The sequence below is a fragment of the Nerophis lumbriciformis genome, linkage group LG24 (genome assembly GCF_033978685.3).
Source record: "Nerophis lumbriciformis linkage group LG24, RoL_Nlum_v2.1, whole genome shotgun sequence".
NCBI lineage: Eukaryota > Metazoa > Chordata > Actinopteri > Syngnathiformes > Syngnathidae > Nerophis > Nerophis lumbriciformis.
In genome coordinates this window covers 19570947-19715125 of record NC_084571.2, presented here as the reverse complement: position 1 = coordinate 19715125, position 144179 = coordinate 19570947, and the positions used below count along the sequence as shown (strand labels likewise).

The window sequence follows — 144179 nt, the reverse complement described above, 5'->3', positions numbered from 1 at the left end:
CAGGGCTTTTATTGTGAAGACAGGAACTGTGCGGTCAGTCTTTAGAGTTTTGACATATAAAAGTTTAAATGAAAAGTGTTTCTCGCCTTCCTGTTGGTCGTTTTTTAATTAATAATGATCTGGCAGCAGCCAGCGTCATCTCACAAGACCCTTTTGTCACGAATGTGACAAAAATAACGTCATAATGAAGATTAATGATTGCTAATTTTTAGATAAATTTTTTTAATGGCTGCCGCGATCGACCGGTAGCTCGCGATTGAAGTAACGGGCACCCCTGCTATAGAAAGAAACGTCATAAAATGTCCTCTCATCGACACCTCTCCTTTACATCATAACTAGACAATACATGCTCTTGTTCACGTCTGTCTCACCTCACAAGTCATTCTGTGCACACTCAAATAACGCATGGCTTGTTTTTTGTCTTTGACTTTTTGCATCTTCTCATTTTTTGGAGGCTTCACCTTCTCCGACAGCAAATGCATTCTCTGCTTGCCTGATTTGTTTCCTTTCTCTCCTCTCTCTCTCTCTCTCTCTCTGACTCTCTTTGGGCTTTGTAGAGGATGTTTCTAATCTCACTGCGAGCGATGTGATGAACCGAGTAAATCTCGGATATTTGCAAGGTAAAGTGTGTGCACTCTTGACACTGGTTGTGCAGCGTGTGAATGGTGACAGCGTGTGGTGGGAAGGATCTCATCCTTTCACCAGCATCCTCCTGCTCCAGCTGTGTGTGCTGCACTTTCACAACGTGTGCTGACCTTAACCGTATCAATACCGTTGCTCAGAGTTGCAGGACATATCAGAGCAGCCGTATAGAGACGCGACCCGGCCGCCAGGTTAGACTCTATTTAACTGCATGTGTGTGCGTGTGTGTGAGTGTGTGTGTGCGCGCGTGTGCGTGTGCGTGTGTGTGTGTGTGTGTGTGTGTGTGTGTGTGTGTATGTGTGTGCGCGCGTGTGCGTGTATGTGTGTGTGTGTGTGTGTGTGTGTGTGTGTGTGTGTGTGTGTGTGTGTGTGTATCCTTGTATTTCTACCCTTCTTGAGACACCAACAAGGAAAAGTAGCTTCCATATGAGGAGGTCTGAACAAGTGATGACATAAATCATGGTCCCAATAACATTGCATCTAATAGAGAGCCAAATACTAGAGTCCGTGAACATTGCTCCAAAGTCAGGATTATTTTGTTGATTTAATGTGCGTACAAAAATAAACATCAACAGGTGCAAAGGCAGCAATATATGATAAAACAAGGCGGCAGCTAAAGAAGGACTTCCCTATTCATCCCCGAAAAAACCCGCAAGGTGAACAGTTGATTTTACGACTTCCGGTGCTGACGTAAGACAGCCCGTATGTGAGCAAAGGATGAACAAATACACTACGCTACTAAGACTATAGTGGCCATTAACAGTTAGCTTCTACAGCTAGGTTGCCCAAAGTGCGGCACAGGGGCCATCTGTGGTCCCTGAGTCCTTTGTCATCTGCCTTAAGCGCATTACAAAAAAACAAAAAATAGAGATTTCATTTGCACCCCTGGTGGTGAAATCTATCAAAATGAGGGTGGTTCCAAAAAGGAAAGATTTTTCAAATTGACTGTGTGTCGCTTTTAAAAGTGCTCCCCCTCTGGTCAACATATGAAATGACAAGTGTGTGTAAAAATTTGAAGTGCTCCCCCTCTAGCCAACATATGAAATAACAAGTGTGTGTGTAAGAAATTGAAACGCGCCCCCTCTGGCCAAAATGTATTTAAAAAAATTAATTAAATATGTATATAGAGACATACTGTAATAACTTGAAGTAAATAATGAAGATTAAAAACCAATTACAAACAAAAAATTCCCCAAAAAATTTATGAACTAAAATCAGTCTTTTTCTCACAATGTGTCAACTTTTTTCTTATAAAACTGGGAACAATTTCTCATATTCTTTCTGTTTCTGTAATATTGCAATGTTTTCTCGTAAAATTATTACTTTTTAATGCAAAATGGTGACATTTGTCATATAGAATGCTGAATTTTGTCACAATATTGCACTTTTTTTTGTGGTTCTTGTAAAATAGTGACATTTTTTGAGTAGAATTATGACTTTTGTCATCATTTTGCCAAGTAAAATTCAGATTATCATTATAATATTGCCAAAATGTTAAAGTTTTCTGATAAAATTGTGAATTTTGTCAAGTACAATTACGACTCTTTTCATACAATTGCCAAACTGTTTAGCTTTCCTTGTAAAATTACGACTGTTATTAAGTTTAAATTCCAACTTTTATCATAATATTGCACAAATCTTACTTTTTTCTTGTAAAAGTTTTACTTGCGTTGAGTAAAATTACGACTTTTATTATAAGAATGTGTGCGTGTGTGTGCGCGTGTGCGTGTGCGTGTGCGTGTGCGTGTGGGGGTGTGTGTGTGTGTGTGTGTGTGTGTGTGTGTGTGTGTGTGTGTGTGTGTGTGTTGGAGTGAAGCGTGTCCAGAAGATCAGCAGCCAGTCTCTCGCCCTTCTGTCACTCTCTATCTCTATGCATCGTGCACATGTGAGGTCGGCGTCCCAAAAAAAGCTGGAGTCCCGCAGGGCGTCGGTTTGGCTTCTCGACCGGAGCAGGATGTGTCATGTCTGCAGAGTGAGGCGTGCATCTTGGATCTCACATGTACTGTACTGTAATCGACCAATCAAAACGTGTTTACATAGCCCTTCATCACAAGTAAATAAATAAATAAAATAAAATAGTGAACATACTCGACAACTTGTCTTTTAGTAGGAAGTAAACAAACAAAGACTCCTAATTAGTCTGCTGACGTATGCAGTAACATTATGTGTCATTTATACACCTATTATTTTGTCTACATTATGAGGGACAAACTGTAAAAAATGGATTTTTAATCTACTTGTTAATTTACTGTTAATATCTGCTTATTTTCTGTTTTAACATGTTCTATCTACACTTCTGTTAAAATGTAATAATCACTTATTCTTCTCTTCTTTGATACGTTACATTAGTTTTGGATGATACCACACATTTAGGTATCGATTCGATACCAAGTAGTTACAAACATAATATGAATTTAAAAAAAAGGAAAAACGATTTTGTGACGATAAAAAATATGGATGTAATCATAGTAGTATCGACTATATACTCTCTTGTACTTGGTATCATTACAGTGGATGTCAGGTGTAGGTCCACCCATGGCATTTGTTTACATTGTGACGCCGGTGAGCTATTGTATCCTCCTAGGGTGTGTAGTGAAGCATGTTTAGCTATTCCTCGTCCTCCAGTGATAATGATATTTGTAAGAAACATACTTTATTTGTCGGCATGGAGGCCAGGATTAGTGATTTAGAAGTAGCTAAAACACTGCCGGCTGCGGATGGATGTTAGCTGCTAGCTAGCTAGTCATGTCTTAAAGCACCTCTTCCTGAGGGTGTTTCAGTGTTATAACTTCACCTTTATCTTTACTTTTTACATCAAAATGCGTCCATTCTCCCTTTTCTGTCTACACACTGTGTCTGCTTGTAAGTACTCCGTGTGTGCGCGCTGCCGAACATGCTCCTCTGCTGGTAAAACCAGCAATGTCACGACGTGACGACGACGCGCCGTCATGCCCGTTAAAAAAAAGGGGTGGGTGGACCAGTACTTTTTAGAGGCGGTATAGTACCGAATATGATAATTTAGTATCACGGTACTATACGAGTACTGGTATACCGTACAACCCTACTCACAATTGTCTCAAAGGACTGCACAAACTCACAACGACAACACCAGATCGAAACTAGAGATCGACTGATATGTTTTTGTTTTTTTCAGGGCTGATACCGATTATTAGCAGTCGATATTTGGAGCCAATATTCATTTGCAGTAAAAATAGATGGTTAGGTTGTGAGTTCAAACCCCGGCCGAGTCATACCAAAGACTATAAAAATGGGACCCATTACCTCCCTTAGCATCAAGGGTTAGAATTGAGGGTTAAATCACCAAAAATGATTCCTGGGCGTGGCCACTGCTGCTGCTCACTGCTCCCCTCACCTCCCAGGGGGTGATCAAGGGTGATGGGTCAAATGCAGAGAATAATTTTGCCACACCTAGCGTGTGTGTGACAATCATTGGTACTTTTTTAATTGATCATGAATAGTATTTGTCAGTAAACAGCTGGACTATGCTTTAACCCTTTGTGAGTCTTTTTATCGCCTTCGAATACAACATCATGCAACAAAATGTTGATGAAAGAAGGAGAATCAGTTAAATATGGCCAGCACAGAGAGTTAGCGCTCAGTAAGACAGAGGCAACATCATTAATTACAGTGGCAACAACATTGGGACAGACTGTAAGTACAACAGGGAGACACATACAAAACATAGTAAAAGCGGGAAAAACTGTAAGGGGGAGCACAACAGGAAGGAATCATATCAGGACTTTGATCAGAACACAGCAGACTGAGAGGAAGTTAGAAGACATGGACAGAAGGAGGTTACTCTCAAAGGGCCACGAAGCAGCAACCAGAACATTATAGTGACATTTCTGAAAGAGACGGGTTTATGGAATAGATTTGAGTATAGGAAGATATGTATGTGAGGGAGGGAACTCTGGTTCACACTCCAACACAGTGGGTGCGCCTTTAAAGTTGAGTGCCCCGCCATAAAACAGGAGTCAAAAAGGAATTATTCTCAAAATGTGTATTGGAAGTTATTTTAGTATTTGAGTGAACGTACATTGGAGTTCCCCGGGACCCTTTTGTCCCTCATTGACTCCATCTTATAATGGGCATTTTTCCATATACTTTAAACCTGCTATTTTTTTTATTGCTTCTTCCATGAAAACCTGATAAATCTCAGCATTTTCTTTTGAAATACACTATATTGCCAAAAGTATTTGGCCAACCATCCAAATGATGAGAATCAGGTGTCCTAATCACTTGGCCCGGCCACAGGTGTATAACATCAAGCACTTAGGCATGTAGACTGTTTCTACAAACATTTGTGAAAGAATGGGCCGCTTTCAGTGATTTCCAGCGTGAACTGTCATTGGATGCCACCTGTGCAACAAATCCAGTCTTGAAATTTCCTCGCTCCTAAATATTCCAAAATCAACTGTCGGCTTTATTATAAGAAAATGGTAGAGTTTGGGAACAACAGCAACTCAGCCACCAAGTGGTAGGCCAGGTAAACTGACAGAGAGGTAAGCATAGTGCAAAGACTTTCTGCACAGTCAGTTGCTACAGAGCTCCAAACTTCATGTGACCTTCCAATTAGCCCACGTACAGTACGCAGAGAGCTTCATGGAATGGGTTTCCATGGCCGATCAGCTGCATCTAAGCCATACATCACCAAGTCCAATGCAAAGCGTGGGATGCAGTGGTGTAAAGCACGTCCCCACTGGACTCTAGAGCAGTGGAGACGCCTTCTCTGGAGTGATGAATCACGCTTTTCCATCTGGCAATCTGATGGACCAGTCTGGGTTTGGACGTTGCCAGGAGAAAGCTACATTTCGGACTGCATTGTGCCGAGTGTGAAATTTGGTGGAGGAGGAATTATGGGGTGGGGTTGTTTTTCAGGAGTTGGGCTTGGCCCCTTAGTTCCAGTGAAAGGAACTTTGAATGCTCCAGGATACCAAAACATTTTGGACAATTCCATGCTCCCAACCTTGTGGGACCAGTTTGTAGCGGGCCCCTTCCTCTTCCAACATGACTGTGGAGTGTGTTTATAGGAATTTTCCACCATTCTTCCAAAAGCGCATTGGTGAGGTCACACACTGGTGTTGGTGGAGAAGGCCTGGCTCTCAGTCTCCATTCTAATTCATCCCAAAGGTGTTCTATCGGGTTCAGGCCAGGACTCTGTGCAGGCCAGTCAAGTTCATCCACACCAGACTCTGTCATCCATGTCTTTATGGACCATGATTTTACCTGTCCAGGTGGGGATATAGTTTCCTCCATGCGGCCCCTGAGACAAAACGAGTTTGAAACTCCTGCTCTGGGGCCTGCAGACTTGTTTAGGGCTCCGGGGGTCACTAATAAGCCGGCGTTTTTGGAAGGCAGATTTTAGGACACCACAATACAATCAGCAAGATAAGAAGGACCTTAATGGTGTGTTCATGTTTCTTAGGTATGAAGGTTCATTCGTGTCTTTTTTACAAAAGTTTTTCTTTTTTTACACTGAATCCATTTATTGTTTGGTTTGATAAAAAGACATACCAATATTTTGGTACAGGTACCATAATCATATTTGGGTACCAGTACATAATATGAATTTTTGAAAAAGGAAAAAAGATTTTGTGACGATAAAACATGGATGTAATCATAGTAGTATCGACTAGATACGCTCTTGTACTTGGTATCATTACAGAGGATGTCAGGTGTAGATCCACCCATGGCATTTGTTTACATTCAGGAGCGTTGGCTTTTGTTAGCCGGTGAGCTTCAACCACTGTGCCGCGCCGTGAGATACAGTCTGGTGTGCCGTGGGAGATGATCTAATTTCACCTATTTGGGTTAAAAATATTTTTTGCAAACCAATAATTATAGTCTGCAAATGATGTGTTGTTGTTGAGTGTCGGTGCTGTCTGGAGCTCAGCAGAGAAACCATGTAATACTCTTCCATATCAGTAGGTGGCAGCCGGTAGCTAATTGCTTTGTAGATGTCGGAAACAGCGGGAGGCAGGGTGCAGGTAAAAAGGTGTCTAATGCTTAAAGCAAAAATAAACAAAAAGGTGAGTGCCCATAAGAAAAGGCATTAAAGCTTAGGGAAGGCTATGCAGAACGAAACTAGAACTGAACTGGCTACAAATTAAACAAAAACAGAATGCTGGACGACAGCAAAGACTTACTGAGGAGCAAAGACGGCGTCCACAATGTACATCTGAATATGACATGACAATCAACAATGTCCCCACAAAGAAGGATAAAAACAACTGAAATATTCTTGATTGCTAAAACAAAGTAGATGTGGGAAATATCGCTCAAAAGGAAGACATGAAACTGCTACAGGAAAATACCAAAAAAAGAGAAAAAGCCACCAAAATAGGATCGCAAGACAAGAACTAAAACACTACACACAGGAAAACAGCAAAAAACTCCAAATAAGTCAGGGTGTGATGTGACAGGTGGTGACAGTACACCTACTTTGAGACAAGAGCTATAGTGATGCATGCTTGGTTATGCTTTAAAATCATATCCAACAATTGCGGCAACGACTTTTTACTGTCAACTGAGTTTTGTTTTTTAATGATTTCTGATTTTTTCAACGCAAAAAATGTGCCTCGGCTCAAAAAAGGTTGAAAAACTGTCCTAGGGTGTGTAATGAAGCATGTTTAGCTATTTCCTCATCCTCCAGGAAATACCGGAGTATTCTGGAAAACACACAAGACTTTGTAACTCCACGTGTGCGAGGAGTCATTAGTTGCACAACTTTGATTACTCCGCCGACAAACATGGTTAGTGTTCGGATACTGTGAGGTGCTGCATCTTCTTGGCGGCTTCTTCCGACACCGTTTTGGAGGTTTCTTACTTGTAAGAAACTTACTTTATCTGTCGCCATGGAGGCCAGGATTAGTGCACCTCTTCCTGCGGGGTGTTTCAGTGTTATAACTTCACCTTTATCTTTACTTTTTTACACCAAAATGCGTCCATTCTCCCTTTTCTGTCTACACACTGTGTCTGCTTGTAAGTACTTTGTGTGTGTGCGCTGCCCAACATGCTCCTCTGCTCGTAAAACCAGCAATGTCACCACATTAAAAAAATTAATAACTAGGGAAGCGGTACTTTTCAAACAGAATATAGTACCTAGTTTTGATTCATTAGTACCGCGATACAATACTAGTACCAGTAGTTAATTCAGTAATAATAACTCACTCCGTGCCAATGAAAAGTGATCCTGATTAACTTTGTGAGTCATATTTGTAGTATGGAATCTTATCAGCCATGCGTTCACGCTGCAGCAAAACTAATGAATCGCGTTCTGATCCAAGATGGCGTCCTCCCCTCTCGCACTGCTGCCGCGTCCTGCTCTCCTTTACCGCTGTGGTTCAGTCTGACGGATGCTGGAGCATGTCCTCTTTTTGTGTGTCCGTCGCCATGGGGGCTGACTGTCGTCCGTCGGCATGGCAACCTCCCGCCTCACCAGCTAGTCAGTCCAGTGTCGGAATGAGGTGACAATGGCGACGTGTGCATGTTTGAAGCGGCGCATGTCCTCACCTGGCCCCGCCCCTTTGTCCGTCAGTAACGCTGAGGCCCTCTCTCTCTCTTCCGCCCCCTTGTGTCTTTGTAAAGCACCACAAGCAGGTGGGTTGTCATGGAGACAAATAGTAACATCTCAGTTGAAACAATGAATACCTCCATATTATGTTTGACTATTGCGTCACGGTATCAAAATATTCAATAACCTGTATGCAAAAATATAATCCCACATTATGAGGTGCTAATAATTCAGTATTTTTTTAAATGCAGCCTGTCAATATTTATAAATACATGAGCTATTTTTGGAGAATGTTTTTATAATATTTGAGGTATGTAGTTGTTTCAGTAATAATAATAATAGGTTGTGAGTCACATGTCTGCTTCTGTGCTGTGGGCTGTAAGGGGCGGGGCCAAGCGGGCGCTTGAAGGGAGGTCTGACTCCTGATTGTTTGTCCGCAGACGAGATGAACGACCACCAGAACACGCTGTCCTACGTCCTCATCAACCCGCCTCCAGACACCATGTTGGAACTCAACGACATTGTGTAAGAAGTGTCACTTATTATAACGGCCATGTTTTGTTTGCTGGAGAGGAGGGTTTGTTTACGTGGCGCCCAAGTCAAAAAATACACACTCCTCAAAAAGTGACACCTGGAAAGTCTGTTTTTCCCCTTTTTTGTGGTTAAAAAAAAAAAAGTTAACTAGAAGAGGCAATTCCTGGAAGAAATGAGTGTGAATGCTGAAGTTGAAGTGAAATACTGACAGAATGTAGCATGAATGTAAAAATTGTTTCAATGTTGGAAGGGTTTGAATGTTGAAGAGTTTAAATTTCCAGGAAAATCGGACTTTGGTTTGGAACTTGGGAAAGTGTTAGTTTGAATGTCCAGGATGAGTGGAATGTGTTGCTGTTGGAATGGTTTGAATAGGTTGAAAAATGTGGGAATTGTGCAACTTGGAAAAATGTCCCATTCATTTTAATGGGAACTTTCTGGGAATTTCGGGAAAAGTGGGATTTTTAAAAATATGATTAAGCGCATGAGTGTCCTGAATGAGCTGAATTGGTTGGTGTTAGAATTCTATAAATCGGTCAACAAATGTTGAAGTAGTAACTGCTTTTTAATTGAAAAATGGTATTACTGAATTTTGGAAAACCGGGAATTTTTCAAGTTCTTAAACCAACTTGTGTTTTTTTTCCTGATTAAGAAGAATGTTTTGACAGTGGAACGGTTGAAATGGGTTTAAATATGTGAAAGGAGTCATCACACTAAAAATGTTTGGAAATACGGTTAGGAAAAAAAATTCCTGGAAATTTGTTGAACGTGGAAAAAAAAGTTAGTTTGAATTTACAGGATGAGTTGAATGTGTTGAAGGTGGAATGGTTTGAATAGGTTGAAAAATGTGGAAATTGTGCAACTTGGAAAAATGTCCCATTCATTTCAATGGGAACTTCCTGGAAATGTAGGAATTTAGGGGAAAGTGTTGTTGTTGTTTTTAATGATTGGGAGCATGAATGTCCTGAATGAGCTGAATTGGTTGGTGTTGGAATTCTTTAAATCCGTCAAGAAATTTTGAAGTAGTAACATTTTTAATAGAAAAATGGTATTACAGATTTCGGGAAAACCAGGAATTGTTCAAGTTCTTAAACCAACTTGTTTTTTTGTCCCGATTCAGAGGAATTTTTTGACAGTGGAACGGTTGAAATGGGTTGAAAAATGTGGAAGGAGTCATCGCACTAAAAAAGGTTGCAAATAAGGTTAGAAAAAAATTCCTGGAAATTTGTTGAACGTGGAAATATGGTTGTTTGAATTTCCAGGAAGAATTTAATGTGTTGAAGGTGGAATGGTTTGAATCGGTTAAAGAATGTGGGAATTGTGGAAGTTTGAAAAATGGCCAATTAATTTTGAATGGGGAAAATGTCCCTAAAACTGAGAATTCTAAGAAATCTGGGAATTTTATAAGGATTGTTTGAAAAAGGCAAACAATTCCTGAACAGGCTGAATATTTCGAAGTTGGAACGGTTTGAGTCGGATAAAAAATGTTGGAGTTGTGGAACTTTGAAAAATGTCCCATTGATTTCAATGGGAATTTCATGGAAATTTAGGAATTCCGGGAAAATTGGGAAGTGTAGTGAAAATGCTAAAAAAAAAAGTATTGTTCTGCAAAAGTTAGAATGGTTGGTGTTGACATTTTTAAAATCGGTCGAGAAATGTTAACGTAGTAACATTTTTAATTGGAAAATGGTATTAAGGTATTCCAGGAAAAACGGGAATTTTTCCAGTTCAAAAAACAACTTCGTTTTTTTGTCCTAATTTGGAGGAATATTTTGACGGTGGAACGCCACAAAAAAAGGGTCGAAAAAGGGTTTGAAAGAACGGGAATTCCTGGATTAAACTATTTACATTTTGTGACCTAAATATTAACAAGTATTAGTGATATTGTTATTATAAGTGCTAACACAGACAAACTATTTACATTTTGTGACTTGAATATTGACCAAGTATTAGTGATATTGTTATTATAAGTGCTAACACAGACTAAGTATTTAAGTAAGCATCACCAATGTATGGTGCTATGTTTACATCATAGCGTGGTAAGCTGCTTCCTCGATTCCTTTGCCCGTGAAAGTTTATAGTCGATCATAAATCATGCCTCTCAACTGGACAGTAGAAGGATGACGACGTATTCCAACAAGTTGGTACACTTTGACAGCCAATTTAGACCCGGAAGTGCAGAGAACGTTCCTTCACAGGGATTATGAGTCATTCCTCATCTAAATGGGAATATATGAACATCCTAGCAGTCTGCATCCTAATGACAGCAGACCTTGTACAGTAAGTGATGTTTTATTATGTATGTTGGCTCTCATGAAGTCCGCAGTGAGTAATAATCAGTGATGTGATTTGAAAAAAAATCTAACGTTGTGATGCGTTTTTAAAATGAATGCACCGCGTATGATTAAAATGAACAAAATACATCAATATCAAATGTTACTATAAATATATATATACTTACAGTGTGTATATAAAACCTCAATGGAGGATGTTTTTAGTGACTTTATAGGTAGAGTAGAGCAGCTCTGATAGGCTCCATTGTAAGCGGACTTTTGATCACATTTATTTAATATTTAAAATGCATTAAAAAGAAGAAAAACCTGTTTGTCTCTTACATAAGGATTGATAGGCAAAATTCCCCCCCAACAAGTGCATTTGCCTTTGAAGCTCGGGACACAGTAAGTTGAATGATGCGGACACGTTTGTTACTGGATACTTTCTAATACAGTGACCCTATATGTGTAAGTAATATGCAACTATGAGTATTCAATACTTGCCTGTAACAACACATTTTAGACTGCAATATTTTTAAATTGAGGCGGTCCTTCTGAAATAGTGGAGCCCCCATTGGGGGGGCGAGGGGGGGTGACCCTGTGAAACATAATTTATTTTTTCCCGTACTACAATGTGACGAAGCGTATGGCTTCCATGCGGCTACGGGGGGAGACGAGGAATACCGTTGTTGTTTTCTTTGATGTTAATAAGGATACAATGTTATGCAGAGGTGTACTTATAACCACTTTATAGGCCAATTATACTATTTATATTTTCTTCTCCCTGTAAATAATTGAGAAGCAGTGAATTGAGGACACTTACTATGTATGTCTAGCCTGTGCGCTATTGTGTGCTTAGCTGTGGTGTAGCTGCTAGCTCCATGTAGAATATAGCCTAGCATGTTTACCTTTGGTAAATGACTAAGATAGAAGAAATATTGGAGTACATTTAGATGTTAAAAGGCTGTACAACTTTGCACAAGTAAACATGCTTGTATCGGACATTTTTAGATGCAAGCTGATATCATACGATACTGACATGGGATATTAATATCAGATTGAGACACCGCTATTAACAAGTATATCACGCTACGCGGCAGCTACAGAACCAGTGTTGTGACAAGTGACTCAGTCGGCATTGATCCAGTACTTTTTTTTTTTGGCACCGACCGAACCCCGCCGGTCCTACCAGTCACCGATTCACGTATGATCCAACGGTGCTTGGCGATCACTCCAGCAGCACTGAGAGCGGACACAGCCAAACTACCTCTTGGTAATGTTGACTTTTTAAATGCCAACAAAGAAATTAACTTAAAAAAAGACCCCAAGGTAAGAAAAGTAAGGCTTCTACTTTTCTAAAAAATGTGCTAGCTTGATGCTAATATACATTGGCTTTGCTGCTGACATGCTATTGATTAGCGTTGGCTATTTAAAAGAAAAAGAAAAAAATTTTCCACACCTCCAAATTTGTTAATAAAAACTACAACTACATGTTGCAATCAAACAGCCGGTGCATAATACGTGCAATGCTTACAGTATTAACACTTTTTAGGGCGCAACAAAAACCTAAAAAAGAACGTCTTGGATGAACGACTTGCAAATGAGACTGAGAATTGTGATCATAAAACAAAATATAATAACTGGACAGCAGTTATCATAATCACATCATTTTTTAAGTAATAAAAATGATGTTTTACGATCAAAAACTAATAATTATTTCCACACAAAAGTACTGAAAATGTCTACCATTGAGTACGGGGTCAAATGTGAAGGGTACTCGTCTCTAGCCGTGATATTTTAATGTCGTCTTTTGGTGTTAATCTAACGCTCCATCGGGAGGTTGTCTACAGCCACAGACGTCAATACCACATGTTGCAGGCTCCACGAGGCCGTTGCCATGGAAACAAACAGCATGTTCTGTGGGATGTGTGTGGTCTTCAGGTACATCATCCGCTCAGACCCCCTGGCCCACATGCCCGAGGAATCCCAGGTGGGCCAGTGTCGAGGCACCAGGAACCAGGCGCGCTTCGGCTCGGAGACCAGAGACGAGACGCACCTATGAGAGCCCCGCCCTCACCCCGTCCCCCTCTTACGCTGGCGAGATCTTTGACCTCGGAGCCAGCGCCGCACAGGACTGTTGGCGTCACTCTGCTGACGCGTGAAGAGTGCCTCATCATCCGCCATCTTGTCACAACTAACATGGAGGGCGTCGTCTAAGGCTAGTTTCTTTTTGCCACACGCACGCACACACACACACACACACACACACACACACACACGCACACACTCTGTGCCCTCGTGCCTTGTGTTTGTGGGCCAAGCATCAGGGCAGCAACATACAGCAACCTTTTTCTTTTGGGTCAGTGGTTTCACTTCCTGTAGGAGCACACACACTTCCTGTAGAGCACACACACTTCCTGTAGGAGCACACACACTTCCCTTAGGAGCACAGGTGTCAGTGTGGGGGCGGTGCCATTATTGTAGAAAATGTGGATATAGCCATCATCATCATCATCATCATCATCATGGCAGGTGTGTGGACTCCCACTTTAGGGCATTATTATGATGATGATTAATATTATGATTATTATTAAGATGATGATGATTATTATTATTATGATTGTTATTATTATGATTATTATTATTATTATTATTGTTATTATGATGGTGATTGTTATTATGATGATGATTATTATTATTATTACTGTTATTATTAATTGTTATTAATATTATTATTATGGTTATCGTTACTATTAAGTATTAATAATAAATGATTATTAATTATTAATAATGATTATTATTAATAATAATCATCATCATAATATTCATTATGATTATGGTGATGAGGAATATTATCATGATGATGATTATTATTATAGCTATGATTATTATAAGTATTATGATTATTAATATTATGGTTATGATTTTTATTTGTATGTTTTATTATTATGATTATTATTTTATTATTACCATTATTAATTAATAACCATAGTTATTATTAATTATTAATGATTATTATTATTATTATGACTAATAATAATCATCATCATCATCATCATCATCATAATAATCATTATTATAATAATCATCGTCATCATAATAATCATATTATTATGATTATTATTATTGTTGTTGTTATTATTATGATGATGATGATTATTATGATTATTATTATTACTATGATTATTATGATACATTTTATTAATATTATTATTATGGTTATTGTTACTATTAAGTATGAATAATAATCAGTTATTATTAATTGTTAATAATAATCATCATCATAATATTATGATGATGAATATTATGATGATGATTATTATAATAATCATCATCATAACATGATGATGATAATGAATATTATTATGATGATGATTATTATTATTATGATGATTATTATTATTACTATGATTATTATTATAGTTATTATTTTATTATTACCATTATTAATTAATTAACCATAGTTGTTATTAATTATTCATGATTATTATTATTATTATTATGATGATGATTAATATTAATAATAATCATCATCATCCATCCATCCATTTACTACCGCCCCCCGTGACCCCGAAGGTCACGGGGGGGCGGTAGTAAAAGGATGGATGGACGCTGGAGCCTATCTCAGCCACAATCGGGCGGAAGGCGGGGTACACCCTGGACAAGTCGCCACCTCATCACAAGGCCAACACAGATAGACAGACAACATTCACACTCACATTCACACACTAGGGACCATTTAGTGTTGCCAATCAACCTATCCCCAGGTGCATGTCTTTGGAAGTGGGAGGAAGCCGGAGTACCCATGATGATGATAATATATTATTATGATTATTATTATTTGTATTATTGTCGTAATAATAATCATAATAATATTATAATTATTATTATTGTTATTATTATTATGACCACCTGCTGTATGGACTGTCATTGATGTGTTGAAAATGTTTACATAGTTGAGTCTGCTGCCCCCTGCTGGCTGTTGGGATCAACGCCAACGTTTTATATCACAACGTCTGGTTTTTCCCACGCAGTGTTTTTTTTTTTTGAAGTCAGTATTCATCATCACTTCCTCTAATCTGCTATTGTGCCATTATTTATTTGTAAATACCTGTTTGTACACCAGGAGACATTCTTCATGGAGCACACACTTTCAGCTTCTTGTCAAGCTTTGAAAAAATCAAGTGGAACCTCCAAAAACAAAAAAAGAAATATTTATGTGATGTTTCAGAACAAAAGTGAGGAATAGTTCAACATTACAGCACAATAAAAGTCAAATAAAGAAAAACATTGACGGAAAGTTCAATGTACAATTCTATGGTTATCGTCACATTTCCAAAACACCACAGTAATTCCCAAAATGCTTGCTAAGTTAAAGTCTGCATGTTTTTAAACGTAACGTTTTGTTTGACTTTTAAGGCGTGACTACAATTTATGTTCAGCTTTGGAGGTCCCACTGTATCAAAACCAATAAACATGTCAAACATTGACCCCAATACAAGACTGGAGCCCCACCCCCCAAAAAAAGACAAGTCGTCTTGCATGCAGGGCGTAAAGATTTACACAACAAACTTCTCTTCTAAGCAGGCAAGTCGGAGCTTTTTCCCCTGTCACTCACACACACCTGGTAGGATGCAAATGTCTGATTGTTTTTGTTTTGCGTATTTAAAAATAATGATTGATTGATTGAAAAAGGAGCAGAAAAGAAATCTAACATTAAAAAATAAGTTTGTCTTTCAAAACTAAGGGTGTCCCGATACAACTTGTTCACCTCCGATACCGATATTGATCTGATACAATTTCAGTATCATTGTACCATTTTGCACTGGTAGCGACTGTATGAAAGACATTAACCTGTTTTTTTTTTATATCAGGAATGGACTTATGCTGTCTTAAAGTTGAAGTGAAGTGTTAAATGTTTTATTTTTTCTTAAGTTAAGCTCATGTCGCCGTAAAGTGAATGGTGCAGACACGTTTGTTACTGGATACTTTCTAATACGTTGTATGTATAAGTGATTATTTGATACCTGTTTATATTGGACAGATGTGCTGTTTTACACTGCAATATTGTTTAGTTAATTATTACCTGTGTCGAGCTTGTGTGCTATTGTGTGCTTAGCTGTTGTGTACCCGCTAGCTCCCTGTAGTCAATTGCCTAACATGTTTACTTTTTTGTAAATGACTGAAATGCGAGAAAAGTCCAAACTTGACCAACGGAGGACATTTAGATGCTAACTAGCTCACTTTGCACAAGTAAACACGCTGCGGGACTGTTTGTATCGGACATTTTCGATGCAAGCCCATATCATCCGATACTGATGTTGGACTGATATCAATTTTAAATCGGGACACCCTTGTTCAAAACTGGTTTTGAAAAAAAGTTGTCTTATATTTGGGTCAATATTGTCTAAAGGCTTATATTAGTCACGAGTCAGCACAAATTCTACATGTCATGACTTTAAAATATGAAATGATATCAATTACTGAACACAATGTGTTTTAATTACCAGTATTTCTGGTTAGACACTCACTTGTAGCTTGGTTATTAGCCCTCACATATGGAAGTATTATTGTAGCAAAACTACTTCAAATGTGTATCTCAATCTGTGCGTCTGTAATCTTATTCAAGTCTACTGATTTGTGTATCTGTATCTCGATCTCTGTGTGTGTAACAAAAAAAATATGTCTGTCCGTATTTCGATCTGTGTGTTAGGGTTGTACGGTATACCGGTACTAGTATAGTATCGCAGTACTAATGAATCAAAAACGGTACTATACTCTGTTTGAAAAGTACCGCTTCCCGGGCATGACGGAGTGTCGTCACGTGGTGACATTGCTGGTTTTACGAGCAGAGGAGCATGTTGGGCAGCGCACACACACAGAGTACTTACAAGCAGACACAGTGTGTAGACAGAAAAGGGAGAATGGACACATTTTGGTGTAAGAAGTAAAGATAAAGGTGAAGTTATAACACTGAAACACCCTCAGGAAGAGGTGCTTTAAGACATGGATAGCTAGCTAGCAGCTAACATCCATCCACAGTGTTTTAGCTACTTCTAAATCACTAATCCCTGTCTCCATGGCGACAAATGAAGTAAGTTTCTTACAAGTACCATTATCACTGCAGGATGAGGAATAGCTAAACATGCTTCACTACACACCTTAGGAGGATACAATAGCTCGCCGGCGTCCCCGCTAACAAAAGCTAGCGTTCCTGAATGTAAACAAATGCCAAGGGTGGATCTACACCTGACATCCACTGTAATGATACCAAGTACAATAGCGTATCTAGTCGATACTACTATGATTACATCCATATTTTTTATCATCACAACATTTTTTGGTTTTTTTTTAAATGTATATTATGTTTATAAAGTCAGTAAATATGTCCCTGGACACATGAGGACTTTAAATATGACCAATGTATGATCCTGTAACTACTTGGTATCGGATTGATACCTAAATGTGTGGTATCATCCAAAACTAATGTAAAGTATCAAAAAAGAGAAGAATAAGTGATTATTACATTTTAACAGGAGTGTAGATAGAACATGTTAAAACAGACAATAAGCACATATTAACAGTAAATGAACAAGTAGATTAATAATCCATTTTTACAGTTTGTCCCTCATAATGTAGACAAAATAATAGGTAAATAAATGACACAATATGTTACTGCATACGTCAGCAGACTAATTAGGAGTCTTTGTTTGTTTACTTACTACTAAAAGACAAGTTGTCTATTATGATCACTGTTTTATTTAAGGACTAAATTACAATAATAAACATATGTTTCATGTAACCTAACATTTTTTGTTAAAACAAAGACAATAATGACATTTTTTGTGGTCCCCTTTATTTAGAAAAGTACCAAAATACATTTTGGTACTGGTACTAAAATGTTGGTATGGGGACAACACGAGTGTGTGTAAAAAAAAAATGTATGTCTGTGTATTCTGATGTGTGTGAAGCAGGAACACCGATTGGTTGTCTTTTCACACATGACTAGTGTGTCTGTGCAGTGATCTGGATGTGTAAAAAGACTTGTGTGTCTGCAACTTTACTTCTCTATACTCACCACTAGTTGGCGCCTTGCACACACTCATCTTATTCTGTGATGACGACACTACATTACACTCTCTCATTACACACACACAGATTGAGACACAGACACACAAATTAAAACGCGGATCTGATTACACACACACAGATTGATACACAGACACACAAATCAAAACGCGGATCTGATTACACACACACAGATTGATACACAGACACACAAATTAGTACACGTGAATTGGATTAGACACACACAGATTGAGACACAAACACACAAATTAAAACTCAGATCTGATCACACACAGAGATTGAGACACAGACACACAAAACGCGGATCTGATTACACACACACACACAGATTGAGACACAGACACACAAATTAAAACATGGATCTGATCATACACACACAGATTGAGACACAGACACACAAATTAGTACACCTGAATAGGATTAGACACACACAGATTGAGACACAGACACACAAATTAAAACATGGATCTGATCACACACACAGATTGAGATACAGACACAACAAATTAAAACATCGATCTGATTACACACACAGAGATTGAGACACAGACACACAAATTAGTGCACATGGATCTGATCACACACACAGAGATTGAGACACAGACACACACATATAAACATGGATCATATTACACACACAGAGATTGAGACACAGACACACAAATTAGTACACACACAGATTGAGACACAGACACACAAATTAGTACACACACAGATTGAGACACAGACACACAAATTAGTACACATGGATCTGATTACACACACACACAGATTGAGACACAGACACACAAATTAGTGCTCATGGATCTGATCACACACACAGAGATTGAGACACAGACACACAAATATAAACATGGATCAGATTACACACACACAGATTGAGACACAGAAACACAAATTTGTACACACACAGATTGAGACACAGACACACAAATGAGTGCACACACAGATTGAGACACAGACACACAAATTAGTCCACACACAGATTGAGACACAGAAACACAAATTAGTACACATGTATCTGATTACACACACACAGATTGAGACACAGACACACAAATTAGTGCACATGGATCTGATCACACACACACACATATTGAGACACAAACACACAAATGAGTACACATGAATGGGATTAGAGGTGCACAGATTTGCAAATACTTTAGCTACAATAATACTTCAACATCAGAATTACTTATTTTTAATGCTAACATTTGCCTTTTGGACATGTGTAAAAAAAATAATAATAATAAAAATGTCCACCATGTCTTTGAGTTATTTTGCCTCAATCAGGCGCTCGCTAACATGCCTCCAATGTGACTGGTGACCTTGTTATTTATGGGGACGCTCCACTCGGATGTTTTGGAAGAAAGATGGCCGCCCTTCATGTGTGTAAATAGCAACTTTGGATATGCTCTCTGCCTGTCTGTGTTGCCACGTAAGAGAGGACTATTTTTGCACTAAGACTTGTAGACTAGAACAAGGCATGTCCCTTTAACCTCTCTGTCCATGTGAAGAAGGCCCCGGGCCCCTGAGGACATGTTGGGAACAGGAGCATGTTTTTGATAATAGCAAGTGTGAAGGAAGGGAACATGCATGTTGTTGACATGTTGATTTTGTACTCTTTCTAAGATGGACCATAGGAACAAATAAAAGCTGCATGCAGCCACACTCAACATGTCTCCTTTATTCAAGCACAGTGCTCCTGTCGAATAGACGATCTTTGACTACAGAGAAAAATGTTTATCGATTCACTCGAAGCCAAATATTTCAATGATTTATTTACTTTCTTCATTGTTTTGATGAATATATTTTACAGCAGGGGTGTCCAAACGTTTTTCCTCTGAAAAATCAAAACGAAAATTATTTTTCATTTTCAAAACCAATTAAAATATGAAAAATAAGTAATGTTTTGTTTTTTTCATTTAACACCTCAATCTCTAGACCAACTCCAGATCTGTCAATATAAAGATATTTTTTCACGTTTTATGCACGTTTCTATGGCAAAAACACATATCGCGCAATATTTTCGACCCCAAAAAATATGTCAAAGTGGATCATTTAATGTGAAGTAAGTAGAATTCATAACATTGATTTTAAATCTCTTTTTTTTTTTAACAATAACAGGGTTTTTTTTTCATTCCCATTGAAATTTTTGGGGCTCCAAACTTATAAAAGTGTTAAAATAAGTCATCTTTTTTTTTTTTTTTGTACTTTTAATGCTTAAATCTCTAGATCAACTTCAGATCTGTCAATATAAAGATATTTTGCATGTTTTGTGCACGTTTTTATGGCAAAACCACATAACGTGCAATATTTTCCACCCCAAAAACTATTTCAAAGTGGATCATTTGATGTGAAGTAAGTAGAATTCATAACATTGATTTTAATTCATTATTTATTTATTTTTTAACAATAACGGGTTTTTCTTTTAATTCCCAATTAAATTTTTGGGGATCCAAACTTATAAAAGTGTTGAAATAAGTCATCATCATTTGTACTTTTAACGCTTAAATCTCTAGATCAACTTCAGATCTGTCCATAAAAAGCAATTTTTTTCATGTTTTATGCACGTCAAAACCCTCTTTTTATGGCAAAAACACAAAAAATGGAATATTTTCCACCCCAAAAATATTTCAAAGTGGAATATTTGATGTGTATTCATAACATTGATATATATATATATTTTTTTACAATAACAGTAATGTAGAAGATCTTTGACATGTAGTTTCGCAATAAAAAGCAGTGCTCTTCTGTTATATAAAGGAGCTTTGACTCGTGTTTTTGCAGTAAAAAGCAGAGCACTCCTGTTTTATAGACAATCTTTAACCACTGTTTTGCAGTTTAGATCCTTACACAATGCAGAACACTCCTGTTGTATAGAGGATCTTTGACTAGTGTTTTTGCGGTATAGGTCCTTACACAATGCAGAACACTCCTGTTATTTAGAGGATCTTTGACTTGTTGCCTACAAAGATGATGTTTATCGATGCACTCAAAGCCAAATATTTCAATGATTTATTTACTTTCGTCATTATTTTGATGATTAAATTTTACAGCAGGGTTGTCCAAACTTTTTTCCACTGAAAAATAAAAACAAAAATATTTTTTTTCTTTTTTAAAACCAATACAAATGTGATAAATAAGTCTTTTTTTTTTTTTTTTTTCATTTAACGCCTCAATCTCTCGATCAACTTCAGATCTGTCAATATAAAGATATTTTTCATGTTTTATGCACATTTTTATGGCAAAAACACATAACGTGCAATATTTTCCACCCCAAAAAATATTTCAAAGTGGATCATTTGATGTGAAGTAAGTAGAATTCATAACATTGATTTTAATTCATAATTTAACAATAAGGTTGTTTTTTTATTCCCATTGACAATTTTGGGGCTCCAAACTTATAAAAGTGTTGAAATAAGTCATCATTTTTATTTTATTTGTACTTTTAACGCTTAAATCTCTAGATCAACTTCAGATCTGTCAATATGAAGATATTTTTTCATGTTGTATGCACATTTTTATGGCAAAAACACATAACGTGCAATATTTTCTACTCCAAAAATATGTCAAAGTGGATCATTTGATGTGAAGTAAGTAGAATTCATAATATTGATTTTAAATATTATTTTTTTTAACAATAACGTGTTTTTTTTATCCCCATTTAAATTTTTTGGGCTTCAAACTTATAAAAGTGTTGAAATAAGTCATAATTTTTATTTTATTTGTACTTTTAACGCTTAAATCTCTAGATCAACTTCAGATCTGTCAATACAAAGATATTTTTCATGTTTTATGCATGTCAAAACCCTCTTTTTATGGCAAAAACACAAAAAGTGGAATATTTTCCACCCCAAAAACTCTTTCAAAGTAGAATATTTGATGTGAATTCATAACATTGATTTTAATTCTTTTTTTTTTTTTTACAATAAGAGTAATGTAGAAGATCTTTGACATGTGGTTTCGCAATGAAAAGCAGTGCTCTTCTGTTATATAGAGGAGCTTTGACTCGTGTTTTTGCAGTAAAAAGCAGAGCACTCCTGTTATATAGACAATCTTTAACCACTGTTTTGCAGTATAGGTCCTTACACAACGCAGAACACTCATGTTGTATAGATGATCTTTGACGAGTGTTTTTGCGGTATAGGTCCTTACACAATGCAGAACACTCCTGATGTTTAGAGGATCTTTGACTTGTTGCCTACAGAGATGATGATATTTATCGATGCACTCAAAGCCAAATATTTCAATGATTTATTTACTTTCTTCATTATTTTGATGATTACATTTTATAGCAGGGGTGTCCAAACTTTTTTCCACAGAAAAATCAAAACAAAAATTATTTTTCCTTTTTTAAAACCTATTAAAATGTGAAAAATAAGTCTTTTTTCTTTTTCTTTTTTCATTTAACGCCTACATCTCTAGATCAACTTCAGATCTTTCAATATAAAGCTATTTTTTTCATGTTTTATGCACGTCAAAACCCTCTTTTTATGGCAAAAACACGAAACGTGCAATATTGCAAAATAAACATGGAATATTTTCCACCACAAATATATTTCAAAGTAGAATATTTGATGTGAATTCATAACATTTATTTTAATTCTTCTTTTTTATTTTATTTACAATAACAGTAATGTAGAAGATCTTTGACATGTGGTTTCGCAATAAAAAGCAGTGCTCTTCTGTCGTATAGAGGATCTTTGACTCGTGTTTTTGCAGTAAAAAGCAGAGAACTCCTGTTATATAGACAATCTTTAACCACTGTTTTACAGTATAGGTCCTCACACAATGCAGAACACTCATGTTGTATAGAGGATCTTTGACTAGTTTTTTTGCGGTGTAGGTCCTTACACAATGCAGAACACTCCTGTCGTATAGAGGATCTTTGACTAGTGTTTTTGCAGTATAGGTCCTTACACAATGCAGAACACTCCTGTTATGTAGAGGATCTTTGACTAGTGTTTTTGCGGTTTAAGTCCTTGCACAATGCCGAGCACTCCTGTTTTATAGAGGATCTTTAAGGAGTGTTTTTGCAGTATAAAACAAAGCACTCCTGAAATAAAGAGGATCTTTAACCAGTGTTTTACAGTATAGGTCCTTACAAAATGCAGAGCACTCCTGTGATATAGAGGATCTTTGACTTGTGGTTTTGCAGTGTAAAGCAGGGCACCGTTGCTAATAGAGGATCTTTGACTTGTGGTTTTGCAGATTAAACAAGGCACACCTGTAATGTAGGGGATCTTTGACATGTAGTTTGCAGTACAAAAATCAGTGCTCTCCTGTTATAAAGGATCTTTGACTTGTGCTTTTGCAGTATAAAGCAGAGTGCTCCTGTTATATAGAGGATCTTTGACTTGTGGTTTTGCAGATTTAACAAAGCACCCCTGTAATGTAGAGGATCTTTGATAAGTATGTCTGCAGATGAAACCTAACACCCCTGTAATAAAGAGGATATTTGACTAGTGTTTTTGCAGTATACAGCAGAGCACTCCAGTTATATAGACAATCTTTAACCAGTGTTTTGCATTATAGGTCCTTACACAATGCAGAGCTCTCCTGTGATATAGAGGATCTTTGACTAGTGTTTTCACGGTATAAAGCAGAGCACTCTTGCTAATAGAGGATATTTGACTAGTGTTTTTACAGATGAAACAAAACTCCCCTGTAATGTAAAGGATCTTTGACTTGTGCTTTTGCAGTATACAGCATGGCACTCCTGTTATATAGAGGATCTTTGACTTGTGTTTTTGCAGTAAAAAGCAGAGAACTACTGTTATATAGACAATCTTTAACCACTGTTTTGCAGTATAGATCCTTACATAATGCAGAACACACCTGTTATATAGAGGATCTTTGACTTGTGGTTTTGCAGTATAAAGCAGATGATTCCTGTAATATAAATGATCTTTGACCAGTGTTTTTAGACTTAGACTTAGACTTAGACAAACTTTAATGATCCACAAGGGAAATTGTTCAACACAGTAGCTCAGTTACAATGATGGAAAGGACAATGCAGGTATAAATAGACTAATATAGCGATAAAAAAATCTAACATATATATGAATATATACATAATATATGTACAGAATGATATATATACAGATATATTATATTTTGTCTATAACATATATACAATATATACAATATACAATATATACAACACATGTACAATATTACAGTATATACAGTATATATGACAGCAGCAGCATAAAATAGAGAGTAGATCCAGCAGGAAATAGAAAATAAACATTATAAACAAAGAGAAGTAGCTAACATGTCAGGTGTCAGGTAATAGGCAGATGTCATCTATTGCTGTATGGCGAGTGATTATTCAGCTGGATGGAGTGTGGAATGAAGGAGTTCTTGAATCACACAGTGCGGAAAGGAAGTTGAAGGAGCCTGTTGGAGTATGAGCTCCGCTGTCCCTTAATTGTCAGGTGGACTGGGTGGGCAGGATTGTCCATGATGGCCAGCAGTTTGTCCAGTGTCCTCCTGTCCCTCACTGACACAAACGCCTCCAACTGCGTGCCAATAGTTTGGCCGGCTTTTTCGGATCAGTTTATCAATCCGGTTTGAGTCCATTTTGCTGGTGCTGCTCCCCCAACAAACCACTGAAAAGTACAAGGCACTGGCCATAACAGACTGATAAAAGATCTCCAACAGCTTGCTGCACACATTAAAGGACCTAGGCTTCCTCAGGAAAAAGAGTCTGCTCATGCCCTTCTTGTAAACAGCTTTGCAGTTGTCCTTCCAGTCCAGTCTGCTGTTCAAGTGGACTCCCAGGTACTTGTACTGCTCCACTACTGACACCTCCCGGCCCTGGATCTTGATGGGCTCCACTGGGGTCACTCTCTTCCTGAAGTCGATGACCAGCTCCTTGGTCTTGTCCACATTAAGGACCAGATGGTTCGCCTGAGACCACTCCACAAAGTCAGCGATCAGTGTCCTGTACTCCAATTCATTTTTGCAAATGAAACAAAACTTCCCTGTAATGTAGAAGATCTTTGAAATGGGGTTTTGCAGTATAAAGCAGATAACTTCTGTAATATAAAGGATCTTTGACTAGTGTTTTTGCAGATGAAACAAAACTCCCCTGTAAGGATTCGCAATAAAAAGCAGTGCTTTTCTGTTATATAGAGGATCTTTGACTTGTGGTTTTGCAGTAAAAAGCAGATAACTCCTGTAATATAAAGGATCTTTGACCAGTGTTTTTGCAAATCAAACAAAATGTTTTTTAATCCCCACTAAAATTATTGGGGATCCAAAAGTCACCCACTTATAAAAGTGTTAAAAATAAATCAAATTTGTATTTTATTTTTACTTTCAACGCTCAAGTCTCGAGATCAACTTCAGGTCTACCCATCGATTTTAAGTTGTTTTTTTTAATACCATTTTTGTCAAATAAAACTATTTTTTATGGAAAAAGTGTCAACAACTTCCATCTTGTAAACTACTGGTTCGCCAAAAATAACAGCAAAAACTTCTTGAGCCTTTAATTAGTAATTGAACTCATGAAGTAAATTAGTTTTGCACCATATTCTCATTTATTGAGAGGAAGGACTCGCAAACAAACGACTCACAAGTCTCATTGTCCACTGAACAAAGGAGCCGTTCAAAAGACCCGCCTCGTTCGAGAATGTCCCATCTCTACCAGGCAAGTATACACAAAGTACAGCACTCAGTAGAGAAAAGTTAATAAGCCTTGTTCAAAGTTTTTATATTTTTTTAAACTAATTTTGGACATGCAACAACTTGTATTCTTTTCATGTTGCACTGCATTACAGTAAAGCTATTACCACAATTAAAAATGAAACATGTTCATACTGGACATGTTTAAGAAAATTCCACTAAAGATCATTTCATGTTAAAACTTGCAGAATTGAACATATCTGTAAAGTAGGAGGAACAAGTCAAATTATTAATTAGTAATATGTACTATCTGTGTTGGCCCTGCGATGAGGTGGCGACTTGTCCAGGGTGTACCCCGCCTTCCGCCCGATTGTAGCTGAGATAGGCTCCAGCGCCCCCCGCGACCCCAAAGGGAATAAGCGGTAGAAAATGGATGGATGGATGTTGTACCCATTCCCCAAGTCTCATAAATTAATGATTGTCATTTTTTAATAAAGATAGATTCCTTATTCATGAAAAATGATTACAGGAAGAAAAATGTAAAGTTAATATACAAATAATAAATATACACTATATTGCCAAAAGTATTTGGCCACCTGCCTTAACTCACATATGAACTTGAAGTGCCATCCCATTCCTAACCCATAGGGTTCAATATGATGTGGGTCCTTTTTTTTGCAGCTATTACAGCTTCAACTCTTCTGGGAAGGCTGTCCACAAGGTTGCGGAGAGTGTTTATAGCAATTTTCCACCATTCTTCCAAAAGCGCATTGGTGAGGTCACACACTGGTGTTGGTGGAGAAGGCCTGGCTCTCAGTCTCAGTTCTACATCTTCCCAAAGGTGTTCTATCGGTTCAGGTCAGGACTCTGTGCAGGCCAGTCAAGTTCATCTACACCAGACCCTGTCATCCATGTGTTTATGGACCTTGCTTTGTGCACTGGTGCACAGTCATGTTGGAAGAGGAAGGGGCCCGCTCTAAACTGTTCCCACAAGGTTGGGAGCATGGAATTGTTCAAAATGTTTTGGTATCCTGGAGCATTCAAAGTTCCTTTCACTGGAACTAAGGGGCCAAGCCCAACTCCTGAAAAACAACCCCACACCATAATTCCAAATTTCACACTTGGCACAATGCAGTCCGAAATGTAGCGTTCTCCTAGCAACCTCCAAACCCAGACTGGTCCATCAGATTGCCAGATGGAAAAGTGTGATTCATCACTCTAGAGAAGGCGTCTCCATTGCTCTAGAGTCCAATGGTGACGTGCTTTACACCACTGCATCCCACGCTTTGCATTGGACTTGGTGATGTATGCCTTAGATGCAGCTGCTCGGCCATGGAAAACCATTCCATGAAGCTCTCTGCGTACTGTACGTGGGCTAATTGGAAGGTGACATGAAGTTTGGAGCTCTGTAGCAACTGACTGTGCAGAAAGTCTTTGCACTATGCTGACCTCTCTGTCAGTTTACGTGGCCTACCACTTGGTGGCTTAGTTGCTGTTGTTCCCAAACTCTTCACTTTTCTTGTAATAAAGTTGACTTTGGAATATTTAGGAGCGAGGAAACTTCACGGCTGGATTTGTTGCACAGGTGGCATCCTATGACAGTTCCACGCTGGAAATCACTGAGAGCGGCCCATTCTTTCACAAATGTTTGTAGAAACAGTCTCCATGCCTAAGTGCTTGATTTTATACACCTGTGGCCGGGCCAAGTGATTAGGACTCCTGATTCTCATCACTGTAGTGTTTTGTATATTGTACAGGATTGCTTATTATTATTATTGGATGGTAGTCTGTTTATTTAAATTGTTAGTTTTTTCTTTATTACCTGTTGTGTAATTTAATTTATTTTTACCCCATATTTGTTCTCACTACCGCACCTTAAGTTGGAGTCCTTGATCTCGTTATATGCAAATATAATGACAATAAAGTCCATTCTATTCTATTCTATTTGTGTGGCTGGCCAAATACTTTTGGCAATATAGTGTACATTCTTCTACGCCCTCCAGCGGTCAGAATGATAAACATTATCAAATGGAACAACGTCAGTTTTTTTGATTGTGTACTTTTATTATTTTTGAAAAGTTGTATTACAACAAAGTTACACAGGTTGTTATAAAAAATAAAGTTTATTTTAAAAAAAAAGGTTTCTCGCGTCTGTGGAGTAACGGTGCATGCGCATTGCTGCTATGATAGTTTTTTTTAGGAGCGCGAACGCCCTGCTCCTCGCTGCTCTGCAATTTTCAACATTTCAACATTGCAGACATTTATGTCTGCAATGTTGCGTCTATTACTGACGTCATACTGTTAGTCGCACCTGTTTACTGCAGCGCCTCGATTTTTTTTTTTTTCCCCATTGAAATTCTACCGCGGCGCGGTTGTCAATAAGGCCGGGAATCGGGTGTTGTTGCTGGGAGACCATCGGACCTGCCTCCCCCTGCTAGCACCAGGAGCTAGTATCATTAGCCGGCTACGATGTGCGGCTGGCGGCGGGCTGTTCTCCACGCCGGGAGGGTTCTTGGTTGACTGCTGGTCGCCCTGGGAGTGAAGTTGGACTCGGATATTTCATATTTTCAAGGTAAAGTCCTCCTCCTTAGCCAACATGTTGAGCTTTCCCTCCGTGCTAGCTGCAGTTAGCATTAGCTAGCATTACAGTTAGCATTAGCTAGCCCAGTGCAAGTGCATGCTTGTTTGGCGCATTCATCGCTAGAACATTCCTTTCGCTTGTTGGAAAATAGCCAATGTTTGCTTTTCTAAATCACGTTTAGTGTTTTAAATATTGAAGTTCGGCAGCAATGATATGCGGCTCATTAAGCTGGCAATGGTAACAAAAATACACCTGAGTTGATGCTACAGGTAACAGTAACTTAGCCAACTGCCATCGTAAAATGTTACTAAATAGGATCGATTAGTGAATCAGACCAGTGTTTATAGGATCGATTAGTGAATCAGACCAGTGTTTTTCAACCTTTTTTGAGCCAAGGCACATTTTTTTTGCGTTGAAAAAATCTGGAGGTACATCACCAGCAGAAATCATTAAAAAACCAAACTCAGTTGACACTAAAAAGTTGTTGTTGCAATTGTTGGATATGACTTTAAACCATAACCAAGCATCAATCAATCAATGTTTACTTATATAGCCCTAAATCACAAGTGTCTCAAAGGGCTGCACAAGCCACAAGACATCCTGGGCTCAGATCCCACATCAGGGCAAGAAAAAACTCAACCCAATGGGATGACAATGAGAAACCTTGGAGGGGACCGCATCTACTTTGTTTTACTAATCAAGAATATTTCAGTTGTTTTTATCCTTCTTTGTGGGGACATTGTTGATTGTATTGTCATATTCAGATGTACATTGTGGACGCCGTCTTTGCTCCACAGTAAGTCTTTGCTGTTGTCCAGCATTCTGTTTTTGCTTACTTTGTAGCCAGTTCAGTTTTACTTTCGTTCTGCATAGCCATCCTCAAGCTTTAATGCTTTTTCTTAGGGGCACTCACCTTTTGTTTATTTTTGGTTTAAGCATTAGACACCTTTTTACCTTCACCCTGCCTCCCGCTGTTTCTGACATCTACAAAGCAATTAGATACCGGCTGCCACCTACTGATATGGAAGAGTATTACACGGTTACTCTGCCGAGCACTAGACAGCACCGACACTCAACAACAACACATCATTTGCAGACTATAATTACTGGTTTGCAAAAAATATAGGTGAAATTACATAATCTCCCACAGCACACCAGACTGTATCTCACGGCACACTAGTGTGCTGCGGCACAGTAGTTGAAAAACACTGAATCAGACAATGTCTATTCGGTCTCCTCAACTAATTGGAAAGTGGAATTGACAAACCAAAAGTTTGTCTGTGTCGGGAATTGAGTTATAAACACTGTGGACACTCTATTAGGTACACCTGCACAGATGGGATGCTTAGTTTTTAGTAGAACAATCGCAGAGGTATGCATGTCACGACTTATAATCGATGTTGTGTCAGTCACGTCATGTATTGCATTTTGTAGCATTAACCAGGAGTTTTCGAAGTGTTAACCTTCTCTTAGATTAGGGGTGTCAAACTCATTTTAGATCGGGGGCCACATGGAGAAAAATCTACTCCCAAGTGGGCCGGACTGGTAAAATCACGGCACGATAACTTAAAAATAAAGACAACTTCAGATTGTTTTCTTTGTTTAAAAATAGAACAAGCACATTCTGAAAATGTATAAATCATAATGTTATTGTTGTTTTTTACACTTCCATGTTGCAGTTAATATCATTCTCTCTTTATTTGTCGTTATCTATACTTTCTGAATACATTATGTGACAATGTTCATCAGTCAACTCATTGGTGTTAATTTTCAATCTATCAAGATAAAAAAATTATATCAAAACCAAATTACAGGATGTTATTTATGTAGTTTGTTCGTTTTCCAAAACTGGTGCACTAACATCATGGGGTTTATTTTTTCTCACATATGTGGCATCATCTACAAAGATACAAAGAATTGCTATTGCGACATCTAGTGGACACATATAGAACATTTTCGTTCATTCAAAAATGTTGGCTCATTTTTATACTTAGCAAACTCATCCCGCGGCCCGGAAAAAACCTGTTCGCGGGCCTGACTTGGCCTGCGGGCTGTACGTTTGACATCCCTGTCTTAGATCATTTATAGCACAGGTGTCAAACTCAAGGCCTGGGGGCCAGATCTGGCCCGCCACATCATTTTAAATGGCCCGTGAAAGCTTGGAAATAATATGCATCAATGAAGTACTTGATCTTTCTTTCTTTTTCTATTTTCCATCCATCCATCCATTTTCTACCGCTTGTCCCTTTTGGGGTCGCGGGGGGTCGCTGGAGCCTATCTCAGCTGCATTCGGGCGGTAGGCGGGGTACACCCTGGACAAGTCGCCACCTCATCGCAGGGCCAACACAGATAGACAGACAACATTCACACACTAGGGCCAATTTAGTGTTGCCAATCAGCCTGTCCGAAAAAAAATACATGTACTGCATGCAGTTATCTATCTTTTAAACTTTATCTAATAATGCAACAGGTATTATATTAGTATACATTTGAAACATGTTTGGGGTAAAAACATACATAAATATCTACTTAGCCTTATGATTTCAAAGTAAGTTATCCATCAAATTGTACACTGTAAACATGACAATATATCTTTTTTTGAAAACCGCTCGGTCTTGATCCTACCGTAAGAAAAAAACGGTGGTACCATTTCTACATTTACAGTAATACACTGTGAAAACAGCAAGCATATTTTTTATGCAAAAAACAATCAAATACTGGCATCTCAATCACCAGAATTTTACAGTAAAATAGAGTGTGACCATTTTACTGTAAATTTTGTGGTAAAATTCTGCCATTTTCCTGACCGCATAATCCACAGATTTTTGTTTTGTTACAGTGTAGGTAAACTATACATTTACTACCGTAATCAAATGTGACAATATCATGTTTTGTTACAGTGTAGGTAAACTATACATTTACTAATCAAATGTGACAATATAATGCGACTAATCCTTATACATATGTTTCTGTTATTAATGTTCCAGGCGGCCGGCCCTCTGAGGGGAGCCAAAACTGCAACGTGGCCCTCAATGAAAAGGAGTTTCACTCCCTTGATGTATAGTATGCTAAAAGTCAAGATACAGGGTTCCCAGGCGTCCTGGAAAATAGGGGTGTGTTTCTTTAGGCACTTAACGATTCGATCTGATTCTATTCAACACGTTTCTGGAATCAAACTGATTCTTGTAATGCATTATTCTGTGTATAAATGATCAAGCTTGAGAGTGTTACATAGGAACTAGGGGTGTAACGGTACACAAACATTTCGGTTCGGTACGTACCTCGGTTTAGAGGTCACGGTTCGGTTAATTTTCGGTACAGTAAAAAAACATCAAAATATAAATTTTTTGGTTATTTATTTACCAAATTTGTAAACAATGGCATAACATACATAAACACACAGGGTCCATTGCCAGGGTTAATGTAGTCAACATATATAAAATAAAAACTAAATAAGATAAGGCTCAGAATGGTTTCTTAACAAAACTTTTCTACATATAAAGTGCTTTTTTTGATTGATTAATTGAGACTTTTATTAGTAGATTGCACAGTACAGTACATATTCCGTACAATTGACCACTAAATGGTAACACCCAAATAAGTTTTTCATCTTGTTTAAGTCGGGGTCCACGTTAATCAAGAGCTGGACGAAGTGGCTGGGGAGAGGGAAGTCTGGGCTTCCCTGCTTAGGCTGCTGCCCCCGCGACCCAACCTCGGATAAGCGGAAGAAGATGGATGGATGGAAGTTGTTGCTCAGATTAAATAAAATGACAAAACTTTTCTTCTACTTATAAAAAGTGCAACATTAAACAGTTTCAAGTCAACTCAGCCTCAGATTAACTTTTCTTCCCCCCCCCAGCCTGGCTAACTTGGCAGTAAGAGGTGGGAGCTGTTTGCTCGTCTTTCTCTTCGTTGAAGCGATGTTCACTTGGGGGTGGTGCCGCTTCAAATGGGTTAGCATGTTTGACGTGTTGGCAGAAGCATACCCTACCGCTGCTGAACAATGTCGGCAAACCTCCGTCCTCCACAGCGCGCAGCCGAAGTGTTCCCAAACGGGAGATCTTAACGAGGCAAAAGGATCTTACAGCTCTGTTGTCCTAGCCCGGTCGTTGCTAGCCGTGTGTTGTGCCTCAGTGTGCATTGTTTACATGACGTGCGTTACGCTACTTAATATGTCAGTGTGGACGCGCTACTTAATATGTCAGTGTGGAAACTCGTTCAGTACACCTCCGGACCGAACAGAAGCCCCCGTACCGAAACGGTTCCATACAAATACACGTACCGTTACACCCCTAATAGGAACACAATGCATTGTGGTTGTAGCTGGCCTTTGAGTAGCTTATTTACGTGGTTGAAGGCACGACTCTGTCCTAAAGTTTTGTTTTTTTCTTTAACAAAAATTCAAAACATGGCGCTAATGTGCAAATCATTAACTTCCACAATCATGGTCATGATTGCTTCAGAGGAAAAAAAAAGATTTTATGAGATTTTTCATTTCCAATGTAGAAGAAAAGCCAAGTAAGTCGGGTTAATGCACAAGTGTCAAACTCAAGGCCCCGGGGCCAAATCTGGTCCGCCACATTATTTTATGTGGCCCGCGAAAGCCTAGAAATAATATGCGTTAATAAAATGCTTAATCTTTTCTTACTACATATATCTGTTCTTTTCCTTTTGACATTAAAAAATCATGTACTGCATGCAATTGCATATCTTTTAAAATTCAATATTATCAAAAACAAAATATGTATTCCAAAAATATTTTTTATTAAAATAAAGATAAATACTGTACTTAAATATCTGCTTGACTTATCATTTCAAAACAAATTATCAATCAAATTGTAGACTGTAAAATTGACAATAGATTTTACAGTTAAATTCTGCCGACTTTGGTACTGTTTTTTTCCCATATACAGTAAGACACTAAAACATTCAAAAATATATATTAAAACCCCAATTTTTAAACAATTTTCCAGTGGTTGAAAACTAGAACAGCAGTCTTAGAGAGCATGTGCCAGGCCCTACCTACCAATAGTATGAAGTCCTGAATCCAGACAGTGAACCATCCCCAAAATGTAGTCACACTTCCTTATCCCATTTCCTGAAATGTTCATGAAAATGTGCAAATACCTTTTTGAGCTATCTAAAACGGAATGTCTCTGCCAAACCGTTAGCATGCACACTCAGAAACATAAACATATGGTAGCGTAGTAGAAATGATCCGGATCAGTCCCCAAATCTAATCTTCCTTAAAGTTTCATGAAAATCTGTTTGTAACTTTTTGAGTTACTAACAGACGGACAAACCAGTGGCAATGATTACAGAACCTCCTGGTGGTGGTTGTCATGGAGACAGTGACGTTATCCTGGAAAATGATTTACCCCTACCTACCTTGTGAGCAAATGTAAATCAGCTAAAAGTTGTGTCTGTTGGTATCTTCTGGGCTACGTTGAACGGGAATGGTGCCTGTCCTTCACACTCGTTATGTGGGACAAGAACACATGTTTGTTTTTTATGCATTTTAACTTGTGAACAAATGCTAGCAAAAGTCAGCTAACAATGGACGTAATAGGAGTCGCTCTATTCCGCCTATAAAGCGCCCTAAAAAGCATTCAAGAACCTCCGTCATCATTTTATATACACACTGTAAGTATATATGTGATGTAGTAACAGACACCTTCATAACAATATGTAATATGTAGAATATACACACTAAGTATATATGTAATGTAGTAACAGACACCTTCATAACAATATGTAATATGTACAATATACACACTGTAAGTATATATATATAATGTAGTAACAGACACCTTCATAACAATATGCAACGTGTACAATATACACACTGTAAGTATATACCGGTATGTAATGTAGTAACAGACACCTTCATAACAATATGTAATATGTACAATATACACAAGGTAAGTATATATGTGATGTAGTAACAGACACCTTCATAACAATAGGTAATATGTACAATATACACACTGCAAGTATATATGTAATGTAGTAACAGACACCTTCATAACAATATGTAATATGTTTTATATACACACTGCAAGTATATATATAATGTAAAACACACCTTCATAACAATATGTAATATGTTTTATATACACACTGCAAGTATATATATAATGTCGTAAAAGACACTTTCATAACAATATGTGATAAGTTTTATATACACACTGCAAGTATATATATAATGTAGTAACATACACCTTCAAAACAATATGTAATATGTACAATATACACACTGCAAGTATATATATATATATATATAATGTAGTAACGGATCCATAACAATATGTAATATGTACAATATACACACTGCAAGTATATATATATAATGTAGGAACAGACACCTTCATAACAATATGTAATATGTACAATATACACACTGTAAGTGTGTATATACATATATATAATGTAGTAACAGACACCATATGTACAATATACACACTGTAAGTATATATGTAATGTAGTAACAGACACATTCATAACAATATGTAATATCTATGTATTTTGCTCTTTTAAAGCATAAGACGGCGTGTTAATTTCACTTTTCTTTCAACAACAACAACACCACTACTAATCATGGCAGACTTCAAGAGAGACAACAAAGTTTACTTTGGGACAAATGATGATCCAGAACCTTATGTTTTTTAGCCTAAATACAAAGAGGATGATCTAAAAGTTTTAAAGTAGCAGTATTGCTCAGTTCTAAAAAAGAAATACAAACACAAAAAAACAATCACTTACTGTAAAATGTCTGCTCTCATTGGGATGCCGATTGATGGGTTGTTTATATTTTCCCGTTTAAAAGAAGAATTCATCATAAACCTAAAAAAGGATTAAAAAAAAGTGGGTTCTAATGAGCGCTTTTCCCCATTATTTTCTCTTAAGTTCAAAGTCAAAGTTGACAAACTTCTCGGTTTATGGCCACAACCTTCTACTATCCTGGTGAGAGGCATGACTTTTCATCTAGAATTAACTTTCACCAACTCAGAGGTGATGCAGCAGCTCAAAATGTCAACATAGCAGCATAAGCTAGTTAGCTCTGTGTGATCACAGTGCCACAAAAAGTAGTTCCGCAGCGTTAGCGCTTATAATAACAACATCGCTAATACTTGGTTAATATAATTCCAATCATGAGATGTAAATGGATATTGTTGGTGGTTTTTTTTAGAGAGCTTTATTGGCACAATTTAATACTCCCATTAGCTACATTGTTAGCCACGTCACAGTTATTGTACATTACAAATTACAATGCATACAAAAAAGAAAAGCATAAGTGGATTGTGAATGGTAGGCAAAATTCCCCCGAAAGTGCAGTTCTCCTTTAAGGCACAGCACTGAGCTGCAAAACTCCTCGTGACGCCAACAACCAATCACATTTGCATTTCCACTAGTGCAGTTCTGCAACCAGCTTTGTCGCTAGAGTTAGCAACTTTTCAGACCTTTTTAGCACGTAGAGACAAAACTAATGGCTGTTGGTTGAAAAGTATTAGTCGGTTTTCTTTCCAACGACTACAGGCAGACGTTATTGTGTATTTATTACTTACTTCTCAGGTAAATGTCCCTTTTAAAGTACTTTTTTTGCAAAGAGAGGGACCCCTCAATTTGCCACCTCACACTTTGAAGTGTAGTAGTTGAGAATTGTCATTATTCATGGGCCAAACAATTCAATATTTGCATATTGTGCCATGTGCTGTTTACCTCATTTAACAGTGTGTTCAACATAACTGAAATAGTTTCTCTCTATCACCCCCTTGTCCCCGAATGAAGGATGGATGTTGACTTGTGTGCGGGGGACAGTACTAGGAGGAAAGTGGACTCGACTGGTTCTGCAGAAGGCACCATGGATGTGGTTCCCTTAGAGATGTACGACTCCTCCAGAGCCAAAATATCTGCCAACCTGCGATGGCTGTTTGCCAAAGCCTACGGCATTGGTGAGTGATTGAATGTTTCCATGAATGCAACATAGTGTACGAGGCATGTGTCATATGTCCAATATAAGACTGTGCCGTTCCCACAATGGAAGCCTTTCCTTTCAGTCATTACTCATTTCAGTGTGGCCATGAAGCTCACTTTCATTCATCACAATTACTGTGGAGCGTGTATCATTTGGAAGTTGAACAAAGTTCTTGGCGGAAAAAGGCAAACCGCTGTCCTGGTATCACACAAGATGTAATAATACATGCTTAGCAAGCATAAATGTTAGAAGCAGGAGCAGCCTCAACGAAGGATGATAAGAGAAGATGAAAAGAGAAGAATAACATACAGTAGTACCTTGTAACTCAAAATACTTTTATCTCAAATCATTGAATTGAAATCATTTTTTTTAACACCAGTAGGAAGTTGGGTTGTCCCGATACTAATATTTTGGCACCGGCACCAAAATGTGTTTCGATACTTTTTTAAATAAAGGGGACAACAAAAAATTTCAGTATTGGCTTTATTTGAACAAAAAATCTTAGGGTACATGAAACATATGTTTATTATTGTAATTTAGTCCTTAAATAAAATAGTGAACATACTAGACAACTTGTCTTTTAGTAGTAAGTAAACAAACAAAGACTCCTAATTAGTTTCAGTAACATAATATGTAATTTCTCTACCTATTATTTTGTCTACATTATGAGGGACAAAATGTAAAAATGGATTATTAATCTACTTGTTCATTTACTGTTAATATCTTCTTATTTGTTGTTTTAACATGTTCTATCTACACTTCTGTTATAATGTAATAATCACTTATTCTTCTCTTCCTTGATACTTTACATTAGTTTTGGTAGATACCACACATTTAGGTATCGATCCGATACCAAGTAGTTACAGAATCATACAATGGTAATAATTTATGTCCTCATGTGTCCAGGGACGTATTTCCTGTGTTTAGAAACCTAATATAATTTTTTTCTTAAATTAAAAAAAAAATCAATGTACCGTATTTTCCGCACTATAAGGCGCACCGGATTATTAGCCGCACCTTCAATGAATTACATATTTCATAACTTTGTCCACCAATAAGCCGCCCCGGATTATAAGCCGCGCCTAAGCTGCGCTAAAGGGAATGTCAAAAAAACAGTCAGATAGTTCAGTCAAACTTTAATAATATATTGAAAACCAGCGTTCTAACAACTCTGTCCCAAAATGTACGCAAATGTGCAATCACAAACATAGTAAAATTCAAAATGGTGTAGAGCAATAGCAACATAATGTTGCTCGAACGTTAATGTCACAACACACAAAATAAACATAGCGCTCACCTTCTGAAGTTATTCTTCATTCGTAAATCCTTCGAATTCTTCGTCTTCGGTGTCCGAATTGAAAAGTTGCGCAAGCGTGGTATCCAAAATGGCCGGTTCCGTCTCGTCGAAGTCATCGGAGTCAGTGTCGCTGTTGTTCTGTGAATCCTGCCTTCCGGAAAGCTCGGACCACAGTTGTGACCGAAATATCTGCCCAGGCATTTACGATCCACTGGCAAATGTTGGCGTATGTCGTCCGGAGCTGTCTGCCCGTCTTAGTGAAGGTGTGTTCGCCTTCGGAGCTGTGTGAAAAAAGCCACCCGGCCTCTTCGCGTAAACTTCCCTTAACCACTCGCTCATCTTTTCTTCATCCATCCATCCCTTCGAGTTAGCTTTTATGATGACGCCGGCTGGAAAGGTCTCTTTTGGCAAGGTCTTCCTTTTGAATATCACCATGGGTGGAAGTTAGCATGGCAAGCTAGAACCACAGTGAAGGATGACTTCTCATTCCCTGTGGTGCGAATATTCACCGTACGTGCTCCCGTTCCACAGTGCGGTTCACAGGAATATCAGTTGCTGTGAAATACGGTAGTAATCCGTGTGCGGATGGAGAGATTGCGTCTTTTTATGAACCGGATCCTTGTCGCTTAGTAGGAGCCATTTTGTGGTCTTTACAGATGTAAACAGGAAATGAAACGTACGGTGATATCCGCGCGTTTTTTCTTCTTCTTCCGGGGGCGGGTGGTTGCTTACAGTAGAAGAAGAAGCGCTTCCTGTTCTATGGGGGCGGGTGCTTTCCTTGGCGGTTGCTTGCGTAGAAGAAGAAGCGCTTCCTGTTCTACCGGGAAAAAAGATGGCGGCTGTTTACCGAAGTTGCGAGATCGAAACTTTATGAAAATGAATCGTAATAAAGCGCACCGGGTTATAAGGCGCACTGTCAGCTTTTGAGAAAATGTGTGGTTTTTAGGTGCGCCTTATAGTGCGGAAAATACGGTAGTCATAGTGGTATCAACGAGATACTGTATGCTCCTGTACTTGGTATCAATGTAGTGGATGTCAGGTGTAGATCCACCCATGGCGTTTCTTTACATTGTGACGGCGGTGAGCTACGGTGTGTAGTGAAGCATGTTTAGCTATTCCTCGTCCTCCAGTGACATTATCACTGGAGGACTTGTAAGAAACTTAAAGTTAAAGTACTAATGATTGTCACACACACACTAAGTGTGGCGAAATTATTCATTTGACCCATCACCCTTGATCACCCACTGGGAGTTAAGGGGAGCAGTGGGCAGCAGTGGTGGCCATGCCCGTGAATCATTTTTGGTAATTTAACCCCCAATTCCAACCCTTGATGCTGAGTGCCAAACAGGGAGTTAATGGGTCCCATTTTTATAGTATGAAGGTGTAACATGACTCGGCCGGGGTTTGAACTCACAACCTACCGATCTCAGGGCGGACACTCTAACCACAAGGCTAGTGAGTAGGTAAATAAAGGGGACCACAAAAAATGTCATTATTGGCTTTATTGTACTTAAAAAGCTTTGTGTACCCCAGATTCATATTACGGTATTTTCCGCACTATAAGGCGCATCTAAAACCCTCCAATTTTGTCAAAAGCTGACAGTGCGCCTTATAATCCGGTGCGCCTTTATATATGGACCAATATTGAGCCACAACAAACCTAAACTTCATTTTCATAAAGTTTAGGTCTCGCAACTACGGTAAACAGCTGCCAACTTTTTTTCCCCGTAGAAGAAGAAGCGCTTCTTCTTCTACGGTAAGCAGCCGCCAGCTTCATTTTCCCCCGTAGAAGAAGTTCTTCTATGGTAAGCAGCCGCCCCCGTAGAAGAAGAAGCGCGCGGTGCATGCTGGGATATATGACGTTTCATTTCCATTTGTGTATTTATGTAAAGACCCTAAAATGGCTCCTATTAAGAGACACGCTTACGACGCAGAGTTTAAACTGAAAGCAATCAGTCACGCAGTAGAACATGGGAATAGAGCAGCAGCGAGAGAATTTAACATGGATGACAGAAGGCGAACACACGTTCACCAAGACATGGAGACAGCGCCGGACGACATACGCCACTATCTGCCAGTGGATCGTAAATGCCTGGGCTGATATATCAGTCTCAACTGTGGTCCGAGCTTTCAGGAAGGCAGGAATTGTCACTGAACTGCTAGACAACAGCAGCGACACTGACTCGATTAATGACGACTTCGACAAGACGGAGCCGGGCATTTTGGATGCCGTATTCGCCCAACTGTTTAATTCGGACTAAGGCTGAAACGACGCGTCGACGTAGTCGACGTCATCGGTTACGTAAATACGTCGACGCCATTTTTATGCTTCGACGCGTCGCATATTTACGTCACACTGCCGTCATGGTGGAGCGCAAAGCAGATGATGCGAGCGGTGCGAGCGAGGGAAAAAAAAGCACGCCAAAAGTCAAAAGTGTGGGAGTATTTCAATCTCGTTACCTTGCGTAATGACAATAAAGCGGATTCTGATTCTAATAATGTTGTAGCGGTGAACAGCTGTCTCGTCAGCTGACGCGCGAGCTCGCAACCTTGGCTGTTTAGCAACCAGCCAAACCCCACTTAATAAAATTATATTTTATCTTAGAGCACATCCGCATCCCTATTCACCTAGGCAACCCCAGGAAATGTATATAATTCTGCATTATTTCGGCCAGTCGGCTTATAAAATCAGAGCCGATCAGTTTACGTTCACGCGCAGGTATAACGCGGCGCGCTCCTGTCTCATCTGCTGGTGCGCGAGCCCGGTAATTAGACAGCTTTTTCAAATCAAGGTGTACAAAAGACGCCAGCGCAGAGTGGAAAAAGGTTTAGTTCATTACAGAAAACCCAGAGTTGTGCCAAAAGTATGTAAGATTTAATATTTCTCTTTGTGGGTGTGGCGCACTTGTTGCGCTGGTGAGATTGGGGGGGGGGGGGGGGGGTTGTGTGCATGTAGCGTGCTTAGTCTGGAGGCTAAATACACACAGTGTGTTATGTAACTGTTGTTTAGTGTTGATATTCTTTGCTTAGTTTGATTAATGTTGGAGCAGTTTGCTTCATCAGGAGGGTGAAGTCGCTCAATTTAAAGTGTTGGATTTAACTGTGTTGGATCATTGGCTGCTGTTGAGGGCATAGAAAAAGGGGCATTTTTCTACCAGTAGACAGCGTTTAAGATTGAGTGTTTCACTGCTAAATTAATAATATATTTATATTGAATATGGATTTTAAATATGTATCTAAATAGGTGGTTAATTGGTTAGGTATTTATGTATTTGCATATTGGGTTTTCTGTTGCATTTATCTATTGTGTTTCTGGGTTTAAATGTATTTTATATGTATCTTGGTGCATTTATGTTGAGACAATTTATTTAAAATCTGTTTTAACTTAAAGGGAAAAGATGTGTCCATTTTCTTGCACTTGTTTAATGGTTAAGAGTTTGATAGCCTAATTAATAATTGTAAATTATGGGATTGATAATTGATTGATTTTTTACAGCATGTTAATCTTGTGGTGTTTTGTCCTTAAAGGTTTTTCACCTACTAAAGAAGCTAAAGGCTACTAAAGACAGCTAATGCCAGCTAATGACAGCTAAAGAAACTAAAGTCTATTAACACTGCTAAAGACTGCTAAAAAGACTAAAGAAGAAAAAAGAAGCTGTTTCTTCGTTGGAAAAACTGTTGCAAACTTAAGGAAAATAAAAGGAAAAAGTAACTAAGGTCTGGTCTTTTGAGTGAAATCCAGAAGCCACATTCAGCATTGGTGCATCCCTTCAAGTGTGGGATAAGCACAGCGAAAAAAGCAAAACACTTTACAGTTGTTGTATGCACACTGTGTCGAGCGGAAATGGCCTATCATAGCAGCACAACAGCTATGGACGAACATTTGAAAAGAAAACACCCGACAGCGTTCTTGCCATCACCATCAACTAGTCAATCGTCCGCGTGAGTATACGTTGTCATCATTCCACAAAATCATGAATGTGTCATTTGTATCTGCGTTGTAAATTCATAGACTAAAACACTGTTTCGCTCTGAGAGGCGCGTTTGGCGTGCCTGTTCAGTGTTTACAAAGACGCGCTCCTCTTTAACGCTAACGTTAATTAGTTGTGCAAATACCTTTTACAACATTAACAGTTACATATACTATGTACAAACGAACAATTAACTTTCACTTTAATCATACTATCATTGTTGTGTTATTAAGCAAAATAAGCAATACTTTTACTTTTGTTGAAATGTTTACACTGTTACAGAATATTTCGTTTTGCACTTTTTTGTATTGGATGTTTATCTTTATTTTTGCACATTTTAAAGCAAAATAAGCAATACTTTTACTTTAGAAATGCTTATACTATTGCAGAATATTAAGATTTGCACTGGATGTTTACTTTTATATTTGCACATTAAAAAGCAAATAAGCTACTTTTAATTTTGTTAAATGTTAAAAGTTTTAAATGTTTACATTGTTACAGAATATTTTGTCATGTTGTTGTCAATGTTGACTGAGTGGCCATACTTTTTTTTTTGTAAATAAAAGTCATGCCTTTTGAAAAAACTGGCCAACATTTATTTTTTCATCTTCATTTTAAATAAAAAAATAATCGGTAAAAGGAAAAATAATCTATAGATTAATCGAAAAAAATAATCTATAGATTAACCGATTAATCGAAAAAATAATCTATAGATTAATCGATAGAAAAATAATCGTTAGCTGCAGCCGTAATTCGGACACTGAAGAAGAAGAATTCGAGGGATTCGTGGATGAGAAATAACTTCATAAAGTGAGCTTTACATGTTTATTTTGTGTGTTGTGTTGTGTGACATTAACGTTTGAGGAACGTTAAGTTATTGGTATATTGTTATTGCTCTGCACTATTTCAAGTGTTACTATATTGTGATTGCACTAACGTTTGATTTACCGTAACACGAGTAAATCAGCTGTTTATTCATTTTGGGAGTGAACAGAGTTGTCAGAACGCTGGTTTGTAATCTATTAATAAAGTTTGACTGACCTATCTGACTGTTTTGTTGACATTCCCTTTAGCGCAGCTCCATCTAATGGATGCGTAGGTGCGCCTTATAATCCGGTGCGCCTTATATATGAACAAAGTTTTGAAATATGCCATTCATTGAAGGTGCGCCTTACAATCCGGTGCGCCTTATAGTGCGGAATATATGGTACTTGTTACTTGACATATGCTAATGTTTGTGAAGTGAATTATATTTACATAACGCTTTTTCTCTAGTGACTCAAAACGCTTTACATAGTGAAACCCAATATCTAAGTTACGGTACATTTAAACCAGTGTGGGTGGCACTGGGAGCAGGTGGGTAAAGTGTCTTGCCCAAGGACACAACAGCCGTGACTAGGATGGCGGAAGCAGGGATTGAACCTGGAACCCTCAAGTTGCTGGCACGGCCACTCTACCAACCGAGCTATACCGCCCCGTTTCTAGTATAATAGTAACATTACTGTTATTTCTGTATTTAGGTAGATATGGCTCATGTTAATGTTGTAACAACGGGAATGTTCTTATCTCTGACTCTCACAGTCAGCAGAATGTGGGGTGAAACATCCAAGTCCAAAAGAAAGAAGTATTGCACCTAAACCAACATCAATTCCCTCTTGACATTTGGCAACTCACACTTCCTCCCTTGGCTCTCCATAACTGTTTAAGTGGCCGATGGAATTTCACTCAATTTTGGTTTCGGATAAGCTCGCTTGAGTTTAATTAAATTGAAAAAAACTGGCGGGGCTCTCTCATTAAGGCAAACTTCTACACAATGCAGTGCAGCCTCAGTACTCGTTTGTGTCACATCTCAATGCAGCTACAGATTGTCAGCAGCATTCATACAATATCTGTCTAAGAATTTGAATATCTTCACCTACATTCCAATTATTACAATGCAGAATTACTCTATTGTGAGTGTTGGCCTATTTTCCCTGAGCCATTGCTGACTTACCCCATTCAGTCCATAACCCAGATGTACCAACTTCATTGTTTGGCTGCCAAGCAGACTTTTAATCATCAACAAAGTCACAGGTTTACCAAGACCCACATAATCACTACTGAATATGTTGGCATGCCATTGCTTAGGATGGCTACCGACTTCTGGTAACTGTGTGTTCAAATGTGTAAGTCAGTGTCAATTGTTCAATAATACAATCACATTTTTTAATTTAACAATTAACTGTGCTGTCCGTTTATAATCTTGTTTTCTTACACTTATGTGTCTCATTTGCAAATACATTATTATATAGTAGACTTTGCATGCAGTTGCATTTCCAAGACATTACATGGCAGTAGTGTATAGGCTACAGTGTGTTGCCTTTGCCAGGAAGGCAACTACTACATTTTAGAACAAAAAATAATAAAATAATTTTTCCATTTTTAAGCCGCAGATATATACATTGTGAAATGAGTTATTTACACCGTAAGATTCTGTAAATGTTTATTTACATACCTTAATTGTTTCCAAACGGTGTCTGTAACTCGGCAGTAAAACGGCTGATCAAACAAAACAGAAGTCATGGTCATGTACCCACGAGCAGTGGAAGCTAGCTCTCCAATCAACTAAACAGACTCAATAACTCCACAGTGACGTTTCGGTAAATTTACTGAGGAATTCAGTGTTGGCGCTAGGAATCTTCAAAATGGGGTCCCAGGGACCCCATCAAGTCATAAAAATGGGGTACCGCAGTAAATTTATAGGGTCCCACTTTTTTGTAACCGTTTTGAAAACAAATGATAAATGTATGCATTATCCTGTTATATCTCACATTTGGGCTGGGCGATATATGGAATATACTCGATATATCGTGGGTTTGTCTCTGTGCGATATAGAAAATGACTCTATCGTGAGTATTGATTACGTGGACCCCGACTTAAACAAGTTGAAAAACTTATTCGGGTGTTACCATTTAGTGGTCAATTGTACGGAATATGTACTGAACTGTGCAATCTACTAATAAAAGTTTCAATCAATTAATCAATATTGGAGTAGGGCTGGGCGATATTGCCTTTTTTTAATATCGCGATATTTTAAGGCCATATCGGGATACAAGATATGTATCTCGATATTTTGCCTTAGCCTTGAATGAACACTTGATGCATATAATCACAGCAGTATGATGATTCTACGTGTCTACATTAAAACATTCTTCTTCATACTGCATTAATATATGCTACTTTTAAACTTTCATGCAGAGAAGGAAATCACAACTAAAAAAATCACAATTTTTTTCATACGGTGTTGATCTGGAAATGTTTGCCTTGGCATTTTGATGGTGTGGGCGTGTGGCACCGAACGGAGATATTCACGTGCGGAGTAAGCACTCTTCATTGTCTAACGGGTGACTTTTCAAATTATGCTACATATTAGCAGTGTAGCCGAGTGTCCTGGGTTCGCCTATACAGTGTACTTATCTAATAAAATAATAAACGGGAGACATTAGAGCAGGTTCGGTAGCCACCGCTTCTTTAATGTCAACATCACACACCTCCTTCCACAACCACACACACCCTACGTCACAGCCCTACGGCAACTCTGGAGGGACAAAACCCCTCCTCCTTACCGAACACAATCCGGTAACTTGGGACACCCTGAACTGTTTGTTGCAGCAGTAATGCTACTTTTTATAGCAAAGCTTTTGCCCCACACTTGACAAATTACGGTTGTCTGTTTGACATCTTACTTGAAGCCAAACCACCGCCAGACGATGGACCCCCTGCTGTTTTTTGGGGGAATTAATTATTCCTCCATTTGTTACCAGATTCGCACCTTCTTTCTCTTGTATTCGCGCTCGCACCACTCCGCTAGCATCACAGCTAACGTTAGCCATGCTGCTACCTCTCTGCTCGGGGAGGGCGTATACGTATGTGACGTATGACATGACAGTATGCGACGTGTGTTAGAAGGTGCGCTTGTCTGTCTGTGAGAAGGAGAGACTGGAAAGAGGAGGAGAGCCTGCAGTGTTATGCCCGCAGCTAAAAGCAACTGCGTGAGAACGTATACTCGATATCACGATATAGTCATTTTCTATATCGCACAGAGACAAACCCGCGATATATCGCGTATAACGATATATCGCCCAGCCCTATATTGGAGTATACGTACTCACGCAGTTGCTTTTAGCTGCAGGCATTACACTTCAGGCTTTTCTCACTCTTTCTTGTCTCTCCTCACAGAGAGATAAAACAAGCACACCTTCTTACATATGTCACATACTGTCGCGCGTGCAACGTCATACGCCCTCGTGGGTAAAGTTAGCTGTAGCAGGTGGTGCTAGCGGAGCGGTGCGAGTAGTAATACGAGAGAGAGAAAGATGCCAATCTGGTAACAAATGGAGGAAGAAGAATTAATTCCCAAGAAAAACAGCACGGGGTCCATTGTCTGGCGGTGGTTTGGCTTCAAGCGGAAATATGTTGAACAGACAACTGTAATATGTCAAGTATGCGGCAAAAGCGTTGCTACAAAAAGTAGCTGCACTACTAATTTGTAGCATCATTTGAAAAGTCACTCGCTGGAGAATGAAGAGTGCTTGAAACTCTGCATGTCAACACCTCCGGCCGGTGCCACACACAAAATGCCAAAGCAACGAGCACTGACCCAATTGAGCCTGGTGTCTTCCGTTTCCACATCAACAAAAAATAGTCAAAAACAGAAGGATATAACGTCCGCAGTAACCTACCACATAGCGAAGGACATACACTATTTAATTTCTTATTGTGCAGCTACTTTTTATTATAGAGTTTTTGAAATATCTTGTGTGACATCATGCACAAAAGTGCACTTTATTTGTTTTAAAATATTGTAGTGGCGTTCTGTACAAAAAGTGCACTTTAATTTAGTGTTGTTTTGATATGTCATCTTAGTGACATCATGCACAAAAGTGCACTAATAGCTTGTTTTAAAATGTCTCTGACAATCTTGCACTTTCTGTTTTGGAAATGACATGAATGTTTGTGCCACTGCTTAATAACTGTTTAATAAATACACTTTTGGTAATTTGACTTAGTTGTGGTTTCCCTCTCTGCATGAAAGTTTAAAATGAGCATATATTAATGCAGTATGAAGAAGAATGTTTTAATGTAGACACATAGAATCATCATACTGCTGTGATTATATGCATCAAGTGTTCATTCAAGGCTAAGGCAAAATAACCAGATATATATCGTGTATCGTGACATGGCCTAAAAATATCGGGATATTAATAAAAAGCCATATCACCCAGCCCTATCTCACATTCTAAATTGTGTTTTGGAAAAAGGTTGTCATAAACGTTAATTAATTCATTTAAAAAATAACAACACAAAAGAAAACAAATGCAGTATTTGTGATCGATAAAACTTTTGGCGGATCAAAATTTAAGAAACCAATAATAAATAATTAATAATTTGACCCGGGAAATATACCGTATTTTCCGGACCATAGGGCGCACCGGATTATAAGGCAGAGCTGCCCATGAATGGTCTATTTATTTATCTTTTTTCATATATTTGGCGCACCGGATTATAAGACGCATTAAAGGAGTCATATTATTATTTATTTTTTCTAAATTTAAAAGACTTCCTTGTGGTCTACATAACATGTAATGGTGGTTATTTGGTCAAAATGTTGCATAGATGATGTTTTACGGATCATCTTCAAGACGCTTTCTGACAGTTGCTTCAGGATGCGCCGTTTTGTGGGCTGTCTTATTTACGTGGCTCACCTTCGACAGCGTCTTCTCCCCGTCATCTTTGTTGTAGCGGTGTAGCGTGCAAGGACGGGAGTGGAAGAAGTGTCAAAATATGAAGCTAACTGTTTTAATGACATTCAGACTTTACTTCAATCAATAACGGAGCAGCGTCTCCTCATCCGTAAACAACCACACCGGAAATGTAATAACTAATAACTAAAGTTCTTTGGGTTAATAATTTAAATTTACTACACCGGTATGTTTTAGCGCTTTCATGGTGAGTTTACTGACACTACTTTATATTAGAAATGACACTAAAACATTTTGATAGACTTTTGAGCGTTGTGTGTAATGGTCTATATTTTCAATTGAACATTTAAATTGTTGGTGTTGTTTACTTGAGACTTATCTCTTATGTTTGACTGCTATCTACTGGTCACACTTATAATTACACCCTGTACCAAATAAAATAGTGTGGCGTCCCGGAAGAGTTGGTACTGTAGGGAATTCTGGGTATTTGTTCTGTTGTGTTTATGTTGTGTTTCGGTGCAAATATTCTCCCGAAATGTGTTTGTCATTGTTGTTTAGTTTGGGTTGACAATATGGTACATGTTTATGACCGTGTTGGCGATGTTTATACGGCCACCCTTAGTGTGACATGTATGCCTTTTGACTAAGTATGCCCTTCATTGAATTGTATATGAGATGTTCAAAAGCAACATGGCCATTTAAATTGGCGATAATCATACAGAATGACAACTTTTCTTGACATCTTTGATTTAAGACCATTATCACCCCTTCCAACGCTTCAAAAGCTTTGAAGTGGGTGAGCTCAACCTTATAATCCGGAAAATACGGTAAACAAACTTCCGTATTTTTGCGTCCTTTCTGATTTCAATGCGTAAAAAGACACAAAAAGTGCGTTAACGCCAACACTGGAATTTGTGAAACTGAAACAATACAAAAATAATGCCAGTGTAAGTTAATACTAACACTCATAAACGTGTTAGCATATTAGCTAATGCTAACGACACTAGTGTCATTACATTACGATAGCACGTACAAATATGCATGAAAACACTCCAACAGACATCACACATGGGACTGTTTAGTAAGTATAAATAGTTTTTGTTATATTGTAAAACTTACAAACATTGCTTGGAGTCATGAATGAAGAATCCATATGAGTAGAACACTATGGACGACTGGAAGAACGGCACTCCGGTTAAGAAAAAAAAATCCCTAACAATAAAAGGACACTGCAGTAACTACAGTGAGCGAATTCATCCAAAAGATGACGCCATAGCACAAACAGCAAACACTCTGAGTGTTTTTGCTTGTTTTTTTTATAAAATGATTGTTGTTATTGCTGTCAACAAAGAAAAATCCATAAATTAGCTGCAGGGTTCAAAAGATAGGAAAAAAAGTAGCAGCTTATGGTCCGGAATTTACTGTAGTCTTTGCCAATCATTTTAATGTACCAGTGTTCTCTTTTTTTAAGTCCTACAAAGTGTTTGCACAGTAAGTATTATACTTATTACACACCAGCTGTTTGGTTGTAACCTGCGTCTTAGTTGTTGTTTTCATGACCAGATCCAGATGTGTTGAAATTGCCATGTAAAATCCCTCATGTTAATTGGTAGCATTTGTACGGCAAATCCAATGTAACGCAGCATCGAGCTAGCACATTTTGAAAAGTCCAGCCTTATTGTATTTGTGAATGCCCTTTCTTGCTTCTTTGGCATGTGACTCTGCTCTAAGTGCTGGACTGCTTGTTTTTTGGCAAAGTGCTTAAGCGGGTGCCGAGGCCGGTATTGAAATATAGCACCATTTAATTTTACATGAGCCGGCACTCGCGAGTACAGACAGGCTTGGGCCGGTACCTAGAAAAGTACAGAATTGGATACCCATCCCTAGTCATCGGGCAGAGCCATGTTTTCTTTTCTCTGTGTGAAGGAGACGTAGCAGTGAAGTTAGATAAAGAAAAAATGAACAACACTATTTGACTCTTTGGGTAATTATCTTCCCATTCTTACTTGCATTTTGGTCTCGATGGATCTGATTTTTACCATAAAGCAAACAAATGCAGGTTCCTCTAAACTGCCAAGAGACCTGTGGTGGTGGTGGGGGCGTGGTCACCATGACGTCATTGAGTAATTTGCATAATTTGTTTTGATAAAATGTTCTTTAAAAACGCTCAAAAAATGTATACAATCATTTTAAAACATCTATTATGAATTAGTATTACAATATAACAATTTTGCCATATTTTCAATTGTTGCTGCTTTTTGTACAATGTACTTGGAGATTTTTTCAAGTGTTTCCAGACTTTTAATTACTTTTTTTTTTTAATTAAAAACAACTAGCAACGAATCTAACATCTTCTGGTGTTATTATAAAATGTACTCGTGTTTAGTGGTCAGGTTTACATCACTTGTCAATAGTGCGCAAATAATAGGATATGTCCATATATATATATATATATATATATATATACATCAATATCAATTCATACTGGGTTAATGTTCGTGAGGTTTGGATTTGATGTCAGTTTGCAAACACGCCGTCCGTGCCTAAAAGGTGATTGGCGGAGAATGAGGAAGTGTTGTTGTGTGTCCGGTGAAGCCCAGACTCAGGGAGTTGAGTTGAGTTTGAGTTTATTTCGAACATGCAAGCATACAACATAATACATCACAATTTCCAGTTTCTCTTTTCAACATGTTCGAAAAGGAGTAGGAAGAAGCAGAGCTTATTTAATCCTACCCCTTTTCTTTTACATAACAGTTGCTAAAACTTTTGTTCACTTCCTGTTCTCAATTTATTCACAATATACTCCATAAGTAATCACAATAAAAATAAATAAATAATACTCGTGTAGTAAGTTACATTTCATATGGTGAGATGAGTAAGATTATTTTGAAAATGAATGGATTAAATAAATTCAGAATGTTTATCATGGTTCTTCTTCTTTGTACTTTGTAAACACTTTAAGTTTGAAGAGTTTCTTGAAGTGGATCATATTAGTACATTGTTTGATTGCTTTGCTTAATCCATTCCATAATTTAATTCCACATACTGATATACTGAAGGTCTTGAGTGTTTTACGTGCATACAAATGTTTTAAATTACATTTTTCTCTAAGATTATATTTCTCCTCTTTTTTTGAGAAGAATTTATGTATATTATATACCACTAGGGCGGTATAGCTCGGTTGGTAGAGCGGCCGTGCCAGCAACTTGAGGAGTTCCAGGTTCAATCCCCGCTTCTGCCATCCTAGTCACTGCCGTTGTGTCCATGGGAAAGACATTTGACCCACCTGCTCCCAGTGCCACCCCCACTGGTTTAAATGTAACTTAGATATTGGGTTTCACTATGTAAAGCGCTTTGAGTCACTCGAGAAAAGCGCTATATAAATATAATTCACTTCACTTCACTTCACATATTATTGGGTAGCAGGTTACAGTTTGCTTTGTGTATAATTTTAGCTGTTTGCAAATTCACTATGTTGTGGAATTTCAGTATTTTTGATTCAATAAATAAAGGGTTTGTATGTTCTTTATATCCAACATTATGTATTATTCTAACTGATCTTTTTTGTAACACCGTTAATGAATGAAGTGTACTTTTGTAGTTATTTCCCCATATTTCTACACAGTAACTCAGATATGGTAACACTAGCGAGCAGTAGAGAATAGGAAGTGATTTTTGGTCTAGAACATGTTTTGCTTTATTCATTATTGACGTGTTTCTTGCTACTTTATGTTGTATATTTTTTACATGAGATTTCCAGTTCAATTTATCATCAATCATTATACCTAGAAATTTGGTTTCATTTACTCTTTCAATTTTCTATTCCGTCTATTTGTATTTGTGTTTGACTTTCTCTTCTTCTGTTACCAAATAGCATTATTTTAGTTTTACTGAGATTCAAAGATGGTCTGTTTTTGTCAAACCATCTTTTTAATTTGTTAATTTCTTCTGTTATTATTTGTATTAGCTTTCTATTAGGGAGACGAAAGTGTTTGCACGGGAGGTCAAACCTGTTAGAATTGTGCCATTTGTTATCATAAAAATGGTAATAAAAGTTAAAAATAGTGTCAGACTTTGTGATTTCTTCTGGAGGCTACACTATATTACTTTAATTTGTTTTCAAGTAAAAATAAAAACAACTTTTTTTCAAGGTGTGGCGGTAATAAAAATGCCGTAGCAGCACGCCACATTTGATTGCATTAAGGGGAAACCCTGAAAATGGGAACTGACCAACTTGCTAAGAAAGCAAACTATAGGCTTTTGCTGGTTTATCTTTCAGTCTCAGACCATGACTAATGATCCAGGCATAGAGGACAAATGCACATGATGTATAAAAAGACACAATTACTGGAGGTTGCCCCCCTAGCTTTACTGAGCCAGTAGGAGGCAGGTGCACTTGGGATTATTGGTGTCCCGCAGGAATTGAATATCCAATTTACATGGTGGTCCTTGTGGTGTTTGGTAATGTCATTGGTTCTGTTGGTTTAGTGGTTTCCTTTCAGTCAAGTAGATACATAAACAGTGTGTACACCTATGTTCAAAAACAAAACGGATGGGGGAAAAAATAACATTTTCTTTGACTAAAAAGTTGTATAAAACATCATCTTATTTTCTGTTGTAGTTAATTTTGTTCTTTGATGCTGGAGGTGACGTGGTGTTCAAGAACTCTGCAGCAGTTTCTACTTCACGTGTTCATTCTGTTCTTTTAACATCTATCACTGGTAAGCAATATGGCTGAAAACTATCACAATATAAGTGTTTTAAATTAGTCAATATCGGTAATTATTGGTATTTTTTATGACCTATGGAAAATAAGGACCAAAATATTTCAAATTATCACCTTCCTCTGATTATAATTACCTCAGCTATCAAGGCAGAAATGAATGGTCAACACAAGCATGGAAAACAAACAATGTAAACAAAATTGTAAAATCATACTGAATACTTAACAATAATCTCTTAAAATGAAGGTGCAAAAATAAGGAATATGTAAGAAATGCTTAATAAAGTCAACTCGCTGGGGGGGAAGGAGCCTGAGCTAGTGCGCGAGGTTGAGAAGTTCCGGCTAGATATAGTCGGACTCACTTCGACGCACAGCAAGGGCTCTGGAACCAGTTCTCTCGAGAGGGGCTGGACTCTCTTCCACTCTGGCGTTGCCGGCAATGAGAGGCGACGGGCTGGGGTGGCAATTCTTGTTGCCCCCCGGCTCAGAGCCTGCACGCTGGAGTTCAACCCGGTGGACGAGAGGGTAGCTTCCCTCCGCCTTCGGGTGGGGGAACGGGTCCTGACTGTGGTTTGCGCTTACGCGCCAAACCGCAGCTCAGAGTACCCACCCTTTTTGGATTCGCTCGAGGGAGTACTTGAGAGTGCTCCCCCGGGTGATTCCCTCGTTCTACTGGGGGACTTCAATGCTCATGTTGGCAGCGACAGTGAAACCTGGAGAGGCGTGATTGGGAAGAATGGCCGCCCGGATCTGAACCCGAGTGGTGTTCTGTTATTGGACTTTTGTGCCCGTCACAGATTGTCCATAATGAACACCATGTTCGAACATAAGGGTGTCCATATGTGCACTTGGCACCAGGACACCCTAGGCCGCAGTTCCATGATCGACTTTGTAGTTGTGTCATCGGATTTGCGGCCTCATGTTTTGGACACTCGGGTGAAGAGAGCGGCGGAGCTTTCAACCGATCACCACCTGGTGGTGAGTTGGCTGCGATGGTGGGGGAGGATGCCGGACAGACCTGGCATGCCCAAACGCATTGTGAGGGTTTGCTGGGAACGTCTGGCAGAGTCTCCTGTCAGAAAGAGTTTCAATTCCCACCTCCGGAAGAACTTTGAACATGTCACGAGGGAGGTGCTGGACATTGAGTCCGAGTGGACCATGTTCCGCGCCTCTATTGTCGAGGCAGCTGATTGGAGCTGTGGCCGCAAGGTAGTTGGTGCCTGTCGTGGCGGTAATCCTAGAACCCGTTGGTGGACACCGGCGGTGAGGGATGCCGTCAAGCTGAAGAAGGAGTCCTATCGGGTTCTTTTGGCTCATAGGACTCCTGAGGCAGCGGACAGGTACCGACAGGCCAAGCGGTGTGCGGCTTCAGCGGTTGCGGAGGCAAAAACTCGGACATGGGAGGAGTTCGGGGAAGCCATGGAAAACGACTTCCGGACGGCTTCGAAGCGATTCTGGACCACCATCCGCCGCCTCAGGAAGGGGAAGCAGTGCACTATCAACACCGTGTATGGTGAGGATGGTGTTCTGCTGACCTCGACTGCGGATGTTGTGGATTGGTGGAGGGAATACTTCGAAGACCTCCTCAATCCCACCAACACGTCTTCCTATGAGGAAGCAGTGCCTGGGGGATCTGTGGTGGGCTCTTCTATTTCTGGGGCTGAGATTGCCGAGGTAGTTAAAAAGCTCCTCGGTGGCAAGGCCCCGGGGGTGGATGAGATCCGCCCAGAGTTCCTTAAGGCTCTGGATGCTGTGGGGCTGTCTTGGTTGACAAGACTCTGCAGCATCGCGTGGACATCTGGGGCGGTACCTCTGGATTGGCAGACCGGGGTGGTGGTTCCTCTCTTTAAGAAGGGGAACCGGAGGGTGTGTTCTAACTATCGTGGGATCACACTCCTCAGCCTTCCCGGTAAGGTCTATTCAGGTGTACTGGAGAGGAGGCTACGCCGGATAGTCGAACCTCGGATTCAGGAGGAACAGTGTGGTTTTCGTCCTGGTCGTGGAACTGTGGACCAGCTCTATACTCTCGGCAGGGTCCTTGAGGGTGCATGGGAGTTTGCCCAACCAGTCTACATGTGTTTTGTGGACTTGGAGAAGTCATTCGACCGTGTCCCTCGGGAAGTCCTGTGGGGAGTGCTCAGAGAGTATGGGGTATCGGACTGTCTGATTTTGGCGGTCCGCTCCCTGTATGATCAGTGTCAGAACTTGGTCCGCATTGCCGGCAGTAAGTCGTACACGTTTCCAGTGAGGGTTGGACTCCGCCAAGGCTGCCCTTTGTCACCGATTCTGTTCATAACTTTTATGGACAGAATTTCTAGGCGCAGTCAAGGCGTTGAGGGGATCTGGTTTGGTGGCTGCAGGATTAGGTCTCTGCTTTTTGCAGATGATGTGGTCCTGATGGCTTCATCTGGCCAGGATCTCCAGCTCTCGCTGGATCGGTTCGCAGCCGAGTGTGAAGCGACTGGGATGAGAATCAGCACCTCCAAGTCCGAGTCCATGGTTCTCGCCCGGAAAAGGGTGGAATGCCATCTTCGGGTTGGGGAGGAGACCCTGCCCCAAGTGGAGGAGTTCAAGTACCTCGGAGTCTTGTTCACGAGTGAGGGAAGAGTGGATCGTGAGATCGACAGGCGGATCGGTGCGGCATCTTCAGTAATGCGGACGCTGTATCGATCCGTTGTGGTGAAGAAGGAGCTGAGCCGGAAGGCAAAGCTCTCAATTTACCGGTCGATCTACGTTCCCATCCTCACCTATGGTCATGAGCTTTGGGTTATGACCGAAAGGACAAGATCACGGGTACAAGCGGCCGAAATGAGTTTCCTCCGCCGGGTGGCAGGGCTCTCCCTTAGAGATAGGGTGAGAAGCTCTGTCATCCGGGGGGAGCTCAAAGTAAAGCCGCTGCTCCTCCACATCGAGAGGAGCCACATGAGGTGGTTCGGGCATCTGGTCAGGATGCCACCAGATCGCCTCCCTCGGGAGGTGTTTAGGGCACGTCCGACCGGTAGGCCACGGGGAAGACCCAGGACACGTTGGGAAGACTATGTCTCCCGGCTGGCCTGGGAACGCCTCGGGATCCCCCGGGAGGAGCTGGACGAAGTGGCTGGAGAGAGGGAAGTCTGGGCTTCCCTGCTTAGGCTGCTGCCCCCGCGACCCGACCTCGGATAAGCGGAAGAAGATGGATGGATGGATGGATGCTTAATAAAGTAACAAAATAGTGCAAAGTGTGAAAATGTAAACATAAAAACCTGAGAATAATTATTTTCTGCAGGTTTAGTGCCAGGAAGTTACAGCTGTGCTCTAAAGGGTGAGCGTGGCTAAGCTAGTGTGTTATTAACGGTCCTGTTGGCATTATTTACAGACCACATTGGTCTGATTACAGTCCCTGTAAAAAAAAAAAAAAATAATAATCCAAAAAAACTGCCACACTTTCCCTGTTTTATTCACAATTTATTCGCTGTCTGCAGCACTAATTTTTACTTTCTTTTCTCACTCCATGCAAAGAATCAACCACGAGACAACAAGATTGTTCAACCAAACGTGAGATGATAGTGTTACCTGATTGGCTGTTAGCGTGTCACTCCCAGTGATCACTTCCTGCGAGTGCCTTTGTTCATGCAATCAAACTTACTTTGCAACTTTCTGTTTGTTTGGACAAAGAACAAAAAAAAAATATCGATCGCGTTTTTTATTGATATGGACTACGTGTCTATCGCCGTATATATTGATAGGGTTTTATCGGCCAGTCCTAACAGTGTACTTGTGTAATGATTTCATCATGCCTAACTGGCTCCAGGCTGCCACAGCTGCTCCCACCCTGAGTTGCCAGACATGTGTGGGCACACCTGTCATAGTTACAGCCTGCTTGTTGTGCTTATTATGTTTGACTAGCTCGTGTGGCTCTACTTGGCTAAGCTGATGCTACAGTATCATCCCAGTTAGTGCTAGACTTTCATCCCAGCTCCTGATGGGATCATAGCTGCCACACAATGTCATCGTCTGTGGAATTAAGTCAAACGTGAACACTTTCCCTTGTCTAGACTCCTTTGTTATCACGTTCTCACAGTTCAAGTTTGTGTGCTCACACACAGCTCTACACTACTCAGCACCACATGCTTGCTTTAATGCCATCATCTTTTATTGTCATCTCCATGTGTACACACTGTTGCCATGGAGAGCTTACTTATTGGTCTAAGTGCCTTATCATTTCACAGCAGGCACATTGATAATCTTATTTTTTGCTGGGTTTTTCTTCTTAGTCATTGGGTGAAACATTGCTTGGCCCTTAAGGAAGCCCGCGTCTAGTGTGATGATTGAGGAACTATTGTCCAGATAAATCAATATGTTTATGAAATCATACTGTATGTATGCCAGTCACAACCCTAAGCCTTAATTTCTTATTTCTCACCATTCAGTGGGTACGGAAAGTATTCAGATCCCTTTAAATTGTTCAGTCTTTGTTTCATTGCAGCCACTTGCTTGATATGAAAAAAGTTCATTTTATTTCTTATTAATGTACACTCCGCACCCCATCTTGACTTAAAACAAATGTACAATTTTTTACAAATGTGTTTAAAAATAAACAACTGAAATCACATGTACGTAAGTATTCAGAGCCTTTGTTGATGCACCTTCGGCAGCCATTGTCTTTTTGAATACACCTGTCTTTGATGCAGTTTGGCCCATTCCTCTTTGCAGCACCTCTCAAGCTCCATCAGGTTGGATGGGAACGTGGGTTTTCATCCAGGATTTCTCTGTACATTGCTGCATTCATCTTAGTCAGGGAGGTGACTACACTGCAAAAAGTCAGTGTTCAAAAACAAGGGGAAAAAAATACAAAAATTAGGGGTATTTTACTTGAACTAAGCACAATTATCTGCCGATAGAACAAGAAAATTTGGCTTTCCAAAACAAGTAAAATTAGCTAACGTCAATGAACCCCAAAATACCTTAAGATAAGTATATTCTCACTAATAACAAGTGCATTTTTCTTGATAGAAAAAACAAATATGAGACCTTCTTTTCTCAATATGTTGAAAAATGTTCCTAAATGAAGTAAATGCCAGCGCCATTATCTTGACATAATGATATGCGCTCGGCATTACATTTCTTGAAACCAGCAAACTTATACTAAAAACTAATTTATTTTTCTTAATGGAAGGCAACAAGGCAACCGCTTGTTACTCTCGGGGTCTACGAGCCACTCAGGCAAATCATATTGTCTAAAAAAGCATTTTCCCATCGATAACATGACATCATCGCGCCAAGTGCGTGCTCTTTCAGCCATTAGTGCACAAGGAATATATATATATATATATATATATATAAACCCCATTTCCATATGAGTTGGGAAATTGTGTTAGATGTAAATATAAACGGAATACAATGATTTGCAAATCCTTTTCAACCCATATTCAATTGAATGCACTACAAAGACAAGATATTTGATGTTCAAACTCATAAACTTTATTTTTTTTTTGCAAATAATAATTAACTTTGAATTTCATGGCTGCAACACGTGCCAAAGTAGTTGGGAAAGGGCATGTTCACCACTGTGTTACATGGCCTTTCCTTTTAACAACACTCAGTAAACGTTTGGGAACTGAGGAGACACATTTTTTAAGCTTCTCAGGTGGAATTATTTCCCATTCTTGCTTGATGTACAGCTTAAGTTGTTCAACATTCCGGGGGTCTCCGTTGTGGTATTTTAGGCTTCATAATGCACCTAGGGATGTCCCGATCTAGGTTTTTGCACTTCCGATCCGATACCGATGTTGTTTTTGCACTTTCGATCCGATACCGATACTGGCCGATACTGGCCTATCCGAGCATGTATTACAGTTTAAAGTTATTTAGCCTACTTAGTTGTCAGATTCATGTTGAAAAGGGTTTTAGTAATCTTGATAACAACTAGCCAGCTGAATTAGGTGAGTTTGAATAATACACAATGGTTGGTAACAAGAAACTGACCTGTTTATTCAAGGATAAACACAAAATAGACAAAATTATACATGACAAACAGAAATGGCATCATTGAACTAGGGCTGGGCGATATGGCCTTTTTTTAATATTGCGATATTTTAAGGCCATATCGCGATACACGATATATATCTCGATATTTTGCCTTAGCCTTGGATTAACACTTGATGCATATAATCACAGCAGTATGATGATTCTATGTGTCTACATTAAAACATTCTTCTTCATACGACATTAATATATGCTACTTTTAAACTTTCATGCAGAGAACGAAATCACAACTAAAAAAAATCACTATTTTTTTCATACGGTGTTGATCTGGAAATGTTTGCCTCGGCATTTTGGTGGTGTGGACATGTGGCACCGAATGGAGATGTTGACGTGCGGAGTTTCAAACACTTTTCATTCTCTAGCAGGGGACTTTTCAAATGATGCTACATATTAGCTATGGATTAGTATTGTACAATATGTCTGGGTGGGTGTCCTGCTTTGGAAATCATTTGTACCCTTTTCAGAGATCACATTTTGTTGCCCTTAAACATCCTCATGTTGCACAATGAAATGTAAGCATAGGATGAAGTGTGCATTCCTGTAACTTTCTCTTGTAACAGCATTCCATGATTAATATCAATAAATTAACATTAATAATAAATGACAGTAGATTAAGCACACGTATGACTGAGGAGTCATAGTGTAACTTTGTGTGGTGTTTGAGTTGTCCGCCTTTTTGTGTGTCCATAAACGCACCAGTGGCTTACTGGTATGCGTGTTGGTGACAGATGACAAGTTGGTTTGTACGGCAGAAAATGACTAGTTTTTCGAGATAGAAGTTTTTTACTCATGTTTTTGGTGTGGTTATGGCCGAATATAAACAATTTTGCTCAATAAAGTGATCGATATAATTCCTGTCCTCGAAGCATCTCGATAGACGTTACAATAATTGAACGGTATTGACGAACACCGTTAGGGCCGCTTGTTGTCACTGTCACTCAGAGTTGCATTGCAAAATTACACACAATAAATGTGTTTATTTTTGTTTAGAATTCAGATGGGATTTGATTTTGTGCGCGGCATATATTTGCTGTGCGCAGAGGACGCTTGAGCAGTGCGCAATTGCACAGGTGCGCACCTTAGAGGGAACGTTGCTCGCACGGCTGCGCTAGCATCACAGCTAACGTTAGCCATGCTGCTACCTCTCTGCTCCGCGAGGGCGTATACGTATGTGACGTATGACGTGACGTATGGCGTGACAGTATGTGACGTGTGTAAGAAGGTGCGCTTGCTGTCTGTGAGAAGGACAGACAGGAAAGAGTGAGAAGAGCCTGTAGTGTAATGCCAGCAGCTAAAAGCAACTGCGTGAGAACGTATACTCCAATATCACGATATAGTTATTTTCTATATCGCACAGAGACAGCTGACATTTGTACCGTTAACTTTTAATTCACATGGCCGTCTTAACGGTTAGGACACAGACCTGTGGATGTGTTGAAGGTGTGCTGGAAAATGCGGAAATGAAATTAGGGAGCAGCAGAAAAGTGGAATGTATTATTTAAATCGGTGCGTTGGAAAACACGGACCGGAATTTTTTTAAAACTGGATCTGGATCGGCATTTCCTATGCCTTGCCGATACGCATTTTTTGGCAAATATCGGATCGGGACAACCCTAAATGCACCACACATTTTCAATGGGAGACAGGTCTGGACTACAGACAGGCAAGTCTAGTACCCGCACTCTTTTACTATGAAGCCACGTTGATGTAACACGTGGCTTGGCATTGTCTTGCTGAAATAAGCAGGGGCGTCCATGGTAACATTGTTTGGATGGCAACATATGTTGCTCCAAAGCCTGTATGTACCTTTCAGCATTAATGGCGCCTTCACAGATGTGTGAGTTACCCATGTCTTGGGCACTAATACACCCCCATACCATCACAGATGCTGGCTTTTCAACTTTGCGCCTATAACAATCCGGATGGTTCTTTTCCTCTTTGGTCCGGAGGACACAACGTCCACAGTTTCCAAAAACAATTTGAAATGTGGACTCGTCAGACCACAGAACACTTTTCCACTTTGTATCAGTCCATCTTAGATGAGCTCAGGCCCAGCGAAGCTGACAGCGTTTCTGGGTGTTGTTGATAAACAGTTTTTGCCTTGCATAGGAGAGTTTTAACTTGCACTTACAGATGTAGCGACCAACTGTAGTTACTGACAGTGGGTTTCTGAGCCCATGTGGTGGTATCCTTTACACACTGATGTCGCTTGTTGATGCAGTACAGCCTGAGGGATCGAAGGTCACGGGCTTAGCTGCTTACGTGCAGTAATTTCTCCAGATTCTCTGAACCCTTTGATGATATTACGGACCGTAGATGGTGAAATCCCTAAATTCCTTGCAATAGCTGGTTGAGAAAGGTTTTTCTTAAACTGTTCAACAATTTGCTCACGCATTTGTTGACAATGTGGTGACCCTCGCCCCATCCTTGTTTGTGAATGACTGAGCATTTCATGGAATCTACTTTTATACCCAATCATGGCACCCACCTGTTCCCAATTTGCCTGTTCACCTGTGGGATGTTCCAAATAAGTGTTTGATGAGCATTCCTCAACTTTATCAGTTTTTATTGCCACTTTTCCCAACTTCTTTGTCACGTGTTGCTGGCATCAAATTCTAAAGTTAATGATTATTTGCAAAAAAAAATGTTTATCAGGTTGAACATCAAATATGTTGTCTTTGTAGCATATTCAACTGAATATGGGTTGAAAATTATTTGCAAATCATTGTATTCCGTTTATATTTACATCTAACACAATTTCTCAACTCATATGGAAACGGGGTTTATGTATATATAATTAATTAGAGGTGTAACGGTACGTGTATTTGTATTGAACCGTTTCGGTTCGGTTCGGAGGTGTACCGAACGAGTTTCCACACGAACATATTAAGTAGGTAGTAAGCTAAAGTCTTAATTTCGTTTTGCCTCTGTCTTTGTCAGTACTCTACACAGCACCAAGCATTGTCCCACCCACACAACCATCTGATTGGTTACACACAGAGCGGTAACAGCCAATCAGCAGTGCGTATTCAGAGTGGTAACAGCCAGTCAGCAGTGCGTATTCAGAGCGCATGGAGTCAGTGCTCCAGCGTCGAGCAGGTAGGTGTTTAACAGGTAAGCATCAAGCAGCGGACTCTCCCCAAATTATAATAAACACCTCCCAGTCAACTACTAGTAACATCACTATGAGCCTGTTGACGTTCTAGAAATATAAACGGCAGCTCAGCTCGCTCGCAGTCCTGGCTTGAGGTGAAGGCTAATTAGCTTTTAGCGTAGCGTTAGCTCATTTTGCGGTGTGCGTGCGCGTTACGGACGGCAAAGCCCTGTCTGTCTGTTATTTCACATTACCTTTTTCTGTGTTGATTGAGCTGTGTTGAAGCAGCAAAAAACGACATTATGTTAAATGAAGAGTTTCTGTCTCTGACAGTTGATATAATAATGTAACTGCATCATTAAGCCTACATGAACTCCATGGTGTTCAGGGATGAATAGTCTCTCCTATTGCTATTGTACTATTTTTTCAGCTATAGTTACATTAATCATTGGTAATGGAGCAGCCTAGTTTTGAATGGCAGGGTCCCTGCTATCACATGTTGATAAAAATATACCATTTACATAATAAAAATCAACTACAGGCTTCCCAAATGCTGTAATAAATTAAGCATGATGAGTTGACTTGAAACTGTTTAATGTTGCACTTTTTATATGTAGAAGAAAAGTTTTGTCATTTTATTTAAACTTGAGGCAGTTTAATGTTGATTAACGTGGGCATAATTATCATAGTGTTCCCAATGTTTAAAGGATAAAGCCATTGTTTACAAATTTGATAAATAACCAAAAAATGTATATTTTGTTGTTTTCTTACTGTACCGAAAATGAACCGAACCGTGACCTCTAAACCGAGGTACGTACCGAACCGAAATTTTTGTGTACCGTTACACCCCTAATATATATATATTTAAATTTACAGCCCGACCCCCGGCCAAATTTTTTTAAATTGTAATTTTGAAGAATTTATCTGAATGTGCATGAGCTATTTCTGTTCAAAATTGTTTGTAATTTCACATGTTAAATGTTTAAATGTTAACGGTCAGTTTACTGTACTGTGCCAACTGTACTACTATATGAGTATGTGTTTTCTATTGTTTCATTGAAAATAAAACAGCAAAGTCCATTTGGCTGTCATCTGTTTTAATTATGAGACACAATTGTGTCAAAGTCATGATTTTTTATTTCATGCTTGAAATAAGAAATTTTTACTTTGAAAAAGCAGTTTTATACTTGTGAGTGTTGATGACACAGCTTTGCAACAGTTGATATTCTAGTTTCAAGCCTGTTTTACTCAATATAGATCATAAAATCTCAGCAACAAGCTGTAATATCTTACTGAGATAATTTAGGACTAAAACACTTAAAACAAGTAAAACACTCTAACATAAAATCTGCTTAGAGAGAAGAATTATCTTATCAGACAGAAAATAAGCAAATATCACCCTTATTTGAGATATTTAATCTCACTTAGATTTCAGATTTTGCAGTGTAGGAACCTGATGGTCACTCTGTCAGAGCTATAGCATTCCTCTAGATCAGGGGTGCCCACACTTTTTCTGCAAGCGAGCTGCTTTGACCAAGTCGAGGGAATCTACCTCATTCATATACAGGTAAAAGCCAGTAAATTAGAATATTTTGAAAAACTTGATTTATTTCAGTAATTGCATTCAAAAGGTGTAACTTGTACATTATATTTATTCATTGCACACAGACTGATGCATTCAAATGTTTATTTCATTTAATTTTGATGATTTGAAGTGGCAACAAATGAAAATCCAAAATTCCGTGTGTCACAAAATTTGAATATTGTGTAAGGCTAATACAAAAAAGGGATTTTTAGAAATGTTGGCCAACTGAAAAGTATGAAAATGAAAAATATGAGCATGTACAATACTCAATACTTGGTTGGAGCTCCTTTTGCCTTAATTACTGCGTTAATGCGGCGTGGCATGGAGTCGATGAGTTTCTGGCACTGCTCAGGTGTTATGAGAGCCCAGGTTGCTCTGATAGTGGCCTTCAACTCTTCTGCGTTTTTGGGTCTGGCATTCTGCATCTTCCTTTTCACAATACCCCACAGATTTTCTATGGGGCTAAGGTCAGGGGAGTTGGCGGGCCAATTTAGAACAGAAATACCATGGTCCGTAAACCAGGCACTGTAGATTTTGCGCTGTGTGCAGGCGCCAAGTCCTGTTGGAACTTGAAATCTCCATCTCCATAGAGCAGGTCAGCAGCAGGAAGCATGAAGTGCTCTAAAACTTGCTGGTAGACGGCTGCGTTGACCCTGGATCTCAGGAAACCGAGTGGACCGACACCAGCAGATGACATGGCACCCCAAACCATCACCCAACCATGCAAATTTTGCATTTCCTTTGGAAATCGAGGTCCCAGAGTCTGGAGGAAGACAGGAGAGGCACAGGATCCACGTTGCCTGAAGTCTAGTGTAAAGTTTCCACCATCAGTGATGGTTTGGGGTGCCATGTCATCTGCTGGTGTCGGTCCACTCTGTTTCCTGAGATCCAGGGTCAACGCAGCCGTCTACCAGCAAGTTTTAGAGCACTTCATGCTTCCTGCTGCTGACCTGCTCTATGGAGATGGAGATTTCAAGTTCCAACAGGACTTGGCGCCTGCACACAGTGCAAAATCTACCCGTGCCTGGTTTACGGACCATGGTATTTCTGTTCTAAATTGGCCCGCCAACTCCCCTGACCTTAGCCCCATAGAAAATCTGTGGGGTATTGTGAAAAGGAAGATGCAGAATGCCAGACCCAAAAACGCAGAAGAGTTGAAGGCCACTATCAGAGCAACCTGGGCTCTCATAACACCTGAGCAGTGCCAGAAACTCATCGACTCCATGCCACGCCGCATTAACGCAGTAATTAAGGCAAAAGGAGCTCCAACCAAGTATTGAGTATTGTACATGCTCATATTTTTCATTTTCATACTTTTCAGTTGGCCAACATTTCTAAAAATCCCTTTTTTGTATTAGCCTTACACAATATTCTAATTTTGTGACACACGGAATTTTGGATTTTCATTTGTTGCCACTTCAAATCATCAAAATTAAATGAAATAAACATTTGAATGCATCAGTCTGTGTGCAATGAATAAATATAATGTACAAGTTACACCTTTTGAATGCAATTACTGAAATAAATCAAGTTTTTCAAAATATTCTAATTTACTGGCTTTTACCTGTATATAATTTATATTGATTTATTTATGAAAGAAAGGTTAACAAGTTAAAGGTGTTTAATGATAATACAAGCATGTTTCTTCCATGAAGACAAGAATATAAGTTGGTATGATTGCGATGACTTGCATTGATTGGAATTAGACAGTAGTGATGATAACGTCCACATTTTCAAATGGAGGAGAAAAAAAGTCCTCCTTTCTGTCCAATACCACATGAAAATGGTTGCTTTTTGTCATCTTATTTGTCCAGCTTCCATACTCCTTTTTATACACTTTACAAGAAATACATTAGCGGCAAACTCCGTTGCGTGCTAGCTTGTGCACGCCAGCTTTCTGAGACTCTTATTTTGTTAGCGCAGGCAGGATGAAGCAGCACTTTTATTGTGAAGATAGTAACTGCATTTTTTCTTAATACTGATCTGGCAACAGCCAGCGTCATCTCACAAGACCCTCGGGTGCCGTGAATATATCAAGTGACGTCTTGGTGAAGATTGATGATCGCTCATTTTTAGGTTTATTTTTTGAATGCTTGGCTGGCGACGGACTGACACACCCTCTGCGATCGACCGGTAGCTCGCGATCTACGTAATGGGCACCCCTGCTCTAGAAGGACAACCATTTCTGCAACAACCAATCAGTAGAGTGGCCAGACAGAAGCTATTTCTTAGTCAAATGTTTGCCAAAATGCACCTGGAAGATTCTCAGACCATGAAAAACTAAATGATCTGGTCTGAAGAGACAAAGATTGAAGTCTTTGGCCAGGCATCATGTTTGGAGGAAACCAGGCACCGCTCATCACCAGGCTAATACCATCCCTACAGTGAAGCATGGTGGTGGCAGCATCATGCTGTGGGGATGGTTTTCAGTGGCAAGAACTGGGAGAGAAAGATGAATGCAGCATTATACAGAGACATCCTGGATGAAAACCAACACTTCCAATCCAATCTGATGGAGCTTGAGGGGTGCTGCAAAGAGGAATGCCCAAAAATAGGTGTGCCAAGCTTATAGCATCATATTCAAAAAGACTTGAGGCTGTAATTCCTGCCAAAGGTGCATCGACACAGCATTGAGCAAATGTGATTTTTGAGTTTTTTATTGTCAACAAATTTACAGAAATGTCTACATTTCTGTTTTGTCCGTCAAGATAGGGTGCTGAGTGTACATTATTAATGAGAGATAAAATGAACTTTTTTGATTTTAGCAAATGGCTGTAATGAAACATTTAAAGGGATCTGAATACATTTCATACTCACCGCTGTATTTGATACATGTTAGCTTACCACCAAGGGAGGAAGAAGGCCGAATGCATCCAACCAGAGGCTTTTTACAGATGCCTGAGTTGCATTAGCAAATGAGCTAGATGCCTTAACTTGAACAGAGTACATTTATCAAACATTTTAAACAGATTTGAAATAGCTTATTGTTTGTATTTTTACTCACAATGTAGGACTGATGGGTAATTATCTGTTTCATTTTCATAGACTTAAGATGATAGTTTTCTTTGCTGTGCTTTTGCAAATCTACCCCCAATTGTTATAGGTAAGTAGTGTTTTAGCGTGCACTCCTACGCTTTATAGTCCACAACCCAAGAGCTTCTGGAGACATTTGTGAATGTGAGATTGCTGACGGCTGGCTTCCTTTATTCTGTCAGAACGGAGCATGTCACACAGTATGCAGCGCTTGATGACGACACACACATTTGGTGGAACAAGGTCATTTCTTGCCCCACAATTGTGTTTAAAAAATATTTGGAAAGATTCTTCAGACCTATTTTTATAGCATCCCTGTTTAGTTTACTCATTTTGATTTTAGCATGCCAAAAGTCTCAACTCCTTATATGGTCATGGTGTTACACGGAGTAACATAATCTCTTGTTTAGGTCATTGTTTATTTTTGTACTTTGAGTATCTCCAGTTCTTTGGATCGCTAACAAAGCTAAACATATCACCTGGGGTGCCTGCCCTCAAACCCAGAGCTCTTGCTAGGCTATAAATTGTCAGTCTCTGACTGAAACGGAACAAATATTACACAGAAAGGCTGTAGCTTGTTTGTATTCCAGTAGTTGGTTGACAAGTTGGAGCAGTCTCTCTTGGTGTACAACCCCTGGCTAAAATGATGGAATTAGCAGATTTGGAGGATGTTCATTCACTTGTTTCATGTTGATAGAAAGAAGCAGATAATATACCGTATTTCCTGAACCATAGTGCGCACCGGATTATAAAGTGCACTGCCGATGAGCAGTTAAGTGCATTAAAGGAGTCATATTATTATAATTTTTTTTCTAAATGTAAAAGACTTCCTTGTGGTCTACATAACATGTAATGGTGGTTCTTTGGTCAAAATGTTGCATAGATGATGTTTTACAGATCATCTTCAAGTCACTTTGACAGTCTCTTTAAGATGCGTCATCTTTGTTGTGTCGGTGTAGCATGCAAGGACGGGAGTGGAAGAAGTGTCAAAAGATGGAGCTAACTGTTCTAATGACATTCAGACTTTACTTCAATCAATAACGAAGCAGCATCTCCTCATCCGTGGCTCACTAGTACAACAACAACGCCGGAAATGTGTGCTGTGAAAAAACGTCCGACCGGAACTCTCTAATAACTAAAGTTCCTTGGGTGAATAATGTAAACTCACTACACCGGTATGTTTTAGCGCTTTCATGTGAAGTTTACTGACAGATGTAAGTAAGAACTTCACACTACTTTGTATTCCAAATGACAACAGCAGAGGATGCATGTTACATAACAATAAGATAGAGAAAAAGAAGACTCTTATCGACTACGGTGTCGGCACGGACTACAGTGACGGACTTGCGCAAATTTTCAGGACTTATGCAGATCTCAAATACAGATCAGCAGGTACCAGAAGGTAAGAAAAGTTGGTTTTGCATAATGTTGTGAAACAAAATGCCAGATAATGTCTGCTAATGGGTGCCATTTTGCGGTCCTTATACACACACCATAGTAATACTTGTATCTCTGACTATGGTAGCCGTAATGGGCCGACAATCCATCAAGCGGTGCGGCTTCAAAGTCATACCAAAACATTTTGACAGATTTTTGAGTGCTGTGTAATGTTCTATATTTTCAATGGAACATTTAAAGTTTTGGTGGTTTACTGGCGTCATATTGCAGTCTACACATCTCTTCTGTGTGACTACCATCTACTGGTCACACTTATCATTACACCATGTATCTAATAAAATTGCTTCAAAGTCGATAAGCACAACCTGAATTATTCCGTGCATTAGGCGCACCGGGTTATAAGGCGCACTGTCGATTTTTTGAGAAACTGAAAGGATTTTAAGTGTGCCTTATAGTCTGAAAAATGTGGTACATGACACAGAACTATAGTCACTTGGTTTTTATTGTTCCATATTTTTTTCCTCATAATTTAGTGATTTTTTTACATACGTTTTTTTTACTCTGCTTGATCTGAAAATCAAAATGTATTTTCTTCATGTCTTTTAGTTTCTTAAAGTCAGAAAGTTGCCATTTGAAATGAATGTAGTTTTGTGTCCTGTCATCTTCTTTTTTTTTCTACAAAATGAAACTGAATGAACATCCTCCATATGCTGAAATTCCACGACGTAGCTTTGTGCATAATTTTAGCTGTCTGCAAATTCACTAACTATAATCTGCTAAAAATCCATTTACCCATCGATAACGTGACATCATCGCGCTCGGAATATATATATATATATATATATATATATATATATATATATATATATATATATATATAGATAGATAGACGTTAGGTCAGGAAAAACACAGAGGCTATTTCATCCCTACACGCCTGTTTCACAGGTGATAAAAAAAAATTTCCTGACCTAACGTATTTCCGCTGTACCCCAGTATTAAGCACTGTTTAACGGATAAACCACAGAAACCTCCACTATATATATATATATATATATATATATATATATATATATATATGTATGTGTGGGAAAAGAAATCACAAGACTATTTCATCTCTACAGGCCTGTTTCATGAGGGGGGGTACCCTCAATCGTCAGGAGATTTTAATGGGAGCCATGGTTTATATAGGGCACAGAGTGGGTGGGTACAGGCTGGCCTAGGGGCGTGGTGATTGGCTCATGTGTTGCCTAGGAGGTGTTTCCGTCTATGGCGGCATGTTGTTACAATTTCGCTGCGCTTGTTGAGGGATGACTACGGTATCGAGCACTATTTTTTTGGATAACCTTATTAAGACATATATATATATATATATATATATATATATATATATATATATATATATATATATATATATCTATATGTGTGTGTGTGTGTGTGTGTGTGTGTGTGTGTGTGTGTGTGTGTGTGTGTGTGTGTGTGTAAATCTTTTTAACCCAATGTGGCCCCCGAGTCAAAAAGTTTGGGGACCCCTGATCTAAACCTCGCATCTGTTTGGTGGTTACAGACCATATACCAGAGGACTTGAGGGATCCCTTCTACACAGACCAGTATGACCAGGAACACATCAAGCCACCTGTGATCCGCCTGCTGCTATCCTGCGAGCTTTACTGCCGTGTCTGCGCCCTCATCCTGAAGACTGAGCAGGCAGCGTCTCTCAAGTCGCATCACTCTGTCATCCAATCTCTGGACAGGAAGGGCATTTATGTTGTGGACAGCGACGACCAGGCTGTCACAGAGGAGGACCTGGCTTGCTTACCCATCAAGATGGTGAGTTTGAAGGATATTGTGGCAACATAGGAGTTTACAGTTATATGTGTGGGAATTCACAGCAATGTGTTCAAAAATAATTGCTGACCTCGAGGCCGTCCCCATCCCACGTGGATGGTAAGCAATCAATATAGCTCCCGTTTCTTTACCTTAGGCATCGCAGATGTGAGCATATTCTAAAGGTTTGGTGGCAAAAATACAAGTTAGATATAAAAGAAATAGCTGAATATGATGGAGTGGATCCATGCACTCTTAAGAAAAATTACTTTTCTCGAGATTTAAAAAAATATATATATAAAAGTGGACTTTTTAAGCTATCTGGTCCACCACACTTCCTTTCAAGCCACGACAGACAATATTGCATTTATTTGTGCATCTGATAATAATAGGTCAACAATATATTTGAGTTTTTACAATCACTTAGACTTAGACTTCCTTTTTATTGTCATTCAAATTTGAACTTTACAGCACAGAAATATTTGGTATCACAATTATGTCATTATTCTTAAACGTTTTGCAAATTCAAATAGATCATTTTATACATGGAAATACTAGCCCTTGGGCAATGTTCTTTAAATTTTATTTTTACAGAATTAAGTGCCTTCCAAAGCATCTTAAAAAAGGTAAAATCTCTTTAACTTCAGGGTGCGGTGTCCCCTGAACGCAGCTGATATTTTAAAATTCCTCTATTATTACTTTTGACCTCACTAAAATCCCTGTAAAGAAAACTGCATATATAAGTACAAATACAATACAGAAAGTAAATAAGTCATGAATATACTTTGGCAGTGTATTTTAAGTTCATACAGACATTAAAGAAGTGTTCACTGTGAACTCGGACTTAATGGCAGAAACATTTTTGCTGCGTTTTTGTTTGTTTCAAAGTTAAGTTAAAAGTTAAAGTACCAATGATTGTCACACACACACTAGGTGTGGTGAAATTTGTCCTCTGCATTTGACCCGTCTCCTTGATCATCCCCTGGGAGGTGAGGGGAGCAGTGGGCAGCAGATATAGCCCTTATTCACAAATGCATACCTGCCAACTACTCCGGTTTTCCCGTAATTAGTACGGTTTTCATCAACCTATTCCGGGTTACGGTTGCAGTGATAAAAAATACGGTTTTTCATTAATTAAATTTTTTTTTTTTTTTATAAAAAGTTTTATTCACGAAATCGCGTAACAACAATGACAATCGACACTGCTTCCTAGGGCTGGGCGATAAAACAATAACAATATATATCGCGATAGACATGTGATCAATATCAATAGAAAATGGGGTCGATAGAACGTTCGATAATTTCACTGAGTTCTGTTAGAAAAAATAGGAAGAAATGCCGAGCCGGAACCGCACGGCATTCTGGGGGGTGTAGGCAGAGGAAGGGCTTTGGCCTCTCAACCTATCACGGCCGAGCCTGGACCGCAAGGCATTCTGGGAAATGCTAACAGAAAAAAAAAAAAAAAAAAAAAAGCAACAAGGGCGAGCTGACGACGAGGAGTGAAACAAAACGGGAATATGAGTGCGGCGGCACGAGAGGAAATTGTAAATAAAAAAGGAAACGTCACGTCACCAGTTTGGCAGTATTTTGGATTTTTTAAGTCCGATACGAATCAGAGTAATACTGTCTGCAAACTTTGCAAGGTCGTCGTCCCGACCAAGTCTGGGGACACGACAAACTTATTTTACCACCTGAGCCGCTCTCACCCGCTGGAGTACAGCAGTAACAAACAACCACAACCATCTACATCAGCCGGTGCAAGTGGAACAGCACCGAAGCGGCAACAACAGACCACCATCGAGAGATACTCTGCAGCAGTGCCATATGACAAAAATTCAAAACGTTATAAAGAAATAACGGATGCAGTGGTGGATCAATTAGCGAAGGACATGCTACCTACTTATATTTAAAATAAAAGTATTTAAATTCAGCCTTTTTTCTCCTGGTCTTTATTTAGATTTTTTTTTTTTTTTTAATCAATAATTATCGATATCGACTGATATGAAACACTTATATCGTGATACATTTTTTAGTCATATCGCCCAGCCCTACCAGTGCTTCCCGTAACTTCCTATCGAGCCATTCCGAATGCCATGCGCGAGGCTATTTATAGCACCGCTGCCAAGCCCGAGGCACCAGTTGCCATTGTTTCCAAACAAGCGAACGATCATGGAATCAGCCGGAGAAAAATCGCATACGAGTCTTAAACCGAAAAGGAAACTGCAGTCATTCCGTGAAGAATATTCAAAAGCCTATCCGGGAATAATTATCCGTTCCAAAAATGGTGAAAACTACGCGAATTGCACCTTGTGCAGACAAGATGTTTCGATCGGACACGGAGGAATTAGCGATGTAAAAGACCACGTTGGGACAAAAAAACACAAGTCTAATGCCATTGCTAGCGATACAAGTGGAAAACTTTCAACGTTTTTCGTCGCCCAAACAGATTCTTTGGATGTGATAAATGCCAAAGTTTTATTTACGGAGGCAATAATTGAGCAAACAAAAAGGTAATGACACCAATGTTATCTATTGGAATTGTTTAGTACTGTTATACTGTTAAAAGTGTTTATACTATTTATGCTTTCAAGTCCAAGTTGAAGAAATCTTGTTAAATGTTGACAGCATAACTACCAAAATACAGAAGTATGTCCTTAATATTTTTGCAGTGCTATTTCTGTTGAAAAGTTAAAATGATTACATTAGAGATGTGATGTGCCACTTTTCAAGTGTCTGATGGCTTAAATTAATTTTCATTAATTTTTCATATTTTGAATTCTTTTGAAAGGTTTACAAAAAAACTACATTTGAATTGTAATTCCATGCTATTGACAGGACTATTAATTTTAATGAAGTTAGCTTACCATGTTTACAGTATGATAATTGTGATAGAAATGTGAATTTTAGGCACAGAATATTTTTTACAATTGAACAAGGCAGTAGATTATACAAGCTTGGACAGAAAGTTAATAATGACACCAATTTTTTTTTAATGGAATTGTTTAGTACTGTTTTACCATTTGTTTACTGTAAAAAGTGTTTATATTGTTTATACTTTCAATTAACAAATTGAAGTCTTGTGAAAGGTTGACAGGATAACTGGCATTAACTGTCAAAATAATTTCAAACTATTGAAGTTAGCTTACAGAATAAACATGTCAATCAACCCATATGATTTTTGCTGTAATATTTTTGTTTTGAAAAGTCACTGTGACTGATAGAAAAGTGATGGTTTTAGCAACATTTTAACCTGTCTGAATGCTAATAATCATTTTGCGTCGGGGGGCGAAGGAACCCCCCACCAGGACTTTGTCCTGGACCTACCAGGGCCTGCGGCCCCTGGACCCTGGCTACTAGGTTTTTCTGATTTCAAAAGTTGGCAGGTATGCAAATGTCTCAAAGGGCTACACACGACCACAACTACTCAGATCCTACTTCAGGCCAAGAAAAAACTAAACCAATTGGGAACAAAGAGAAACCTTGGACGAAGCCGCAGATGTGGGGATTTATTCTGCATGTTTAATGGACTTCTTGCCTGTCTGGCTCTAGTTTATCCACCATGTGCTTGAGTCCGAGCACATGGTGTGCAGGCGTGACGTCATGTGCAACCCAACAATAGTGTTTTGTTTAATGGACGACAGACAACGTGTTTGTGCTCTCAGCTCGAATGACCATCAACCACCAGCTCAGTTTATTTCGCCTTCCCCATGTGTTACCATGGAAACCAGCTGTGCTGTAGAGTAGGCCTGTCACTTTGTGCTCGCAAGTCAAGGATGTGAGTCTGCTTTTCCTGCTTGTGGCCTGATGCAATAATCCACTGATCCACACAAAGCTTTGTGACGGGATGGAAAGTCCTGTGCAGGACAGCACTTGTTTTATGTCTGCTGTGGAGCCGCTCCCACTTTGCTGACTTTACACAGCATTTTTAAAGAAACTGAGCCATTCCTGCAAACAGTCCCTCCGCGCCTTATTAGGGCAACATGTGAGAATCAGCCATCTGCTTGATTTCACTGTGGCTCAGTCTGCACACAACATGACAACACTGCTCGTTTATCGAACGTATTCAGTAACCCAGAATTGCTATCCGTCCATCATCTCTCTCTTTCTCTTATGCAGAGTGCTCACGTGCCCATGATTGATGCTCTGATGATGGCTTACACAGTGGAGATGATCAGTATTGAGAAAGTGGTGGCCTCTGTGGAGCGCTTCTCCACCTTCAATCCCTCCAAAGAGCTTCCCTTTGACATGGAGGATGCCATGGTTTTCTGGATAAACAAGGTATGAAGAACAAGCACCTTACGCTGACACATGTACCGTATTTTTGCGGCCCATAGGGCGCACGGGATTATAAGGCGCACTGTCGATGAGCGGGTCTCGTCAGGTCTATTTTCTTACAAAAGGAGCCCTAGATTATAAGGCGCATTAAAGGAGTCATATTGTTGTTATTTTTTTTTTTTCTCTAAATGTAGAAGACTTCCTACATAACATGTGACAGTGGTTCTTTGGTCAAAATGTTACATAGATTATGTTTTACAGATAATCTTCAAGTCACTTTCTGACAGTCGCTTCAAGATGCGTCAAAAGATGGAGTTAACTGTTGTAATGACATTCAGACTTTACTTCAATCAGTAACGGAGCATTGATTGAAGTCCCTGTATTTGGGACTTATGCAGATCCCAAATACAGATCAGCAGGTATCAGAAGGTAAGAAAAGTTGCTTTTGCATAATAATGCAAAAACAAAACGCCGGATACTATGTCTTACCTTATACACACACCATAATAATACTCCTATGTTGAAGCACAGTACAATCCATCAAGTGGTGTGGCTTCATAGCTTACCAAAGTCCTACTAAAACATTTTGATAGACTTTTGAGCGCTGTGTGCAATGTTCTATATTCTCAATGGAACATATAAAATGTTTGTGTTGTTTACTTGAGTCATATTGCAGTCTACACATATCTCTTATATGTGACTGCCATCATATTGCAGTTTGCACGTATCTCTTAGGTGTGACTGCCATCATATTGCAGTCTGCACGTATCTCTTATGTGTGACTGCCATCTACTGGTCACACTTATCATTTCACCATGTACCAAATAAAATAGCTTCGAGGTCGGTAAGCACAACTAAAATGATTCCGTACATTAGGCACACCGGGTTATAAGGCGCACTGTCGAGTTTTGAGAAAATAAAAGGATTTTAAGTGCGCCTTATTTTCCGAAAAATGTTACTCAAGTTTTTTGTTTATAATGTCTGTAGGTAAACACAAAGATTAGAGAAATCACTGAAAAGGAGCACAAAGTCAAGCACCACCTTCTAGAATCTCCGAGCCACCAAAAGGTAAACGGTCTTCTAACAAGGATTGTGTTTGTTTCTCCTTAACTACTTGACCCTTCTGTGTTTCTATTTTGAAAATGGATGCAGATCCAGTCCTATTAATCCAGACCTATTAATCTCTGTTCCCCGTCTATTCCTCCTTGCCTCTCTTATCCCTGCTAACTGGATAGTCTCCCTCCAAATGGTATTGGAAGCTAGTCCCTGTAAGTTGGAAGCCAGTCGCCCCCCTACATCCTCTCCCTTCCCTGCACGCATTGTCAGTGTTGATGTGCGCGCACCTGTGCTGCTTGTAGCCCAAGAGGAGAAACCTGACTGAGCCTTATTCTGTCTTTTAAACACATACAATTCTCCTCGAAGGTTATTCTGAGCTTTGTAACATGCTTTATGGCATTCCGTTATGTCAACAATATGCGCTGTCTCATTTCAAGCTGAAGTAAACTTGACGTTCTTGTTTTTGTACTCTCGTCTTTCAGAATCTTATGAAACCCATTGCAGAAATATCACAATTTCTATGAAGTGCATCTAAGTCCTGGGCAACCCCCTCACTGACCTCATTTGTCATCCTCCCCAATTGCACTCTTCACCATGCATATCCCTGCTAAAGATCAGCCTAATCACTTATGCATAACTGATGGGAATCATGAAAGGTTGTGTTGTGTATTAGGCCATGTCTTGAAGTGGAGTTGTGCTGAATAGATTCAACTATGTGGTTGCCAGGCTATGATTTTAGCCACCATTTGGAAGTAAAAACGTTATTTCCGTCAGTACAGGTCCCACTTTGTCGCATTTTTTCATCCCATCAGGCTGGAGTCGCTTTGTTTCTTGTTAGAATTAGTTTAAAAGTGAACATGGAAACAACTGCTTTAATGGACGGACTCTCTTCTTCTGCAGTTAAAGCAGGGGTGGCCACACTTTTTCTGCAGGCGAACTACTTTTCTATTGACCAAGTGGAGGGGATCATTCATATACTTATATCATTTATATGTATTTATTTATGAAAGAAACATTTTTGTTAACAAGTTAAAGATGTTTAATGATAATACAAGCATGTTTAACATTCCTTTCTTTCATGAAGACAAGAATATAAGTTGGTATGATTGTGATGACTTGCATTGATTGGAATCAGACAGTAGTGATGAAAATGTCCACATTTTCAAATGGAGGAGAAAAAAGTCCTCCTTTCTGTCCAATACCACATGAAAGTGTCCAGCTTCCATACTTCTTTTTATACACTTTACAAGAAATACATTGGCGACAAACTCCGTAGCTTGCTAGCTTGTGCACGCTAGCTTTCTGAGACTCTTATTTTGTTAGCGCAGGCAGGATGGCACAGCGCTTTTATTGTGAAGATAGGAACTGTGCAGTCAGTCTTTAGAATTTTAACGGCAGGTACGGCACGAGAGTCTGTTGAAATAAAAAGTGTTTCTCGCCTTCCTGTCGGTCATTTTTTTCTTAATAATGATCTGGCAGCAGCCAGCGTCATCTCACAAGACCCTCGGGTGCCGTGAATGTCAATCAAGTGACAAAAGTGACGTCTTGGTGAAGATTGATGTTCCCTCATTTTTAGGTCTATTTTTTTAATGCCTGGCTGGCGATCGACTTACACACTCTCCTCCATCCGCGTATTGGGCACCCCTGAGTTAAAAACTAAGATTTGACTTGCTGGAACTAATTTTTTCTTGCGGAAAAATTTTATATTTTTGCCTTGAATGCTCACCCTGAGTGTCTTTGTGTATTTCAAAAGATGGGCTAAAGTGTTCATCGGGATAGTTTGAAGCCAAGTAGATCTGTTATACTATACCAGGCATTGTCCAAAGTGCGGCCAGCAGCTTGTTTTTATTGGCCTGTGACACATTCTAAGGACAAAATAAAAACATTTTCGGATTAGAACATTACACACAAAAAATAGAATATGCAATTTTGGGAGAAATTGCATCTGAATGCTGAAATGCGCAAGCCGAACATAAATGCTAACAGTTAGAATGCGTCAAGTACCAAGTCATATGACTAGGAAGAGTATGTATGTAAAATTAGCTAAAACGTTAGAGTGCTAACAGTTAGCATGTATCAAGTACCACGTTACGTTATGACTCTGCGGTGTTTGGCTGTAAAAATTGGCTAAAAAGTTACCATGCTAATATTACAATACTCGAATAGCAATGTTAGCAGTAAGGGTGCACATAAAACTGATTCTCATGCAAATCGTGGGTCCAATTCATACTGATTCTAAATAGAATCATCATTTAAAAAATCTATTTAAGAAATAAAAATATACATTTTTTGGGCGGTGTGGAGTTTGCATGTTCTCTTCTTGACTGCGTGGGTTCCCTCCGGTTACTCTGGGTTCCTCCCACCTCCAAAGACATGCACCTGGGGATAGGCCCCTCCCACCTCCAAAGACATGCACCTGGGGATAGGTTGATTGGCAACACTAACTGGTCCCTAGTGTGTGAATGTTGTCTATCTGTGTTGGCCCTGTGATGAGGTGGCGACTTGTCCAGGGTGTACCCCGCCTTCCGCCCGAGTGCAGCTGGGATAGGCTCCAGCACCACCCGCCACCCCTAGAGGGACAAGCGGTAGAAAATGGATGGATGGTTGGAATTTAAAAATATATATTTTTGGGCTATCTCCATGCAACCAGAATGAGCTTTTCTAACCTACAGCCTATTTTGAAAAAGTTTTATTATAATTGTCATACCAAATAATACATTGCAAGAATTGGTTTGAATCGAAAATCGTGCTGAATCGATTCTGAATTTTATTGTGACCCCAGGCATCGGAATCATATCGACTCGTTAGGTTCCCAAAGATTCACACCTCTAGTTAGCAGGCTAACATTTAACATGTGTCAAGTAGTGCCAAGTCATATGACTCTGGGGTGTTCACCTGCTCAATTGGCTGAAAAAGTTAGCATATGAATGTTAGCAAGTGTCCAGTACTAATTTATATAAGTCTTTAGGTGTTCGGCTACATAATTGGCTAAAAAAATGTGCATGCTAATGTTAGTAATGCTGCCTGAGGCTGAGCCAATCTGTGGCCACGATACTGAACTGCGTGCTCTGATTATTTTGGTCTCCTCTTGTGGCCAATACTACTGCAGTATTGGTATTCTTTAGTTCTTTTAGCCATTTTTAAACTTAAAAATGCTTAATTTATGGCAAAATGATGTAGAATGTTTTGTTACCGATAACACAAAGCTAAGAAATGGATGTTGTGTTCAAATAGTTTAGCATATATTGTATTGGTTTTAGTATCTTTAATGTACAAAATGTATCAAATTGGCCCCTCCATCCTTCAGTTTTTATTTACGCGATCTTGTTCAAAAAAGTTTGCACATCCTTGTACTCTACCTATGAAATCTGATTTTCCATATTCTCAGTTTCCATCTGCTGTGCTGGTTGGTCTCACCTAACTCTGCTGGACTGCATCGCTATCCACCCTCTCACACAGCCTTGAGGAGGACTGACCATCCGCTCTTTATTCACTGCTCTAACACCTCCATCTCACCATCAGTAACCTGCTCTTCAGGGTTCTCCCTAACCTAACTCTACTAGTCCTTCAGCTACTACCTCCATCTTGGAGACATAAATGAACTTGAATTCCAGTCCTAATGGATAAAAGAAATACTTGGATATTGTGCTGTGAACTTCCTAGGGAGAACCTTGAATGGAACATGTAGTTCCATAAACAACTCAAGTGAAATATTCTTGGGTCATCCGTGCTTTGACTAGGTCATGATTTTCACTTTTTGGCTCTAGTTATTGTTTTTTGGATGTTTTGTTTCCTTTAGTAGTATTGTGTTTTCTTCCTTTAAGAAGATGATTTGATGTTATTTTCTTGGTCTTGCGGTCAGGTACGATATCGTCGGGAGCATGCCTCTGGGCGCCATTTACCCTTCTTCCCACTGCTGGAAGATTTGATGAGAGATGTTTGCGACGGAGCTGCGTTGCTCTCAGTTGTCCACTACTACTGCCCAGATCTCATGAAGCTGGAGGGTAAAGCTGTGCATGAGTATAAACACACACATACCTTTCTAATCCAGGACTTTTGTTGTCCTGCTAATTGACAATTACTCCCAACACAGTCATTGAGTCGTGTCCTTATCTGATTTGCTCTCTTCCTTTGGTTCAGATATTTGCCTGAAGGAAGTTCCCTCCATTGCTGATAGCCTGTACAACATCCAGCTGCTCAGAGAGTTTGCAAACGAGTATCTGAATAAAAGTTTCTATCTGACAACAGAGGACATACTCTACTCCCCTATCGTGCTCAAGGTACAATGACTCACTTCTGGTTTCCATATTCAGGGTTTTTTTAATTTATATTAGTAGTAGGGTTGTCTTGATACCAATATTTTGGTACCTGTGCCAAAATGTATTTCGATACTTTTCTAAATAAAGGGGACCAACATTTTTTTATTATTGGCTTTTTTTAAACAAAAAATCTTAGGGTACATGAAACATATGTTTATTATTGTAATTTAGTCCTTAAATAAAATAGTGAACATACTAGACAACTTGTCTTTTAGTAGTAAGTAAACAAACAAAGACTCCTAATTAGTCTGCTGACGTATGCAGTAACATATTGTCATTTATCATTCTATTATTTTGTCAACATTATGAGGGACAAACTGTAAAAATTGATTATTAATCTACTAGTTTATTTACTGTTAATATCTGCTTCTTTTCTGTTTTAACATGTTCTATCTACACTTCTGTTAAAATGTAATAATCACTTATTCTGCTCTTCTTTGATACTTGACATTAGTTTTGGATGATACCACACATTTAGGTATCGATCCGATACCAAGTAGTTACAGGATCATACATTGGTCATATTCAAAGTCCTCATGTGTCCAGGGACATACTTACTGAGTTTATAAACATATTATGAATTGAAAAAAAAGAAAAGAAAAAAGATTTTGTGACGATAAAAAATGTCGATGTAATCATAGTAGTATCAACTAGATACGCTCTTGTACTTGATATCATTACAGTGGATGTCAGGTGTAGATCTACTCATGGCATTTGTTTACATTCAGAAGCGTTTGCTTTTGTTATCGGTGATGCCGGTGAGCTATTGTATCCTCCTAGGGTGTGTAGTGAAGCATGTTTAGCTATTCCTCGTCCTCCAGTGATAATGATACATGTAAGAAACTTACTTTATTTGTCGCCATGGAGGCCAGGATTAGTGATTTAGATTTGCTAGTTAGCCGCTAACTAGCAAGTCATGTCTTAAAGCACCTCTTCCTGAGGGTGTTTCAGTGTTATAACTTCACCTTTATCTTTAGTTTTTAAGCCAAAATGCGTCCGTTCTCCCTTTTCTGTCTACACACTGTGTCTGCTTGTAAGTACTCCGTGTGCGCGCGCTGCCGAACATGCTCCTCTGCTCGTAAAACCAACAATGTCATGACAACGCGTCAGTGAGCATTCAGTGGAGCACATGTAAACGATATCAGATATGCACACTGTGGCCACACCTGCATCACACCTTTCCCAAAGCTGACTTAATAACAAGTTAAATGTTTTATTTTAATAATCAAATGACAGCAGTCATTTTCATTACATCTTTTTCTAATATAAGTGATTTGGCCCACTTAAATGAATATAACAAATACAATATTGTTTGTCATGAGCTGTGTGCTATAGTGTTTTATGTCGAAGTGGGGGTCCAGCTTTGGAAATAATGTGTACCCCTTTCAGAGATCACATTTACAGTCATGTTTAAAAGTGTACATACACTTGTAAAGAACATAATGTCATGGCTGTCCTGAGTTTCCAAGAATTTCTACAACTCTTATTTTTTTGTGATAGAGTGATTGGAGCACATACTTGTTGGTCACAAAAACATTCATGAAGTTTGGTTCTTTTATGAGTTTATTATGGGTCTACTTAAAATGTGAGCAAATCTGCTGGGTCAAAAGTATACATACAGCAATGTTAATATTTGCTTACATGTCCCTTGGCAAGTTTCACTGCAATAAGGCGCTTTTGGTAGCCATCCACAAGCTTCTGGCAAGCTTCTGATTGAATTTTTGACCACTCCTCTTGACCAAATTGTCGCAGTTCAGCTAAATTTGTTGGTTTTCTGACATGGACTTGTTTCATATTTTTCTTACAGTGTACGGAAAAATATATAACAATAGATAATTGTGTAATGAAGCAATTTAGAATGTATATATTATTCACCATTACAAGTGGCCCTCTGAGGGCAGCCATAACTGTGACGTGGCCCCCAAAGAAAACGAGTTTGACACACCTGCCATAGAAGGACGGTTGATGAAGCGCTGTAGCAGTGGTCATGAGATCACTTCAAACTGACACGGGGCGGTATAGCTCGGTTGGTAGAGCGGCCGTGCCAGCAACTTGAGGGTTGCAGGTTCGATCCCCGCTTCCGCCATCCTAGTCACTGCTGTTGTGTCCTTGGGCAAGACACTTTACCCACCTGCTCCCAGTGCCACCCACACTGGTTTAAATGTAACTTAGATATTGGGTTTCACAATGTAAAGCGCTTTGAGTCACTTGAGAAAAAGCGCTATATAAATGTAATTCACTTCACTGCACACTAACTCTTATTAGTGTGTGGAGAAGGACATATTGTTGTGTTGCAAACTTTTGTGTGGGGTTGCTTCCTTATTTGTGATTATTCCAAGCTGGTTATCAGATCCAACTCATGTCTTTTTTGTATGTGTTGCAGTGGTACTTGAAGTAAATGTGACAGCGTGTCATAATTAAGACGTTCAGCTTGATAGCCGTAGTATTTGTCCAGAATCTTAACGGTCCTCCTCAGAACTGGTACCAAAAAATAACGGTACTCGGTATACATCCCTATGTATCAGTAATAATTCTGGGTACTCTCTTTGCAGCACAATGTGATGGTGTTCATCGCTGAACTCTTCTGGTGGTTTGAGACAGTCAAGCCAGAATTTGTCCTTCCCAGAGACCTACAAGAGTCAAAAGACGGTTTGCTCATTTGCTGCATAGAAAAATGCTTCCTGTTTGTACGGAGCCAACCTTTATTTTATAATATTTATCCCTGTAGCTCGAGCCATCGCTCAGCCGAAGGCTTCTCGTCCATCAGTGCCCATCTCCAACGCCACCAAACGCAGCTTCCTGACCAGTCCTGGTGAAAACCAGAGCAGCCCTGAAATCTGTCACAGGTAAGCTATACCATTCCTCATTTGTTAAATTATAGGAAGTAATTGCAATTTGTTGTTTTTAGTAGAGGCGGCCCGTCGTTCAGTCCTTCCCACCCACTTTTGCCTTTGCGTCAGAGGCAACAAAAGCATCAAGGAGATGATAGTGCTGGTAAAATCTCATCAAATCTACATCCTCTGTATATCACATTTAAGATGAATATTGTTGCCTTCAAGGTCTAAGGAACCGCTCCAACTCCTTGACACAGATGGACAGGCAGGCCCGAGGTTCTGTTGTCGCTTGGCCCGACAAAAGACAGAGGTAAATGTCAAGCATTATACAAAACCAAAAGCAGTGAAGTTGTCACGTTGTGTAAATGGTAAATAAAAAGAGAATATAATGAGTTGCAAATCCATTTCAACTTATATTCAATTGAATAGACTGCAAAGACAAGATATTTAATGTTCCAACTGAAAAACTTCCTTTTTAAAAACTTAGAATATAATGGCAGCAACACATTGCAAAAAAGTTGTCACAGGGGCATTGTTACCACTGTGTTACATGGCCTTTCCTTTTAACAACACTCAGTAAAGGTTTGGGAACTGAGGAGACACATTTTTGAAGTGGAATTATTTCCCATTCTTGCTTGATGTACAGCTTAAGTTGTTCAACAGTCTCCCTTCTGCTATTTTAGCCTTCATATTGCACCACACATTTTCAATGGGAGACAGGTCTGGACTACAGGCAGACCAGTCTAGTACCCGCACTCTTTTACTATGAAGCCACGCTGTTGTAACACCTGGCTTGGCATTGGCTTGCTGAAATAAGCAGGGGCGTCCATGATAACAATATATGTTGCTCCAAAACCTGTATGTACCTTTCAGCATTAATGGTGCCTTCACACATGTGTAAGTTACCCATGCCTTGGGCACTAATACACCCCCATACCATCACAGATGCTGCCTTTTACACTTTGCGCCTATAAGTGAAGGGAAGTGAATTATATTTATATAGCGCTTTTCTCTAGTCACTCTCTTTACATAGTGAAACCCAATATTTAAGTTACATTTAAACCAATGTGGGTGGCACCGGGAGCAGGTGGGTAAAGTGTCTTGCCCAAGGACACAACGGCAGTGACTAGGATGGCAGAAGCTGGGATCGAACCTGGAACCTTCAAGTTGCTGGCACGGCCACCAATGACGTGCAGTCAGGGGAGGCAGGTGAGGCGGGGCCTCACGTGTCATTATGGAAAGAAAAAAAATGTAAAAAGAAAAAAAAATAGTTAAATTGTGATTATACTATAAAGTTATTTTCCTTTAACTTCACCAGTTTTAGATTATTTTTATTCAAAATCGCTGAATTTTCACATTTACCGTTCAAATACTGAGAAGAGACTTGCGGTGATCAGCAGCCAGTTGAGCCTCACCATGGATTGCGCAATGACTTGGCTAACTGCTGGCCTGCTGTGCAGTGAGACCGTATTGCTATATGAATTATATTATACATTTCCATAGTTTAGTTAGCTGAGGTATATAATGTACAGTGTATTTTGTCAACAACTGTGTTAAGTATTTCTTGTGCTGAGCAATCATAAAACGGCTGCGAAGACGCACTGGCTGAGGCTCGCAGTAATCCCGCCTCATGGTGGTAGAGGGCGCTAGTGATCCCAGGGATCATTTTTGCGACTACTCTGTTGCAGAATAAGTGACAACAAGCAGCAACAGTTAGCGATCGTTTATTTTTTCCTCTCGCCTGGACTTTTAACATGGAGGATTACATATCTAAAATAAAACAGTTTTCTAAACTGGAATTTCAATCGAAGCAGGAGGTAATACTTAAAGGAAGATCTCCATCGAGACAGAGAGACTTTTAAAACTGAAGAAAGATAAGGAAGACTTCTATAAACAAGTTATCAATGCTTTTGTTCAGAAGGAGCGGCGCATGGACTTCATTTAAAAATAAAGGTAAGACCATAATAACGTTTTTTTTTATTAAATGTGCTTTTTTGTGTGCTACAGTTTGTATGTGTAAAGTTAAAGTTAAGTTAAAGTACCGGTACCAATGATTGTCACACACACTAGGTGTGGTGAAATTTGTCCTCTGCATTTGACCCATCCCCTTGATCACCCCCTGGGAGGTGAGGGGAGCAGTGGGCAGCAGCGGCGCCACGCCCGGGAATCATTTTTGGTGATTTAACCCCCAATTCCAACCCTTGATGCTGAGTGCCAAGCAGGGAAGAATGCTGGTATGAGCTTTTAAACATAACCCGTTAACTGCTGCCAATCAAATGGTGAATAAGATACTCTTTAGGGTTCATATGTTTGTAAATCTGACTGTGATGAAGTCAGTGCCTCACCAGCCATGAACCTCACCGCACGTCACTGACGGCCACTTTACCAACCAAGCTATACCGCCTGTAACAGTTCGGATGGTTCTTTTCCTCTTTGGGCCGGAGGACACGACGTCCACAGTTTCCAAAAACCATTTGAAAGGTGGAATCGTCAGACCACAGAACACTTTTTCACTTTGCATCAGTCCATCTTAGATGAGCTCGGGCCCAGCGAAGCCGGCGGCGTTTCTGGGTGTTGTTGATAAATGGCTTTTGCTTTGCATAGTAGAGTTATAACTTGCACTTACAGATGTAGTGGCGAACTGTAGTTACTGACAGTGGTTTTCTGAAGTGTTCCTGAGCTCATGTGGTGATATCCTTTATACAATGATGTTGCTTTTTGATGCAGTACTGCCTGAGGGATCGAAGGTCACGGGCATGCTGCTTACGTGCAGTTATTTCTCCAGATTCTCTGAACCTTTTGATATTACAGACCATAGATGGTGAAATCCCTAAATTGCTTGCAATAGTTTGTCGAAAAGTTTAAGAACAACATTTCTCAACAATTTGCTCAGGCATTTGTTGACAAAGTGGTGACCCTTGCCCCATCCTTGTTTGTGAATGACTGAGCATTTCATTGAAGCTGCTTTTATACCCAATCATGGCACCCACCTGTTCCCAATTAGCCTGTTCAGCTGTGAGATGTTCCAAATAAGTGTTTGATGAGCATTATGGGTGCATGATGAGATATATTTATCTGTACAGTAACCTATTTATTTATTTAAATATGCACCTTATTGCTTTTTCATCCTGCACGACCATGAGCTAATGTAACAAAATTTTGTTCTTATCTGTACTGTAAAGTTCAAATTTTAATGACAATAAAAAGGAAGTCTAAGTCTAATTCCTCAACTTTCTCACTCTTTTTTGCCACTTGTGCCAGCTTTTTTGAAACATGTTGCAGGCATCAAATTCCAAATGAGCTAATATTTGCAGAAAATAACGAAGTTTCTCAGTGTGAACGTTAAATATCTTGTCTTTGCAGTCTATTCAATTGAATATAAGTTGAAAAGGATTTGTAAATATTTAATTCTCTTTTTAATTACCATTTACACAACGTGACAACTTCACTGCTTTTGGGTTTTGTAAATCATTACTCTCAAAAAGCTAACAACCAAGAAGTTTGTGTCCTTATCTTACTCGTTGTTTCTCCAGACCAGTGTCCACGCTGAGCCCCTTCATGTGCCAATCAGCCGCAGACAGCGACGCCGACGTTGCCTCTGGCGACAGTGTTAGCTTGGCCCGCTCAATAAGCAAAGACAGCCTAGCGTCCAACGTCATCAACGTCACGCCTAAGCACCTGACTTCTCTCCACCAGTCCTCGCTGGCTCAGATGCGCAGGGTTAATGGTCACAGCCTGTTGGGAAAGGTCAACCTTGACCATGAAGAAGAATCTCTGGTGGCAGTTGCTAGGATGGAGTCTGCTTCCGTCGTAAAGCAGCATGATGGAAGCCAAGTGGCTGCCGGAGTAGAACCTGAGTCAAAGTCCAAACTGGCACCGGAAGGGTTTTATCTGGAACCGCTGATGCCTGCTGTACTGAAACCAGCTAAAGAGAAGTCTGTGTGTCTAAACAAGGAGCAGGAGAGTGGAGAGGGGCCCTGTCCCCCAGGAAGGGGTGTCTTATGCCAAGGAGATGGATCTCCTTCTGTAGTTACTCGAAAAGCTCCCCTCGCCCTTAACCGAACCTTTACCTCTATGGATGAGGAGGCTATCTTGTTAGAGGAGCCTCCCCAGGTTGAGGCTGGTTTTAGGCCCATTGCCACCAGCAGTGTGGACTCTTCATCGAAGGAGCCCGGTGGCGGCTTCTACCTCCATTCCGACTCTAAAGAGACAACACCTAGCCAAAGCTTTGAAGCAGACTTGGACGACCTGGATGAGGAAGACGAGGATTTGGATGAGGCTCTCACCACAAAAGACCTCGCTTGGCCTAGAAAAGGCTTTATTGAGGACAATGAGGAGGAATCGGCCAAACTCCAGGAAGACATGAATGTCAAAGAGCACGAGGACAAAGACATAAATGGCTGCAGTGGTCGCTCCAGCCCTTGCCTTAGCGCTTACTCCCAGGCCAGCAGTGTGGCCAGCGGAAGTGTGCGCATGACCTCCTTCGCTGAGCGTAAAGCCCAGCAGCAGCGCTTAGGCAGCAACCATGACCTGCGCTCCAGTGCCTCCAGCTCACAAAGGACCACGCCGGATGGATCGGAGAGCAGTGGGCCGTTGGGCTCTTCATGGAGGCTCAAAAGAGACCAGAGTCCCTCGTCGCCTTTGGGAGGTTGCAGTCGTGACGGTAGCGGCGGTACCAACGTTCTTGCATCCGAAATTATCCAGCTTCGTATGCAATTGGAGGAGAAGCGGCGTGCCATTGAGCATCAGAAGAAAAAGATGGAAGTTCTGTCAGCCCGGCAGAGGCAGAAGCTGGGTAAGGCTGCCTTCCTGCATATAGTGAAGAAAGGTGGCGGTAAGGGCGGTACATTGCCCAGTCCACTTAAAGCTGATCCTTCCAGAGACGAGCTCAAGGTAGAAAAAGTAACATCGGCTAAGGATGATATGTATGTTGATGCCCTGAGAGGGGACAAAGAAGTTGAGGGAACCACGCCCTCCGGTGCCTTAGAAGAAGACAAGAAGGGAAACAATGGTAGCTTGCCCCAAGAAGACGAGTTGGACCTCAATGAGTGCAACCGCACCATGGAACTGCTGCATGAAGCCATTGGCAACATCCAGCAGCAGATGACGCAACTTTCCCTTCAGCAGGAGAAGATGATGAAGCAAAACATGCAGTCTCCTCCTGCTGCTACTCCTCAGTCCCTCACAGCCGACAAAAACGCTGACCGCAAGGCCGGTTTTCACTACGTGGAGCACCTCTCCAGCACCGGCTCCGTTCCCACGAGGAAACCACCCAAACTGACCTCAGGCCGAAGTGGCAGATCCAAACCGTCTGAGTTGAAAATAAGCAAGGAGCAAAGCCGACACAGCTCCAGGACCTTGACCCCCTCTCATGGCGGAGCAGAGACACACTCACGGCAGGCAGCTGGGGGCAGGTCCCCCAAGAACGAGCAACCCGACACTCACAGCCCCAGAAACACTGCAGTGGGAGAGATGATTGGCACAGCAGACTCTCGGAGTACTGCCTTTAGGCTTCACGACGAGGCTAACGTGCGACTTCCGACCCGAGTGGACCTGACTGCTCTGCCTCCTCCAGAAGTGTCCTTTGACGGCTGCCTGTCCAGCACCCTGGGAGAGTCACAGCTCAACTCCTCAGACAGCTCGGGTAAAGAGAACCGAGCATCAGAGGAAGCGCAGCGCAGCAAAGCTCACTTGATCGAGGTGGATATGTCAGGGCTGAAGGACCCCGAAGAAGAGGAAGCTGAATGCGATGGAGAGCAGAAATCAGTCCTGGGCTTCTTCTTCAAGGTACTTGACCAATTTCTTCATGGTACTTTTTACCAACCACAGTTGGAGCTCTAGAATTTTATATCACCTCAGATCAGACTATTGCCACACAAACCTGGGGGACAAGTTAGATTCATAATCAGGGATTTATGTGCAGAGGTTTTATATTAACCACATTAAAATGTTGCTTGTAGGAATTGAACAAGTCAAGACGTGCATGTGATTCAAAATACTGTTTAATTTGAGCAAGCGGAAACATTTTGGTCGTCAGCCATGCATTTTTAAATGTAAATGTATTTTGGCCTTGTAACATGCATGGTTGGTCACATTTTGCCTCAAAATTATTTTTCAATTTGTGGTCACACTTGGATATTGTCAGGTGCAATGTGTTTGGCAAATTAATTTTCAAAAGGGATTAATCATAGTTACCGTACTCATTAACTTTCCCAAAAAAGTAATTGAATTACGAACAGACATACTCGCTAATAAATGTAATAAATTACTAGGTAAAGTAATTAATGTGTTACTTAAAAAAATCAAATATCTGGCATATGCAGTTGATGGATGTTTCATGAGAGCAGAGTGTGTGTCTTTAAAAGGCGGTGCCTGTTGCTCAACGGCGACAGGCCGCATGAATGTGCAATGATAGCTGTAGTCTCCTTGTCCACAAACGGGGTATTGTAGGATTGCAAGCTTTGGCACTTCAATCATTGATTTGTTGTTCATTATTACCCTGTAGTATTAGTGTTTTTGTGTCTGTACTTACATGTTGTGTGTTGTTTGCTGTGTGATGTTGCCTCCTTTTTAATACCAAGTGTAATTTAGTGTGGTGCTGGTTGTTGCTTGCATTAGTAAACATATTGAACTGTCTTGTCGACATACAACCACATCAGAAGTGGCGTGCCGCATTACATCAAACGCATCGGTAACGTTCGTTAAAATATTTTCCTTTTGGCTTCTCATTAGCTCAAAACACATGAAAGAAAACCCTCATAGGAAGGTTTTTCTACTGCTTTAGAATGTATTTTTCTGCTAAACATTGGAGAAGAGCATCTCTAGTTTTGTGTGCACACAAATATAATTTAATATAGACAATAACTGTCCTACCATGTTTTAATGACAGTGCTGTCAATCAATAAAAAAATATTTAATTAGGATTAATAACATTTTGTCCATAGTTAAGTTGTCATTATTGTGGATACCAGTTTTTTTTCAATCTGAAATACACGTACCTAGGGCTGGGCGATATATCGATATACTCGATATATCGCGGTTTTGTCTCTGTGCGATATAGAAAATGACTATATCGTGTGCGATATAGAAAATGACTACATCGTAATATTCGAGTATACGTTCTCACGCAGTTGCTTTTAGCTGCTGGCATTACACTACAGGCTCTTCCCACTCCTTCTTGTGTCTCCTTCTCAGCAGCAAGCGCACCTTCTTACATATGTCACATACTGTCACGTCATACGTCACATACGTATAGGCCCTCGCGGAGCAGAGAGGTAGCAGCATGGGTAACGTTAGCTGTGATGCTAGCGGAGTGGTGCGAGCGGTAGTACGAGTGAAAGAAGGTGCGAATCTGTTAACAAATGAAGGAAGAATTAATTCCCAAGAAAATCAGCAGGGGGTCGGTCCATCGTCTGGCGGTGGTTTGGCTTCAAGTGGGAATATGTTGAACAGACAACCGTAATTTGTCAAGTGTGGGGCAAAAGTGTTGCTACAAAAAGTAGCATTACTGCTAATATGTAGCATCATTTGAAAAGTCACCTGCTCGAGAATGAGGAGTGCTTACTCCGCATGTTAACATCTCCATTCGGTTTTTGATTGATTGATTAAAACTTTTATTAGTAGATTGCACAGTTCAGTACATATTCCGTACAAATGACCACTAAATGGTAACACCCGAATAAGTTTTTCAACTTGTTTAAGTCGGGGTCCACGTAAATCAATTCATGGTAACGTAAATCAATTCATGGCCACACCATCAAAATGCAGAGGCAAACATTTCCAGATCAACACCGTATGGAAAAACTAGTCAACAACAAAAGGAGATAATGTCCGCAGTAACCTACCACATAGCGAAGGACATACACTATTTGATTTCCTATTATGCAGCTCATTTTTATTTGAGGTATATCTTGTGTGACATCATGCACAAAAATGCACTTTTTGTTCTGTACAGAAAGTACACAGAAAGTGCACTTTAATTTAGTGTTGTTCTGATACCGTATGTCATCTTAGTGACACGCACTAAAGTGCACTAATAGCTTGTTTTAAAATGTCTCTGACAATCTTGCACTTTCTGTTTTGGAAATGACATGAATGTTTGTGCCACTACTTAATAACTGTTTAATAAATACACTTTTGGTCAATTCACTTAGTTGTGATTTCCCTCTCTGCATGAAAGTTTAAAATGAGCATATATTAATGCAGTATGAAGAAGAATGTTTTAATGTAGACACATAGAATCCTCATACTGCTGTGATTATATGCATCAAGTGTTCATTCAAGGCGAAGGCAAAATATCCAGATATATATCGTGTATCGCGATATGGCCTAAAATATCGAGATATTAAAAAAAAGCCATATCGCCCAGCCCCACATGTACCATAAACAGATCATAAATTTTTAATACTATCAACATAGAACTGGATAATAGGGTCGCTAAAAAAAAGATCGATTTACATCCAATTTGCAATTCTTATCTATTCCAATTTTAAATTGATACATAATTTTCCGAATCATACATCAGCAGTCAAGAAGAGCTTTTTTGACATGTATTGAAGAGGTTTCATTATCTTTTTTTTTTAATTCCAAATAATATTGTGAGAACCGGTTTGAATCGAGGATAGACTCTGAATCTAAACGTCACCCCAGGAATCGGAATCGAATTGTGAGTTGTTGTAAGATGTTTGCTTGATGCAAATGTTTGTTTGTTAAACATTGTTTTTTTTTTAAACATCTGAACACAAAATTAGGGATGGAACGATGTAAAAATAATTGTTATCACCGTGTTGTTGAACGTGCTCAAAAAGTACTCCTACACACATAACCAAGTTTTATGTTCAACAAAATACAGTAAATAGCCACAATATACTTTATTGGCAGAATAAATGTTATATAGAGCCAAATTATTTCTATTTGAGTATTTAATATATTTATCTTATTTTTTATTGTGTAAAAGTTTTTTTTTAATGCTGAAGAAAATAATTTGTGTTGGTTGTTGGACGTTGTGCAAATTCACTTCCTGTCATATTTCTTCAAGTAACAATCGTTCTCTGTGTTGGAGAGCACAGCCTGTTTGTTTAATGCACACAGTTGAGTAGCTTAGTTTTCAGACAGTTATGTGTTTTATACACGTTTAGATTGGGGAATGTTGTCTTTTAATGGAGAAAGACGTTAACGCCTCTTGTTTTCATGATACCATTTAAGCTAGGTCGCGCTAGCTTGCTATGAGCAGTGTCGCCGGTCCGTGACTTTATCAAAGTGTTATCAATCACAATACTAACCGTGGGAAGTTTTATCACACATAATCATTATTCCGTTTATTGGTACATCCCTACACAAAATGAAAACAAACTCTCTCTTACAGACATAATATCTGACACTTGCTTACCACTTGTGACACAGACTAATTTTAAAAAGAAACCTTCTATAATTGACACCAAAAAGTCTTTGGCTCAGCTGAGTGTGTGGTGGTCTTGGCAGTTACAGGCAGTCTTTAGTTCTCTACAGTGTTGCTCGTTTGCTACATTGAAGCTGTTGTGTGTTGGTTGTAGTTGTCCTATGTGGGTTTTCTGGAGTTTTCTGTCTTTTTCGTGGGGGAGCGGGTTTCTGCATCGGCTGACACTGTGCTTGCTCCGATGATGACTCCACTCACAGCGGCAGTGAATAGAAATATCGTATTTCGATTGCACTTCTGATTAGATGCTGAACTGCATTTCCTTGCATAGTTCTGAAAAGTTAAATGACAATAAAATTGAATCTAATCTAATTTTGCGGATTATAGAGCACACCGGTATATAAGCCGCACCCACTAAACTTATTAAGGCAAATGTGTTTTTTTATGTATTAGCTGCACCGGACTATAAGCTGCAGATATATACGTTGTGAAATTAGTTTTTTACACAGAAAGATTTTGTCAATGTTTATTTAAATATTTTAATTGTTTCCAAACGGTGTCTGTAACACGGCAGTAAAACGGCTGATCAAAAAAACACTAGGTGTTGTTAGAGAAGAACAAAGCTTGTTTATTAGACTTTATTTTCATTAGCCAAACTGCTTTGTGTTTTATGTTGATATCAAAAAGTAAACACCATGTTTTTTTACATTACTTGTGGGTTTTTTTTTTTTCAATTCAAAGTTATTACTTTAAAAACCACTCAAGTGACATAGCATTTTTGTTAATGTTTTATTGTGTATAGTTAATTCCTCTACGACATATTTCTGCTCAAACTCTTAATGGATCTGTCCCGATACAACATCTACATGTACGTAACTTCAAAAAAATACTTCTCACTGTAAAAAATTGAGAAAGGCATCATGTCATTAGAAAAAGATGACACGTTGATATTATTAATGAGCAAAAAGAATATTTGTCTTAAAATATGTGGATAACGTTTGAGTGACATTACAAATTACATGATGGTGTCGCGTTCACACCCCACCCCAACTCTGTTTTGCCTAACATAATTAATTATCGTGATTTCAATATTGATAAAAATTAATCCTAATTATTATTTTGTCCATAATCGTGCAGTCCTATTTGTAAGACTACATCCCACACATGAACACTATTTTTATCTATATGGACAAAAAGTGCAGTTACATCTTGTGGTCATCACGTGCCATATTTCAAAATTCTTACATTTGTTTTTATTTTTGTATCCCTTATGTCCATAAAGTGCTATCTTGCACAATTTTCACATTTATTTTATTTATTGATGTTATTTCTTTTCTGCAAAATTACTTTGTTTATAATGCTTGTGTGGCTTTTCAGACGCACATAACATTTTTACTTGAGGTCCATGAAACTGTGTTTTTATCTACATTAATGTGTCTTTAACAAAGGAAATCATTTTGAATGTGTTGTTTGTGCTTTTTTTAAATACAACTGGGTTAAAAGATTTCAGTATAAGTACTTTTTGAAAATGTTTTGCCCATTTAAAAATACCGCGATAATAATAACCGTGATAATTTTGGTCACAATAACCGTGAGAAGAAATTTTCATGCCGTGACATCCTTAGTTTACAGGAACCATTTTTATTCCAGTTAGGCTTTTAATCCGATGAAATGTGCACATACAGTTGTGGTCAAAAGTTTACATACACTTGTAAAGAACATAATGTCATGGCTGTCTTGAGTTTCCAATCATTTCTACATCTCTTATTTTTTTGTGATAGAGTTATTGGAGCACATACTTGTTGGTCACAAAAAACATTCATGAAGTTTGGTTCTTTTATGGATTTATTATGGGTCTACTGAAAATGTGACCAACTCTGCTGGGTCAAAAGTATACATACAGCAATGTTAATATTTGCTTACCGGTACATGTCCCTTGGCAAGTTTCACTGCAATAAGGCGCTTTTGGTAGCCATCCACAAGCTTCTGCTTGAATTTTTTACCACTCCTCTTGACAAAATTGGTGCAGTTCAGCAGAACTTTCCTCCAGAAGATCTTATCTTTGTCCATGTGATGTCAGATGAAACAAAAATTTAGCTGTTTGGACACAATACCCAGCAACATGTTCGGTGGAGAAAAGGTGAGGCCTTTAATCCCAGGAACACCACGCCACGCCTACCGTCAAGCATGGTGGTGGTAGTATTATGATCTGGGCCTGTTTTTCTGCCAATGGAACTGGTGCTTTATAGAGAGTAAATGGGACAATGAAAAAGGAGGATTACCTCCAAATTCTTCAGGACAACCTAAAATCATCAGCCCGGAGGTTGGGTCTTGGGCGCAGTTGGGTGTTCCAACAGGACAATGACCCCAAACACACGTCAAAAGTGGTAAAGGAATGGCTAAATCAGGCTAGAATGAAGGTTTTAGAATGGCCTTCCCAAAGTCCTGACTTAAACTTGTGGACAATGCTGAAGAAACAAGTTCATGTCAGAAAACCAACACATTTTGCTGAACTGCACCAATTTTGTCAAGAGGAGTGGTCAAAAATTCCAGTAGAAGCTTGTGGATGGCTACCAAAAGCGCCTTATTGCAGTGAAACTTGCCAAGGGACATGTAAGCAAATATTAACATTGCTGTATGTATACTTTTGACCCAGCAGATTTGCTCACATTTTCAGTAGACCCATAATAAATTCATAAAACAACCAAACTTCATGAATGTTTTTTGTGACCAACAAGTATGTGCTCCAATCACTCTATCACAAAAAAAATGAGAGTTGTAGAAATGATTAGAAACTCAAGACAGCCATGACATTATGTTCTTTACAAGTGTATGTACACTTTTGACCACCACTGTAGCTACTGTTTGTTTGTGCGTTTCTGGTCGCTATTTGTTCCCGCTTGTGCCTCATTATCAGCTGCATTTTAGCACGCCACGCGATGGGCCGAGGGTCACAAATTTGCGTCAACTCGTTAGTATCATGATCAACATCGAAGTTGTTTTAGCGCTGCATGAATCGGTCACACGTGGTCTGTGTGTCCAGGACGAGCAGAAAGCCGAGGACGAGCTTGCCAAGAAGAGAGCAGCATTCCTGCTGAAGCAACAGAAGAAAGCTGAGGAAGCCCGGCTGCGCAAACAGCAACTGGAAGCAGAATCTGAACTCAAGCGGGACGAGGCCAGGTATGTATTTGATACGATTGTTCACCATGACATATGTCACGTGTTCACGTTATATGTGCTTGATCAATACCAGGCAGAAGGCTGAGGAGGACCGCGTGCGTAAAGAGGAAGAGAAGACGCGGCGGGAGCTGATAAAGCAGCAGTACCTCCGCAGGAAGCAGCAGGAGATATTTGAGGAGCAAGGTCTTGTGAAGCCCAAGACACCCAAGCCCAAGCAGAAACACAGACCCAAGTCTGTCTTGAGAGAGGAGTCTTCCAGCGAGAACCACTCAAAGTGCTCTTCTTCCACACGTGAGATTGGCTCATATTTCACCTCAGTGCCTTCCTCTTTTTCTTACCTCGTAACATCTTGCCACCCAACACACGTAGACACTGACCTCTGGTGGTGTGCACTCTGACCTACACTAGCCACATTTGAGCAGAGTTCCCTCTTAAAACGTTGCATTATAAAGAAATTGAGGCAGAACATAGCACACTACTTGGCTGCATTCAGCAGGGGCGCTATGGAGTCTGTCTCCACTATAGTGGTGTAGAAACAGGGTATACGCGGGTCTTAAAAAGTCTTAAATCCAATCATTTGAATTTAAGGTCTTAAAATGTCTAAAATTCTCCTAAAATCTCATAAAAAGTCTTAAATACGATTTTGAAAGGTCTTAAAAATGTATTGATGTTACTTTTATTTAAAACATGCATAAACTTCAGTCTCACTTTGAAATGTTTACATTTTTGAGGACGCTATAACGTAACGACACAGCGGAACTAACTGTGCTGACCGGTCAGAATTTATGGAACACTGTATGGTGTGTGTTGACAGCTTAGTTAGCATAGCAGCGGAGAACATTTTACAAAAGCCCACAGCAAAGCCAAATGACTTGCATAAGATAGGTAAGTAAAAGTTCAACGATTTGTGTCTCCTGCATGGTTGAAGACGGTGGGTGGAAACGTATCAAGTGTTTAGTACCCAGATGTGCAGCCATGGAGGAGGGAAGCGTTTGTAAACATGGCGGTGAAAGTGAATGGAATGATCATGTAAAAGTCAAAAATCCTGGATAAGTCTGTGTCAAAAGATGCTGAAACGCCACAAACACTTGCACAACTTTACAAAGATAAAGGTAACCCCCCCAAAGGAGTGTTATGTGGGTCAAGTGGCGCAAATTGCCAAAGGAGATCGATATAAGATGTTTAGTAGTGAAATCATACCATTACATACAGTAATTTCTCTGTGCAAGTAGTGTACTCAGCAGGAAAACTAAAAAACATCATTCTCTTATATCATTTATATTATTTGTTCCAATCAGCTTCTCATGCCTAATCTTTTCTTCAACTTTATACAGCAACTGACATTAAAAGTGTTTGCACTCATCTTATTGTTGGCTGAGAAAAGCAATGGAGATTTGACAATGTCATCTTGTCATGCCTAAATAATAACTAATCCTTTTGTATTAGCAATATGTTTTCAAAAAAGTGAAAAAAACATCCATCCATCCATCCATTTCCTACCGCTTATTCCCTTTGGGGTCGCGGGGGGCGCTGGAGCCTATCTCAGCTACAATCGGGAGGAAGGCGGGGTACACCCTGGACAAGTCGCCACCTCATTGCAGGGCCGTGAAAAAAACATGTAAAATGTATTCATACACAGCAGACACAAAATGAGCTGAGCACATTTGAATGTCACATCCAAATTGTGTTTGAGGCTTGCAAGCTATAATGGCCTTCCTTCTTTTTAGACAATCACTCTGTTTTTCACTACTTTGTGCAGATACAGTAGTACTGTAGATGTTTTTATCGCTTTGCTACATTCTGACAGCCCAAAAAAACATTACCAAAGTTAACCATTTAGCTTTAGCAGAGATGCTAACTGTCCCTTTCACAGACAATACTTTCCTCTACCATTGCTGATGTTGATGTTACATGAAAACACTTGATGTGAAGCAACAGTGCTCTTTTTGCAAGAAAACACTTCTATGGCAAATCTGTTACGATGTTTGCTAATATTTTTTTCAATGAGTTTACACTAGAGAAGCTCCTGGTGTATTCAGTTAGTTGAACCATTTTGTTTTCCAATGTGAAAGAGCAGTGAATGAAATCATAAACCGTATTTTTCGGAGTATAAATCGCTCCGGAGTATAAGTCGCACCGGCCGAAAATGCATAATAAAGAAGGGAAAAAACATATATAGGTCGCACTGGAGTATAAGTCGCATTTTTGGGGGAAATTTATTTGATAAAACCCAACACCAAGAATAGACATTTGAAATGCAATTTAAAATAAATAAAGAATAGTGAACAACAGGCTGAATAAGTGTACGTTATATGAGGCATAAATAACCAACTGAGAACGTGCCTGGTATGTTAACGTAACATATTATGGTAAGAGTCATTCAAATAACTATAACATATAGAACATGCTATACGTTTACCAAACAATCTGTCACTCCTAATCGCTAAATTCGATGAAATCTTATACGTCTAGTCTCTTATGTGAATGAGCTATATAATATTATTTGATATTTTATGGTAATGTGTTAATAATTTCACACATAAGTCACTCCTGAGTATAAGTCGCACCCCCGGCCAAACTATGGAAAAAACTGCGACTTATAGTCCGAAAAATACGGTACTTAAAATTCATTCTGGACCTCTGATTTTAATTTGTCGTCGTATTTTTTGTCCGTATGGATGTGAAACGATCTTAAATTATTTTCAAAATGGTCTTAAAAAAAGTCTTGAATTTGACATGTCAAAACCTGCAGAGACCCCGGTTAACTACTAATATCAGGCATATTTTTCCGTCTATTAGTTAGTTTAACCATTTTGTTTTCCAATGTGAAAGAGCAGTGAATTAATTAATATACTTAAAATTCATTCTGGACCTCTGATTTTACTTTGTCGTCGTATTTTTTGTCTGTATGGATGTGAAATGGTCTTAAATTATTTTCAAGATGATCTTAAAAAAAGTCTTAAATTTGACATGTTGAAACCTGCTGAGACCCTGTAATAACTAAAGTTCCTTGGGTGAATAATGTAAACTCACTATCTACTGTCTACTGACAGATATAAGTAAGATCTTTACACTACTTTATATTAGAAATGTACAGTCACTTAGAAATGGCAACAATCACTTTGCTACATTCTGACAGCCGAAAAAAAACATTGCCAAAGTTAACCATTTAGCTTTAGCGGAGATGCTAACTGTCCCTTTCACAGACAATACTTTCCTCTACCATCGTTGATGTTGATGAAAACACTTATTATGAAGCACACCGCACCTTTTGACAGAAAACACTTCTATGGCAAATCTGAAAATTGGCGTTAACATGTTAGCTAATATTTTTTTCAATGAGTTTACACTAGAGAAGCTCCTGGTGTATTTAGTTAGTATAACCATTTTGTTTTCCAATTGACCTCTGATTTTACTTTCCTTGTATTTTTTGTCCGTATGGATGTGAAATGGTCTTAAATTATTTTCAAGATGGTCTTAAAAAAGTCTTAAATTTGACATGTTGAGACCCTGTGTAAAATCTATGCTTGTTTTCACAGCATATTTCTTGAAATGGAAAAGCGGTGCCACTGTTTACCATGGTTAAATTTTGATGGCAGTGCTGCCATTTTTTTCACCGTATAATTTACGGTGTTTTAAAGCATATTACTGTAAATGGAAAACAGTTTTACTGTTTTTTACGGTAAAATTCTGGTGGTTGAGTTGGCTTCTTTTTTTCTACAGCAAAATTTACGGTGGTTTTTACAACATTTTACTGTAAATGTAAAACTGGTACCATTGTTTTTACAGTAAATTTTGGTGACTGTGCTGCCAGCTTTTTTTTTACTGTAAAATTTGGGTGTTTTCCAGTGTATTACTACAAAGGGTAAAACGCTACCACGTTTTTACGGTACAATTCTGGTGGCTATGCTGGCAGTTTTTTACCGTAAAATTTATGTTGTGTTTTTTAAAGCATCCCATCCATCCATCCATTTTCTACCGTTTGTCCCCTTAGGGGTCGCGGGGCGTGCTGGAGCCTATCTACTGTAAATAGAAAAGCGGTGCCATTGTTTTTACCGTAAATTCTGACTGATGAGCTGTCACTTACTGTCAAATCTATGCTTGTATTTCTGGAAATGGAAAAACGGTGCCACTGTTTATTATGGTTAAATTTTGATGGCAGTGCTGCCAATTTTTTTCCTAGTATAATTTACATTGTTTAAAGCATATGGAAAAATAAAAAACACTTTTTATGGTAAAATTCTGGTGACTGTGCAGCCAGCTTTTTTACCATAAAATCTATGCTTTGCTTTTGTGTTGTGTTACTGTTAATTTAAGTATTTATTTTGACAAAGAAAATGTTTGGAATGTATGATAACATAATATTTGCTACATTAGGCCAGGGGTGGCCACACTTTTTCTGCAGGCCAGCTACTTTTCAATTGACCAAGTGGAGGGGATCATTCATATATATCATTTATATTGATTTATTTATGAAAGAAATGTTAACAAGTTAAATGTGTTTAATGATAATACAAGCATGTTTAACATTCCTTTCTTTCATGAAGACAAGAATATAAGTCGGTATGATTGTGATGACTTGCATTGATTGGAATCAGACAGTAGTGATGATAACGTCCACATTTTCAAATGGAGGAGAAAAAAAGTCCTCCTTTCTGTCCAATACCACATGAACGTGTCCAGCTTCCATACTCCTTTTTATACACTTTACAAGAAATACATTGACGGAAAACTCCGTAGCTTGCTAGCTTTCTGAGACTCTTATTTTGTTAAAGCAGGCAGGATGGAGCAGGGCTTTTATTGTGAAGACAGGAACTGTGCGGTCGGTCTTTAAGCTTTTGATGGGAGGTAAGGTTGTAATAAGTCTTTCTCGCCTTCCTGTCGGTCATTATTTCTTAATAATGATGTGCTAGCAGCCAGCGTCATCTCACAAGACCCTCAAGTGCCGTGAATGTCAATCAAGTGACGTCTTGGTGAAGATTGATGATCGATCATTTTTAGGTCATTTTTTTAATGCCTGGCTGGCGATGGACTGACACACCCTCCACCATTGACTGGTAGCTCGCGATCGACCTAATGGGCACCCCTGCATTAGCAGATAATGAAGTTTAAAAGATATGCAATACATGTATTTTTGAATGGATGCATTTAGCAAAAAAAAAAAAAAAGTATTTATTTTATACGTTTTTGATGCATAATGTTTCCAGGCTTTTGCGGGTCATATTAAAAGGATGTGTGGTCCCTCGGCCATGAGTTTGACACCTGCCTCTTCCAAATGAGTCCTTAAGCACTTCTGTTTTCTTACACAGTGGACAATCTGAGCACAGCCCAGTCAGGATCCAGTCTGTCGCTGGCCTCCGCCGCCACCAACGAAGCTGACAGCGTCAATTCGGGGGGGGCAGGTTCCCACCGGTAAGATGCTCTCCCCTTTATTTTAACACTGGTACGTTCATCTGAGCTGTAAAGCTACAATCCCTCTACTTGTCTTCAGCTGTGACTCTGTAGAGTCCTTTCCAGGAAGTCGAAACCACAGTCGGGCGGCAGAGCGAGACTGGGACAACGGCTCCACCGCTTCTTCCATCGCGTCCATGGCTGAGTACACCGGTGAGTTGCTCCTCTGCCAGGCCACTTATTATTCTCTGTTCTCCCCAGTAGAAGTAGGATGTACACAGGAACACACGAGTACAAACTTTGTCCACTGAGGCCCACACACACACACACTGACAAATCTAAGAATGCGGAGCCATATTGGTAGTTTCCCACTTTGAAAAAAAAAAAAAACTACAAAATGCAATTTTGGTAAAGATGTAAATGCTAAAGAGCCAAAACTGAACTGAGATGCCGAAGTGATTATTATTAGTTTAGGGGAGCAGCTCCACAATGTGGAGGGAGAAACATAATTAGCTGTCAAAAATAAATACAGTGCAGGTTTCCCCCAGATTGCCTTTTTATGTGGCTGGGGGGCGGTCAATGTGACATCATCATGATCATTTTGACTGGCAATGATGCATATGGTTTCTTTAAAAAGGCTAAACAAATGTATATCTAAAAACAAGTATGTATTATGTATACAGTGTTACCTTGTTTAACACTGGGTTACGTTCCAAAAAATATCCGCTTTAAGTGAAATCCGTGTTATAGAAGTACTTTTCCCCCCCCCCCCGTTTTTTATGCTTTCATTCATTATATATTTTTTTCGTTTAGTCTTTTTTTCTTAAACAGGATGTTTTTTCCATTTTCTGTGCATGTTTTTTCATTTACAGGTTGTTTTTTTAATGTTTTTTTCGTTTACAGTAGTGTACAATATATGTTTTTACGTTTCTTATATATGTTTTAAGGCTGTAAAACCCCTAACCACACACTTTATTGACTTTTCTCAGACAGGCATGAACATTTTCTCACATTTCTTTCGTTTAAACACTTTCAAAGTTCAAACCTTTGTGGATTTAAAAAAATAAGCACCGTACACCACTGTATTAAAGAATTAACCAAAGATCAAAATGCGTTTTATTTTTTGACCTATAAATAAGCCTGGGTTTTATCATAAAGCCTGCAGCATTTCTACACATAACCAGAGTCACACCATCTTTTTGGGCCTTAAATCCTGCGCTTTTGGATTGGTCCTGCATAATAGAGCTGCGAGAGGGCATTCGTTTCCAAAATAAGTCTGTCTCATCCATATTAAAAACGTGTTCACGATTATATCCCCCACCACAGTATACATTCTGTACTGTACAGGACACATGGCATGAAGAAGATTGATTAGCAATGGTCTACAGTCCTTTAGCCAATCAGGACGCAGAACACAATGCGCATTCATACGCTATATAGAAAAAAAAAGCATGGGACACTAAAAAAATTACACACAAAAAATTCTGTGTAACCACAAGGCCGCGTAAAGTGAACCGTGTTGTAGCGAGGGAACACTATTTTAATACAAATCTGTTATTAGTTATTTGAAATAACATGTTTTTTCTTATATTCTCTCATTTTCAATTGTTGCTGCTGACTGTAAAAGGCTGCACAATATTCTGCCCTCGCTGGATGTTGGAATTTAGTTTGCCAAATATGTAAACAGTCTTTTCAATTAGAGATGAAAAAATAACCTGAAGTGGATTTTTGATATTTTTCACAATGAAGTCCCTGTAAAACTAAGTAACGTACATTATATACACACATGAAGTGCACACATGTAGGAATCACGTAGAATAATAATACAGTTTAGAATCAACAGAAAAAAGCAGTACAATTATACAGGATGATGGTTGGCTCTAATGCCGCTAGCTTAATGCTAGCGTACAATGGACCAGCTCATTGACAGAAAGAAAAACAATCATTCACCCTCACACCTCTGGACAATTTACACCGGGAGTGTCAAACTCAATTCAGCACAGGGCCCAAACAGAGGGAAATATATTTTGAAGTGGTAAAATCATGGCGTGATAACTTAAAAATATAGACAACTTCAGATTCTTTTTTGTTTCAAAATAGACCGAGCACATTCTGAAAATGTACAAATCATGGTTTTTTCACACTTACATGTTGAGGTTAATAGTACCGTATTTTCTGGAACATAGGGCGCACCGGATTATAAGACGCACTGCCGATGAGCGAATCTATTCAGGTCTATTTTCATACAAAAGAAGCACCGGATTATAAGGTGCATTAAAGGAGTCATATTATTAGGATTTTTTTCTAAATGTAAAAGACTTCCTTGTGGTCTACATAACATGTAATGGTGGTTCTTTGGTCAAAATGTTGCATAGATGATGTTTTACACATCATCTTAAAGTCGCTTTCTGATGCGTCGTTTTGTGGGCGGTCTTATTTACGTGGCTCACCTTCGACAGCGTCTTCTCCCCGTCATCTTTGTTGTAGCAGTGTAGCGTGCAAGGACGGGAGGGGGAAGAAGTGTCAAAAGATGGCGCTAACTGTTTTAATGACATACAGACTTTACTTCAATCAATAACGGAGCAGCATCTCCTCATCCGTGGCTCACTAGTGCAACAACAACGCCCGAAATGTGTCCCGACCAGAACTCTCCAATAACTAAAGTTCCTTGGGTGAATAATGTAAACTCACTACACCGGTATGTTTTAGTGCTTTCATGGCGAGTTTACTGACAGATATAAGTAAGAACTTTACACTACTTTATATTAGAAATGGCAACAGTCGAGGATGAATGTCACATAACAAGAAGATAGAGAAAATGAAGAAGCTTATCCACTACGGTGTCGGCACGGACTACAAAGGCGGACTTGCGCAATTTTTCAGGACTTATGCAGATCCCAAATACACGTCAGTGGATACCAGAAGGTAAGAAAAGATGGTTTTGCATAATATTGTGAAACAAAACACCAGATAATGTCTTACCTTATACACACACCATAATAACACTCCTATGTTGAAGCACAGTACAATCCATAAGGCGGTGCGGCTTCATAGCTTACCAAAGTCCGACTAAAACATTTTAATAGATTTTTGAGCGCCGTGGGGTAATGTTCTATATTTTCAATGGAAGATATAAAATGTTGATGTTGTTTACTTGAGTCATATTGCAGTCTACACGTACCTCTTATGTGTGACTGCCATCTACTGGTTACACTTACCATTTCACCATGTACCAAATAAAATTGCTTCAAGGTCGGTAAGCACAACCAAAAATATTCTGTACTTCAGGCGCACCGGGTTATGAGGCGCACTGTCGCGTTTTGAGAAAATGAAAGGATTTTAAGTGCGCCTTATAGTCGGAAAAATACGGTAAATAATAGACTAGATACAGTATAACCAATTATACAATATGTTACTTTAACTTGGTTTTATGTAAATAAAATGTTTTCATCCATCCATCTTCTTCCGCTTATTTGAGTTGGGGTGGTGGGGGCAGCAGCCTAAGCAGATAAACCAAGACTTTTCTCTCCCTAGCTACTTTGCTCCAGCTCCTCCCGGGGGATCCCGAGGCGTCTCGGGTCTTCCCCGTGGCCTCCTACCCGTCTAAAGCTTGGGGGGCATCCTGACCAGATGCCTGAACCTCCTCATCTGGCTCCTCTCCAGGTGGAGGAGCAGCAGCTTTACTCTGACTTTTATTTAGTCGCGGCGGTGCACCACAATCAATTTAATGCAGTGTGAGCATTAATCGTCAATGGCGCTCACATACTTTTCCACGTCAAATCCCTCAATACTGTTGATCTGTCTTCTTCTCCAGGCCCGAAGCTGTTCAAGGAGCCAAGTGCCAAATCAAACAAGCCAATCATCCACAACGCCATCTCACATTGCTGTCTGGCAGGCAAAGTCAACGAGCCGCAGAAGAACCAGATCCTTGAGGTCAGTTTCCTTCCCCCTCTTCCGAGTCCTGCTTCCGCCTCGGTGACCGGGGGTCTTTCCTCCTCAGGAGCTGGAGAAGTGCGAGTCCAATCACATGATGATCCTGTTCCGCGACGGCGGCTGCCAGTTCCGGGCGCTCTACTCCTACTTCCCGGACACAGAAGAGATCCACAAGCTGACGGGCACGGGGCCCAAAAGCATCAGCAAGAAGATGATTGACAAGCTGTACAAGTACAGCTCGGACCGCAAGCAGTTCACCGTCATCCCCGCCAAGACCGTGTCGGTCAGCGTGGACGCGCTGACCATCCACAACCACCTGTGGCAAACCAAGAGGGGCGCGGCAGCCAAGAAAGGAGCAAAATAGCCCCGCCTCCTCCTGTCATCCCAATCATACGCCGCCATCTTGCTATGTCTACCCCAAATTTCCCGCCGCCATGCACGGCTGTGCGTGCATGCAGTAGGCCGTGGCCCCCTGGTGGCAGGCGTTTTACACTACGTATTAATCAGACTGACGGGGGTGCGGATGGCCATGTGACCTGAACAAAAGACGGATCGAACACAATCTCTTACTGCGCAAAAAAAAGACTGCTGCTTTGTTTTTGCTGACATCAGCATCTGGAGACATGATCACATGGTGGTACTTCCTGTCCAATCGCCTTGCAAAGTGCCCACTGATTGTGTAGCGCCGGGCGTATAGTCTAAGGAAGACACGAACGGCGATCATTTTAACCATTTTTATTTATCCAAACATCCCTTTTTTTCTCAGGGGTGTCTAACAAGGGAGATCTGTGTTTTGGTTTTGTTTGGGAGTTGAAATGTGCGTTTTTGTCATCACAACAGAGATTCTCTGATGTTTAGAGCGTAGTTGTGGCCACAAAGACAGAACAATGGTGCACACACACACACACACACACACACACACGTCATGCAATGTAACCACCGAGCGCCGCCATTAAACAACATTCCTCTTAAGGTTTGACACGCACTGCCATGTTGGTCTGGTCTGTCTCTCAAAGTGCTTCTTCACCCGCCTGTTGGCCTCCATGACAAAGCACCTGTGTCACACCTGCACTTTACTAACGAGGCCCGGGTCTCTTACTACTGCAAAAAAGATTGTAAGGGCATTGCTCACCATTTTGTTACACCTTTAGTTTCACCCCCGCCTTTTGAGCTCATGTCATCTATTTATTTTCATACGCGTTTGCAAGTGAATAAAAGTCACATTTTTATTTTTATTCTTTACTCTCATGGCTTGTTTCTGTTCATTTGCTTTTTTTTTTTGCACACCTGCCTTTTTTTGCATGGCAGCTCACCGGCACCCCTAGTGGTTGTTTTGTCTTTTCAGGCCGACACTTGCAAGCTTCCGGACGGGTCAACTAGAACAGCCTCCTGTCGCCATGGATACCGCTGCTCTGCCATGACAACTATTTTTTTGACATCCAGGTAATCACAACACAAAATCACTTAGATCAGTGCCCAACTTTTACACTACACTTTAAATATCCATCCATCCATTTTGTACCGCTTGTCCCTTTCGGGGTCGCGGGGGGGTGCTGGAGCCTATCCCAGCTGCATTTGGGCGGAAGGTGGTGTACACCCTGGACAAGTCGCCACCTCTTCACGGGGCCAACACAGACAACATTCACACACTAGGGCAAATTTAGTGTTGCCAATCAACCTATCCCCAGGTGCATGTCTTTGGAGGTGGGAGGGGCCTATCCCCAAGTGCATGTCTTTGGAGGTGGGAGGAAGCCGGAGTAACCGGAGGAAACCCACGCAGTAGTAACACTAAATTAGTAATCTTATTCTTTATTTTAATCATATTATCTAACATACTTATAGTTTAACAGGATCAACTTTGTCTAATGATATAAAAGCATGTTTTCATCACAAATATTATTAAGGCTTAGGCCAGGCTGATTTCAAAAATGAATACCAATCAAATACACTGCAGGACACTTATGAAAACTGATGAAAAATACATTTACACAATTACTCAGTGCTAAAATAAATTCTAACTTAATGACATGTTTCTTAAAGTGTCAATAAAATGAAAATGCAGCTTTTCCATTTTAGTCGTATTTTTTGTGCTGAAGCAACTTCTCAATGACTTTAGCTCCAGACTCCTGTTTGTTGGATATTGTCATTACTGCTCCAAGTGGTGGAAAGGTGAATTAAAGGGGAACATTATCACAATTTCAGAAGGGTTAAAACCATTAAAAATCAGTTCCCAGTGGCTTATTTTATTTTTCGAAGTTTTTTTCTAAATTTTACCCATCACACAATATCCCTAAAAAAAGCTTCAAAGTGCCTGATTTTAACCATCGTTATATACACCCGTCCATTTTCCTGTGACGTCACATAGTGATGCCGATACAAACAATCATGGCGGATAGAACAGCAAGTTTATAGCGACATTAGCTTGGATTCAGACTCGGATTTCAGCGGCTTAAGCGATTCAACAGATTACGCATGTATTGAAACGGATGGTTGTAGTGTGGAGGCCTGTAGCGAAAACGAAATTGAAGAAGAAACTGAAGCTATTGAGCCATATCGGTTTGAACCGTATGCAAGCGAAACCGACAAAAACGACGCGACACGGGAGAAAGCGAGGACGAATTCGGCGATCGCCTTCTAACCAACGATTGCTATGTGTTTGTTTGGCATTAAAGGAAACTAACAACTATGAACTAGGTTTACAGCATATGAAATACATTTGGCAACAACATGCACTTTGAGAGTGCAGACAGCCCAGTTTTCATCAATTATTATATTCTGTAGACATACCCTCATCCGCTCTCTTTTCCTGGGGGTCTGGCGGCAGATTTCTTTGACTTTATCGTTGGAAATGCATCTGCTTTGAGTGTCGCAGGATATCCACACATTCTTGCCATCTCTGTCGTAGCATAGCTTTAGTCGGTAAAGTGTGCGGAACAAACGTCCAATTTCTTGCCACTTTTGCATCTTTGGGCCACTGGTGCAACTTGAATCCGTCCCTGTTCGTGTTGTTACACCCTCCGACAACAAACCGACGAGGCATGATGTCTCCAAGGTACGGAAAACAGTCGAAAAAAACGGAAAATAACAGAGCTGATTTGACTCGGTGTTTGTAATGTGTTTGAGAAAATGGCGGATTGCTTCCCGATGTGACGTCACGTTGTGACGTCATCGCTCCGAGAGCGAATAATAGAAAGGCGTTTAATTTGCCAAAATTCACCCATTTAGAGTTCGGAAATCTGTTAAAAAAAATATATGGTCTTTTTTTCTGCAACATCAAGGTATATATTGATGCTTACATAGGTCTGGTGATAATGTTCCCCTTTAATGAATGACTGTCCCGGCCCTATGGTTAAGAAACACTAAGTGTAATTAGGCATTTTAATTAGTACAAATTAGCATAGCATGAGTTACTTTACGAATTAAAACGTGACATTATCTGACCAAAAGGCCTTCAAAATAAAAAATGTTAACTTTTGTAATATTTTTGTTTAGGATTGAAGTTTATTGAGAAATTTGAGCAAGAAAATGGACATGAATCCATCCTCCTCTGAAGCTTCATGATATGCAATATTTTTAACCCATTTGACCTTCACCAAATCACTCGTTTTATTGTTCTAATCATAGTGGTTGACTTCTATTAAATACTCGACTCGTAAGACTTTGAATTAAGTTAAATATGTTTGCATCGTTACACATTTAAGATGTTCAAGGTTAGTTTTTTTTAATAAATATTAATAAGACAAAGACGTGTCTAAACCAACAAGTACTGGCGTATGGAAATTATGTGACGTCATCAGGTGAGCCCTTTTTGACCCTTTAAGGGTGCCGTAGTGCGCGGTCCTTTTTGTAGTAATACGGAAGTAGACAAATACAGGAGTTCACTAGTTTTAGGAAGACACAATAAGTTTGTACGGCGGCCTGGCGCAGCATTTTTTACCATTTACATACACATACTTGTATTATGTAAACGGCAGTCCAAGGACAAACCCCAAGTCCGGGTGTCGGAGATCGTATAAACGTGTTTATGAATGTTCGAAATCTTATGAATGACAGACGTCATTACGGCGAAAGACTACCCCGGATGTTCAATTATATGAGCGAGTGAGGCAAGACAACAGTCACGTTCCTGTCAGTCCAAATTACAAACCAAATACAATTGTATTTTATAACTAGAAAATTCCCGCGGGAATTTTGATAGGCCTGCTATCTGTGCCCTGGAACTCTGGCCGGGGGTTACCGGAAGCTACCATACTTATTAGATGGTGCTGAGTGCGTGAGTTTTAGGTGTAACTGTAAAAAATGAGCCACAGAGGTAGTCTAAAACAGTAGCATGTTGACAAAAAAAATGCTAACACATAGCATGTGTGCTAACGATAGCATGATAACAGTCAACATGTTTCATATACCAAGTGATAGGACTCTAAGGTGTATAATTGCGTAAATAAATAAAAAAAGGGTAAAATTAGATGAAAAAGTCAGCGAGTTTGAGTTAGCTTACTAGCATGGTATCGTTTGCGTGCTAACAGGTAACAAATGTCACATATCAAGTTATACGACTCAGGTGTAAACCGTTGCAAAACTAGCTCAAAAAGGTAGCATCCTAATGTTAGCAAGTTAATGTTAGCATGCTAATATTTAGCTTGTGTCACATACCAAGTTATATGACTAAGTTGTATGGCTGGGGAATTAGAGTAAATAGTGTAAAAAAATAGCTTTAAAATTTTGCACTTTGTTAGCATGCTAACAGTTAAGTGTCACATACCAAGTTATATGATTGTAGGGTAAACGGTTGCCAAATTAGCTCAAAAAGCTAGCACATTAATGCTAGCATGCTAATGTAAACATGCATACAGTTAGCATGTTGTAAATACCAAGTTATATGACTAAGGTGTATGACTGCGTAATTGGACAAAAAAGCGTGAAAATCGCAAAAAAAGTTAGCACTTTACTGTTTGCGTGCTAGCATGCTAAAGTTAGCACACTGACAGTTAACAGCTGTCACATACCAAGTTATATGACTAGGGTAAACGGTAGCAAAAGTAGCTAAAAAAAAAATAAATTCTAGCACTTTAATGTTAGCATGCTAGCCTGCTAACGTAAACACGCATACAGTTAGCATGTTTCAAATACCAAATTATATGACTGTAAGGTGTATGGCTGTGGAATTAGACAAAAAAAGCGAAAAAAATATTTAGTAAGCCTGGGCATCTGGAGAGAGGGTCCAGACTGAGGCCAAGGAAGAAGAAAAATTCATAGCCATAGCACACATAAACATGTGTGTAAGAGGGAAACATCAAAGGACATTAAAGACATTAAAAGAGCAGAGCTGATGCAACTAGCCATTTCTACACACAGCCACAAAAGTAAAACAACAACAAAATAAACCCAAAACATATACACTGAGTTGGCCTGTGCGGTGTTCCACGCCATCGTCTGCTGGGGTGGGGGGAGCATGGCCATAGACAGGAGCAGACCCAACAAAGCAACCAAGAGAGCCGACTCAACCCTCGGCCGCCCACCAACTCTCAGCCAGTGTCAAGGATGAGTCTAATGCAGGGGTGCCCATTACGTCGATCGCGAGCTACCGGTGGATGTGGGAGGGTGTGTCAGTCGATCGCCAGCCAGGCAATAAAAAAATAGACCTAAAAATTACCGATCATCAATCTTCACCAAGACGTCACTTGGTTGACATTCACGGCACCGGAGGGTTTTGTGAGATGACGCTGGCTGCTGCGAGCTCATTATTAAGAAAAAATTACCGACAGGAAGGCGAGAAACACTTTTTATTTCAACGGACTCTCGCGTCGTACCTGCCGTCAACACTCTAAAGACCGACTGCACAGTTTCTGTCTTCACAATAAAAGCGCTGCTCCATCCTGCCTGCGCTAAAAAAATAAGAGTCTCAGAAAGCTGGCGTGCACAAGCTAGCACGCTACGGATTTTGCCGCCAATGTATTTCTTGTAGAGTGTATAAAAAGGAGTATGGATGCTGGACAAAGAATATGCCAAAAAGCAACCACTTTCATGTGGTATTGGACAGAAAGGAGGCCTTTTTTTCTCCTCCATTTGAAAATGCAGACGTTATCATCACTACTGTCTGATTCCAATCAGAATCAGGTAATACACCAACTTATATTCTTGTCTTCATGAAAGAAAATAATCTATGTGTTAAACATGCTTGTTTTATCATTAAACACATTTAAGTTGTTACAAAAACGTCTCGATCATAAATAAATAAATATATATGAATGAGGAGACCAAGGTGTCCGATACCTGCTCATTAGGGCTGCGAATCTTTGGGTGTCCCACGATTTGATTCAATATCGATTCGATTAAAAATTTATTTTTTTCGATTCAACTCGATTCTCAATTCAAAAACGATATTTTTCCGATTTAAAACGATTCTCTATTCATTCAATACATAGGATTTCAGCAGGATCTACCCCAGTCTGCTGACATGCAAGTAGAGTAGTAGATTTTTGTAAAAAGCTTTTATAATTGTAAAGGACAATGTTTTATAAACTGATTGCAATAATGTAAACACACAAATGTCAATCCAAGACAACAATATGTTGTCTGATTTATTCATGCTTTCACAAATGTTAACTTGAACAAAACGTTTTAACATCTGACTGAATTTAACACTCAGTTACTACTCACACAGTTACCAGAACAATAAAATACAGTTAATACAACTCCTGTGACTGTAACATCAATAGAATGCAATTGGTAGGCTAGGCTAGCAGCCAGTCTGTGCCCAGGACTTGATCGTCCTAGAGGTCCAGTAATCACAGGTAAGAGCTACTCTGCTAGCTTTAGTCACAGCTTCCCCCACTTTTAGCTTTGTCTCTCTGTAAAGTGAAGGTACAACATTGTCTGTAAAAACCGAGCGTGATGGGATGTCATACCGTGGCTCAATAGTTTTGATCATGAACCTGAAGCCTTCTCTCTCCACTGCGCTGTATAGTCGCAGGTCTTTTGCAATGAAACAAGCGATGGATCTGGTTATCTCCTTTGCCCGTTCAGAACTGGGTGGTCATTTTGTAAACTGGCGAAGTGTGCGTTGATTAGCTGCCGGTGTTGTTAGTGGATGATCCTTTTCCTCTGATAACTCTGGGTGTTGTCTGTCCAAGTGAGCGCGGGGATTTGAAGTATTCCCAAAATACTTAACTTTAGCGTTGCAAAGTCTGCAAATTGCATGAGTCATGTCAAGCCCTTTCTTGCCACAGTAAAATCCAAAGTGTCTCCAAACCTTTCTAAGTCCGCGGAGGCGCTTGTATTTCTTCTTTAGGCTGCTCGGTTTCTTTTTCTTCTCCCTGCATTTTAGCGGCAACACAACAACACTACACTCCCCTTAGTAGCTACCCACCAGGTAGCCAAGCTGCTTATTGCGCAATACCTATGGTAGCCTAGAAGGCACATACACATTGCCGGGAGCAGGGGAAGAAAATTGATTTTTGAAAACTGAGAATCGATACTGAATCATACAACGTGAGAATGGAGATTTGAATTTGAATCGTTTTTTTTCCCACACCCTTACTGTGGATCTAACATAATAGTGAGAGTCCAGTCCATAGTTGATCTAACATAATATTGTGAGAGTCCAGTCCATAGTGGATCTAACATAATAGTGTGAGAGTCCAGTCCATAGTGGATCTAACATAATAGTGTGAGAGTCCAGTCCATTGTGGATCTAACATAATATTGTGAGAGTCCAGTCCATAGTGGATCTAACATAATAGTGTGAGAGTCCAGTCCATAGTGGATCTAACATAGTATTGTGAGAGTCCAGTCCATAGTGGATCTAACATAATAGTGTGAGAGTCCAGTCCATAGTGGATCTAACATAATATTGTGAGAGTCCAGTCCATAGTGGATCTAACATAATAGTGTGAGAGTCCAGTCCATAGTGGATCTAACATAATAGTGAGAGTCCAGTCCATAGTGGACATACAAGAGCACAGAGCTCCTGCAACCAGCAGCCACTACAGCGAAAAAAAGATTTGGTTTGTCTTAGAAGGTGTTCGGCCTATTATCTTTTTTTCGGGTGCAATGATTAGAGTTTCCGTTCTGTTAGAATTTATCCAGATGAAATTTGAGGACAACCGCTTTTTGATAAAAGATACACACTCCAGGAAGTCTGATAAAAAGTGAAACTGAATCCCTGAAGGAGCAATACAGTTGAATATCATCTGCATAGAATGGAGTTAGTCTGTGTGAGGCCGCTTTCTGTGGGGCTCGTGACCATGGTCTAGTCAGGGTCTGGTCAAGGTCTAGCCAAGGTCTGGTCAAGCCACTGAAAGTCGTTGTGGTCCAGCCACTGACTGTCAGCCTAGCATTGGCGGCAATAATAAAGTCAAGATGCGTTGAAAGGGCACTTCTATTGATTTAATGGTTTTTTTTGGTTGGTTTTTTCTTTAGAGACGAGACAAGTCAAAAAAGGCAAGCCAGCAGAGGCCAGATAAGGTATGTACAGTATATAACATTCATGTGTCAAAACACTCATTTAGACCAAGAGATTCAATGTGTTTTAAAAATGATTAGTAGTTACTTTATTTCGGACATGTTAAAATAAACACTAATACAAAGACAAGTAAATACATTAATGTACAGACAAAAAAAACTACTTTACCATGAAAACATGAAAATAAATAAGTTTTAATGTCTGAAAAGGAGTAAAATGTATTCAAATTGTTACAAAATGTATCAACTGGAGGTCATGCTAAACTCAAAATACTTTGAGGTTAATACCCTTTCAATTTAAATGCACATGGTTTCCTTGACATGGATGCAATTTTTGTCAATTTTACCCTATGTCAGATTACTTGTAGTTTTTGGACTATAAGGCGCACTTAAAATCTTTTCATTCTTCTCAAAAATCGACAGTGCGCCTTTAAACCCGGTGCGCCCAATGTACGGAATAATTTTGGTAGTGTTTACTGACCTCAAACCTATTTTATTTGCTACATGGTTTAATGATAAATGTGACCAGTAGATATCAGTCACACATAAGAGATTGCAATATGATGACAGTAAAAAACAAAACTTTAAAATATTCCATCGAGAATATATAGAATATGCCACACGGCGCTCAAAAATCTGTCAAAAATGTTATGTTTTAGTATGACTTTGGTAAGCTACGAATTCACACCACTTGATGGATTGTCGGAGCATTACGGCTACCATAGTCAGACGTACTATGCTTCAACATACTGGTATTATTATGGTGTATGCATAAGGGCCGCAAAATGGTACCCATTAGCAGATGTATTATCTGCCGTTTTGTTTCGCTATATTATGAAAACCAACTTTTCTTACCTTCTGGTGCCTGCTGATCTGTATTTGGATCTGCATTAGTCCTGGAAGATTGAGCACGTCTGCCTTTGTAGTCGATAAGCTTTGTCTTTTTTTCTATCTTCTTGTTATGTGACACTCATCCTCTGCTGTTGCCATTTCTAATATAAAGTAGTGTACAGTTCTTACTTATATCTGTCAGTAAACTCACCATGAAAGCGCTAAAACATACCGGTGTAGTGAGTTTACATTATTCACTCAAGGAACTTTGGTTATTAGAGAGTTCCGGTCGGATGTTTTTTCACGGGACACATTTCGGGCGTTGTTGTTGCACTAGTGAGCCACGGATGAGGAGATGCTGCTCCGTTATTGATTGAAGTAAAGTCTGAATGTCATTAAAACAGTTAGCTCCATCTTTTGACACTTCTTCCACACCCGTCCTTGCACGCTACACCGCTACAACAAAGATGACGGGGGAGAAGACGCTGTCCAAGTGGAGGCACGTAAATAAGACCGCCCACAAAACGGCGCATCCTGAAGCGACTGTCAGATGTATGCTTTATGCATATATTTTTAAACCCAATTTCACATCTAATTTTCTGTTACAGGAGTCTCCAACTGTCATCAGTAAAATCTACTTGAACAAAAAGCAATATATTGAATATTTAAATCTTTATTTACAAAGCAGAACTCCAATCAAGCAGTGTGATCTTTGTCTTATGGCTCTTTTGTGATAACCTGTCATTAAATACAGACACAAAATCTGAAATGAACTGTTAAAAATCAAAGTTTAAAATTGTAGATGGTTCGTGTATTCTTTAATAGTACAATAAAATAAATGAATACGAAAATAGTCAGTGATGGATTGTATGTTTTATTGTTTTCCATTTGTAAGCACAATACATGTTTGTGTTGCAAACTTATAAAGAGGGTCAGTGAAGGGTGACATTTTTTTCCATCATTTTCCAACCTGATATATAACTTCTTCTGATGGGTTATCCCTCTTGTGAACATTGTACATAAAGTCGTGGTCAAAAGTGTACATACACTTGTAAAGAACATAATGTTCATGGCTGTCTTGAGTTTCCGATACGTTCTACAACTCTTAATTTTTTGTGATAGAGTGATTGGAGCACATACTTGTTGGTCACAAAAAACATTCATGAAGTTTGCTTCTTTTATGAATTTATTATGGGTCTACTGAAAATGTGACCAAATCTGCTGGGTCAAAAGTATACATACAGCAATGTTAATATTTGTTAACATGTCCCTTGGCAAGTTTCACTGCAATAAGGCGCTTTTGGTAGCCATCCACAAGCTTCTGCTTGAATTTTTGACCACTCCTCTTGACAAAATTGGTGCAGTTCAGCTAAATGTGTTGGTTTTCTGACATGGACTTGTTTCTTCAGCATTGTCCACATGTTTAAGTCAGGACTTTGGGAAGGCCATTCTAAAACCTTCATTCTAGCCTAATTTAGCCATTCCTTTACCACTTTTGAGGTGTGTTTGAGCTCATTGTCCTGTTGGAACACCCAACTGCGCCCAAGACCCAACCTCCGGGCTGATGATTTTAGCTTGTCCTGAAGAATTTGGAGGTAATCCTCCTTTTTTATTGTCCCATTTAAAGCACCAGTTCCATTGGCAGCAAAACAGGCCCAGAGCATAATATTACTACCACCATGCTTGACGGTAGGAATGGTGTTCCTGGGATTAAAGGCCTCACCTGTTCTCCTCCAAACATATTGCTGGGTATTGTGGCCAAACAGCTACATTTTTGCTTCATCTGACCACAGATCTTTACTCCAGAAGGTCTTATCTTTGTCCGTGTAAGTCTAATTAGCTGTTCAAAGGGGAAAAAAGCTCAGGTCAGTAAATATTAAAGTGAAAGACTAGATTATGCCTTTCAGGAGCCCTTTGGAAATAAATAGTGAGAGGTTTTGGGTGTTTACTGTGTGGTCACCACCTCCATAGCTCAATAAAAGAGATACTTTTGCAGTTATAAAACGAATAATGAGACTTTGATCTAATTTGAGCATTTTTTAAATATCTATGTTTGTCTGGAAATAGTCGCGAAACTCCATATGAACAAGATTTTATGTGGCGCTCCCATTCCCTGAAAAAGAGATGGCCCACTTCAGAGTTGTTTTCTTTCCTTTTTTCATCCATTCATCCATCCATTTGCTACCGCTTGTACATGCCAGTCGTTGGTTCTGGATCGTCCATCTCTTGTCTATTTGTTTACAAAACAAGGAGTTAGTGGCCAGGAACTCATGTTCCATAAGCAGGTTGGGGTTACGGTTTGTGAAGGGCGCATCTTCTGGACCGAGTCCTGCGTTGAAGTCCCCTAGGCTTACCAGGACGTTGTGGGCTGACATGGTCGATAGCAGTGCTTAGTTCGTCATGAAACCTTTCCACATCCTCAACTGGTACTGCGTTGGTGGGAGAATATACGCTCATGACAGTTGTTACTGGGTTCACCTCAAAGTCAGCAGAAAGAATCTTGTCAGTGGGCTGCTGCACCCTGCGGAGAGCTCTTCGCGCTCGAGTGGTGACCCAGGAGTCCCACGCCACCGGTGGCCACCTGGGCATCATTACGCCACACAGACGAGGGTACTAATGAACACTCACTTACTCTGCGGTACACAATTACCCTCCTGTGCTCTTGTACTCTCAAGTTCTCCACTCCCCTTTTCCCAACACAGTGCACTTCTTCCCCCAGTCGTGCCTCCTTCCTTGCTGTATTGGCCGTGATAAATGTATCGGACATACCCAGCAGGCACAAGACTCAAACCTAACGTTGCAACAACATGTTTTTTGAGAACGTTTAATCAATGTCAGGTTGTGACGTTGATTTGACCATTGAAATTTGGTCATTTCCCAACCAATATTCTACAACGAAGACTCGAAGACCTCTATGGAAATAAAAGAACAGAGACTCAGATTTCCCTCGCCTGGACGCGGGTCACAGAGGCCCCCCTTTGGAGCCAGGCCCGAAGTTGGGGCACGATGGCGAGCGCCTGGTGGCCGGGCCTGTCCCCATGGGGCCCGGCCGGGTACAGCCCGAAGAGGGACTGACGTGGGTCCCCCCTCCAATGGGCTCACCACTCATGGGAGGGGCCATAGAGGTCGGGTGCGATGTGAGCAGGGCGGCAGCCGAAGGCAGGGCACTTGGCGGTCCGATCTTCGGCTACATAAGCTGGCTTTTGGGACGTGGAATGTCACCTCGCTGGTGGGGGAAGGAACCTGAGCTAGTGCGCGAGGTGGAGAAGTTCCGGCTGGATATAGTCAGACTCACTTCAACGCACAGCAAAGGCTCTGGAACCAGTTCTCTCGAGAAGGACTGGACACTCTTCCACTCTGGCGTTGCACGCAGTGAAAGGCGACGGGATGGGCTGGCAATTCTTGTTGCCCCTCGGCTCAAAGCCTGCACGTTGGAGTTCAACCCACTGGACGAGAGGGTAGCTTCCCTCAGCCTTCGGGTGGGCAGACGGGTCCTGACTGTTTGTGCTTACGCGCCAAACAGCAGTTCAGAGTACCCACCCTTTTTGGATACACTCGAGGGAGTACTGGAAAGTGCTCCCCCGGGTGATTGCCTTGTTCTACTGGGGGACTTCAACGCTCATATTGGCAACAACAGTGAAACCTGGAGAGGCGTGATTTGGAAGAATGGCCGCCCGGATTTGAACCCGAGTGGTGATTTGTTATTGGACTTTTGTGCTCGTCATAACAAACACCATGTTCAAACATAAGGGTGTCCATATGTGCCCTTGGAAAAGAGGGGCAGAGCTTTCTACTGATCACCACCTGGTGGTGAGTTGGCTGCGATGGTGAGGGAGGATGCCGGACAGACCTGGCAGGCCCAAACGCATTGTGAGGGTCAGCTGGGAACACTAGCAGAGTCTCCTGTTAGAGAGAGTTTCAATTCCCACCTCCAGAAGAACTTTGAACATGTCACAAGGGAGGTGCTGGACATTGAGTCCGAGTGGACCATGTTCCATACCTCTATTCGCCTCGACTGATTGGAGCTGTGGCCGCAAGGTGGTTGGTGCCTGTCGTGGCGGTAATTCCTAGAACCCGCTTGTGGTTGGGGGCGTGATTAAGATATATATATATAAGAAATACTTGATTTTCAGTGAATTCTAGCTATATATATATATATATATATATATATATATATAAAATATAAATAAAATAAATACTTGAATTTCAGTGTTCATTTATTTACACATATACACACACATAACACTCATCTACTCATTGTTGAGTTAAGGGTTGAATTGTCCATCCTTGTTCTATTCTCTGTCACTATTTCAGAACACACACATTATACAAATATACATTATAAAATCAATAAGAAAACGGGAGCTCTAATTTGGGAGTCTGAATTAGGATCAGAAGTTCCTATATAAACATTGCGCACTCACGTCGCCTTTTTGTATTGATTACTGCAGCTGTGCACTGGATTCATTCACAAATACAAACTACAACTCACAAACACTTTAGAGTTAGGCTCCACCATCAGAATGTGTACTTAAACTTATAAAGATCACATGGATATTATTCAGTGAGTTGATTCACCAAAACTAACCTGTTATACAGGAGGAAAAAGCACACAGGACGTTTCAATTGTTCACAGACTGGTCGCACTCATCAGAATGACAAGACACTTCCGGTCTGCAGGTGATAGCATTCAATTGGGAAGAAACGCCCTATACTGCTCCCTACTGACCAATGTGAACACTGATAAATGTGTAATGACAGCTCCAAAAACGAATTCAAACCACAAAATAAAATAAATAAATCAACACAAAAATGTGACACATTATGGGTGGGTCACATATGCATGTACAGTAGATAGCAGTATTGTCCTGTTTAAAAGTGTCACAACATTGCTGTTTACGGCAGACGAAGACTTGACTGCTGTTGTTGTGTGTTGTTACCGCGCTGGGAGGATGTTAATGAAACTGCCTAACAATAAACCCACATAAGAAACTAAGAACTCGCCCTCGATCATTAGCTGTTTAAATTGTGGGAAAGCGGACGTGTGAACAGGCTGTCAACACGTCACTCAGGTCTGCATGGAGCTGGAGGGGGCGTGGCCTCCAGCTCCGCCTGAATTTCGGGAGAAAATTTGTCCCGGGAGTTTTTCGGGAGAGGCGCTGAATTTCGGGAGTCTCCCGGAAAATCCGGGAGGGTTGGCAAGTATGAGTTAAATAGCTCCTCGGTGCCATGGCCCCAGGGGTGGTTGAGATCCGCCCGGAGTTCCTTAAGGCTCTGGATGCTGTGGGGCTGTCTTGGTTGACAAGACTCTGCAACATTGCGTGGACATCGAGGGCGGTACCTCTGGATTGGCAGACCGGGGTGGTGGTTCCTCTCTTTAAGAAGGGGAACCGGAGTGTGTGTTCCAACTATCGTGGGATCACACTTCTCAGCCTTCCCGGTAACGTCTATCCAGGTGTGCTGGAGAGGAGGCTACTCGGATTCAGGAGGAACAGTGTGGTTTTCGTCTTGGTTGTGAAACTGTGGACCAGCTCTATACTCTCAGCATGGTCCTTGAGTGTGCATGGAAGTTTGCCCCAACCAGTCTACATTGGCTTTGTGGACTTGGAGAAGGCCTTTGACCGTGTCCCTCAGGAAGTCCTGTGGGGAGTGCTCAGAGAGTATGGGGTATCAGACTGTCTGATTGTGGCAGTCCGCTCCCTGTATGATCAGTGTCAGAGCTTGGTGTGCATTGCCGGCACTAAGTCGAACCCGTTTCTAGTGAGAGTTGGACTCCGCCAAGGCTGCCCTTTGTCACAGATTCTGTTCAAAACTTTTATGCACAGAATTTCTAGGCGCAGTCAGGGTGTTGAGGGGATCTGGTTTGGTGGCTGCAGGATTAGGTCTCTGCTTTTTGCAGATAATGTGGTCCTGATGGCTTCATCTGGCCAGGATCTTCAGCTCTCACTGGATCGGTTTGCAGCCGAGTGTTAAACGACTGGGATGAGAATCAGCACCTCCAAGTCCGAGTCCATGGTTGTCGCCCGGAAAAGGGTGGAGTGCCTTCTCTGGGTTGGGGAGGAGATCTTTCCCCATGTGGAGGAGTTCAAGTACCTCGGAGTCTTGTTCACTAGTGGGGAAGAGTGGATCGTGAGAACGACAGGCGGATCGGTGCGGCGTCTTCAGTAATGCGGACGCTGTATCGATCCGTTGTGGTGAAGGAGGAGCTGAGCCGGAAGGCAAAGCTCTCAATTTACCGGTCGATCTACGTTCCCATCATCACCTATGGTCATGAGCTTTGGGTTATGACCGAAAGGACAAGATCACCGCCGAAATGAGTTTCCACCACCGGGTGGCAGTAGATAGGGTGAGAAGCTCCGTCATGCTGGAGGAGCTCAAAGTAAAGCTGCTGCTCCTCCACATCGAGAGGAGCCAAATGAGGTGGTTCGGGCACCTGGTCAGGATGCCACCCGAACACCTCCCTAGGGCACGTTCGACTGGTAAGAGACCACGGGGAAGACCCAGGACATGTTGGGAAGACTATGTCTCCCGGCTGGCCTGGGAACGCCTCAGGATCCCCCGGGAGAAGCTGGACCAAGTAGCTGGGGAGAGGGAAGTCTGGGCTTCTCTGCTTAGGCTGCTGCCCCCGCGACCCGATCTCGGATAAGCGGAGGACGATGGATGGATATTCTACAACACAAATACAACGTTGAAACAACATGCTTTTTGATGTTTATTCAATATCCGGTTGTGACGTTGATTTGACCTTTGAATTTTGGTCATTTCCCAACCAATATTGTACAACACAAATACACCATTGAAACATGTTTTTGACGACGTTTAATCAATGTTCGGTTCTGACGTTGATTTGACCATTGAACTCTGGTCATTTCCCAACCAATATTCTACAACACAAATACAACATTAAAACAACATGCTTTTTGACCACGTTTATTCAATGTCAGGTTGTAACGTTGATTTGACCATTGAATTTTGATCATTTCCCAATCAACAATGTGGATTCAACGTTAGACAACATTGTCTCAAAGTACAAATACAGCTATTTTGCGATGAAGTGCGTTTTAAAAAACATGTATGTATTGTGGAGGATGCATATATGTTTAAGAGTTCTTTCTTTCTACATAGCCATGTTTAGAGTATCTAGTACTTTTCCTTTGTATATTCTACAAGTTTCTTTCGGCATTTCAGATACCTGGTTAGTGTCTTCACCCTTGGAATGTGAACTACAACCCCCACTCTTTTCCTTATCAGTGTTGAGAGGGGGGAGATGGGGGCTTTCTTTGTGCGCAAAGAGTGGGCTTTTCCGTTTTAATGTCAGATCAACTAGAGTAGCCGATATGAATGTATTGATTAAGTTGATCTCCTGAAATTTCAGTAAAACTTGAAAATATTCCAATTCTGTCTTGATGGTCCTTACTCAGCATATATGTCATCAAAAGATCTTGGGATTGACCAGTAACTTAGATTCCCTTCGAGGAAGAGCTGGTCCGACGCAACAGTATAATCAACGTTGTATCAATGTCTTGTGAGAGAGCGTTGGACAATAAGCTGTAGTCGAACTGGGCCCTTCCTCTTCGTAAGAGGTTTTGGGGGTCCAGTCGTCATGGTGACATCTCAATAAAGGCCCAGGACCATGCACCCTCTGCTGCTTGGTACCTGCGAACTCTCGCCACTGGAAGAATAGGGCAAGGGATTGAGGTGTCTACCATGATTGTTTCATGTTAGCTCCGTCCTTTACAGACCTAACAATGTGCAAATCAAGGGCTGAGGGGCACGACTTCTCTCAGCCTGACTCTGGCCGTTTCGGGCTTTAGTCCTCATCCGCCCTTTGCTTCCTGACCTACCAGGTGGTGTATGGTGTGAAGCTAGGCGGTTTTAGTTTAGAGCGACCTTCTCCGAGATGAGTTGCCTCCCATGGCTATGAGCCCCACCTGCCCAAGCTTTTTACCCATAGTTTATTTAACAATAAAACATACAATCCTATACTTAAAACAGATCATATATAAAATAGCTTCTATGCATCTTTTTTATTTACTTCTCTATCATAATTCAAGTGTGTAGAAGAGCACAAAAGTTGATGATTTTGCTGAACCAAGCACTTTTCCCTTTTTAGGAGGCGAATGCTCTTATTTGAATACGCTTTTATTGTAAACCGAGTGAGTTGAAAGGGCACTTCTATTGATTTCATGGTTTTTTTAGTGACTAATTAAATAACGGCGAGTCAGCAGATGCCAAATGAACTATGCTTACATCATTCACCTGTCAAAACAAATAATTTTCCAACCAACAGAGTCAATGCAAGATTAAATCCAAATTGATTAGTTATTTTTATTTCGGACATGTTCAAAGAAATACTAATACAAAGAAAAATAATACGTAAATGTACAGACTGCAAACATGAAAATAGATGATTGTTTTTCATATCCGAAAAGGAGTGGATAGAAATTAAAACGTTGTTATAAAATGTATCAACTGGAGGTCATGCTAAATTAAAAAAAACTTTGAGGTAACACCTTTTCAACTTAAATGTGCATGTTTCCTTGACGTTGATGCAATTTTTTTTAATTAATTTGAGCTTTTTCAAAAGAATGCACTTTGCAATTGCAATATAAAAGGCTGCTAGATTCAAATGTATGTTTTCTGCCTTTTTCTTGACTAAATTTCACGTCCGTCAACTGAGAACTACTTTAATGAAAAACAAGAGTTATGAAATTGTTCTTTGTTCACTAAACACATCTGATCTTTGTCTTTAGGCTGTTTTGTAACAACCTGCCATGAAATGGAGGCACAAAGTCTCAAATGAACAGTTCAAATAAAAGTTTAAGCAAATATTGCAGCTAATTGTCTATGGTACCAGGAACAGTAGACTCAAATAAGACAATATAGTCAATGAGGGATTGTATGTTTTATTGTTTTCCATTTGTAAGCACGTGACATTTTTGTGTTGCAAAATTAAAAAGAGGGTCAACGCATGGTGACATTTTTTTCCATTACTTTCCAACCGCACCAAAAACGGGACATTCTTCTGACGGGTTGTCACTCTTGTAAACTTTGTATTTACATGCCACCGGGTCGAGAACGGACACACAATCTGCGGGGAATTGTGTGGGAATGCTATACCTGTAAACAAGCAGGAGACACACAATCAACAAGGAGATATTAAACCAACACTTACCGTATTTTTTGGATTATAAGTCGCTCCGGAGTATACGTCACACCGGCCGAAAATTCATAATAAAGAAGGAAAAAAACATATATACGTCGCACTGGAGTATAAGTCGCATTTTGGGGGGAAATTTATTTGATAAAATCCAACACCAAGAATAGACATTTGAAAGGCAATTTAAAATAAATAAAGAATAGTGAACAACAGGCTGAATAAGTGTACGTTATATGAGGCATAAATAACCAACTGAGAACGTGCCTGGTATGTTAACGTAACATATTATGGTAAGAGTCATTCAAATAACTATAACATATAGAACATGCTATACGTTTACCAAACAATCTGTCACTCCTGATCGCTAAATCCCATGAAATCTTCTTTCTCGGTGTCGCTGCTGGTATGCGCCGCTTTCTTTCTTTCTGCTGCTTGATCGCCGTTTTCTGCTGCATATTTCACTACGTCCGGCTTGTAATCTGCAGTATATGATTTCCTTTTCTGTGCCATTTTAGTTCAGCCCTTCTCAGTTTTTATAAGTTACCGCCAATGTTGAAATAATACATTTTAATAGCTACGGATGTAGCAGAAGTTAGCATCCCATTACCCACAATGCACTTCTGCCATGACCCGCCCCCACCGAATGCTTATTGGTTGACGTGTGTGACGATTGCTGCCATTTGCTTCGTCTCTTACGTGAATGAGATACATAATATTATTTGATATTTTATGGTAATGTGTTAATAATTTCACACATAAATCGCTCCGGCGGCCAAACAATGAAAAAAACTGCGATTTACAATCCGAAAAATACGGTAAATTCTTTGGACTTACGCAGCGCAGCACCCGGTGCAAGAGCAATCCATGCAGGCACTGTTTCTCCAAGATGATCCAATGGGGTGCCACTCATTGTCCGTCTCATCCAGGCAATGTGTGGCAGTCACTACAAAAAATGTAGACATCCAGTCGTGGTCAAAAGTGTACATACACTTGTAAAGAACATAATGTCATGGCTGTCTTCAGTTTCCAACAACTCTTATTTTTTTTGTGATAGAGTGATTGGAGCACATACTTGTTGGTCACAAAAAACATTCATGAAGTTTGCTTCTTTTATGAATTTATTATGGGTCTACTGAAAATGTGAGCAAATCTGCTGGGTCAAAAGTATACATACAGCAATGTTAATATTTGCTTACATGTCCCTTGGCAAGTTTCACTGCAATAAGGCGCTTTTGGTAGCCATCCACAAGCTTCTGCTTGAATTTTTGACCACTCCTCTTGACAAAATTGGTGCAGTTCAGCTAAATTGGTTGGTTTTCTAACATGGACTTGTTTCTTCAGCATTGTCCACACGTTTAAGTCAGGACTTTGGGAAGGCCATTCTATATATTCTGTATACTTTTGACCCAGCAGATTTGCTCACATTTTCAGTAGACCCATAATAAATTCATAAAAGAAGCAAACTTCATGAATGTTTTTTGTGACCAACAAGCATACTTGCCAACCTTGAGACCTCCGATTTCGGGAGGTGGGGGGTGGGGGTGGGGGCGGGGGGCGTGGTTAAGAGGGGAGGAGTATATTTACAGCTAGAATTCACCAAGTCAAGAATTTCATATATATATATATATATATAGATATATATATATATATAGATATATAGATATATATATATATATATATATATATATATTTGTAGCTAGAATTCACTGACAGTCAAGTATTTATCTTATATATATATATAGAGAGAGAGAGAGAGAGAGAGAGACAGAGAGAGAGAGAGAGAGAGAGAGAGAGAGAGAGAGAGAGAGAGAGAGAGAGAGAGAGAGAGAGAGAGAGAGAGAGAGAGAGAGAGAGAGAGAGAGAGAGAGAGAGAGAGAGAGAGAGAGAGAGAGAGAAATACTTGAATTTCAGTGTTCATTTATTCACACATATACACACACATAACAAGTGAAGTATTTATCTTATATATATATATATATATATATAGAGAGAGAGAGAGAGAGAGAAATACTTGAATTTCAGTGTTCATTTATTTACACATATACACACACATAACACTCATCTACTCATTGTTGAGTTAAGGGTTGAATTGTCCATCCTTGTTCTATTCTCTGTCACTATTTTTCTAACCATGCTGAACACCGTCTCTGATGATGCATTCTGCTTCGTCTCTTTGTTGTGTGCGCAGTTGTGCACTGCACTCTCTAAAAGCCCTATATGTTATTGTCACATATGCATGTACAGTAGATGGCAGTATTGTCCTGTTTAAGAGTGTCACAACATTGCTGTTTACGGCAGACGAACTGCTTTACGGTAGACGAAAACGTGACTGCTGTTGTTGTGTGTTGTTGCCGCGCTGGGAGGACGTTAATGAAACTGCCTAACAATAAACCCACATAAGAAACCAAGAACTCGCCCTCCATCATTCTACAGTTATAATGTGATTGGGCAGGCACATTGTTTATATTGTGGGAAAGCGGACTCAGGTCCGCATGGAGCTGGAGGGGGCGTGGCCTCCAGCTCCGCCTGAATTTCGGGAGATTTTCGGGAGAAAATTTGTCCCGGGAGGTTTTCAGGAGAGGCGCTGAATTTCGGGAGTCTCCCGGAAAATCCGGGAGGGTTAGCAAGTATGCCAACAAGTATGTGCTCCAATCACTCTATCACAAAAAAATAAGAGTTGTAGAAATGACTGGAAACTCAAGACAGCCATGACATTATGTTCTTTACAAGTGTATGTAAACTTTTGACCACGACTGTATGATCCTTTTTCCCCCTAATTTTAAATGTTTTTGCAATATGCAAACCACAAACTACTAAATGTGTCTCACCTTGTTGTGGCCCCGCGCTGCAAAAGCCATCTGCTAGGGGCAACAGTGCACAAAGCAGCAAAGCCAGAGACCGATGTGTCGTCTTTTTGAAACAGAAAAACTTTATTTTTATCAGCATATTTGCAGACTGTGCTGTGAACTTACTGCTTTAAATATGTAAAATGAAACTTACCATAGTTGCTGTAAGTCTGATAAGCTGTTCAACGGGGGGGAAAATGCTCAGGTGAGTAAATATTAAAGTGACAGACTAGTTTCTGCACTGCAGGAGCCCATTGGAAATAAATAGGGAGGGATTAGGGGTGTTTTACCGTGGGGTCACCACCTCTGTAGATCAATAAGAGTAAACATGGCTATGAGCCCCACCTGCCCAAGCTTTTTACCCATAGTTTATTCAACAATAAAACATACAATCCTATACTTAAAACAGATCATATATAAAATAGAGAAGTAAATAAAAAAGATGCATAGAAGCTATCATAAATAAAGTGAGAAGAAGAGCACAAAAGTTGATGATTTTGCTGAACCAAGCACTTTTCCCCTTTTAGGAGGTGAATGCTCTTATCTGAATATGCTTTTATTGTGAAACCGAGTGAGTTGAAAGGGCACTTCTATTGATTTCATGGTTTTTTAGTGACTAATTAAATAACGGCGAGTCAGCAGATGCCAAATGAACTATGCTTACATCATTCACCTGTCAAAACAAATCATTTTCCAACCAACAGAGTCAATGCAAGATTAAATTCAAATTGATTAGTTATTTTTATTTCGGACATGTTCAAAGAAATACTAATACAAAGAAAAGTAATACATTAATGTACAGACTGCAAACATGAAAATAGATGATTATATTTTTCATATCCGAAAAGGAGTGGATAGAAATTAAAACGTTGTTATAAAATGTATCAACTGGAGGTCATGCTAAATTAAAAAAAACTTTGAGGTAACACCTTTTCATCTTAAATGTGCATGTTTCCTTGACATTGATGCAATTTTTTTTTTTATTAATTTGAGCTTTTTCAAAAGAATGCACTTTGCAATTGCAATATAAAAGGCTGCTAGATTCAAATGTATGTTTTCTGCCTTTTTCTTGACTAAATTTCACGTCCGTCAACTGAGAGCTACTTTAATGAAAAACAAGAGTTATGAAATTGTTCTTTGTTTACTAAACACATCTGATCTTTGTCTTTAGGCTGTTTTGTAACAACCTGCCATGAAATGGAGGCACAAAGTCTCAAATGAACAGTTCAAATAAATGTTTAAGCAAATATTGCAGCTAATTGTCTATGGTACCAGGAACAGTAGACTCAAATAAGTCAATGAGGGATTGTATGTTTTATTGTTTTCCATTTGTAAGCACGTGACATTTTTGTGTTGCAAATGTAAAAAGAGGGTCAACGCATGGTGACATTTTTTTCCATTACTTTCCAACCGCACCAAAAACGGGACATTCTTCTGATGGGTTGTCCCTCTTGTAAACTTTGTATTTACATGCCACCGGGTCGAGAACGGACACACAATCTGCGGGGAATTGGCTGGGAATGCTATACCTGTAAACAAGCAGGAGACACACAATCAACAAGGAGATATTAAACCAACACTTAAGTTATTTGGACTCACGCAGTGCAGCACCCGCTGCAAGAGCAATCCATGCAGGCACTGTTTCTCCAAGATGATCCAATGGGGTGCCACTCATTGTCCGTCTTATCCAGGCAATGTGTGGCAGTCACTACAAAAAATGTAGACATCCAGTCGTGGTCAAAAGTGTACATACACTTGTAAAGAACATAATGTCATGGCTGTCTTCAGTTTCCGATACTTTCTACAACTCTTATTTTTTTGTGATAGAGTGATTGGAGCACATACTTGTTGGTCAATCAATCAATCAATCAATCAATGTTTATTTATATAGCCCTAAATCACAAGTGTCTCAAAGGGCTGCACAAGCCACAACGACATCCTCGGTACAGAGCCCACATAAGGGCAAGGAAAAACTCACCCCAGTGGGACGTCGATGTGAATGACTATGAGAAACCTTGGAGAGGACCCCCCCCCCCCCCCCCCTCTAGGGGAGACCGAATGCAATGGATGTCGAGTGGGTCTGACATAATATTGTGAGAGTCCAGTCCATAGTGGATCCAACATAATAGTAAGAGTCCAGTCCATAGTGGGGCCAGCAGGACACCATCCCGAGCGGAGACGGGTCAGCAGCGCAGAGATGTTCCCAACCGATGCACAGGCGAGCGGTCCACCCCAGGTCCCGACTCTGGACAGCCAGCACTTCATCCATGGCCACCGGACCTGTGCCCCCTCCCCCCTCCACAAGGGAGAGGGGAGCAGAGGAGAAAAGAAAAGAAACGGCAGATCAACTGGTCTAAAAGGGGGGTCTATTTAAAGGCTAGAGTATACAAATGAGTTTTAAGATGGGACTTACGGTAAATGCTTCTACTGAGGTAGCATCTCTAATTGTTACCGGGAGGGCATTCCATAGTACTGGAGCCCCAATAGAAAACGCTCTATAGCCCGCAGACTTTTTTTGGGCTCTGGGAATCACTAATAAGCCGGAGTTCTTTGAACGCAGATTTCTTGCCAGGACATATGGTACAATACAATCGACAAGATAGGACGGAGCTAGACCGTGTAGTATTTTATACGTAAGTAGTAAAACCTTAAAGTCGCATCTTAAGTGCACAGGAAGCCAGTGCAGGTGAGCCAGTATAGGCGTAATATGATCAAACTTTCTTGTTCTTGTCAAGAGTCTAGCAGCCGCATTTTGTACCAATTGTAATCTTTTAATGCTAGACATAGGGAGACCCGAAAATAATACGTTACAGTAGTTGAGACGAGACGTAACGAACGCATGAATAATGATCTCAGCGTCGCTAGTGGATAAAATAGAACGAATTTTAGCGATATTACGCAGATGAGAGAAGGCCGTTTTAGTAACACTCTTAATGTGTGACTCAAACGAGAGAGTTGGGTCGAAGATAATACCCAGATTCTTTACTGAGTCGCCTTGTGTAATTGTTTGGTTGTCAAATGTTAAGGTGGTATTATTAAATAAATGTCGGTGTTTAGCAGGACCGATAATCAGCATTTCCGTTTTCTTGGCGTTGAGTTGCAAGAAGTTAGCGGACATCCATTGTTTAATTTCATTAAGACACGCCTCCAGCTGACTACAATCCGGCGTGTTGGTCAGCTTTAGGGGCATGTAGAGTTGGGTGTCATCAGCATAACAGTGAAAGCTAACACCGTATTTGCGTATGATTTCGCCTAGCGGCAGCATGTAAATACTAAAGAGTGCAGGGCCAAGAACCGAACCCTGAGGAACTCCGCACGTTACCTTAACATAGTCCGAGGTCACATTATTATGGGAGACGCACTGCATCCTGTCAGTAAGACAAGAGTTAAACCACGACAAGGCTAAGTCTGACATACCAATACGTGTTTTGATACGCTCTAATAAAATATTATGATCGACGGTATCGAAAGCAGCGCTAAGATCAAGAAGCAGCAACATAGATGACGCATCAGAATCCATCGTTAGCAGTAGATCATTAGTCATTTTTGCGAGGGCTGTCTCCGTAGAGTGATTAGCCCTGAAACCGGATTGAAAAGGTTCACAGAGATTGTTAGACACTAAGTGTTCATTTAGCTGCTGTGCGACAATTTTTTCGAGGATTTTCGAAATAAAGGGAAGGTGGGACACCGGTCGGTAGTTTACCATGAGGTCAGGATTGAGGTTAGGTCTTTTGAGCAGAGGATGAATAACCGCTTTCTTGAATGCTAGGGGAACAGTGCCAGAGGAAAGTGATAAGTTTATAATATTTAGCACTGATGGACCTAATAATACAAAAAGCTCCTTGATAAGTTTCCCAGGAAGTGGGTCAAGTAAACATGTTGTTTGTTTTATCCCACTTACACGACGTAATAGTTCCTCTAATGTTATTTCATCAAAAAGAGAGAGACTATTTTGTATTGCAGTATCCGTCGTATATACAGTTGTATCTGTGTTAATAGAACCCAGTTGTAGCTGGGATGCGTTGTCTTTAATCTCCTTTCTAATGAGTTCAATTTTCTTATTAAAGAAATTCATAAAGTCATCTGCCGAGTGGGTGGAGCTATTGGGAGGAGTCCCTTGTTGGGTTAGCGATGCTACTGTACTAAACAAAAATTTAGGGTCGTTTTTGTTGAGGCGGATGAGATTTGAGTAATATTTAGCTTTAGCTAAGGTAAGCATGCGTTTATACGATATTAAACTATCACTCCATGCTTGATGGAAAACCTCAAGCTTGGTCGCGCGCCATTTGCGTTCCAACTTTCTACATGATAATTTATGAGCTCTAGTTTCTTCTGTAAACCATGGGGTGCGCCTTTTAGGGGCCCTTTTTTGTTTTAGCGGTGCTATACTATCAATGGTTTCGCGCAGGGCATTGTCAAAGTTATTAGTGAGGTTATCAATAGAGCCGACATAATTTGGGAATGGTGCCATTACCGAAGGCAGTAGGTCAGCAAGAGTCATCGTTGTGGCAGCATTAATGTTGTGGCTGTTATATATAGCAGTTATTATTATTATTAGCTTGTTGACAATGAGTCAGAACTTCGAATTTTATAAGGTAATGATCGGACATTACTTTAGTATACGGGAGTACCATAACTTTGGAGGTGGTGACACCCCTGACCAGTACTAGATCTATCGTATTACCGTTGCGTTGCGTAGGTTCATTTATTATTTGTGTAAGACCACAGCTATCAATTATAGTCTGGAGCGCCACGCACTGAGGGTCCGATGGGGTATTCATATGGATATTAAAGTCCCCCATTATGATTATATTGTCGGCGTGCATCACTAGATCAGCAACGAACTCTGAGAATTCATTGATAAAGTCAGAGTAGGGCCCTGGGGAGCGGTAGATAACAGCCAGGTAGAGAGGCAGCGGTGCGACAGACCTCATAGTAAGCACCTCAAACAATTTGTATTTATTTATTAGTTTAGGCGTAAGGTTAAAGTTTTCATTGTATATTAGAGCGACCCCCCCACCCCTTTTGAGGGGACGGGCCATATGTGCATTCGTATAGTTAGGAGGAGATGCCTCATTTAGCGCAAATAAATCGTCTGGTTTGAGCCAGGTTTCGCTAAGACCAATGACGTTAAGATTGTTGTCTCTAATGACCTCATTGATTAATAAAGTATTGGGAGACAATGATCTTATGTTTAAAAAGCCCATATTATAAGTATTGGGCTGTTTTGACAAGTTTTTGTTGAAATTATCCGTAGTAGCAATATTAATAATGTTGCGTTTATTATACGTAGTGCACTTTAAATAGTTTCGACCATATCTAGGAATTGATATGACAGGAATTTTCAGATTGTTTGCTTGATGGTGCGATAGACTGAACGCATCATACTTTGCCACCTCAGTAGAATGCATATCTACCTCTGACACAGTCAAAACAGAAAACACATTATGTGAGTTGTGTATTATTCTAAGAGAATTGCTATGCGTACAGGGATTATCCAGCCTGGCGCTGACTAGCTCTAGCTTAACTGACTCCTCACCCGGACTAGCAGGCTCTGTAATTGCCTGTGACCGGGCTTGCTCTAGTGTAGTTAGTCAAATGTGACTTAAACAGTAGTCTATGTTTTTAGCCAGGATGATGGCGCCTTCCTGGTTAGGGTGAAGGCTGTCTCTCATCAGCAAGCCTGGTTTGCCCCAGAAAGAGAGCCAATTATCAATAAACGTTAGTCCCTGTTGTCTACAGAAGCTAGCCAGCCACTTGTTAAGCGAGACTAATCTGCTATGTCTCTCATCATTGCCTCTCGCAGGCAGGGGGCCAGAGACAATTACTCGATGCCTGGACATCTTTCTAGCGAGATCACAAGTCCTGGCTATGTTTCTCTTTGTAATCTCTGACTGTCTCATTCTAGTGTCATTGGAGCCAACGTGTACAACTATATTCGCATAACTAGTGGTACGATTAGCCTGTCGTACGTGTTTACTAGGCCTGTTGCGAGTTAGCTCCCTAAGATTAGCTTCAATGTCAGGTGCTCTGGCCCCGGGAATACACTTAACTGTGGCTGGTTTGCTAAGCTTTATGTTTCGGGTGATGGAGTCCCCTATGACTAAGGTGTGGTGCCCGGTAGACTGGGGTGTAGGACTAGCTAAAGAGCTAAATCTGTTATGCGTCTCAACCGGTACACCGTAGCTTGTAGGCCGCTTAGGACTACTACAGTCTGGGCTAGTTAGCTCGCTACAGCTAACGCTAGCAGATGTGTCCGCAACATCTAAAGTTACAAGATTACTCTGCTCTAACTGGTGGACACAGCCCTCTAGCAGAGCCAGCCTCTCCGTGAGTAAGGTGCAAGACGCGCAGGAAGTCATACTCACGGTGTTTTCTGTCACCGAGTGAAGTTCCTGCTGTCTTCCGAGAAGTCGTGGTCACGGTGTGCGGGGAGCCACTTCTTTCCGACCGACGACCGGCACCGTCTTTCTCCGCACTAGCTTCGTTAGCTTAGCAGCTAGCTGATAGCTAGCTGCGGGAGGGGTGGTGAGACAGAGATCGGGTGATTTGCAAGTTAAATAGTACTACTAAATATGTTTAGGAAGTAGTAAAGAAAGCTGCAGAACAATTAAAAGCACACAGATAGAACGATACTTAGCTTTTTCGAAACAGCGAGCAGTCAGCGAGCAGTCACGCACAAAAACATTCATGAAGCTTGCTTCTTTTATGAATTTATTATGGGTCTACTGAAAATGTGAGCAAATCTGCTGGGTCAAAAGTATACATACAGCAATGTTAATATTTGCTTACCGTATTTTCCGCACCATAAGCCGCCCTGGGTTATAAGCCGCGCCTTCAATGAACGGCATATTTCAAAACTTTGTCCACCTATAAGCCGCCCCGTGTTATAAGCCGCATCTAACTGCGCTAAAGAGAATGTCAAAAAAACAGTCAGATAGGTCAGTCAAACTTTAATAATATATTAAAAACCAGCGTTCTAACAACTCTGTTCACTCCCAAAATGTACGGTAATGTGCAAATGTGCAATCACAAACATAGTAAAATTCAAAATAGTGCAGAGCAATAACTTCAATAACTTAATGTTGCTCGAACGTTAATGTCACAACACACAAAATAAACATAACGCTCACTTTCTGAAGTTATTCTTCATTCATAAATCCCTCAAATTCTTCTCCTTCGGTGTCCGAATTAAAAAGTTGGGCGAATACGGGATCCAAAATGGCCGGCTCCGTCTCGTCGAAGTCATTGCCTTCCGGAAAGCTCGGACCACAGTTGTGACCGAAATATCCGCCCAGGCATTTACGATCCACTGGCAGATGTTGGCGTATGTCGTCCGGCGCTGTCTCCCTGTCTTAGTGAAGGTGTGTTCGCCTTCGGTCATCCATTGTTCCCACGCCGTTCGCAGTCGTGCTTTAAATGCCCTGTTGACACCAATATCGAGCGGTTGGAGTTCTTTGGTTAAGCCACCCGGAATGACGGCGAGTGTTGTATTTGTGTGCTTCACTTGTTTTTTGACACCATCTGTGATGTGGGCGCGCATGGAGTCGTATATCAACATGGAACACACAAAGGAAATGAAACGTAATACCCGCGCGCTACTTCTTCTACGGGGGCGGGTGGTTGCTTACCGTAGAAGAAGAAGCGCTTCCTCTTCTACGGGGGCGGGTGCTTACCTTGGCAGTTGCTTACCATAGAAGAAGAAGCGCTTCCTCTTCTACGGGGAAAAAAGATGGCGGCTGTTTACCGTAGTTGCGAGACCGAAACTTTATGAAAATAAATATTTATATTAATCCATATATAAGGCGCACCGGGTTATAAGCCGCACTGTCAGCTTTTGTGAACATTTGTGGTTTTTAGGTGCGGCTTATAGTGCGGAAAATACGGTACATGTCCCTTGGCAAGTTTCACTGCAATAAGGCACTTTTGGTAGCCATCCACAAGCTTCTGCTTGAATTTTGGACCACTCCTCTTGACAAAATTGGTGCAGTTCAGCTAAATGTGTTGGTTTGCTGACATGGACTTGTTTCTTCAGCATTGTCCACACGTTTAAGTCAGGACTTTGGGAAGGCCATTCTATATATTCTGTATACTTTTGACCCAGCAGATTTGCTCACATTTTCAGTAGACCCATAATAAATTCATAAAAGAAGCCCATTGGAAATAAATAGGGAGGGGTTAGGGGTGTTTTACCGTGGGGTCACCACCTCTGTAGATCAATAAGAGTAAACATACAACTCGTTTTTAGCTAATCCATTTGAGTCACCAATTTACCCGCAAGTGGATATCCGTACATGTGGGTAAGACTAAAAGACTGATGGAGTATAAATCAAGCTAAAGTTGTAAAATGTATTTCTTTTAACTTCCCTAAACATTGAATATGTAGTATGAGTGGTACAAAAACAGGAATATATGCATTTTTCAATTATCCAAGTTTGGCTTAATGTTGTTGCAATATCTGTGGAAAGTATGGTACAAGACTGAGCACCCAGACTTTTGGATAACATCTCGGAGAAGCTTTTCACATTGCAAGGCCAAATTTTGATCAACTTGAAAGCCTGAATGGCCAATGATAGCTGACAAATCATTGGATTGTGGTTGCCCACCTTAACCAAGAAGAATCCTTTTTATACAATTTGACTCCCTCCGTAAACAGCTTTTTAGTGAGGCTGTGCCTTTTGAAAAATTCCAGGAAAACCTTGAATTTTGGGAAATTTGAAACATATATTTGGCTTCAATATCCAGGGTGAGTAGAGCATGTGGATGGTTGCACAGTTCGAACCGGGTAAGAAATGGCACACAAAACATTTAGATTTTTAAAAAATGTCCCAATAATTTCAATGGTAATTTCCTGGTAATTTGGGGTTTTCAGGAAAAGTGAGATTTTTTTTTCTCATAAATGTCCTGAATGAGCTAAATTGATTGGTGTTGGAATTGTTTGAATTGGTCGAGAAATGTTGAAGTCGTGACACTTTTTAATAGAGAATGTGTTACAGAATTCCAGGGATATTAAGGGAAATCCTGAAAAAATTGAATTTGGGGGATAATTGACAAAGTGTTAGTTTGAACGGAATGCGATGATGGTTTGAATCGCTTGAGAAGTGTGGGAATTGTGGAATTTGGAAAGATTGTCCATCCATTTGAATAGCAATTTCCAGGAAATTTGGGAATTTTGGAAAAACTGGGAATTTGTACCGATATAGATAATACCACAATTGTCCTAGATGATATGAATGGGTTGGTGTTGGAATTTTTTGAATTGGTCGAGAAATGTTGACGTAGTAACACTTTGTAATTGAGAATTTTTACTTCGAAATTCCTGGAATTTTGTAAAAATCTGATATTTTTATGGGAAAAAACCCTTTGATGTCCCAACTAGGTGGAATGTTTTGATGGTGGAATGGGCTGAAAAATGTAGAAGTGGAAGCCGAAAGGACAATAAGGGTGGAATTAGGGCTTTGGAAAACAATTTTTTTGTATTTGGAAAATTGTAGTTTGAATGTCCGGGATAAGTGGAATGTGTTGAAAGTGGAACGGTCTGAATCGGGTGAGAAATGTAGGTATTGTGCAAGTTTGTCATTTGGCCCCGTTCAGTTTTGATTTTAAAGAAAAACTGGAATTCCTGGTAATCTGGAATATTTGGGGAAAATGAATACTAGTAAGCCACTGTGTCTTGGCCAAGCCGAATGTTTTAATACTCGAACAGTTCCGATGGTATGAAAAGTGGGCGCTGAAACTTAAGTGAAGAAACATAATAGATAGACGGCATTCCCACAATTACTAATGACTACAGTGTGCATTCTTTGGGAGGCTGAGGAGACCACACACCTCCAGCAAGACTTTCTGCTCTGATGAGGGTTTCCAACTCCCTGGGGAAAAAAAGGGAGACCTTGCAATGTAATTTATTTTGTCATTTTTTTTTCTTTTTGTGTGAAAGGAGTTTTCTACAAAAGTTGAATGGAGGCAGAGTTGCTTCCTTTCCAACCTTTGTGGATGATATGATCTGATGACTGACACATATTTTTAACACAATTAAAACAAATGATGATAGGGTCATTTCTCATCTCCACAAAATGAGTGAGAAGTAAAACTTGAAGTTGTAACAAAATGTATCAACTGGAGGTCATGTTGAACTCAAAAATACTTTGAAAACTTTGGGCGGCCGAGGGTTGAGTCGGCTCTCTTGGTTGCTTTGTTGGTCTGCTCCTGTGTCTGGCCATGCTCCCCCCACCCCAGCAGACGATGACGTGGAACACCGCAGAGGCCACCACAGTGTATATGTTTTGTTGTTGTAGTTGTTTTACTTTTGTGGCTGTATGTAGAAGTGGCTGCTTGCATCAGCTCTGCTCTTTTAATGTCATTTGATGTTTTCCTCTTACACACATGTGTATGTGTGCTATGGCTATGAGGTTTTTTTCCTTGGCCTCAGTCTAAACTCCCTCTCCAGGGGCCCAGGCTTAGACTGAATATATTTTTTTTTCTCACAACCTACATATACACACTGCAAGTATATATATATATATATAATATAGTAATAGACACCTTCATAACAATATGTAATATGTACAATATGCACACTACAAGTATATATATAATGTAGTAACAGACACCTTCATAACAATATGTAATATGTACAATATACACACTGCAAGTATATATATAATGTAGTAACAGACACTTTCATAACAATATGTAATATGTACAATATGCACACTACAAGTATATATATAATGTAGTAACAGACACCTTCATAACATTATGTAATATGTACAATGTACACATTGCAAGTATATATATAATGTAGTAACAGACACCTTCATAACAATATGTAATATGTACAATATAAATACTGCAAGTATATATATAATGTAGTAACAGACAATTTCATAACAATATGTAATATGTACAATATAAACACTACAAGTATAATGTAGTAACAGACACTTTTGTAACAATATGTAATATGTACAATATACACACTGCAAGTATATATATAATGTAGTAACAGACACTTTCATAACAATATGTAATATGTACAATATACACACTGCAAGTATATATATAATGTAGTAACAGACACCTTCATAACAATATGTAATATGTACAATCATCATCATCATCGGCGGTCACTCGAAGCGAGTATGACGATCCTCCTGGTAGGGGTGTATCCCTTTATGGAGGATGCCTGTGCGTGAATTTTTTTAACGTGGGGAGACTGGTGCACAGATAGTCACCACACGATCCTTGACAGATCCGGGTCAGGGTCCAGTGGCATGGAGTCCAAGACGACTGGAGACCCTTTTCTGCTGCAGCCTTCATCCGCCATCCCAGCCGTTGTGACGCTCCAACTCCACGCTCCACCGTTGAGGTCTTGGGTTGTTATTTCCCCATAACTGGGCCCATATGGATGCGGGGGTGCCTTCTTCCGCCATCGCAGCCGTTGTGGTAGTTCTTACATCTACCGTCTTCCGCCTGCTCTGCCGTTGAGGTCTTCACCGTATCCCTGGCTAGGGGGCAGTCAGGTACTAGGCCTTTGCCAAGGGCCACCTGGGGTAACAGTAGTAAAGGGGTTAACCTCCTAGTGCCCCAAGACCCCATAGAGGAGCCTCCACTGCCGGGTGCACTTTAATGTCATGCCCAGGACAAATATGTACAATATACACACTGCAAGTATATACCTGTGTATATATAATGTAGTAGCAGACACCTTCATAACAATATGTAATATGTACAATATACACACTGCAAGTATATACTGTATATATTGTAGTAACATACACCTTCATAACAATATGTGATATGTACAATGTACACACTGCAAGTATATATATAATGTAGTAACAGACACCTTCATAACAATATGTAATATGTACAATATACACACTTCATGTTACGGTGCGTGCGCATACTATCATTCCCTCCGCTGCTGGAGCAGCAAGAAGGTTCGCTGAGAGCGCAGCCAGACACGCTCCTGCGCGCCCCGCTCAGACCGCGCTTGCACGGCTGCAGGAAATCTGCATTCCGCGCACCTGGATCTGTTGAGGCTCAACAGTATAAAGCCCAACGCAGCCGAATACCCAGCGCCAGAACGTAGTTCTCTGTTTACAGTAAGCTTCGCGTCTCTGGCTCCTCTCCTGTGTCTGCTCTCCATATTCCCTTGTTCCTTGTGCTGACTTGTCCCTGTCGTTTCCCTGTTCCCGCAGAATCCTCTGTCGCCTTAGAAGTGAGCTGTGCGCCTCACTTCTCTGGACCTCCCTCTAGACTCTGACTGCCTCCCTCGATCCTCGACTTCCTTCGCTTTGGACCCGGACCTCAGGACGCCTCGCTCCAGCCCCCACGGACCTCCTGCTTGGATCACAGACCTCTTTCTGCTGAGCCCCTTTGGACTTGTTTGCCTCTCCAAACAACATACACTTACAACAAACTCCTGGTAATACAATCTTGTTAATTCACGCACATAATCTTGCATGCACACACTTAGTAGCATACACACCCCACTCACTCATCATGGCTCAATAAACCCTGTTGAGCGATACTTCCTGTGTCGTGCTGTCTCCTTCCCCCTTGTCGTACATAACACTGCAAGTATATATATATATATATATATATATATATATATATATATATATATATATATACACAGGTAAAAGCCAGTAAATTAGAATATTTTGAAAAACTTGATTTATTTCAGTAATTGCATTCAAAAGGTATAACTTGTACATTATATTTATTCATTGCACACAGACTGATGCATTCAAATGTTTATTTCATTTAATTTTGATGATTTGAAGTGGCAACAAATGAAAATCCAAAATTCCGTGTGTCACAAAATTAGAATATTACTTAAGGCTAATACAAAAAAGGGATTTTTAGAAATGTTGGCCAACTGAAAAGTATGAAAATGAAAAATATGAGCATGTACAATACTCAATACTTGGTTGGAGCTCCTTTTGCCTCAATTACTGCGTTAATGCGGCGTGGCATGGAGTCGATGAGTTTCTGGCACTGCTCAGGTGTTATGAGAGCCCAGGTTGCTCTGATAGTGGCCTTCAACTCTTCTGCGTTTTTGGGTCTGGCATTCTGCATCTTCCTTTTCACAATACCCCACAGATTTTCTATGGGGCTAAGGTCAGGGGAGTTGGCGGGCCAATTTAGAACAGAAATACCATGGTCCGTAAACCAGGCACGGGTAGATTTTGTGCTGTGTGCAGGCGCCAAGTCCTGTTGGAACTTGAAATCTCCATCTCCATAGAGCAGGTCAGCAGCAGGAAGCATGAAGTGCTCTAAAACTTGCTGGTAGACGGCTGCGTTGACCCTGGATCTCAGGAAACAGAGTGGACCGACACCAGCAGATGACATGGCACCCCAAACCATCACTGATGGTGGAAACTTTACACTAGACTTCAGGCAACGTGGATCCTGTGCCTCTCCTGTCTTCCTCCAGACTCTGGGACCTCGATTTCCAAAGGAAATGCAAAATTTGCATGGTTGGGTGATGGTTTGGGGTGCCATGTCATCTGCTGGTGTCGGTCCACTCTGTTTCCTGAGATCCAGGGTCAACGCAGCTGTCTACCAGCAAGTTTTAGAGCACTTCATGCTTCCTGCTGCTGACCTGCTCTATGGAGATGGAGATTTCAAGTTCCAACAGGACTTGGCGCCTGCACACAGCGCAAAATCTACCCGTGCCTGGTTTACGGACCATGGTGTTTCTGTTCTAAATTGGCCCGCCAACTCCCCTGACCTTAGCCCCATAGAAAATCTGTGGGGTATTGTGAAAAGGAAGATGCAGAATGCCAGACCCAAAAACGCAGAAGAGTTGAAGGCCACTATCAGAGCAACCTGGGCTCTCATAACACCTGAGCAGTGCCAGAAACTCATCGACTCCATGCCACGCCGCATTAACCCAGTAATTGAGGCAAAAGGAGCTCCAACCAAGTATTGAGTATTGTACATGCTCATATTTTTCATTTTCATACTTTTCAGTTGGCCAACATTTCTAAAAATCCCTTTTTTGTATTAGCCTTAAGTAATATTCTAATTTTGTGACACACGGAATTTTGGATTTTCATTTGTTGCCACTTCAAATCATCAAAATTAAATGAAATAAACATTTGAATGCATCAGTCTGTGTGCAATGAATAAATATAATGTACAAGTTACACCTTTTGAATGCAATTACTGAAATAAATCAAGTTTTTCAAAATATTCTAATTTACTGGCTTTTACCTGTATATAATGTAGTAACAGACACCTTCATAACAATATGTAATATGTACAATATACACACTGCAAGTATATATACATAATATAGTAACAGACACCTTCATAACAATATGTAATATGTACAATATACACACTGCAAGTATATATATAATGTAGTAACAGACACCTTCATAACAATATGTAATATGTACAATATACACACTGCAAGTATATATATAATGTAGTAACAGACACCTTCATAACAATATGTAATATGAACAATACACACACTGCTAGTATATATATAATGTAGTAACAGACACCTTCATAACAATATTTATTATATTTACCGTATTTTTATCATTTTAATCCTTTCCAAGATTTTTTTACGCACATTGAGTTGTTTCCATAGCAGCGCACGTCTGACTTCTGGCAACATGTGTTCCTACTTTCGGAGTCAAACACAAGTATGTTTCCTAATCATGGCAGACTTGGTAAACAACGGAGATGGCTATTTTTGGACAAATGAGGATTCAGAACCTTAAAACTTTTGAAGCTGAATCTACAGAGGATGAACTACTGCTTCTAGCAGAGGGTGGAATATTGGAGCAGACAGAAGCCAAGAGAGAGAGGTGAAAGTTACTAGAAGCTGCAAATGTGGAACTTGGAGACAAACTATTTTAACATAAATAGCATGCTTACCCCAGTGGTGTGCCGTCAGGGCCAGCCAGGCCTTCTCTGCTGGCCTAACATAAATCATGATCATTAATTAATAAAAGTTAATTTTGTTTTTAATTTACTTTCCATAAATATATAAAAGTATTCATCATACTTGGCTCCAGTGTTGCTATTTTAAGTTAGAGTTTTTATCCAATCAGAATTCAGCTAGCTTGTTTCCAGCACTGTATGAATTCTGCCGGAGGCCTTCTGACCCAACATTAGCGCCGGCTGTGCAGTTTAACGAACGGAGGACATTCAGTTAACAGACAGTTGCGATAGCCGATCAGATCACGAGTTGTTGACAGTAGCCCATCTATGTAGCCTTATGTTGAACGTGACTGTGATTGGCAGAGGTGGGACCATGTCATTGTTTTGCAAGTCACAAGTCTCAAGTCTTTGCCCTCAAGTCTCGAGTCAAGTCCCGAGTCAAGACAGGCACGTCCCGAGTCAAGTCCAAAGTCAAGACTGGAAAGTCTCAAGTCCTGCATTTTGAGTTTCGAGTCCTTTCAAGTCCTTTTAACCACAGACTAATATATTTACACAGATTGTGTATGCTTTTAAAACGCTGTATTTATTTATTAAAACAAGTGCATTTGAAATTGCAGGAAAAAAAGTAGTGCTGACATTGCACTTCATAATAGCACAATTAACCAGTCATTTTAAACATTTAACTCATTCCTTTACAGAATAAACACATTTGAAAAAACAAGTGCAACTGTACTTATTTGCACAAAAGTGTTAACATTGTATTTCCATGGCATATTGCATTGTAACTAGTTCCACAGCAGTTTCTATCCTGTTCTTACCTTATCTCATTGATCTCATCTCATACTGTATGTGTGTTGATGTGTGCGTACACATGAAAAACATAACAAATACATGAACATAACAATGAACAGGGTTGTACTTTTTAGATGTAAGGGCTCTATGCAATATGTACATATATTCTTAATATAGTATACATTTTAACTGACCTTTATTTGACTATGTTTGTCTTTTTGTAGGTGGTTAAAATACGCAGTGCTGCTGACCGCCGTCTAACGTTACGTTACTGTGTGTGACACATTGACTAACGTAACATTATGTGTAGATACCTCATGCAACCCTGCTTAAAAAAAATCACTTGACAAAAAGCATGAATAAGGTAGCGAACTGCAGTGGACGCAACAGATTGCCGTGTTTGCAATGACGTTATAACCATAGACATCTTATAAGTAGACAGAGCATTGGCTGCTGTGACGCGAGCAATTTGGCCGCCATCTTGAAGTGGTGATGAGGAGCCGGCGAGCAGCCTAAACTGACAGTTGACAGGTAGAAAACAAAGATGCCGGGCTGGTGTTCAGCGTTTTCCTGCTCAAATGAGCGGACTGTTGAAAATAGGAATCGGGGGATTACTTTTCACAAGTAAGATTTAACATTAACGTACTATTGGTTGTATTTAGTGAAAATAATATTACCACAGAGTTGAGAAGGAGCAAAGATCTTCAATATTTGTATGTAAAAATCGCAAAGAAATCTCCTGAGGGAGAATGACCCTCCTACAGGGGTTTGGTTTACAAACTTTCAGCCCCACCTAAAACAAAATTCACCAGCTGCCACTGATTATGATGCATTCTCATTTTAGGCTAAATATAAGACAATGCTTTCTTAACAGTTTAATTGTAACCATAAATAAGTCTTCAAGTAACAATATTCAAATACTAACATTGTTGGGTAAGACAGAATTTGGTTTTATTCTGAATCCAGTGAAACAGATTGGTGGATTTAGCTGATATAAAGACTTTCAGGTGTTTATATATGTTTATGTTTAAGTATTTGGCAGACGCTTTTATCCAAAGCGACATACATAAAAAATACATATAAAACAATCACTGTAAACATTGTCATTTAAGGGAAGAATGTAATACAAAATATCAATACAAATTGTCAAGACAGAATAAACTCTCTGCTGCTGAAGCAACAGAGATACAGTCTATAAGATATAAAGATATCTAATGTATTCATACATTGTTTATGTAGGATATACGCATGTATATATAACCTAATCATATTGTTTCTTCAAATTAAAAATAGCTGACCGTTTTTTCCCCCTTCTTTGGGATTATATTCCCAGTTTTGATCTCGGACGTCTGGTCACTTATAGCATATAAGAATATTCTATTACTGTTAAGCAAACTATGAATAATATAACACGCCAAAACATGTGTCCTTAATCATAGCTACACGTATGACAAAAAACGCGTGAAAATGAGTGATATTCAGTGAGGTAAAATTAATTAAATGCGCTGACAGTTCATTGCTCCTGCCAAATGAATTGCACTGAGTGGAGCGGATCACCACTCCAAGATGGCGGCCATGCGTCTCGTCTGCGCCAGTAGGCAATAGCGCTCGATGCTGCGTACCCTTATAATATGTATATGGTTATAACGTTAGCAGGGAGTTCACAGCCTCACTGATTTAACTACACAGCAAATAAAAGTCCCGTTGCTTAGCCAATAAACGTTATCTTACATTCAAAACTTACCCTTCTTTGTGCAACTTAAAATGTCGAACGAAGTTGGAAGTTATTGCGTCTCCGTCTGTAATATTCGAACTGCATGCTTTGCATACGGCAATTCATTTTTTGTTGACCAAGTCGTAGTTTATATATACCCGAACGAAACCAACTTTGGCATCATTTTTTCTCACCGCTGCGTTGTTTGACAATTCTTCTTCATTGGTTGTTCTGCAATTTGATTGGATGAGAGCTGTGGGATGAAAACAACGTAGATCTAATTTGATTGGCTGTTGTACTGACAGGAACAACACGCTGCCAGACACGCTGATAGATAGACACACAAGTACATAATGAAAGATACGCAGCGATCCTGAATAACTTTTTAATCTTTGGGTTTTGGGGTAAAGTAGCAAGTCATGTCAAGTCAAAAGGCTCAAGTCCAAGTGAAGTCACAAGTCATTGATGTTAAAGTCTAAGTCGAGTTGCAAGTCTCTTTACATTTTGTCAAGTCGAGTCTAAAGTCATCTAATTCATGACTCGAGTCTGACTCGAGTCTGACTCGAGTCCAAGTCATGTGACTCGAGTCCACATCTCTCTGGTGATTGGATACTCACTTGTCACTCCCAGGTATCCAATTACAAGTTGTGATTAACGAAAGCAGAAAGTGGCACCATAGCCATACCCGGCCAGCGGAGAAATCAGCGGTACTCACTTTTTTAAGCAACAAAGTAGCAGAGCAAAATGTCGATTAGCTGGCGGATATAATGGTTTGCCTGCCACTTCCACTCAAATGAACCAACTACGAGCGGTATTGTGAGTTCAAATATATTTTTTCACATTCAATATATTTTTTACAATTACTTTTGCTTTGACAGTACCACGTCCGATGCGGATTTATTGATTTTTAAATGCGCTAAAAAATAAAAAATGTTGTACACTAGTGACAAATTGAGGTGATTCAATACGCAGTAGTGCACAAGTGTGTTTTTGTGTAGTATTTTACAAGCCGTGGTCATGTGGCGACATAAATTCTGATATTTTGAGAGGTATTTATTGAAGTAGGACTAAGTAGGACACAGTGACGTGCGGTGAGGTTGATGTCTGGTGAGGCACTGACTTCATCACAGTCAGATTTACAAACATATGAACCCTAAAGAGTATCTTATTCACCATTTGATTGGCAGCAGTTAACGGGTTATGTTTAAAAGCTCATACCAGCATTCTTCCCTGCTTGGCACTCAGCATCAAGGGTTGGAATTGGGGGTTAAATCACCAAAAATTATTCCCGGGCGCGGCGCCGCTGCTGCCCACTGCTCCCCTCACATCCCAGGGGGTGATCAAGGGGATGGGTCAAATGCAGAGGACAAATTTCACCACACCTAGTGTGTGTGTGACAATCATTGGTACTTTAACTTAACTTTAACTTTACACATACAAACTGTAGCACACAAAAAAGCACATTTAATAAAAAAAACGTTATTATGGTCTTACCTTTACTTATAAGTGCAGGAACAGTGGTGTTCGTGTTGGAGGAGTTGTGAATGAATGAAATATGAAATCCGTGCTGCAGTCTGCAGGTGTACCTAATGTTGTGTCCCTGCGGTCGTTCACGGCTCCTCCGGCGCGAGCTTTGTTGTTTTTGCACTTTTTGGCTTCTTGTTAAGTGACTTTTTTTGGGTGGATTCGGTCTTGCACGTGGAGGGTTTGGGTGTGGGCTTTGGCTGGCGCTCCCGTCGGGGGGTGCAATCTGCGGCGGAGGTGCGTTATCCGGCACCAGGAGGCGGGATTACGCGAGCCTCACACAGTGCGTTTTCGCAGCAGTTTTATGATCGCTCAGCACAAGAAATACGTTACACACATACAGTTGTTGACAAAATACACTGTACATTATATACCTCAGCTAACTAAACTATGGAAATGTATAATATAATTCATATAGCAATACGGTCTCACTGCACAGCAGGCCAGCAGTTAGCCGAGTCCGCAATCCATGTTGAGGCACAACTGAGTGACGTGCCTCAACTGGCTGCTGATCACCGCACCGTCTCTTCTCAGTATTTGAACGGCAAATGTGAAAATTCAGCGATTTTGAATAAAAATAATCTAAAACTGGTGAAGTTAAATGGAA

At 40.0% G+C, this 144179-nt stretch overlaps 2 protein-coding genes and 3 long non-coding RNA genes across 12 annotated transcripts in view; 3 read left to right on the top strand and 2 right to left on the bottom strand.

Moving 5' to 3' along the window:
* LOC133620350 (potassium channel subfamily T member 1-like) overlaps positions 1–13840 on the top strand; it is a 289334-nt gene extending 275494 nt beyond the window's left edge. For 5 of the 7 annotated variants that reach the window (XM_061981785.1, XM_061981784.1, XM_061981791.1 and 2 more), the window contains 4 exons: positions 558–620; positions 783–833; positions 8617–8701; positions 12922–13840. In XM_061981785.1, the coding sequence (XP_061837769.1) occupies positions 558–620; positions 783–833; positions 8617–8701; positions 12922–13042 (320 nt within the window). In that variant the 3' untranslated portion in view covers positions 13043–13840. The remainder of the gene's footprint in view (positions 1–557; positions 621–782; positions 834–8616; positions 8702–12921) is intronic. The other 2 variants (XM_061981789.1, XM_061981788.1) reach the window with 1 other exon arrangement.
* Positions 13841–27912: 14072 nt separating this feature from the next.
* On the top strand, positions 27913–104567 carry LOC133620349 (calmodulin-regulated spectrin-associated protein 1-B-like). Of its 2 annotated transcripts, none has more exons than XM_061981783.1 (18): positions 27913–28276; positions 36074–36237; positions 68691–68953; positions 73067–73228; positions 74213–74293; positions 78144–78285; positions 78422–78561; positions 81153–81249; positions 81329–81446; positions 81512–81594; positions 81660–81744; positions 84968–87221; positions 93872–94008; positions 94082–94299; positions 99318–99420; positions 99500–99612; positions 103214–103332; positions 103400–104567. In XM_061981783.1, exons 2-18 carry the CDS (start codon positions 36075–36077, stop codon positions 103694–103696), a joined length of 4575 nt encoding a protein of 1524 aa, XP_061837767.1. In that variant the 5' UTR covers positions 27913–28276; position 36074; the 3' UTR covers positions 103697–104567. The 2 variants fall into 2 exon arrangements, with proteins under 2 accessions (XP_061837767.1, XP_061837766.1); XM_061981782.1 differs by having other exon boundaries at positions 81509–81594.
* A 16945-nt stretch (positions 104568–121512) lies between these two features.
* On the bottom strand, positions 121513–124897 carry LOC133620615 (uncharacterized). Its single transcript, XR_012051139.1, has 4 exons — positions 124787–124897; positions 124615–124696; positions 122621–122729; positions 121513–121746 (listed from the first exon to the last, which is right to left on the bottom strand). It is a non-coding gene; the product is annotated as an uncharacterized lncRNA (long non-coding RNA).
* A 1226-nt stretch (positions 124898–126123) lies between these two features.
* Positions 126124–142255, bottom strand: LOC133620614 (uncharacterized). The gene is made up of 3 exons (XR_009817535.2): positions 142079–142255; positions 126232–126340; positions 126124–126161 (listed from the first exon to the last, which is right to left on the bottom strand). It is a non-coding gene; the product is annotated as an uncharacterized lncRNA (long non-coding RNA).
* Positions 132879–137167, top strand: LOC133620613 (uncharacterized). Its single transcript, XR_009817534.1, has 3 exons — positions 132879–132932; positions 135884–136739; positions 136836–137167. It is a non-coding gene; the product is annotated as an uncharacterized lncRNA (long non-coding RNA).
* Positions 142256–144179: the final 1924 nt, after the last annotated feature.

Excerpts from the sequence above, each read along its gene's own strand:
- LOC133620349 (XM_061981782.1), top strand. The coding sequence starts at position 36,075 with ATGGATGTTGACTTGTGTGCGGGGGACAGTACTAGGAGGAAAGTGGAC. Across the intron at positions 68,954-73,066 it reads CTTGCTTACCCATCAAGATG|AGTGCTCACGTGCCCATGAT; the intron begins GTGAGTTTGAAG and ends TCTCTTATGCAG. Across the intron at positions 81,250-81,328 it reads CCTACAAGAGTCAAAAGACG|CTCGAGCCATCGCTCAGCCG; the intron begins GTTTGCTCATTT and ends TTATCCCTGTAG.